Source organism: Physella acuta, unplaced genomic scaffold, assembly GCF_028476545.2.
Source record: "Physella acuta isolate Inbredline_101_S28 unplaced genomic scaffold, ASM2847654v3 ptg000811l, whole genome shotgun sequence".
Taxonomy (NCBI): domain Eukaryota; kingdom Metazoa; phylum Mollusca; class Gastropoda; family Physidae; genus Physella; species Physella acuta.
The window spans coordinates 170,288-314,466 of record NW_026732329.1 but is presented as its reverse complement, the minus strand read 5'-3'; the positions used below and the strand labels follow the sequence as shown (position 1 = coordinate 314,466).

At 40.2% G+C, this 144,179-nt stretch overlaps 4 protein-coding genes across 4 annotated transcripts; 2 read left to right on the top strand and 2 right to left on the bottom strand.

The window, feature by feature from the left end:
* Window positions 1-72,512: 72,512 nt before the first annotated feature.
* LOC131951410 (cell division control protein 42 homolog) lies at window positions 72,513-80,011 on the bottom strand. The gene is made up of 3 exons (XM_059313815.1): window positions 79,807-80,011; window positions 79,038-79,096; window positions 72,513-78,911 (listed from the first exon to the last, which is right to left on the bottom strand). Exons 1-3 carry the CDS (start codon window positions 79,937-79,939, stop codon window positions 78,504-78,506), a joined length of 600 nt encoding a protein of 199 aa, XP_059169798.1. The 5' UTR covers window positions 79,940-80,011; the 3' UTR covers window positions 72,513-78,503.
* Window positions 80,012-82,961: 2,950 nt separating this feature from the next.
* LOC131951409 (uncharacterized) lies at window positions 82,962-100,130 on the top strand. Its single transcript, XM_059313814.1, has 9 exons — window positions 82,962-83,081; window positions 83,942-85,342; window positions 86,133-86,246; window positions 87,266-95,450; window positions 96,164-96,300; window positions 96,540-96,777; window positions 97,861-97,991; window positions 98,315-98,576; window positions 99,345-100,130. The coding sequence occupies exons 1-9, from the start codon at window positions 83,061-83,063 to the stop codon at window positions 99,554-99,556; spliced, it is 10,701 nt and encodes a 3,566-aa protein (XP_059169797.1). The 5' UTR covers window positions 82,962-83,060; the 3' UTR covers window positions 99,557-100,130.
* A 1,510-nt stretch (window positions 100,131-101,640) lies between these two features.
* Window positions 101,641-108,253, bottom strand: LOC131951413 (ADP-dependent glucokinase). The gene is made up of 7 exons (XM_059313818.1): window positions 107,850-108,253; window positions 106,124-106,314; window positions 105,701-105,797; window positions 105,401-105,540; window positions 104,434-104,597; window positions 102,377-102,508; window positions 101,641-102,197 (listed from the first exon to the last, which is right to left on the bottom strand). The coding sequence occupies exons 1-7, from the start codon at window positions 108,185-108,187 to the stop codon at window positions 101,823-101,825; spliced, it is 1,437 nt and encodes a 478-aa protein (XP_059169801.1). The 5' UTR covers window positions 108,188-108,253; the 3' UTR covers window positions 101,641-101,822.
* A 253-nt stretch (window positions 108,254-108,506) lies between these two features.
* On the top strand, window positions 108,507-130,610 carry LOC131951400 (coiled-coil alpha-helical rod protein 1). Its single transcript, XM_059313802.1, has 19 exons — window positions 108,507-108,592; window positions 109,376-109,493; window positions 109,681-109,714; window positions 109,853-110,086; window positions 110,249-110,436; window positions 110,832-111,075; window positions 111,217-111,269; window positions 112,200-112,287; window positions 112,577-112,687; window positions 113,003-113,109; window positions 124,749-124,861; window positions 125,095-125,173; window positions 125,888-126,006; window positions 126,415-126,485; window positions 126,874-126,991; window positions 127,100-127,201; window positions 127,577-127,728; window positions 129,994-130,216; window positions 130,310-130,610. Exons 1-19 carry the CDS (start codon window positions 108,532-108,534, stop codon window positions 130,405-130,407), a joined length of 2,313 nt encoding a protein of 770 aa, XP_059169785.1. The 5' UTR covers window positions 108,507-108,531; the 3' UTR covers window positions 130,408-130,610.
* The last annotated feature ends 13,569 nt before the right edge of the window (window positions 130,611-144,179 follow it).

Sequence of the window (144,179 nt, the reverse complement as noted above, 5' to 3'; positions counted from 1 at the left end):
GCAAGTAAGTGTAAATCAATATATGATCGTGTCGTGAGTCTACATACACAGTGGATTCACAAGCCGGAGGAGAAAATCTGTTTCATCGAAATTAATTTAAATTTAACAGCACAATCAAGTCCTTGGGTGGGATACACTGAATTAACGCACTGGGTGTCACTCGGCCTAGAGACGCCGCTGGGTTCACTAAATTTAATGGATGGAGCTTAATTAAAGTCCCACAAGCCTGTCTTATAGAAAGAAATATGTCTTAAGAAGACAAGCGTGTCTTATAGAAAGAAATGTGTCTTAAGAAGACAAGCGTGTCTTATAGAAAGAAATGTGTCTTACAGAAGACAAGCTTGTCTTATAGAAAGAAATGTGTCTTATAGAAGACAAGCTTTTAGAAAGAAATGTGTCTTAGAGAAGACAAGCCTGTGTTAAAGAAAGAAATGTGTCTTATAGAAGACAAGCTTATAGAAAGGAATGTGTCTTAGAGAAGACAAGCTTATAGAAAGGAATGTGTCTTAGAGAAGACAAGCTTATAGAAAGGAATGTGTCTTAGAGAAGACAAGCCTGTGTTATAGTAAGAAATGTGTCTTATAGAAGACAAGCTTATAGAAAGGAATGTGCCTTAGAGAAGACAAGCTTATAGAAAGGAATGTGTCTTAGAGAAGACAAGCCTGTGTAATAGAAAGGAATGTGTCTTATAGAAGACAAGCTTATAGAAAGGAATGTGTCTTAGAGAAGACAAGCCTGTGTAATAGAAAGGAATGTGTCTTATAGAAGACAAGCTTATAGAAAGAAATGTGTCTTAGAGAAGACAAGCCTGTGTAATAGAAAGAAATGTGTCTTATAGAAGACAAGCTTATAGAAAGAAATGTGTCTTAGAGAAGACAAGCCTGTGTAATAGAAAGAAATGTGTCTTATAGAAGACAAGCTTATAGAAAGAAATGTGTCTTCTAGAAGACAAGCTTATAGAAAGAAATGTGTCTTACAGAAAACAAGCTTATAGAAAGAAATGTGTCTTATAGAAGACAAGCCTGTGTTATAGAAAGGAATGTGTCTTCTAGAAGACAAGCTTATAGAAAGGAATGTGTCTTATAGAAGACAAGCTTATAGAAAGAAATATGTCTAACAGAAGACAAGCTTGTCTTATAAAAATAAATATGGTTGTTGAAGAAATGGTGGACGCTTGTTAAAGAAATGGAAATCGAACCAACGTTGATAATGAACATAATTATGGCTTGTGGATAAACTATGTACGGTAGTTAATGTAAGGTGGATGGACAAATTATGAAGGATCGATACAGTATGGATAATGTACAAAGTGGATAAAGAATGGATGCAGTTTGGGGAATGCATAAAGTATGGATAAGTATGGATCAAGTGTGTCTGATGTTGGATGTATGTGATGTCGAATCGCCATGTCTTAGGTTTGATGGATAAAGTAAATATAACTGCTCAAGTATGACTGGCAGACAGTAGGCAGACATTTGTATTTCGGTTTTCAGGAACTACTATAGTAAAACAGCTGTTACGTTCTGGGTTCATTTCAAATCAATAACAACGCTTCGTGTTTAACTTCACTACTTTTATTCGTCTCAATGCATTCAAGCGTACCAGAACAGCCCTCGTCCTAACCGCTACTAACCAGCTGACTGCCCCCCCACAATCGTTCACTCCCCCTTTTATACCCGCATTCGACCTTGGGATTACAAGACATAAACACACAAGTGTAACTACACAGTTAGGTGAACTCCACTCACACAGGCACTCTCCCCTAGTTCTAGACTATTCTAACCTATTCTAAACTAACCTACAACTGGCCCGTAACACTACCCCCCACCTAAGTATTTGTAGTAATAACTACAAATACTGACTAACAAATCCTAGCTAAATAAAAAACACAAAGCCTTTCATACACATACACTAGTTAAAAAATATACATACACAAAAAACATACATAAAAACATACACAAGTTAAAAATATACATTCCGAAGAATGTATATGACAGATTGTATATACAATGAAATACATAATGACAATATACAGAACTGCTACAATTTCGAGCTAGCACAAATCATTCGTGTAACTAACAAAAAAAAAAAAATACGCACCCAGTTGCAGCGTACCAAATCTAAGAACTGTCCACACCAAAATTGTTGAGTCTACCCTGCGCGCTCTATGGCTACACTGGTTTACGACTCCTACTCATATCTCAACCATTCCATATCACAAAAAATTTGAGTCAACCTGCGCTCTATGGCTACACTGGTTTACGACTCCTACTCATATCTCAACCATTCTACATCAAAATTTGAGTCAACCTGCGCTCTATGGCTACACTGGTTTACGACTCCTACTCATATCTCAACCATTCTACATCAAAATTTGAGTCAACCTGCGCTCTATGGCTACACTGGTTTATGACTCCTGCTCATATCTCAACCATTCTACATCACTAAAAATTTGAGTCTACCCTGTGCGCTCTATGGCTACACTAGTGTACGACTCCTACCTATATCTCAACCATTCCATATCACAAAAAATTTGAGTCAACCTGCGCTCTATGGCTACACTGGTTTACGACTCCTACTCATATCTCAACCATTCTACATCACTAAAAATTTAAGTCTCCCCTGTGCGCTCTATGGCTACACTGGTTTACGACTCCTACCTATATCTCAACCATTCTACATCACAAAAAATTTGAGTCAACCTGCGCTCTATGGCTACACTGGTTTACGACTCCTACCTATATCTCAACCATTCTACATCACTAAAAATGTGAGTCTACCCTGTGCGCTCTATGGCTACACTGGTTTACGACTCCTACCTATATCTCAACCATTCTACATCACAAAAAATTTGAGTCAACCTGCGCTCTATGGCTACACTGGTTTACGACTCCTACCTATATCTCAACCATTCTACATCACAAAGATTTGAGTCAACCTGCGCTCTATGGCTACACTGGTTTATGACTCCTATTCATATCTCAACCACTCTACATCAAAATTTTGCAACTCACAGTCGATGTTGTTACATACTCTGTCAAACAGCTATAGCGTCGGGCTAACGGCATCCCCACAGCATCTAACAAACGTCCGGACAGCAACCGGCAAACATCAGGACAGCAACCGGCAAACATCAGGACAGCAACCGGCAAACATCAGGACAGCAACCGGCAAACATCAGGACAGCAACCGGCAAACATCAGGACAGCAACCGGCAAACATCAGGACAGCAACCGGCAAACATCAGGACAGCAACCGGCAAACATCAGGACAGCAACCGGCAAACATCAGGACAGCAACCGGCAAACATCAGGACAGCAACCGGCAAACATCAGGACAGCAACCGGCAAACATCAGGACAGCAACCGGCAAACATCAGGACAGCAACCGGCAAACATCAGGACAGCAACCGGCAAAAATCAGGACAGCAACCGGCAAACATCAGGACAGCAACCGGCAAACATCAGGACAGCAACCGGCAAACATCAGGACAGCAACCGGCAAACATCAGGACAGCAAGCGGCAGACATCAGGACAGCAAGCGGCAAACATCAGGACAGCAACCGGCAAACATCAGGACAGCAACCGGCAAACATCAGGACAGCAACCGGCAAACATCAGGACAGCAACCGGAAAACATCAGGACAGCAACCGGCAAACATCAGGACAGCAACCGGCAAACATCAGGACAGCAACCGGCAAACATCAGGACAGCAAGCGGCAGACATCAGGACAGCAAGCGGCAGACATCAGGACAGCAAGCGGAAAACATCAGGACAGCAACCGGCAAACATCAGGACAGCAACCGGCAAACATCAGGACAGCAACCGGCAAACATCAGGACAGCAACCGGCAAACATCAGGACAGCAACCAGCAAACATCAGGACAGCAACCAGCAAAGATCAGGACAGCAACCGGCAAACATCAGGACAGCAACCCGCAAACATCAGGACAGCAACCAGCAAACATCAGGACAGCAACCGGCAAACATCAGGACAGCAACCGGCAAACATCAGGACAGCATCAGGCAAACGACAGGACAGCATCAGACAAATGACAGGACAGCATCAGGCAAACGACAGGACAGCATCAGGCAGCGGCAGGACAGCATCAGGCAAACATCAGGACAGCATCAGGCAAACGACAGGATAGCATCAAGTTTATGCTTCTACTTGATTCATACTGGCCACCAGTTGTTACGTTCTGGGTTCATTTCAAATCAATAACAACGCTTCGTGTTTAACTTCACTACTTTTATTCGTCTCAATGCATTCAAGCGTACCAGAACAGCCCTCGTCCTAACCGCTACTAACCAGCTGACTGCCCCCCACAATCGTTCACTCCCCCTTTTATACCCGCATTCGACCTTGGGATTACAAGACATAAACACACAAGTGTAACTACACAGTTAGGTGAACTCCACTCACACAGGCACTCTCCCCTAGTTCTAGACTATTCTAACCTATTCTAAACTAACCTACAACTGGCCCGTAACAACAGCTAAAATAAATAGTTATCCGGTTTTCAATAACTGCTATAATAAAACAGCTAAAATAAATAGTACTTTAGATTTCAAGAACTACTACAGTAAAACATCTAAAATAAATAGTTATTCGGTTTTCAATAACTGCTACAGTAAAACATCTAAAATAAATAGTACTTTGGTTTTCAATAACTGCTACGGTAAAACATCTAAAATAAATAGTACTTCAGTTTTCAATAATTGCTACAGTAAAACATCTAAAATAAATAGGACTTCGGTTTTCAAGAACGGCTATTCAAAAAACTCGAGGCTTTTATACACAGGGCAGTTTCAAAACGTGGCACTTGAGTATCGAATATTTTAACACAGCGATTACAGCAAATACATGCAGAGAGCACTTGGTTTGTTCAAGTGATTGGTACTTATCGATCCCGCCCTGTCAGGCAGGCCGTACCATCGAGTCGCCGGCTGATGTTGCAATGGTCCGGTTGTTCAAGCATTAAGAGTTATCTTTCTTATCTCGACTGTGGCATTATGGGATGACATGGAGTGGTGATGTGGATGGACGTGGTCTTTATAAACCCCATAAATGTATATGTAAATATGTTGTATTCAGCTGGGCAATGTTTGTATATGTATCCATACATGTTTAATTGGTTTCCTTGAGTGGCTTGTATACACTAACGTTTACATGTGTGTGACTGAGTTGATTATCGCACAGGTTTGATGAAAGATAAACCTAATCATGTAGGACACTAGCTAAGACCACTATGATGGAATATGACAGAAAGCGGAAAACTTCAGCAGCGAATCTCCACACTGTTCTCATCTATACAGAGTTGTAGCCCTTAGTTCTTACCTTATTATAGGAGCACTAATTACGTCAGTTTTTCTTTGGCTTTTAAAGAGTAGTTTTTTAAAGAGTAATTTGATGTTTTCAAAGATTAATTTGATGTTTTCAAGAGTAATTTGATATTTTTGAAAACATCAAATTACTCGTTGAAAATATCAAAGAAAAACGTGATGTTTAGAGAGTAGGATTCACAGAATGTGGTTTTTGATAAAAGAAATTGATAGAGTTTTTGTAATATTAAATTGGTAAGATTTAATTGATTACGTGACCTTCATTAGTCTGGTTATAGAGTCGTCACCTGACCATACTGACAGGATACTGACATGACGTCATCTGACTGTATTGACACACGACGCTGACATACAGTCATCCGACCGTATTTTACTGACACGCCAGTGACAAGTGGGTGACAGCCCATTGACAGCCCATTGACAGCCCCCCGCTAGACAACTGCGGCAGTGACGGGCGCGTTCCACTCCACCGCACACCCCGCCGCCCCGCACACAAAAATCAATGACGTCGATGGCCGGTCCTTGAGCCGACGGCGAGTGGTCGCTCATGCGGAACTCGTCGGTTACTGCTAATTTTCCAGAGTGTCCTCACCGTACTCACGAGAGCAGAACTCGGCAGCTCACGTCACACAAAGGACGAACTGTCAACTGTCTATTCTTAAACAAATTGCTTCGGGCTGGTCAATGGCTCGCGTTTCAATGGAGCGACAAATCTTTACAAATTACACGCATCAATCTGAGGCCGCTCTCCAAGCAAGGCTGAGCGTGATCGCTCTTTTTCTTGCGTCGTTTAATTAACGTCGTGTGATTGTTCTGTTTCTTCCATCGTTTAATTATTGTCTGTTATTTTTCTGTTTCTTCCATCGTTTAATTAACGTCTTTTGATTGTTCTCTTTCTTCCATCGTTTAATTAACGTCGTGTGATTGTTCTGTTTACTGCATCGTTTAATTAACGTCGTATGATCGTACTGTTGAATAGCGTCGTGACGTTGTTGTGTGATACGCATCATTTAACGTTGTATTGTTCGCCTTCAATATTTGCATTGAAGGAATACCACTGAAACAATCATGTCAGACGGAATACCACTGAAACAATCATGTCATATAATGACAGCCCATCTGACATGTTACATGGTTCCTCACTGACAGAAAAACTTGAGACTCTAGTCTCGTTGTCATTTGAACAATACACAATGAGTGCCACCATTTAGGTCAGACACTTTGAGAACTACCATTTAGGGCATACACTATGAGTGCCACCATTTAGGTCATACACTATGAGAGCTACCATTTAGGTCATACACTATGAGAGCTACCATTTAGGTCATACACTATGAGTGCCACCATTTAGGTCATACACTATGAGTGCCACCATTTAGGTCATACACTATGAGAGCCACCATTTAGGTCATACACTATGAGTGCCACCATTTAGGTCATACACTATGAGTGCCACCATTTAGGTCATACACTATGAGTGCCACCATTTAGGTCATACACTATGAGTGCCACCATTTAGGTCATACACTATGAGTGCCAACATTTAGGTCATACACTATGAGAGCCACCATTTAGGTCATACACTATGAGTGCCACCATTTAGGTCATACACTATGAGTGCCACCATTTAGGGCATACACTATGAGTGCCACCATTTAGGGCATATACTATGAGAGCTACCATTTAGGTCATACACTATGAGAGCTACCATTTAGACCACAAAGAAGTAATGCTACCATTGAGACAAGACAATAATAGTTTCTGTATGATCTGACACAAGTACTGCTACACTAGTAATGCTACCATTTAGACACTACCATTTATATCAGAAAGAACCAGAATGTCAAATACATTCTCTGTCATTTACTATTGACATTAATCCTCATCTACCTTTACATTCACCATCCTTGATTCTTCACCTTGAATAGCGACGAACCTCAGAAAATGTATTGTACAAATATTTGGTGTGACCCCCGCCAGTTGCGGAGGCTGATGACGTATTTAAGCCGTACCTTACCAACTGACCAATAGAAATAAACATTCAATATGGGAGACGGCAATAAATTCATTGTTACTTTTCTAAATGCAAAATTGGAATTTTTTTTTAAATTTAGACTAATGAATAAATCATCTGAGATTTTTTTAAAATCATTATTTAAATTAAGAGCACAGATAAAATGTAAAAGGATTTTTTTAAATCAGATAAAGAAATTCGGGAGACAGACTGAATTATTCAAGAAAAGATGCGGAAAGTTTTTTGATTAAAATAAAGGCCTGTTCCGCTAAATGTGTGAGTTTATGGGATTGGGATAGACTATATAGAGAGAGTTTTAAGGATTAGGATAGTCTATATAGTGAGAGTTTTGGGGATTAGGATAGTCTATATAGTGAGAGTTTTGAGGATTGGGCAAATACATTCTGGCCTTAGAAAGAAGTGGTTTAGTATAAAACTCTTGACTTTAAAAAAGAGGTGGGTGTTTTCTGCTAGATAGATGGCTCAGTTTATACTTTCAGGGAAGATCTTATTAAGGATGTGTTCAAAGTTTGGTTTGGTTCGTATCTTGACCTTTACAGGAGTTCAACTTTTATGTTCTTGAGCGAAAAGCGGAACATATCTATTTAAAAAGTCGATAAAACGTCAGGAGCCCATTCGTCAAGTTCTCCTTGCGTAGTATGGGGAGGTGTGTAATGGTAAAGTACTTTGTTCTATATGGGGAGGTCTTAATGATGAAGTACTTTGTTCTATATGGGGAGGTCTTAATGATGAAGTACTTTGTTCTATATGGGGAGGTCTTAATGATGAAGTACTTTGTTCTATATGGGGAGGTCTTAATGATGAAGTACTTTTTTTCTATATGGGGAGGTCTTAATGATGAAGTACTTTGTTCTATATGGGGAGGTCTTAATGATGAAGTACTTCGTTCTATATGGGGAGGTCTTAATGATGAAGTACTTCGTTCTATAAGGGGAGGTCTTAATGATGAAGTACTTCGTTCTATAAGGGGAGGTCTTAATGATGAAGTACTTCGTTCTATGAGGGGAGGTCTTAATGATGAAGTACTTCGTTCTATGAGGGGAGGTCTTAATGATGAAGTACTTCGTTATATAAGGGGAGGTCTTTAAAGTACCTCGCTGTATAGGGGGAGGTCTTAATGATGAAGTACTTCGTTATATATGGGGAGGCCTGTAAAGTACCTCGCTGTATATGGGGAGGTCTGTAATGGTAGCTCTATCTGTATGGGGAGGTCTTAATGATGAACTACTTCGTTCTATATGGGAAGGTCTTTAAAGTACCTCGCTGTATAAAGGGAGGTCTGTAAAGTACCTCGCTGTATATGGGGAAGTCTGTAAAGTACCTCGCTGTATAAGGGGAGGTCTGTAATGGTACCTCTATCTGTATGGGGAGGTCTTAATGATGAAGTACTTAATTGTGTATGGGGAGGTCTGTAAAATACCTCTCTGTATATGGGGAGGTCTGTGAAGTACCTCGTTGTATATGGGGAGGTCTGTAATGGTAAATTACATCTCTGTATATGGGGAGGTCTGTATGTAATTAGCTGTATATGGAGGTGTGTGATGATAAAGTACCTCGCTGTATATTATGTATATAATGAAAAAGCCCCCTCTACCTCAGTCAGTGACGTATGTTGAGACACGAATGGAAGCTGTTGTGCGAGCGATGCGCCCAACTGCTCATCGATATTCGTGTTTATCATATATATCGGGTTCTCTAGCCCCATCAGGGCCATCAGCGCCCAGGTCAAGTAGATTTCATCTGATTGGGTCTATTCGACCCTCCCCCACCCCCACACACAACCACACACACATAGAGCCACACACAGAGACCTTGCACATAAATTATAGATTGGACGAAAGTTTGCAGATGTCATAGCCGTCTAGCGCGTGACATGCACATCCCCCACCCACTCTCCACACAACACCCACACATACGACCCCGCACACACAATTGTCTTCTATTTCAGCTCTCGCTAACAAAATCCTATCAAAGACATTCAGAATGTCCCTTATTTCGTGGCAAGTTACCCAGTTTATTTACAGTAGTTGTTCAAGCGTCTAGCTAGACTGTGATAGATACGTGGAGCGGCTGTGGCCAAGTGGCCTGGGAAGTATATAACAGTGGCCGACTTCAATTTTCATTTTATCTTTTTTTTTTAACCAAGCCTAAGGACCGATGCCTACATTGATACGGGTCATTTTACATATTTCAATATACCTAACAACAAAATAATAAGTAGGGTAAATTATTTATTTTTTAGAAAAATAAAATCAAAACACTAATACTTAATAGGCTTATTACATCACTAATCCGGTGCCCAGGTGGCTCAGTCCACAACTCCGTGTGGTAAGTTCAAAATAAAGCGGGAGTGATCTCCCCTAAACTTTCTCGAATATTCTTAGATAACACTAATGGGGATGGCAACTCCATTGCAGTCGGGATATAGAGAGTTTTTAAAAATCAATTTTCAAATACTTAATTTTTTTTTAAATAGGATAAAATCTCTTGAAAAAAAAACGCAACAAATAAACAGCAAATAATATGTGTTTAATAGTGCGGAACATTAGTACTCTATGAAGAAAGACAGAATAGTGAAGTTAAAAATAAATTCATATGTGTTTTTTGAGAAATCGGAAAAAGGGTAAAATACTACTTCCAGTCACCGGAAATTACTCCAAATTTTTCAGAAGACAGAGAATTAGATCTTCTATATTATGTGAAATTTCTTCTAACTAAAAAATTCATATCCTTTAGAAAATCCGAAGGTAGAATATGTTTCACTTCCGGTTACCGGAAATCGCTGAAAAGTTTATACATAACTACAAATTTGAAATACTACTTGTTTATGAAATTTTGTCAATCTGGCTGTAAAAACAAATATCTGTTGAAAATGCATTTTTTTTTAAAATATGACAAACCATTTCTGTTTGATGACGATTTCACACAAGGGGGAGGGGGGGGGGGGTGATTTCAACCAGCATGACCTGATAACGTAACACAGTAAAAAAAAAATTAAAAAGTGACTATAAATAAGAGCCGGGCACCACGGGGTCAAGGACGAATTAATATCACAGCCGTAGTCAAGTCACGTGTTTCTGGCGAGCGATGACGTAACGTCCTGTCGGCCCCGCCCACTGCCCGGGGGGGTCCTGGGAAGCCGCAAGCTGACCAGCACCGGAAGGAAAGCCGCCTTGATGTGGCCGGGATTAAAAGACTTTCTGGAGCCAGGGGCTGGACGGAAGGGAAGAATTAGGGAACAAGTGCTGAGATTATCTGGGGGTTGGTCAAACAGGCTTCGTCATTGTGGGGCACCAGGACAATCAGGGCAGTAGAGTTGACGTAAACATCAAACATGGGCAAATGGTCGAGTTGACTTAAACATCAAACATGGTCTAATGGTCGAGTTGACTTATACATCAAACATGGTCTAATGGTCGAGTTGACTTATACATCAAACATGGTCTAATGGTCGAGATGACTTAAACATCAAACATGGTCAAATGGTCGAGTTGACGTAAACATCAAACATGGTCTAATGATTGAGTTGACTTAAACATCAAACATGGTCACTAGGTTAGGATGAATTACCAGCTGTCGCATCTGGTTAACTAACAGTATCGTATTCGTCTATTGAATGTGTACCTCGTCAATGTGGTTGGCATCGATCTGAACCTTAAGCGAGTAATTTTACAATCCATACTGTTTATACAAATACTGTCTCAACTTAGGTAAATAGATGTCTTATAAGACTTGTTAACATATAAATACTATAAGACATACAAACTGTATAAGGTGGATTACATACAAACTTTATAGGACGGATTACATACACATTTTATAGGACGGATTCCATACAAACCTTATAGGGCAGATTACATACAAACCTTATAGGACGGATTACATACAAACCTTTTAGGGTGGATTACATACAAACTTTATTAGGCGGATTACATACAAACCTTATAGGGTAGATTACATACAGACTTTATTAGGCGGATTACATACAAACCTTATAGGGTGGATAACATACAAACCTTATAGGGTGGATTACATACAAACCTTATAAGACGGATTACATACAAACCTTATAGGGCAGATTACATACAAACTTTATAGGGCAGATTACATACAAACTTTATAGGACGGATTACATACAAACCTTATGAGGTAGACTACATACAAATTTTATATGGCAGATTAAATAAAAACCGTGAGTAATGAACACAGCCAAGCATATTGAGAGACAGATGCTGACTAGACTGTTTCAACGTGGGACAATTTGGGGACTAGACTGTTTCAACGTGGGACAATTTGGGGACTAGACTGTTTCAATGTGGGACCATTTGGGGACTATCAGATTATGAGACCCTCTGGAGACTAGACGCATGAAACTGTCAACAAGGCACCCACCAGTCCACTCAAATCTCACGTGACCATACACATATCACGTGACCATACAAATCTCACGTGAACCTACAAATCTCACGTGACCATACAAATCTCACGTGAACCTACAAATCTCACATGACCATACAAATATCACGTGACCATTCAAATATCAAGTGACCATAAAAAATATCAAGTGACCATACAAACCACACGTGGCCATACAAATCTAACGTGACCAAAAAAACCTCACGTGACCATACAAACTCACGTGACCATACACATCTCACGTGACCATACAAATCTCACGTGACCATACAAATCTCACGTGACCATACAAACTCACTTGACCATACACATCTCACGTGACCATACACATCTCACGTGACCATACAAACTCACTTGACCATACAAATCTCACGTGACCAAACACATCTCACGTGACCATACAAATCTCACGTGACCATACAAATCTCACGTGACCATACAAACTCACTTGACCATACAAATCTCACGTGACCATACACATCTCACGTGACCATACAAATCTCATGTGACCATACAAATCTCACGTGACCAAACAAATCTCACGTGACCACCTTGATTTAGCCTGACGTCACGCCCCAGACCACAGCGTGCTTGCTCTTGTCCGGCCTGTATCTCCAGAGAGCTCAATAGATAATCTCCATCGAGCTTAGGAGCTAATCTACATGGAGCTTAGGAGCTAATCTACACGGAGCTTAGGAGCTAATCTACACTGATCCACGGAGCTCTTCTGTCAATGAATCTTGGCCTGTGCTGGATGCAGCGATTTTATTTCAAGTGGTTTTACCCAGCCCAGGATACCGCGCAGGCCATTCAGTGGGGCAGACTGGACTCTGTTTATCTCCAGGGGTAATTCGTTCCTCTGCTGGGGGGGGGGGGGAGTTGGGGTAGGGCGGCCCTGGGATCCTCGGCGTCATTACATGTCTTAATTTAATACAGGCATAGACATGCAATCAATCGGTGCAAGCAGTAGCCTCGGTTTAATTGAAGTAACTAAAAGGACAGGATGGAATGGCAGGATACAAAAACTAAGCCTCGCTTTCAGCGCTATAAGCCTCGTTTTAGTTACAATAACAAAATGACAGAAAAGCCTCGCTTTAATCACTATAAAAAAATGACAGAAAACTAAACCTCGTTTTGAATACAATAACAAAATGACCGAAAACTAAGCCTCGTTTTAATTACAATAACAAAATCACAGAAAACTAAGCCTCGTTTTAATTACAATATCAAATTGACAGGCAACGAAACTCACAGAACGGATCTCAATGATAATTTAATTAGGGCGTCATTCAAGATTTTTTTTTTTTTTAAATACTAATTTTTTTTTTTTTAAAACCTCACGTTCTTACGTCATTAAATTATCATTGAATAACATCATTGAATAACATCATTGAATAACGTCACTGAATAACGTTATTCAATGACGTCATGCTTCCCAGGGTGAAACTTTTGACCCAGGTGGGCGTTCACTTAAAACTAGATCATGCCTTATCGCAAACGGGTCACTGCCTGCTGTCATGTCGCCATCTTTGACAACCGTCAGCCTGTTATAGCATCTGGTAAGAAGCCGGGCTAGTGTCAGCGCTACAGAGAACATGGAAACATTTGACAGGAAGAATTGATACAGAATATTGTGCACCGGTTGTCTCAATTGGTTTTAGTTTGTCTTGACCTCTTGCCTACATCGTCTTCATTTCAAACTTGCTAGGGTTAGGGGTTGACATTCATGTTTGTGGGGGGTTGACATTCATGGTTGTGTGGGGATTGACATTCATGATTGTATGGCGGTTGACATTCATGGTTGTGTGGGAATGATATTAATGGTTGTGTGGGGGTTGGCATTCATGGCTGTGGGGCTAATATTCATGGTTGTGGGTGTTGGCATTCATGATTGTGTGGGGTTGACATTCATGGTTATGTGGGGGTTGACATTCATGGTTGTGTAAGGTTGACATTCATTTTTATGTGGGGTTGACAGCCAGACGGACATTTCGTCTGGACTCTATCCTGTCAGCTCTGACACTGCTGGTGTCCTAATTGCTTTGGATTAACATCGAAATGTCCTAATTGCTTTGGTTTAACAACCAAATGTCCGTCCGACGAGAAATAAATATCTGGCTACCTGTGGACGTCACTACTTCTGGGTGTTTAATTACACCCACGTCATCAAGCCGGCAGACGTCCAAACGGCAACTGACGTCATAACGACGCCTCTGTCCTGGCCAGGAGTTGTACTAAATCTATTACCCTAGCAACGCCTTGCCAATTTGGCTTTAAGTATCCTGGAATGACTTCCTCCCTGAAGAGCTACATCCCTGCAACAGTGGTACTGGGCTAGACCAGGCCTCTCTTGTATAGACTGGAGGATTCTCGTTTAGTTAACGTGTAATGTGTAGGGGCGGGTTGTGTGAAGGGTTGTGTGAAGGGTTGTGTGGTGTGGTGGGTGGGTGGTGGGTTGTGTTGTGTGGTGGGATGTGTGGTGGGTTGTGTGGTGGATTGTGTGGTGGGCTATGTGGTGGGTTGTGTGGTGGGTTATGTGGTGGGTTGTGTGGTGGGTTGTGTGGTGGGTTGTGTGGTGGGTTGTGTGGTGGGTTGTGTGGTGGGTTATGTGGTGAGTTATGTGTTGAGTTATGTGGTGTGACGGGTTGTGTGGTGGGTTGTGTGGTGGGTTGTGTGGTAAATTGTGTGGACCTAATCAACGGGTTTTTTAGTAAAGAACTAGACTTAATAATTTAACAAGCAACTTGGCTTTGAGCTAAAAACTGGACACAAGTAGATGGGTTTGTGGGACCTAATGACCTACCAAACAGGTGGTTTAGTGGGACCTAATGACCTAACAAGCAGGTGGTTTAGTGGGACCTAATGACCTAACAAGCAGGTGGTTTAGTGGGACCTAATGACCTAACAAGCAGGTGGTTTAGTGGGACCTAATGACCTAACAAGCAGCTGATTGTGTGGGTAAAGCTGACCTCAGCAGGAGTCCCCAGGTGTGTAACAACCCTCTCGTGAGCTTAAGCTGTAATTGCCAATCACGTGACGCCCGTGCCCACAAGAACTATTGTGTGCTCGCTTTAAAAAACGTTAGGAAAACACGTGCGCTCTAATGAGCCAATCAAAACATGCTCCTTTACACTGGGCCTGCTTTTTTTTTTACATCAAACGACAACATTCATCACGTGATCAGTAAATGGACATTAAGGGATTCTCGTTTAAAAGCTGAAAGTGGCCGCAGTTGTAGAAAATTCAATGGCGTTGGGTCACCTTTCACAAATGTATACCACATTACTGAGACCAAAACTCAATAGACCACAAGAGACCAAAACTCAATAGACCACAAGAGACCACAACTGTAGAGACCACAATAGACCACAACTGTAGAGAGCACAATAGACCACAATTGTAGAGACCACAATAGGCCACAACTGTAGAGACCACAATAGACCACAACTGTAGAGACCACAATAGACCACAACTGTAGAGACCACAATAGACCACAACTGTTGAGACCACAACTGTAGAGACCACAATAGACCACAATAGACCACAACTGTAGAGACCACAATAGACCACAATAGACCACAACTGTAGAGACCACGCCTACAGCCACCACTGGTGTAGTTGAGACCACTTCTGGCCGAGGTCCCAACCAACTGACATAAGATACACCAGCAGATTGTACATGCGTGTTGAACCATTGTATTCGATCCAAAGTGTGGGCCTATAAACTACGTATTGATTGGCTCACTTTGTTTATGTACAAATTGACACAGCTGGTGAGGGATTGGGTTTGATTCGTGTTGATCTCCCCTTACCTTGGGCCTCGGTTGCTTTTGGTATGAGAAGATATCAGCGCAAAAATAGATCGTTTCGTCTATTTATAGACTTCTGTACCATCACATAGGTATTTCGTATATAGGGCATATCTATATAATTTTTATACTATATTATATATACATATATATATATATATATATATATATATATATATATATATATATATATATATATATATATATATAATGGGGGCGGGCGATGAGTCAACCTAATGGCTATTTTGGCCTTTCTCCTTGCCATTGGGGTGGGGAGGGTCACTGAATAGCCCCAGGCAAACGTCACATGCGGTCATTAGCCTGGACGGTGTATGTGACCATTGTTCGACCATCAGGGAATAGATCTAGAACCAAGGGTCGGTCTTGACCGGAACTTTTGTCCGGTCACGTGATAACCACCAGTTGGCGGTCCATGGCCGACGGTGTAGGCGTGCTCCAGGAGGGTCGGGGCTAATTCTGTTACATCATAATAGAATGATGATGTGCAGTTATGTGGTGGGTGGGGGGGGTTCGTCTGTTACTTGATGCTAGAGGGGAATGATGATGGTGATGTGCAGCTACGTGGTAGCTGTGTGGGAGGGGGGGGGGGAGAATCTGTCATATATATATATATATATATATATATATATATATATATATATATATATATATATATATATATATATATATATATATATATATCAAGTTACACTTTTAAGAAAATAAACATAACAATTGAGTTTAATACGACTAAATGAAACATTAGTTTTAAGTAAGCAATTCAAATACATGTAGTTTTGTTTTTTTAAGTTTAAATATTTATTTTATGTTTCTGTAACGATAAGCTTAAATCGACAAGATTCTACGAATAGATGTGAGATTATTCATTGCCAGGGATATTTAGAGTTGATTCAGCGAATGATGGCCTGTACTAATTAAATCTCGAGAATTCTCGTCTGATAGCTCACGCGAGGTTTGAACAGAAAAAAAAGGGAAAAAATCAATTTTTGAAGACAATGTGGCTTAGATGAATGCAACTAATTAGAGGACAGGTGACAGACGAAGATCTTTGGGCGAAAATTTCTGTCAGGTGTTTGGTGCCTAATTGCCATGTCCTGGGGACCAGCTAGCTCACGTCATGCTCTTCACATACAACAGACATATACAACATACAACGAACTGCACATTAAGACATCATAACATTATAGATGTGATGTTTTGCTTAGTAATTTCAATGAAGACATGGTGATAGCTAAAACGGATGATTAGTGGGTTGGTACGTATAAGCTATTTCTATGTATAATGCTATTTGAGTCATGTGATTTGATTCATATGTAAGTTAAAAAATATAACTTGGGTAAAGTTGGAGATTAGCATAACAGATGGTGTTAAAATGCGAACGAAGTGGTTTCAAATATCTTTAAAAATGCGATCTTTTCTTTATGATGTAAATTGTGTAGCTGTAGCATCAAATTTTGTCCGTGTATTTCGGACAAGAATCGGCTCTTTCTGCACGAACCCATTTTTATTTTAATGCCGTTTTCTGTTCGCCTTTGATTGCCCTCTTCTCTAGCGTGGGTAGCGGGCAGTTTGGCGCGAATTTTAATTGCGGGGTTGTATTTTTAGCTCTGTTAAGACCATTCAAATTTTGTATCGGAGCGCTAGGAGAGAAGGTCCGAAACAATCTTGTTTTCTTTGAGAATTATGAAATAATTCGATTATTGGCTTAGAATTTCAACAAGTGCTGAAATATATTTTAAATACGTGGATTTATTTCAATTTTAAAAAAAAAAAACATATGTTGAAAAATCTTTTCACTGTTGCTTATTTATTTAACCATTAGCTGAAAAAAAGATGTGTATCGTCATCATCAGCCATTATGCCAGTAAGTTCGCATGTGATTTTTATCAAAGTTCTTTTAAAGTTCATTTGTATACTCTAGATTTAAAAGCTCGGATGTCTATTAGAAATTAAAACAAAAACCGATTAGTTTAGTTTTGCAGGTGAAATTAAACTTTTGTGTTCAAAATTTTTGGGGTTTCAAGTAATGTATGCTCTGGATCTGCTCCAGAAAGTAAAATTAATTAGCTAATTATTTCAAGAAACTCCAGCGAGTGCACGTAACTCTGTTAGGCCGGAGAACAATTGCAGGTCTATGTAACAGAATCACGTGACTGACAGACGCGAGACCACACCTGCGGTTACCTGGATCGTACAGGTAGGCTTCAACCTGTCTGACCTCTCTCTACCTGCGCGTCATCCACTCGACGTCTGCTACGTCATAAACTGTCTACTACGTCATCAAGTCACAACCTACTTGGTGGTAACACATTAACTCTACATTCACTACGTCATTGAGTACGTCATACAGGCCTACTAACCACCTTCTACGTCCTCTTCTAATATGAACCAGCGGGGTAAAATAAAAATATCTACAATTTTGTATTAAAATCTTCATGACAAATAGACAAAAGTAGAAACCAAGGCGGTATATCAGCAAGTCGTGTAGGAACATGGCGCGGGGTTAACTTTTAAACAAACATAAATGTAAACTATAAGTATTGGTCTTTGATGGTTAATTAGGTTCTGGTAGATATGTACACAATGTCTACGCAATGAAAGAGTACGCTAAGATGTACTACACCCCAACACAGCCAGAACTCTAATAGACTTCCTCCGACCCCCACCCCTGCACCCCAGAACTCTCTAATAGGATTCCTCCCACCCCCACCCCAACACAGCCAGAACTATAATAGGATTCCTCCCACCAGTGTTTCTTCCAGGTTTTTTTCTCCGGGGGGGGGGAGGGCACTTGATATTGTCGGGGGGGGGTGGTCAACATTTTCCGGGGGGGGGGGGGGGGCGGACACTAGTAACAGTATATGTTTACTATATAAATTCCATCTCGTTCGGGGGGGAGGGGGCGGTAGACTCTTTTCGAAGAGATGCCTGGAAGAAACTCTGCCTCCAAACCCCACCCCTACACCCCAGAACTCTCTAATAAGATTCCCCCCCCCCCCTCCCCACCCCCTACACCCGGCCCGCTGGCCCCAGATGGCGCTTCACATCCCGATCACATCAACCCCAGCATCCACCGGGCAAAAGGACAATCACCAGAAGGAAGGTGAGCCTGAATTACCTCCCCTGACCGGCGGGCTATCTTGGCTCTAACCAAGCGAACAATGTTCGTCAAACATACCCAGCCAGCGAACAGCGAACATTGTTCGTCAAACATACCCAGCCAGCGAACAATGTTGACAAACATACCCAGCCAGCGAACAGCGGGCCACCGAAAGCAATCATTAGCCGCCGTTATTTAAATGCAGGTTGATTACACCGACAGACAGGAGCAAAGGGGAGTTTATCAATGAGTGGAGTTCTCTTTGACAAAGGGAGACAATGAGAGGGGAGGTAAGACGGTTAATTGTGGATTAGAACTTGAGATACGGCATCAAACAGCAGAGATAGAAGGAGAGAGGGGGGGGGGAGAGAGAAGGGGGGAGTTGATTTAACGATAATCAAAAATCTAATAAACCAAATGACGAAACTATTTTTTATTAAGATGTATCAGCTTATTTGTGTTTTGACAATTTGTTTATTAAATTTCTATTTTGATTATTCAGTTGTCTGGTTGTCAAAGTTTTCTAAACGGGAATAATTCAGGTTGGATTTACGACGCAAAGAGGAAACATATTTTGTCTTGATTAAAGAACTCAATTATCAAAACTATATCGCACAGATGTGTGTTTTAGTTGGACAACATATTTTTAAGATGACAAAAATAGATCAATAGATCGAACTGATTGAATAGATCGAACTGATAAGTCCACGTTCAGGGGAGACAACTGCCCGATAGTAAACAAATTTCCATGTGTTATCGTCGGGTCCATTGAAGTTTGGTGATATAACTAGTTCCATGTTTTCTAAAACTTTCTTGATGCTATATTTACAACTGATGTTTCAGCTTACAATAGATATATGCCATAGACAAAACAATATTCTCAAATAAAAGTAGAATTGGGCTATATACAAAACAATTTCCCCAGCTTATGTAATAACTGTGCTATTGATACAGCAATATTCTCAACTTAAGATAGAGTTGAGGTATATACAAAACAATTTTCTCATCTTACGATAGATGGGAGCTATAAACAAAACTATTTTCCCAACTAACAATAGAAGGATGCTTTAGTCACAACGATTTCCCAAACTTACAATAGATGGATGCTATATAAACAACGATTTTCCCAACTTACAATAGATAGATGCTATATAAACAACGAGTATCTCAACAAGATAGAATTGAACCATCTACCGACCAAACCTCCTAACTCACACGGCTATGTGAGCCAGTGGTTATGTAACTCGTGTTTGTTGGGTGAGGTAATATTGGCTTGACGGAACCCACAGGGCCAAAGATTGTTGCCGTTGGCAGTTGTAAGATGGCGCTGCGTGCATTCCTAACAGGACACCATTAGAGTGATTGCCCTTTCCCCAAATACAACACCAAATATTGTTACAACTAACAAGAGACTTGCGTCGTATCACCGACCTACGGGAAGATTTTTATTTCTTCCTGCTCGGAAAAAAATCTTTCGTCACGTAAGAAACGTGGGTAGACTTGGTGGGTAAATGACGTCATGTTTTTGTCAGACTTGTGACGTCATGAGTAGGTGTTGTGACGTATATACTATGGCTGTATGATAGCATCAGGCAGAATTCTTGGTTGTGTTTTTTTTTACGTTAATTGTTTACCCAGCGACCCCATAATACTACAGCCTTTTATTATCAACTATTTTAGTAATCACAGATGTCCCATATAGGAAACTGCACTAAAAAAAATTATTTCCCAAAACAGTAAGTGTAAAAACTTTGCCATTGAACTAAGTTGTTGACACTAGTAAATCGGCCACATCTGACGGTGCAAATAGTTCATGTGCTTGTGGAGCCACAAGTTGACGAGTGAAATTAGCCTAAGGGAGATATGGTGTTAGTATCAATCATGTTTGTTGATGACATATCCTGTCATGTATCAATTATGATTGTTAATGAGATATTTGGTTATGTATCAGTTATGATTGCTAAATATATATGCTATTTTGTTGCCATGATGATTGTTAATGAGATATTTTGTTATATATCAATCATGATTGTAGAGCTGCTATAGAAGATTGTCACTCCAGATGACGACTGCTAGATTTGTGCAAGTGACATTACACATGTCAGTGCTGGTGACATCTTGAATGTCAGTGCCAATGTCACTAGCGGTGTCACCAAGAATGTCATTACCTATGTCACAATGAATGTCAGTGTTAATTATAATTATAATGGGGACGTCTTTATACATCTAAACACTTGATATGTGTTGTGGGGTGGGGGAGAGCCACCTTATGGATTTTTAAAAAAAATGTTTCACTAAACAGCTGATGTGTAATGGTGTCGGTGCTTACAGAAGTGTATAATATAATTACCTGTTGATCTATAATAATCGTTACTTTGGCATCGCCGGACAGCTATTAAACACAACTAATGGGAGGGGGAGGGGGGAGTTGAAGCGTGCACACCTTTTTCTAAAAAAAAATTAATAGCTTACTTGAGTAATTTAAAAATGTGTACTGTATTGTCCATTTTCTGATATAACTTAATTTTTGTGTTCTTGATATCGATCTTTGTAACACGTGTTGATAGTGACGTACATAACTAAAGTCACGTGAAGCTTATCAGATACAACGTCACCAAAACGTCACACAATCGTCAAAATAACATCAACAAAATATCACAATAATTTTCCCCAAAACGTCACATTAACAAAAAAAAAACATCAATTGTAAATTTGTTTGATTATTGGTAATCAAACTGTATTTTATGTAAATAAAACTCTTTACTTTTCATAACTAAATACTAGTTGTAAAGCACACAGAGTCGATTACAAATTTGATTGATTATTACTTTGTTGAAAATAATAACAATAACTGTAAACATGTGTTATTTATACCAGATGTCGCCATGAAAGGTTTTCTTTAAAAACTAACATAGAGATCTGAATACCTAACAAAACATAAATATCTAACAAAACGTAAATATGTAATAAAACAAAAGGTTTTTTACCTGTCTTCCGACGGGCTGCTTTATAGGTAGTACTTTATATTAATGTAGGTTAAGTAGCGTTACGAACCATTTATTTCGGTATAAAAATACGTCTGAGTTTTAAAGTTTATAGATATAACTTTCGATTTTGTGTACGTATAAATCGTGTGAACTAATAGCGCATATTAAACAACATACAACAAAGAGTCCGCTAAGCTATAATCTGACTTTGTTTTCTTTTAAAGACGAACTTTTAAAGTATCAGATACTCACGCTATAATTGCTGTGTATGGTACAAGCTGTTCTGTAGTTAGGTGTATAAATCCTGGCAGTGAATAAAACAAACACGAAATGTTTGGGCCAATCAACCCAGCCTGTACATTCAAACTTATCTGGCTACCAGCCGGCCTAAAGGAATGTCTAAAGTACGAGCAGAGACAGCTCGACACAAAGCATGAATAGATCGCCAGTGTGAGCAGAGACTGGTCGGGCTAACTACAGAGGACACGGGGGTGAGCACTCGTCCCTGCCCTGCGCGTGGCGGGGATAGCGCAGACGTCACAACGGCAACATTCAATAACCTCTTCACTCTGACGTCAGCGCTCACTGTGCCGCCTGTTTCACGTGCTGAGTGGCGTCATTTTGTTTGGCGAGCAACCACGTGGTTTGGTGAGCTGTTTCTGTTGCTGTACCTTAACCGTGTTGTAACGTGGACGTAGCTTTGTAACTTTGGTCTAGTGTAACGTGTATGTAACTTTTGGCTAGTGTAACCTTTGGCTATTGTAACGTGTATGTAACCTTTGGCTAGTGTAACGTGCATGTATTTTTTAGCTATTGTAACGTGTATGTAACTTTTGGCTATTGAAACGTGTATGTAACTTTTGGCTAATGTAACGTGTATGTAACTTTTGGCTATTGTAACTTTTGGCTAGTGTAACCTTTGGCTATTGTAACGTGTGTGTAGCTTTTGTCTAGTGTAACGTGTATGTAACTATTGGCTATCGTAACGTGTATGTAATTTTTGTCTATTGTAACCTATATGTAACTTTTGACTATTGTAACGTGTATGTAACTTTTGTCTAGTGTAACCTATATGTAACTTTTGGCTATTGTAGAGTGTATGTAGCTCTTGTCTAGTGTAACGTGTATGTAACTTTTGGCTATTGTAACGTGTATGTAACTTTTGGCTATTGTATCGTGTATGTAACTTTTGTCTAGTTGTCCTTTCTGACAGAGCAAGGGGTCAGTGCAGGACATCAAGAAAATGTAAAAATAATTGGACGTCCTTCATTAATTCAGTACAAGCGAAAGCTCTTAGCTCTGAGGAAATGGTGATATACGGGTTGGGTGAGGCATGGGGGTGAGGTTTAGGAAAGATTGAGGAAAGACTGGGGTAAGATTGACGCAAGATTGAGGAAAGACTGGGGTAAGATTGACGAAGGATTGAGTCAAGGGAAAGGTGGGGAAGGAAGGATTGAGGATGACAAAAAAAAAGAAAATGAAACGAGTAAAATGAGAAACAGATGCGGCATTCTAAAGAAGGCGAACACTACAAGTGGACTGCAGATTATCCTTTAAGCTTATGAGCTTTAATATACTGGGTCTAGGTGGGCTGGTGTAGGGGTCTAAGACCCCCAAAATTCGTGCATACAATTGGAGAGGGAAATGTAGCTCTCTTAAAAGTGACAACTTTTTTATAATTTTTTTTTTTAATTTTTAGAAAATGTTATCTTTTTCTGTTGATAATATTTTAAAACTACAATGTGTGTATATGGCTGTGGTGGGTCTAGTCTAGCGAGATACATAGAGACCCCGATCCAAAGCTCAGCCGTGGAGACCAAGACACATATTTCCACATACACAAGGTCCAAGACACTAATAAAACTTATTGTCACATACACAAGTCCAAGACACATATTGACACATACACAAGTCCAAGACACATATTGCCACATACACAAGTCCAAGACACATATTGCCACATACACAAAACACCAAGACACATATTGCCACATACACAAGACACCAAGACACATATTGCCACACACACAAGGTTCATGTCATACACCAACCCCAGACACCCAGAACATAAACCCTTCCGTTACCGTGGTAACCAGAAGACGTAATGGCGGCCTGCGCTGAGCTTTGTTTACGTCTGCGTCCCATTAACTCGACGTGACGTCATTTCAAGACCAGCTCGTGAAATCTCAGGCCGAGTTGGACATGGGGCTGGCACCTTCGAGAACCTTCTCGTGATGTATGAAGGATATTAACGTGTATTTATTTATTTGATCGGCATTACGATGTACTCAAATATGCGCTGCGATTGTTTGGGGTTTTTGTCTGTGCACAAATATTAGATCTTTGATGGGTTTCTGGTAGAGTCGCTTAGATAGTATAACCCTGGTCTTGGGTCAACTAGATAGTTTAACCGCAGGGTCATGCTGATTTGACTCACGTCACTAGGGGTCATTTTTTTCTCATTATATGTACGTGCGGTGCTTTTCTGTTATAACCTAGGGTCATGGGTCACGTTGGTGTTACAACTTGGGTCACTAGGGTCCATGATACTCTAAGAAATCGTGCCCCGTGTCAAAGCTAGAAAAGTTTATGGACCCGTTGATTTATGTGACTTCGGAGTTGACCCCCCCCCCCCCCCCCACCCCTTCTCGTCATTACTTTAGCTATTGTAAAACTAGCAATAAAACTATCAAGCCATTAAGGTATCCAATAGCAACCCATGTAGACATTCTACGCGAACACTAAACGGGATCTACTCCAGATATACATCTCGTTTAAAAATAGTAACACCACACGAGGCTACAAAATACGTCATCTCTTGTCGTATACTATCACCCTCGCTAAAACTTAGTACAGAGGTCTGTGTGTGAGGAAGTGTGACCACGCCGCCCTGAAGACCAGTCGCCCCTTCCAGGCTACTTTAAATTGTATCGTCATTACTTTGCCAATAATTAATGTATTAATAAAAGTTAAAGGATTGTGAAACTGAGTTAATTACTCAATCATAGTTTTAACCCTTTTCACTGAGCCAAATATCGGCAATCAGTCAATAATAATAACACAACATTAATAAACGCAATATTAACTATTCCAACGAGACAAACCCTAGACTAAACAGGTCATTCTGTAGCTGCGGCTATAATCCACACCTCAAAACGACCTCACCATCGTAAGATTCTATTTTCAATTTACTTTTTTTTAAACTCTTTTGTCGTGTGTCTACCCTCACATAGGGGCCCCTAATGTAATGTATTTATGTAAGTATTTAATTAAAGTGGATCAAGACAATCATATTGTTAAGTTAAACCCTCTAATTAGGTGGGATCAAGAATGATCACGTTATCAAAAAAGGAATACATGAGTTACGTAACCTCTAGTTTGTACTACACCACCTGGTCCTACACCTCTCAAGTACTCACTCGACTGACATAGCTCGTTATAATTCAAACAACTAACTCTGGTACATTTTATTGCGATGATGTCAAGGTTGACTACAGTCTGTGAGCAGGTAACTCAAAGAAAAAGTCAAGTAAATCAGATCAACCGTTACCTTTACCTGACTTTATCAACCGACCGTTACATGTACCTGACTTTATCAGCTGACGGGATGTCCTGTCAACCGTGCGAACATTATGGGTAACCGGATCCGGTAAACAGTCATCAAGCTAATGACCCAGGTTCGGATCCCGCCGCCTCTCACGTGGAGATCTAATCGCCAGACAACACGACCACGCGCCAATCGCGACAGGTGTAAACGTCACACTCATTAACCCGCGCTAATTGCTGGCCAATCATTGTGTGGATAAAAATCTTATAAACACCAGACTTGTCGGATGTTTGACAAACTCTAAGACACAAGAGTTGTCACATTTTGTAGCCATCCTTGAACATAGTTGTACTGAATCAATATGAATGTTGACATATATTATGTAATACTTTTGACAGAATATGTGAATTATAACTTTTGTAGTTCATCAGTTTAGTGTTTCTAAATGTTGGGTCGTCAATTGGGTTGACGGTAAACTAGATCTGTATCTGATTTGGAGATAAGGGTATATTCCAATTAATATATAACAATATATAACAATTAAAAGTAAGATAAATTATGTCTTCTTTCACATGAGAGTAACTTATGCTCTTGTCGGAATTGTTTTACTGTAGGCTGGTGTTAATGTTTTCTATCTGAAGCCTCAGGTTCATGGTCAATGGAGGGTCAGCTACTGCCTACTGCAAATATATCGAGCTGCTTGCCATTACTTGACTCTGTTCTCTTTGCTCCTTATGGAACATAGAACCTCCACCATTTCTTCCCATTTTATCCTATCCCCGGCTATTAATTTTGAAATCTCCCAAAACATCCCAAGATATTAGATAATAGTCAAAACAGCGGATATCGATACTAGACTAAACATCGGATATCGATACTAGACAAAACAACGACGCCTGCACAAGTAAGTTGATTAAAGCTAGACTTAACCCTACCGACTTCGATACCCCCAACTCTGCCCTCTCTTATGTCGTCCTCTGCATCGTCGGCCATAGGGTTCTACCCTAAGGACTGTCTGACATCTTGTTTGGTCTTTATTAAGGTATACCATAGACGTAGCCATGATTTGCCATTTCCAAACTTTTCATCCACTAAATCAGTGGATACAGCTACCTAAATTCATGTATCTTCTTGAAGAATTGAAAAACAACAGGGATGTCTTTGGAGATGGCAAAATGAACAGCCGGGAACCGAACACAATGGGAGGGTATGGTTGAGGCCCTATGCTATACAAGAAGATTTTGTCAAATCGATGGATACAGCTAGCCAAATGTTATCCACTAAAACTATGGATACAGCTAGCCAAATGTTATCCACTAAAACTATGGATACAGCGAGCCAAATGTTATCCACTAAAACTATGGATACAGCTAGCCAAATGTTATCCACTAAAACTATGGATGCAGCTAGCCAAACGTTATCCACTAAAACTATGGATACAGCTACCCAAATGTTATCCACTGACACCATGGTTACAGTTCATACAAATATCCTGTTTAAGTTTTTCAAATCCCTGACGTCATTGGTCAGATTTTATTGCCCGGATGTGACAGAAGTGCGATTATTTTGAACGGTATCTGGATGTTTGTGATTTGTTTTTGGCGGTTGCTCGAGATAGATCGGTCGACCAGCTGGCGTCTGTAACAGCTGTAGCTTTTGACGGGGGGGGGGGGCTGATGGGATGTATTGATTGTCAAATTTTTCTGCTCGATTGAACAGATAGTGTACAATGAGCTGGGGCGGGGTAGGGGGAGAGGGATACGCCGTTGTAAGGTGGAGATATACGGCTTTGGACGTGTCAAATATCAAGAGAAAAACTTAATGGATTTTCGCAAAACATTTCAGCTATTTAATATTGTGTTATCGCGCTTATAGTGGGTACTGCTGTTTTCGCCCGGTATTGCTGTATAGAGTTAGGTCATTATTATGAGAAATTAAACACACACACACATACACTCTCTCTCTCTCTCTCACACACACACTTTGCCACCCTCTCCCCTCCCCTCCCACCCCCAGTCCAATAACAACTTACTTGATCTGCCGATGAGAGTGAAATACGTTATATGAGACATTGTTCGATTGGTTTTTAATACCTGCCTAGATTTTGATTTTTTTTTCTCCAATAGAGAATATGAAGACTATAAAATTGAGCGTTTATTGATAAAGAGAATATTTTTAGGTGGGTTGATTGCTGCATTAGAAAAAATAAAAAAAATCAGACATGCGCACTCAAGTCAAGAAAGACCACAGCATTGACCAAGCATCGACAGAATGTTGTGCTAAAGTTTCCCAAGCTGGTCGCATTCTCGTGTTGGATGTAGCCGGCTGGTGTTTGGGTGTTTACGTTAGTGCAGCTGGTGTTATGGTGGTATGGTGTTATGGGGTGTGGCGGCTGTTTAAAACATGACGTCTCGCTTAGTGAATAAAACGAAACAATTAATTTTTTGTTCTGACCGTAATCCCAGAATCGATACCATAATCTCTGCCTTCAGGAAAAACAAATTACTTACAACAGCATGTAGCAACTAGAGCTTACATACGACCGTGTGTAAGCATATGGCGTTAGCAGCTAGAGCTTACATCCAACCGTGTGTAGGCATATGGCGTTAGCAACTAGAGCTTACATACGACCGTGTGTAAGCATATGGCGTTAGCAACTAGAGCTTAAATCCAACCGTGTGTAAGCATATGGCGTTAGCAGCTAGAGATTACATACGACAGCATGTAAGCATATGGCGTTAGCAGCTAGAGCTTACATACGACCGTGTGTAGGCATATGGCGTTAGCAACTAGAGCTTACATACGACAGCATGTAAGCATATGGCGTGAAAAAGTAGAGCTTACATAGGATCGCATGTAAGCATACAAAATACATGTTTCCGTAAGCAGATAAATACAAACTTACATACAACACTATGTCTACAAAATCAACATACAACATCATGTAAGCCATTGACGACATCGTGTCAGCATTTGACAACAACATAAGCATGCGACATACGACATAAGCATACGATAAACAACAACAACATAAGCATACGACATACGGCAACAACATAAGCATACGACATAAGCATACGATATACAACAACAACATAAGCATACGACATACGACAACATAAGCATGCGACTTACGACATAAGCATACGATATACAACAACAACATAAGCATACGACATACGACAACAACATAAGCATAAGACAACATAAAAATGCAACGGACAACAGCAACACCATTAATTATTTCTTGAGTTAATTAACGGACACACGGAGATATATGCTCGTATAAATTGATATGTCGACCTGGTTCATCCCCTGATAGCCACATTAGCATAATGAGCTTGTATATTCTATCAGCGTGTATTGATCCGTATGGTGTTGCTGTTAAGCAAGAGAAGGTCAATGGCATCTATTGTGACTAGACGCTCTTGTTTTTTGTCTGGCGGGTCACGTGATGACCGTAAACATAACTGGGCAAGAGGAGACAACTGCCCGTTAGTGGGCCGTTTTACGCCTCAGTATTGTCGAGTCACGTAGTGTATTGTAGTATCGATAACTAGTTGTCCCCGATACTTGACACATTATGAAGTTCGATACTGGACATTTCATTACATACTAAGTTACTCAATGTTTGAAGAGATACGTAAAACGATACATGCCACAATATTTGTTAACACGATACCAATTTACACGATAGTCACTACGATACTCGCGATTTCGTTCGATACTGACTGTGTAGCTGACTTCAATAACCTTATACAATCGGACTCAATGCCCCACATCGGAATACCCACCCCACCGTACACACCCCACCATACTCACCCACCATACCCACCCACCATACCCACCCACCATACCCACCCACCATACCCACCCACCATACCCACCCACCATACCCACCCACCATACCCACCCACCATACCCACCCACCATACCCACCCACCATACCCACCCACCATACCCACCCACCATACCCACCCACCATACCCACCCACCATACCCACCCACCATACCCACCCACCATACCCACCCACCATACCCACCCACCATACCCACCCCCGCCATACCCACCCACCATACCCAGCCCCCGCCATACCCACCCACCATACCCACCCACCATACCCAGCCCCCACCATACCCACCCACCATACCCACCCACCATACCCAGCCCCCACCATACCCACCCACCATACCCACCCACCACACCCACCCACCATACCCACCCCACCGAACACACCCCACCATACCCACCCACCATACCCACCCACCATACCCACCCACCACACCCACCCACCATACCCACCCCACCGAACACACCCCACCATACCCACCCACCATACCCACCCACCATACCCACCCACCACACCCACCCACCATACCCACCCCACCGAACACACCCCACCATACCCACCCACCATACCCACCCACCATACCCAGCCCCCACCATACCCACCCACCATACCCACCCACCACACCCACCCACCATACCCACCCCACCGAACACACCCCACCATACCCACCCACCATACCCACCCCACCGTACACACCCCACCATACCCACCCCCACCATAAACACCTATGTGATGTCGTAGTGTAATGTATATTTAGTATTGAGCGACAAACCCCAAAAAAAATGTAAATCATTAAGAAAAAATTGTCTTTGAAGACCTTCCATTCTAATCTTTGACCAGTTTTCGCTCTATAAATGTGAGGACTATAAAGACGTAAATGTTAAACACAGTCTACCGCCCACCATACAATCTTTATTTCATACCGTCACATTTGCAACTAGTGTTTCACCCCGTTGAGCGCGCTAATGGCGCAGTTTATGTCAACACAGTATCACTTCCGGTCGTGGTGATACAGACACGTGACACAAAAGTAAAGATGGCGGCAAAGCTTAAGGAACTGGGCTAGTAGGTGACCACAAGGCTGACCAGTTGTTTGATATTCGTGACCTCATTATTTAAGGGTCCCAGCTGGTTGCCATGGAGATCCGGTGCTTCAGTTTGGTGGGGGGGGGGGGGCAGTGTTCCATCACATGAGAGGTCAGCCTGACCGTGATGTTAGCCTCGCTTGAGTTTGGACCGATTCCTTTCAAACTATTTAATACCTTTGCTACAAGTGTTAAAAGCAACCCACGCTTTTCCTTCTAGTTATTTAAATAGTAGTGCATTATTATATGTTTAAAGAAAATCATTTATTTTCTACTTTTTATTTCAATTTATATTCCCTCTGGCAAAGAATTTGATTGAATAGAATCATTTCTCACCGCTTTTAGGCGGTAAAACATTTTTGTAAATGTTAAACAACAAAGACCCGCCCATTCCTTTGTGTCAGTTAACCCGGATGTACTTGATTCTCTACATTTTCGCAAGTTTATTTCTAATAATTGCCCAATTACCGAGCAGGAATGGCGTAGGTTTTAAGGTTAATATTAACACACATTTTAAGATGCTGACTGGATGAAAGTTGTTGACGTCATAATTAAGTTTGTTTAGAATCTTGCCTATAGCCCCAGAAGTCCGCGAGATTTTTGTGTACTTACATGAGATCACGCTAAGATGTTATTGCCGTCCAGTTAAATGCTGACATTTGATTTATTTTTATTTAGTGAACTGATGTAAATGTCTGGAGATTGGTGTGTTTTTTGAATGGTGAACTGGATTTGGTCATCTTTCTTGTTTGGGTGGGGGGGGGGCTCTTTTTTCTGGACAGGGACTAAATATTTCTGGGATGGGGGTGGGCGGACACTAGCTAAGTATATATGTACTAGGCATGCTGCCCAGCTTCGCTTAGGCTTTCGAAAACATTGAGAATTTGAATGCTTAATTAATTCGCCCGAGGGTCGGTCTACGACCTCAGGAGTTATGAAGAGGTTCCTACGTAGACAGTCGAGGTCAGTTTTGACTCCCTCATCGTAGACTTTTCGGCCAACCGGACCCCGTGTTCTGTCGCCCCAAGGCAAGATCCTGCCAAATTTAAAGCGCCTGCGGCGCCGGGAAATGCCCTATCGGGAACCCGACAACTTTGCTTTATATATTATAGAGATTAGCAAATTGCATAGATAAACAAAGATTTCAATAAAGTAATTTAAGGCCTGAAATACTTTAGTATAGAAATGTATTATTTGAATAGATTCTAGATCTAAGTAGGGTCTACATCTGTATAAGTCTAGTTTTTCCGAAGATCTAGATCATCTAGATCAAGATCTAGAATCTCTAGATCTAGAATCCTAATAGAATTTTTTTTTAAGTTTAGCCCGAGCAAAATTGTATTGTATAAATTTTATAGCGTACGTAGATCTAAATCAAATTTGAATGAAATAGTTCATTTCTTTTTATTCTAAACACGGCAGATGACGTCATTAGTTAATGTATAAACATTAGTGACGTCAATGTTTTATGCATTCTTTTTCACAACTATAAACGCTTCTCCTGTTGCATAATTAAAACTGTTTCTTTACATTTGAATACGCCTTATTTTTATTTATTTTTTATTTTAATAAAATTGTGGTTATACATTTAAAACATCGAACATATTATTTTCAACAAAAGTCCGTATAAAGGTATCCATATATCGCTGCCGATATCCGGCGAAAATATTTTGCGGACAGAGAGAGAGAGAGAAGTGCTGCACATGGGTTATTATATATTAGGATATATTTTGTGTATGAATTCTAAATTTTTTCCTGAGAAACAGGGGACAGAGATGTATGAAAGAAACTGTTGCACTAGACTTGGTCAAATTTTGAACTTGACTTAGTCGATTGTTGAACTGTATATGGATAAATGTTGCACTAGACTTAGTCAAATGTTGCACTAGACTTAGTCAAATGGACTGGGTCTTGGCCATATAGTAACCCAATTCATTTCCGAATTTTTCAGCCGCTGTCCATTATTCCCTTAATTGGCTTTATTTCTACTCCAGCAATTAGCTAATTGTCTCCTGGGGTTTTCTTGCACTAATCTGTTTAGCGTCCACATTGTACACCTGATACCATTTCAATCTTTTGGTACCGATCTTTTATTGGCTGGGTGGCCTAATATTTTTAGAGCCATACACAACTTGATCGTTTTAGATTTACTAAATGCTGATTAAAAAAATCTACTCGTTATCTCGAACACCAGAACACCAGAACACCAGAACACCAGAACACCACAACACCAGAACACAACAGCACCAGAACACCACAACACCACAACACCACAACACCAGCACACCACAACACCAGAACACCACAATACTACGACACCAGAACACCACAACACCAGAACACCAGAACACCACAACACCAGAACACCACAATACTACAACACAAGAACACCACAACACCAGAACACCACAACACCAGAACACCATAACACTAGAACACCAGAACAACAGAACACCAGAAAACCAGAACACCAGAAAACCAGAACACCACAACACCACAACACCACAACACCACAACACCACAACACCACAACACCACAACAGCACAACACCACAACACCAGAACAGCACAACACCACAACACCAGAACACCACAACACCAGAACACCACAACACAAGAACACCAGCACACCACAACACCACAACACCACAATACTACAACACCAGAACAACACAACACCACAACACCAGAACACCAGAACACCACAACATCAAAACACCACAACTACAGAACACCACAACACCAGAACACCACAACACCACAACACCAGAACACCAGAACACCAGAAAACCAGAACACCAGAACACCACAACACCACAACACCACAACACCAGAACAGCACAACACCACAACACCAGAACACCACAGCACCAGAACACCACAACACCAGCACACCACAACACCAGAACAACAGAACCACAGAACAACAGAACACCAGAAAACCAGAACACCAGAACACCAGAACACCAGCACACCACAACACCACAACACCACAATACTACAACACCAGAACACCAGAACACCACAACACCACAACACCAGAACACCACAACACCAGAACACCACAACACCAGAACACCACAACACCACAATTCCACAACACCAGAACACCAGAACACCATAGCACCAGAACACCAGAACACCAGAACACCAGCACACCACAACACCACAACACCACAATACTACAACACCAGAACACTACAACACCAGAACCACACAACACCACAACACCACAACACCACAACACCAGAACACCGCAACACCAGAACACCACAACACCAGAACACCACAACACCAGAACACCACAACACCACAACACCAGAACACCAGAACACCAGAACACCACAACACCAGAACACCAAAACACCAGAACACCACAACACCAGAACACCAGAACACCACAACACCAGAACACTACAACTTCAGAACACCACAACACCAGAACACCAGAACACCACAACACCACAACACCAGAACACCAGAACACCACAACACCAGAACACCACAATACTACAACACAAGAACACCACAACACCAGAACACCACAACACCAGAACACCATAACACTAGAACACCAGAACAACAGAACACCAGAAAACCAGAACACCAGAAAACCAGAACACCACAACACCACAACACCACAACACCACAACACCAGAACAGCACAACACCACAACACCAGAACACCACAACACCAGAACACCAGAAAACCAGAACACCACAACACCACAACACCACAACACCACAACACCACAACACCAGAACAGCACAACACCAGAACAGCACAACACCACAACACCAGAACACCACAACACCAGAACACCACAACACAAGAACACCAGCACACCACAACACCACAACACCACAATACTACAACACCAGAACAACACAACACCACAACACCAGAACACCAGAACACCACAACATCAAAACACCACAACTACAGAACACCACAACACCAGAACACCACAACACCACAACACCAGAACACCAGAACACCAGAAAACCAGAACACCAGAACACCACAACACCACAACACCACAACACCAGAACAGCACAACACCACAACACCAGAACACCACAGCACCAGAACACCACAACACCAGCACACCACAACACCAGAACAACAGAACCACAGAACAACAGAACACCAGAAAACCAGAACACCAGAACACCAGCACACCACAACACCACAACACCACAATACTACAACACCAGAACACCAGAACACCACAACACCACAACACCAGAACACCACAACACCAGAACACCACAACACCAGAACACCACAACACCACAATTCCACAACACCAGAACACCAGAACACCATAGCACCAGAACACCAGAACACCAGAACACCAGCACACCACAACACCACAACACCACAATACTACAACACCAGAACACTACAACACCAGAACCACACAACACCAGAACACCACAACACCACAACACCAGAACACCACAACACCAGAACACCACAACACCAGAACACCACAACACCAGAACACCACAACACCAGAACACCAGAACACCAGAAAACCAGAACACCACAACACCACAACACCACAACACCACAACACCACAACACCACAACACCAGAACAGCACAACACCACAACACCAGAACAGCACAACACCACAACACCAGAACACCACAACACCACAACACCAGAACTCCACAACACCAGAACACCACAACACCACGACACCACAACACCACAACACCATAACACCACAACACCACAACACCAGAACGTCGGTGCGTGTGTGCACGTGTGCGTATGTGTGTGTGTGTGTTAGTATTCGTGCATTCGTACGTGTTGTGCAGTGCATAACAGTTTGAGAGTGTGCATGAGTGAGTTGTATTTTGTGCCTGTGTGTGTGCACGTGCGTATGTGCGTGAGTGTGTTTGCTCTAATTACTGCCTGTTTTTACTGATGATATTTCATGTTTAAAAAATGTACCGTAACAAAGAAAAACCCATGGAGCAGCCAGACCATAATTTAGTTAGAGCTCAGCCATGTGCATGTGATGCCACGTTATTAGATTGGTCTCAGGTCTCTGAGGAGTCATAAAAGTACCCTACAGTGGAGTCATGCACTAACCGTCACAGTGGAGTCAAGCAAGTAATCTCACAGTGGAGTCATGTACTTACCGTCACAGTGGAGTCAAGCAAGTAATCCCACAAGTAATCTCACAGTGGAGTCATGCACTTACCCTGAAAGTGGAGTCATGCACTTACCGTCACAGTGGAGTCAAACAAGTAATCTCACCGTGGAGTCATGCACTTACCATCAGAGTGGAGTCATACACGTACGTAGTGGCAAAGTTGGTGGCAGTAGTTGACACATAAAGTGGCAGTACTTTCTCAAAATCGATATTTTCACAAATCTCAACGTTTTACACCTCCCTGAGTATGAAAAACATAATTTTGCAATCTTGTCCGTGTCTCTCCGTGCGTCTATGCGTGTGTGTGTGTGTGTGTATGTGTGTGTGAGTGTACGTCTGTGAACACAATAACTTGAGTACTGTTACAGCAAGCTTGATGAAATTTCATATATAAGTATTATATCAAATTTTTAGTTCTGTAACAAATTTTCAGCGATTTCCGGCACCCAGAAGTGGAACTTATTATATTTTTTGGTTTTTAATAGCCTATAACTTGAGTACTGTTTCAGATAGATAAACGAAATTTCTCATATAAGTAAAAATAAGTAAAATCTAATTCTCTGCCTTCTGTCAAATTTTGAGTATAATTTCCGTTGAACGAAGCAGTACTTTACGCTACAAAAACACAACAAAAATTGAGCTAACTTGAAAACAAGGAAAGAAAACGTGTGGTTGAACTGGTTGGCTTTCTTAAAAAACTTGTTTGAAATTGGCAGTTGTCATGTGCGTCCTTAAGTCACGCGACCAACCTACTGGACGGAGCTAAGACAGCTCTGATTAGCGGCTCACACTCACATGATGGGCGGAGTTAAAACAGCTCTGATTAGCGGCTCACACTCACATGATGGGCGGAGTTAAAACAGCTCTGATTAGCGGCTCACACTCACATGATGTGCGGAGTTAAGACGGCTCTGATTAGCGGCTCACACTCACATGATGTGCGGAGTTAAGACGGCTCTGATTAGCGGCTCACACTCACATGATGTGCGGACCTAAGTCAGCTCTGATTAGCGGCTCACACTCTGAATAGATATTCCATCGTCTTTACCAATATTCGCTATTACATCATTTGTATTAACTTTCACAATTCCCTTATTTGTACCAACACCCACCATTTTGTTATGTACACTAAGTTTGTCGTAATACCGCCCCCTCGGGAAGATGTTTATAAGATTATTCATAACCTGAGGCCACTCAATGCATTGTTTTAAAAACAAACAAAGTAACCGATACAAGACAAGAACAAAGTGACCGATACAAGACAAGAACAAAGTAACCGATATACGACAAGAACAAAGTAACCGATACAAGACAAGAACAAAGTAACCGATACACGACAAGAACAAAGTAACCGATACAAGACAAGAACAAAGTAACCGATACACGACAAGAACAAAGTAACCGATACAAGACAAGAACAAAGTAACCGATACAAGACAAGAACAAAGTAACCGATACAAGACAAGAACAAAGTAACCGATACAAGACAAGAACAAAGTAACCGATACAAGACAAGAACAAAGTAACCGATACACGACAAGAACAAAGTAACCGATACAAGACAAGAACAAAGTAACCGATACAAGACAAGAACAAAGTAACCGATACAAGACAAGAACAAAGTAACCGATACAAGACAAGAACAAAGTAACCGATACAAGACAAGAACAAAGTAACCGATACAAGACAAGAACAAAGTGACAGATACAAGACAAGAACAAAGTGACCGATACAAGACAAAAACAAAGTAACCGATACAAGACAAGAACAAAGTAACCGATACAAGACAAGAACAAAGTAACCGATACAAGACAAGAACAAAGTAACCGATACAAGACAAGAACAAAGTAACCGATACAAGACTAGAACAAAGTGACCGATACAAGACAAGAACAAAGTAACCGATACAAGACAAGAACAAAATAACCGATACAAGACAAGAACAAAGTGACCGATACAAGACAAGAACAAAGTGACCGATACAAGACAAGAACAAAGTAACCGATACAAGACAAGAACAAAGTGACCGATACAAGACAAGAACAAAGTGACCGATACAAGACTAGAACAAAGTAACCGATACAAGACAAGAACAAAGTGACCGATACAAGACAAGAACAAAGTAACCGATACAAGACAAGAACAAAGTAACCGATACAAGACAAGAACAAAGTAACCGATACAAGACAAGAACAAAGTAACAGATACAAGACAAGAACAAAGTAACCGAGACACGACAAGAACAAAGTAACCGATACAAGACAAGAACAAAGTAACCGATACACAAGAACAAAGTAACCGATACAAAACAAGAACAAAGTAACCGATACAAGACAAGAACAAAGTAACCGATACAAGACAAGAACAAAGTAACCAATACAAGACAAGAACAAAGTAACCGATACACGACAAGAACAAAGTGACCGATACAAGACAAGAACAAAGTAACCGATACAAGACAAGAACAAAGTGACCGATACAAGACTAGAACAAAGTGACCGATACAAGACAAGAACATAGTAACTGATACAAGACAAGAACAAAGTGACCGATACAAGACAAGAACAAAGTAACCGATACAAGACAAGAATAAAGTAACCGATACAAGACAAGAACAAAGTAACCGATACAAGACAAGAACAAAGTAACCGATACAAGACAAGAACAAAGTAACCGATACAAGACAAGAACAAAGTAACCGATACAAGACAAGAACAAAGTAACAGATACAAGACAAGAACAAAGTAACCGAGACACGACAAGAACAAAGTAACCGATACAAGACAAGAACAAAGTAACCGATACACAAGAACAAAGTAACCGATACAAAACAAGAACAAAGTAACCGATACAAGACAAGAACAAAGTAACCGATACAAGACAAGAACAAAGTAACCAATACAAGACAAGAACAAAGTAACCGATACACGACAAGAACAAAGTGACCGATACAAGACAAGAACAAAGTAACCGATACAAGACAAGAACAAAGTGACCGATACAAGACTAGAACAAAGTGACCGATACAAGACAAGAACATAGTAACTGATACAAGACAAGAACAAAGTGACCGATACAAGACAAGAACAAAGTAACCGATACAAGACAAGAATAAAGTAACCGATACAAGACAAGAACAAAGTAACCGATACAAGACAAGAACAAAGTAACCGATACAAGACAAGAACAAAGTAACCGATACAAGACAAGAACAAAGTAACCGATACAAGACAAGAACAAAGTAACAGATACAAGACAAGAACAAAGTAACCGAGACACGACAAGAACAAAGTAACCGATACAAGACAAGAACAAAGTAACCGATACACAAGAACAAAGTAACCGATACAAAACAAGAACAAAGTAACCGATACAAGACAAGAACAAAGTAACCGATACAAGACAAGAACAAAGTAACCAATACAAGACAAGAACAAAGTAACCGATACACGACAAGAACAAAGTGACCGATACAAGACAAGAACAAAGTAACCGATACAAGACAAGAACAAAGTGACCGATACAAGACTAGAACAAAGTGACCGATACAAGACAAGAACATAGTAACTGATACAAGACAAGAACAAAGTGACCGATACAAGACAAGAACAAAGTAACCGATACAAGACAAGAATAAAGTAACCGATACAAGACAAGAACAAAGTAACCGATACAAGACAAGAACAAAGTAACCGATACAAGACAAGAACAAAGTAACCGATACAAGACAAGAACAAAGTAACCGATACAAGACAAGAACAAGGGGACGCAGGAAGCCGCCCGGTAATGGAAAGTAATTGTGTTGTCGTTTTGGGAAACGTTGGCTTTATTTCATTTCGAGGGTACCTCAATGTCATGCATTATCAAGTAGAAACTCGATTAGAACAGTACTTGTGGGTCTTCTTTCATCTCGACAAAAGCCATCTGTTAAATGCGGGTATGGAATATTCTCATCCGTATGTGTTTGATTACAGTAAGAACTTAGTTTATCAGTTGATAACATTTATCGTTTACATACAAAATCCGTACTGTAAAGATCTCATGATAAGTTTCATTAACGACTCAACTAATCAGAGACAATGTAACATGCAAGGGATGTTGGAACATTTACAATTTAACAAAGGCATTCAAGCAATGTAGACTTTGGTGCCATTAGAGCTGTGTTAGAACTATATCCGGGTCACACTAATCAAACGGGTGACACCGAAACGCAAACACTCCAGCTTGACAATGAAAATCTTATTTCAAAAGGTATACATTTATTTCAGGTCGCCGAGTCAGATGTTTCAGAAAGGCTAAAGAAGCTACAAAAAAAAAATACCATCACACGTTTCCTAAGGGCTGACCACTTACCATAAGACGATATCCAGGGAGTATCGATACCCTAAAATATCGAGCTATAATTAAACTGATTAGTATATCCGCTTCTCTGAGGTTATTTAGTATTTTGTTTCCAAAAGTGACCTATATTCTTGGGCTGGTTATCATTTCCTGAGTTAAAAACATTTTAATTGGTTGCTATTTTGATCATGTGACAGCTAGGACTAGTTCGTTGATTATATTTGAGCTTTAGAGAAGCTGCTCTCTACAAGATTATCTGATGATTGTTTATACCACTGTCTGACAATCGGCCAATCGTCTGCGTTGTACCGTCAAGTCTAAAAATAAAACCACAACAGTTTGTATACAATTTGTGTAGACTGGGCAATACAACAGTTTATATAGACTGGCCAACCGTTTATATAGACTGACTAATCGTTTGTATAGACTGGCCAACCGTTTGTATAGACTGGCCACCTGTTTGTATAAACTGGCCAACTGTTTGTATAGACTGGCCACCTGTTTGTATAGACTGGCCAACTGTTTGTATAGACTGGCCAACCGTTTGTATAGACTGGCCAACTGTTTGTATAGACTGGCCAACTGTTTGTATAGACTGGCCAACGTTTTGTATAGACTGGCCAACAGTTTGTATAGACTGGCCAACCGTTTGTATAGACTGGCCAACCGTTTGTATAGACTGGCCAACTGTTTGTATAGACTGGCCAACAGTTTGTATAGACTGGCCAACGTTTTGTATAGACTGGCCAACAGTTTGTATAGACTGGCCAACTGTTTGTATAGACTGGCCACCTGTTTGTATAGACTGGCCAACCGTTTGTATAGACTGGCCAACGTTTTGTATAGACTGGCCAACTGTTTGTATAGACTGGCCAACTGTTTGTATAGACTGGCCAACGTTTTGTATAGACTGGCCACCTGTTTGTATAGACTGGCCACCTGTTTGTATAGACTGGCCAACTGTTTGTATAGACTGGCCAACGTTTTGTATAGACTGGCCACCTGTTTGTATAGACTGGCCAACGTTTTGTATAGACTGGCCACCTGTTTGTATAGACTGGCCAACGTTTTATATAGACTGGCCAACAGTTTGTATAGACTGGCCAACAGTTTGTATAGACTGGCCAACAGTTTGTATAGACTGGCCAACAGTTTGTATAGACTGGCCAACCGTTTGTATAGACTGGCCAACGTTTTGTATAGACTGGCCAACAGTTTGTATAGACTGGCCAACCTTTTGTATAGACTGGCCAACCGTTTGTATAGACTGGCCAACTGTTTGTATAGACTGGCCAACTGTTTGTATAGACTGGCCAACGTTTTGTATAGACTGGCCAACAGTTTGTATAGACTGGCCAACTGTTTGTATAGACTGGCCACCTGTTTGTATAGACCGGCCAACCGTTTGTATAGACTGGCCAACGTTTTGTATAGACTGGCCAACTGTTTGTATAGACTGGCCAACTGTTTGTATAGACTGGCCAACGTTTTGTATAGACTGGCCACCTGTTTGTATAGACTGGCCAACTGTTTGTATAGACTGGCCACCTGTTTGTATAGACTGGCCAACTGTTTGTATAGACTGGCCAACGTTTTGTATAGACTGGCCACCTGTTTGTATAGACTGGCCAACGTTTTGTATAGACTGGCCACCTGTTTGTATAGACTGGCCAACGTTTTATATAGACTGGCCAACAGTTTGTATAGACTGGCCAACAGTTTGTATAGACTGGCCAACAGTTTGTATAGACTGGCCAACAGTTTGTATAGACTGGCCAACCGTTTGTATAGACTGGCCACCTGTTTGTATAGACTGGCCAACACACATCCCTCTACCTCCCCAATCGTTAACCCTTCACAGACTACATTTCCCCAAAAAACTTTTTAATGACCTGTCTTGTTTTTTAAATATATTTTTGAACAGCCGAATAGTTTTTTTTTTTTTTTTAAATGAGGAAACTATAAAATATCAATTTCCTAAAAGCAAATTTGTCCACTTATTTTCTAGGTAAATGACAAACGATGTTCACGGTCTACATGAAGCCCGATTTATAATTAAATTCGATGAAATGTTCTTCTAGTTTGAATGTTCTTCTAGCTTGATACACAGCTAAAGATTGCGGTCTCATGAATTAATTGCTGGGTCTAATGGCATGCGCAGGGTTTCATGGGGAGTGATGATGTCATATCCAAACTATTTGATATCAAATCATGTAATATGTCTTGTTAATGTACATTTATTAAGCGGTTAAATTTAATAGGTCAATACTTTTAAAAATAATGTATGTGCCGGTGTAGACACATGTCTCATCATTTTTTTAACTGTTCCCTTGTAGATTTTAGTTTGATTCAATTCCCAAAACTAACTCTTAAGTAAAAGTAAGAACTATTTAGTTTTCATCTCTAAAGTAGCTATAAATCACATGCAGTATTCGCTTGTATGCTGCAACGGTTGTGTTAGCTATAGGACAGGAATCCAACACTTGCAGCATTTGCTTGTATGCTGCAACGGTTGTGTTAGCTAGAGGACAGGAATCATACACTTGCAGCATCAGTGTTTCTTCCAGACTTTTTTCTCCTGGGGGGAGGGGGGTTGTGGTCAACATTTTCTATATAAATTCATTTCGTTCGGGGGGGGGGGGGCGGTAGACTTTCTTCGGGGGGGGGGGGCTCCGCCCCCTGAAGAGATGCCTGGAAGAAACAAATTCTGTGCAGTATTCGCTTGTATGCTGCAACGGTTGTGTTAGCTAGAGGACAGGAGTCCAACACTTGCAGCATTTGCTTGTATGCTGCAACACTTGAAAGCCACGAGAATGGCGAGGTGATCCCAATGAGAGATGTGGAGAAAAATAAAAATATCGATAACTTGCACACTTTGATGAAAAATTTTTATGACGAATTGATTTTTGGAGAATGATAGAGACTGAGGGTGGGGGTGAGTGGGAAGGGGATGTGGGGGAGGGGGTGATCTTGAATTAGGATTGGCATCTGAGGGTAGAGAGTTTGGATGTGGTGTGAGAGGATATATGAAAGGGTGGGGGGGGGGCTGAGGCGTGAGGGTTAGTGTGGGGGAGGGGAAGAGTTGGTGAGTGGGAGTGGGGGTTGGTGTGGGGGAGGGGAGTGAGTGGGGCTGAAGTGTGAGGGTTGGAATGGGGTTGGTGAGGGGGAGGAGTGAGGGTTGGTGTGGGAGAGGGGGAGAGTTGGTGCGGGGAGGTGGGGGTGGGAAGGGGATTTTGAGACTATGCGAGCGGATTGGTAAGTAAGCGAAGATGTAGAGTGGGTTATGTGGGTGGATTGTGGGTTGATTGGGTTTTGTAGTGTATGTATAGTGGGTGGCGGGGTGTGAAGGTACAGTGGAAGTATAGGGTTCAATACGAGCAGGGTGCGACATCAGGATAGAGTGTGGGGTGGGGCATGTGCTTTATACGTGGGGGTGGGGTACGGGAGTACGAGGGTGAAAAGTGAGGTTCAGTAGGGGGCGGGGGGGGGGATATTCTTTGCCTGTTTGTATTTAAATCACGTGACGTGTGCGGACGTGTGGGAAATGGAGGATTCTACGTTCACGCTAAAAAGCCGAGAGAGGCGGAATAACTCGATTTTTAACAGGCAACCCATTTTTATTGGATTATTTTTAAAGTGGAGCAGAGTGCAATTTTCTTGTTAACACATACGATTGTAAAATAATGTTTCCTTAAAAAAAATCAACTGTAAATTACATTTTTTTTACTAAATAATACTCGTTGTTTGGTAAAAAAATTTCCACTACATAAAATAAAACCTAAAGGGAAATAAACGCGAAATCTTTAGGTGCAAACAAGTGTGAAGGGAGGTAACTATTATCATCTAGAGAGAAAATGATAAATGCGTTCAGTGGGTGCGGAGGTAAACCCTAGCCGTGTCAACAAATTTTCATGTTTGGCCAAAATTACTCCAGCAATCTCGTCCTGGGGACATTCAGATGGAATTGTCCCAAATTTGTTCCCAATATTTTTTTTTTCTCTCTCCAGTCCCTAACTCTATCAGCGGTTCTTAAACTGGAAGAAATTTTCAAACGCATTTTGGATTAATACCAATAATTCATTGAGTTACCACAATGTTACTTGATTTGGCCGCTTGTCGTAGCACCTTACTTGATTGTATAATTCTATTTATTTATTTTATTAATATTAAACGGTACAGTATTGGGTGCCACAACAACACAATCACAAGCTAGTTGATTGTAGCTGTTAGGTCGTCATGTAGGTTTTTTTCTGCTTTTATTCGGGATCACACATTTCATATATATCTGCAGTACAAATATACTAGCCACTAGCTAACGACCGTGGGTTGAGTGCTAACAACCGTGGGTTGAGTGATAACAACCGTGGGTTGAGTGCTTACAACCGTGGGTTGAGTGATAACAACCGTGGGTTGAGTGCTTACAACCGTAGGTTGAGTGCAAACGACCGTGGATTGAGTGCTAACAACCGTGGGTTGAGTGCTTACAACCGTGGGTTGAGTGCTAACAACCGTGGGTTGAGTGCTAACAACCGTGGGTTGAGTACTAACAAAGTGGATTGAGTGCTAACAACCGTGGGTTTAGTGCTAACAACCGTGGGTTGAGTGCTAACAACCGTGGGTTGAGTGCTAACAACCGTAGGTTGAGTGCTAACGACCGTGGGTTGAGTGCTAACGGCCGTGGGTTGAGGGCTAACGGCCGTGGGTTGAGTGCTAACAACCGTGGGTTGAGTGCTAACAACCGTGGGTTGAGTGCTAACAACCGTGGGTTGAGTGCTAACAACCGTGGGTTGAGTGCTAACAACCGTGGGTTGAGTGCTAACAACCGTGGGTTGAGTACTAACAAAGTGGGTTGAGTGCTAACAAAGTGGATTGAATGCTAACAACCGTGGGTTGAGTGCTAACAACCGTGGGTTGAGTGCTAACAACCGTGGGTTGAGTGCTAACAACCGTGGGCTGAGTGCTTACAACCGTGGGTTGAGTGCTAACGGCCGCGGGTTGAGTGCTAACAACCGTGGGTTGAGTGCTAACAACCGTGGGTTGAGTGCTAACAACCGTGGGTTGAGTGCTAACAACCGTGGGTTGAGTGCTAATAACCGTGGGTTGAGTGCTAACAACAGTGGGTTGAGTACTAACAAAGTGGGTTGAGTGCTAACAAAGTGGATTGAATGCTAACAACCGTGGGTTGAGTGCTAACAACCGTGGGTTGAGTGCTAACAACCGTGGGTTGAGTGCTAACAACCGTGGGCTGAGTGCTTACAACCGTGGGTTGAGTGCTAACGGCCGCGGGTTGAGTGCTAACAACCGTGGGTTGAGTGCTAACAACCGTGGGTTGAGTGCTAACAACCGTGGGTTGAGTGCTAACAACCGTGGGTTGAGTGCTAACAACCGTGGGTTGAGTACTAACAAAGTGGGTTGAGTGCTAACAAAGTGGATTGAATGCTAACAACCGTGGGTTGAGTGCTAACAACCGTGGGTTGAGTGCTAACAACCGTGGGTTGAGTGCTAACAACCGTGGGCTGAGTGCTAACAACCTTGTTTTGAGTGCTAACGGCCGCGGGTTGAGTGCTAACAACCGTGGGTTAAGTGCTAACAAGCGTGGGTTTGGGAGAGTAAGAAGAGATAAGGAGAACGGCGAGGGGAGGGGGTGTCGTCAATGATGACCGAGAGGAGGGGTGGTGGACTTGGCATGTGACGTTGCATATATTGTGTATTTACATGTTACGCTGCATATATTGTGTATAAGTATGTGACGTTGCATATTTTGAGTATTTCTCCAATTTCATCGAAGTGAAAGTAAAATGGATTAAAAAGTGTTTATTTTCGTTACTGTTATAGTTACGTGCGTGTTGGGCCAATATTTTGGTTAGGGTGACATAGGCCGACCAATGCTTGTGGTTATAACTAGAACTTCATTCCCTAAAGGGCAGAACAGAAATTAAAAGCTATGACGATCTAGTTAAACCAGCTAAAATATCGGCTTCCACTTTATACATTACAAATGCTTAAATGTGTATCTTTCAACAATGGTTTCTGAAAGTATACAATTTTAAGAAATATTAAACACTAAGCCCCACGCGTACAGTTATAGAACTACTGCCTAGATGAAGCTATTTTTTCCATCCTAACTATATTCCGATTTGAATATTATTCTAAAATCTTCAATCAAACTATTTGTTTTCCCTGGCGGCCGAAAAAAAGAGTTGCATGTCAACGCGGCTATGTTGTGTTGATTTTCTCGAGATTGGCTGTTATTCTGAGAAGAAGCTTTGAGTAGGCGACGAATATTTTTTTACCACGGATCAACAGACCACGTTATTACTGTTTGATAAGCTCAACTTTTCCCCCGCTCTTCAATCATACCACAAGCAGAAAATCGTTTCGATAAATTGAGGCTCAAATGTATTTGATTTCAGTTTTGCCAGTGCGTTCGGCTGGGTTATGGTTCTTAGATTTCTAGCTCGTCATGAGGGTGGGGGGTTACGTATCTTGGAGGTTGAAACACAATATTTAAATTTTAATGGGTTGAAGTCATGTAATGGTTAGGGTTCAGCTGTTGACTAGAGATTTGGTGATTGGGAAAAATCAAGGCCAGTAATACACCTCAAGAGGAATGTTTTGCCGTTAATGAGATTTCCTATCTCGTTCTCTACATTAGCTCTTGTCGTAAGTAGGCAGCACATTTTAAATCGACGTTTGTTTTCGAGGACTCGAATATTCTACTGCCCTGTGACATCAACTTTTTTATTATATTGAAGAGTTAACAAACGGTGACGGGTAATCACACCCCTGTGGCCATCCCCTCCCACCATCAGTCCCTTGTGACCACACCCCCCCCCCTCCTTTCCTCCTCTGCTGAGGCACATCCGCTCATATCTTGTCCAGTCTGATGTTCTGTGATCTCAGTTCACGTCTGCCATCCTCTAGCCGTCTTCTGCCCAAGTAAAACAGAAACCAGCTAGTCAATTGTTTAATGGCGGCTTGTATTGAACTAATTTTAGCTCTAACATCTTGATGATTTTACTTGACCGTCCAAGAATTGTCTTTGATCCCGAAAGATCGGCCTAGTTTTAAAGCAAATTATTTAAATCATTTGCACGTGCAATTATTTCTTAATTATATTTCTAGAACTTCTTTTTTTCTGATCAAGAATTATTTTCCAGCGAACTCTAAAAACAAAATACGAACCAAAATACTCAATCAGCTGTCTCCAGCAACCACTATGCAAGCAACGTTCTCTCCCATTTTAAAACACTTAAACTTCTCTCTTATCGAGCAGAGCACACATTCATCCTACAATTTCCATAACAAATTTCCGCTTCAACTTTTTTATTGCCTTTTTTTTTCAGTAGCCGATTTGAAGGTGCGGAGGGAAGTCTGACTGAAATAGATGTACTTTACAACGCCATCCCTCAAGTTAAACAACAACTGCACCGAACATGTCACATTTTCATTTCTTTGTCGTTGATATCGAAATAGCGAATCATTAGCTTAATCTTGTTTTTCATTTTCATTTCATGAATTAAAATTATTTTAATATGAAAGAACATGTAATGGTTTTTATAGCGCGGGTTTTCATTTAAGTTATCTAAGAGCTTTTTCTTTGTTATCATAGTAAATAATTGTTTGTAACTAGCATAGCTTTGTTAGTGTTGGCTGCTGAAGTGTATGCTACTGAAGTAGACTTCATGCTACTAAAATTTATATTGCTAAAATATATGCTATTTAGTAGGCCCATTTGATACTAAAGTAAATGTTATTGAAGTATATGTTCGAAAACATATGCTAGTAAAGGGGGCTGTATATTACTAAAGTACAAGCTATTGAATAAAAATCTTTAGTGAAACGTGTAGTTTGTGTCCGTCAACATTTGAAACCAAAGCAAAAACGTGACAAAAAAATGTGTTTGTTTTTTTAAATGTAGTTCTACAATAAAATTTAGTTTACCATCAGTTTGTTACAAAAGGGTGATCAAATATTAGATGAAGTGAATATATGTCACAGAGTGATGACGTGTCACATCGTGGTGACATGTCATATAGTGGTGACATGTCAGATCGTGGTGACATGTCACACAGTGGTGACCATATTTCACCTGTTGGTGACCAGACGTGACACAGTAGTGAGCATGTGTTTCAAGGTGATAACTATACAAGTCATCAGGATGATCCTATGTCACATAGACATAAACATATGTAACATAGTGTCACTTTGTAACAAAGTGATCAGCTGTAGCAAGCTACCCCAATACAATACAGGGAGACAAATCTGTTCTGTCCCCGAGTGATCAAACTGCCCGTCTGTCCAGTATGACGTAAATAACTCAAGTTGGGCCGGGACAAGGATGATTTATCCACAGAAAAAACTCCGAAGGATATAAATAGATATTCGATAGGAAACTAGGGGAGACGACTACAATTTTGTTTAGGGAAACCTCCCCCGCCACGAGCATTGGTCGGCCTATGTTACCCTGATCAATTGCTGCGGCCCTTATTTGTTGCCCAGTTAATGGCTCCTGTGTTTTATTCGTTAGGCTGAAATATACCGGACAAGGGCGAACAGCTACTGCCTAATTCATATGTTTTTAGCCTTCGTGAGATTTTGTGTTTGTGTGTGTATCTCTACGTGTGTGTTTGTGTGTGTAATATTATAAATATATGATGTAGTGATGAAGTGGTAATAAAAAACTTATTTCATGACTTGGCGATTACTGCGCGCCAATGTAAATATGGGTGTTTATTTAGTTGCGATCGTGTCTTAAAAATTAGCGGTCTAATGCAGTTTAAAATAGCGCTGGTTGTGACGTCATCGTGTTCGAAAAAATAAACAACTGTGTTGTTCTTAAAATCTAATTTAAGGAACACTAATAGAACAATATTCAAAGCTAAACTCTTTAACAGGACAATGTTTACTTGAACCTATACAGTATATATGTAACTAGGGGAAGTTACCAGAGATATAAGAACGCAGTACAGCGCTGTCAACTTTGACACGACTGATGCAATAACACAGGTGTTGGCTGATAACGATCAGAAAGCCAAGGCGTAGTATCTTGGGAAGCGATACGATAAGAACGCAATACGGTCTGTCAACTTTGATGTGACAGGATGCAGATGGCTTATTAAATCGGACTGTACGACAGAAGCGGCGTAATTAACATTCTGATGCAACGATTAGAATCGATTACGATTACGATTATGATAGAACCGAATACGATTACGAATACGAAGGGGATATATAGGAAGGCGACGGCTGAGCTCGGTGTGTCTCTCTCTCGATCAGTCAGTCAGTGTGGCAGTATCAAGTTGGTTATTGAACGGGTTAGCCGTATTGTGTTAAGAAGGACGATAGACATGTGCATTCAGTTATGTGAAGACTAGTGAGGACTGTTGGGGGTCAGTTGATTCAGACTATTATTGTGAAGCATTCCTTTTGATTCATTATATTATTGTGAAGCATTTCTTTGATTCATGTAATAAAAGGATCAATAGCGAACCTGCATCTTCGAGTATCTATACTGTGGTCGATGTTGTGTAGAATGAGTGGTTAGACTCGGTAACATTTGGCGTTGTCGAGCAGAACTCGTTAACATTTGGCACTACAGGCAAATAGTCTCGTTACATTTGGCGCTGCGAGCAGGGTGAATTCAACGAGACTTGCCGCTTGAGGCACCCATAGTCAACCTTGTTCATAACTGTGTTTCGTGTGTGTGTGAATTCGGACATTCAGGAACAGTGAAAATTGAGGAACGAGGAAAATTTTTCATACACACACGGTAAGAAAGAACTCTTTTTTTTTACTCAAGGAATAAAATGTCTACTCTGGACGAGAAGCAGACCCATATTGTGGTCCTGCCCAGAGAGTCCCACATTAACAAATTTTACGGGGACGGTGATCCAGCTTTAACCAACAGGTTCAGTGAAGAGGTCAAAGCGGCCTGGGCCTCGAGACACATGTCACCAGAGGAAAGATTAAGACTGCTGATGGGCAGTATAGGAGAGACGGTTAGGGCAGAGGTCAAATGCCACGATAAAACCATCCAATCAGATCCAGATAAGGTGCTGGATCTAATTATGGAGACCTTTGGGGAGAGACGGTCGGGATCGCAACTGCTGTCGGTGTTCGTAGGCTTAAAGCAGAGAATGGCGGAGAGTGTGATGGAGTATTCACACCGAATGAACAGGGCCTTTGATTCGGTAAAGGGCAAAACACCTGACATTGATGTACGCCTACTGAGGGACCATTTCATCGAGGGGCTAGCAACCCCGATCTTAAGGAGAGAGTTGAAAGAGGAGGTCCACAAAGACCCGCAGTTGACCTTCCTTCAGGTCAGGAACTCAGCGATCCGCAGGTCCGAGGATGAGGACCAATCGAACTGTTCGGTGGACAAAGTCTCTGTGCCGGAACATAAACAATCCCCACCCACAGGGACCGGCACGGTGGAAACCATGATGGCTCAACTGTTGGCCCACCTGGATAAGGTTGACCGACGATTGGAGAGGTTAGAAAGCAGGTCAACAGCTGAGAATCAGGAAAAGAATGGGACAAAACAGAGACAGGTTGGACGGCCGCGACCCGCCGGTCCATCGCTCCGGTGGACGGCTGACGGTCGACCAATTTGCTTGTCCTGTTCACAACCCGGACATATGGCACGGTACTGTCAGGGAAACGGTCGTCCTCTGTAAGGCAGGGCCAGGCTACAGAGGGGCGAGGTTATGGCCCAAGAAACAAAATGATGGGAGTCTGTCCCGAAATGGTGATTACGATTGGGGACATCGCGGTGAAGGCAATTGTGGATACAGGCTCCCAGGTGACGACAATTACGGAAAATTTTTACACCAAATGGATGAAAGGAAAAGACCATAGGTTGAGGTCTGACACATGCATGCGCCTGACGGCAGCTAATGGACTAACCATTCCATACTGTGGTTATTTTCTGGCGGATGTCGTGGTGGCGGGACATAGGTTGAAGCAGGTTGGGGTGTTCGTTACGAAACACAACCTAGAGACAAATGTGTCAAATATACCTTGCCTGTTGGGCATGAATATTCTTGGCCAGTTGCCAGAATTTCTTACAAATATTGTCGGATCGACCACACCAGGTCGGGGATCCAAGTTGGCCAGGTTTGCCAAGACCAGAGGAAGGATATCAGTCCCGGCAAACACGGTCAAGGCAATCACATTACAAATTGGTGATAGAAGCGTGAATGGTGATGTGATGATAGAACCATGTGGCGCCGCACTGAGGGCAGGCGTCGTGTTACTGCGGACATACACATCAGCGGAAAATGGACTAGTTCAAGGATTAGTGGCAAATGTTTTGGATGAGGAAATTTTTATACCGCCTAATACTCTGGTAGGAGTACCACAGAACGTCGAGGTACTAAGGTCGGCACAGTGCATCGAACTGAGCAATACCAGCAGTAATGAAGTAACAATTAGGTCGGTCAATGTGACGGCCGAGGTGAAGAAAGAGGATGGCCGATCATATACATTCCCGGAAACTGAGGACCCAAAACTAAATGAATTGCTGAATAAGTACAGGGATATATTTGCCTCGTACGAGGGTGATTTGGGTTACACGGAAGTAATAAAACACCAGATACCCTTACTACAAGACAAGCCGGTGGCGCAACCTTATCGAAGATTACCACCAAGTCACTACTCGGCGGTGAAAGCACACCTGAACGATCTACTAAAAAAGGGAATTATTACAACCAGCACTAGCCCGTATGCGGCACCGATAGTAGTGGTAAAAAAGAAGTCAGGGGAGATAAGACTGTGTTGTGATTACCGGAAATTGAACAATATCACAAGAAGGGATGCATTCCCCTTGCCTCGTATTGATGAATGTCTTGATGCGTTGGGGGGAGCAAGATTTTTTTCTACCTTGGATTTGGCTAGCGGCTACCACCAAGTGGCCATGCACCCCAACGATCAACATAAGACTGCATTTATTTCTCCACTGGGACTGTACGAGTGGACCCGTATGCCGTTTGGTCTAACTAATGCGCCTGCTACATTCCAGCGAGTAATGCAGAGTGCTATGAGTGACTTTCTATTTCAAATAATGTTGGTGTACTTGGATGATATACTGGTTTACTCAAAAACTTGGGAGGACCATCTAAAAAGATTAGAACAAGTGTTTCTCCGTCTTAGGGAGATAGGAGTAAAGCTGAACCCAGACAAATGCGGCTTCGGTCTGAAATCGGTACGTTTTTGGGGTTATGTGATTTCGTCGGATGGCATCGCCACTGACCCAGATAAAATTGCAGCTGTTAAGGAATGGAAACAGCCAACAACCACGGTAGAGGTCAGATCATTCTTGGGCTTTGCTTCCTATTATAGAAAATTTGTACCTGGTTTTGCAAAAATTGCCGCACCGTTGCATGACTTGGTAAACAAAATGACAAAGAAACACAGTAAGGAGAAAAAGAAAGGCAAAACACAACTGATAGGTGAATTATGGACTGATGAATGCCTGAACTCGTTTAAGCTCTTGAAAAAGGCTTTGACAGAGACGCCGATATTAGGATACGCGGACTTTGACAAACCATTTCGGCTAGAAATTGACGCCAGCTCTAAAGGTCTGGGAGCTGTGCTATCACAACAACAAAAGCAAGGTTTCAGGGTTATTGCGTATGCCAGTCGAGCTCTGAAGGAATCAGAGAAGAACATGACAAATTACAGCGCCATGAAACTAGAACTTTTGACATTAAAATGGGCTGTGACTGAAAAATTCAGGGACTATCTATTAGGTGCTAAATGTGTGGTATACACTGACAATAACCCCTTGAGTCACCTAAAGACAGCAAAGTTGGGATCCATCGAACAGCGATGGGCAGCAGAATTGGCACTCTTTGACCTGGAGATAAAATATCGCCCGGGGCGGTCCAATGGCAATGCGGACGCTTTATCAAGGAATCCGTACGAGAGACCGGGCGATGAGGAAGAAACGCTGACAGGAATATGTGGGGTCAGAGCGTCAACAGATATCCCTCACGGGGTGCAAGTGAGGCAAAACGGACAGACCGGGGTGGAGCACATATCCACAGAGCCCGGACATATGGACATTAGTGATTTTAATTGCCTTAATAATAAAGAGATAAGAGATGCCCAGAGAACGGATAGTGGCTTACAGCCGCTGTTGAAACACGTCCAGGAACAAAAATTCCCAGGAAGAAGGGAAAGAGAACAATTTGGTCGAGAAACAAAGAAAATACTGAGTCAGTGGGACCGTCTCAGTATAAAGGATGGTGTTCTCATGCGGAGAATTCATGACCAAATTGATGGGACAATACACCAGGTGGTGGTGCCTGGACAATTACGAGAAGAAGTGCTAAGGTTGGCACATGACAGGGCAGGACACCAGGGTCAGGACAGGACGCACAAAATATTACGACGGAGGTGTTACTGGCCCAATATGGAAATGGAGGTCAAACGCCATTGTGAGGCTTGTGTGAGGTGTCAGCATGCGAAAATGCCAGTTGTCAAAATGAGACAGCCATCAGGACACCTACTAGCGACAAAACCACTAGAGATTGTGGCTATGGACTTTACGTCGTTGGAACAATCATCGGATGGGACGGAACATGTGTTGGTAATGACTGATGTATTCACCAAATGGACTGTGGCGGTGCCCACACGAGATCAGACTGCCAAAACAGTGGCAAAGGTCTTAATAGAACATTGGTTCATCAAATATGGCATACCAAGACAATTACACTCTGACCAAGGAAGGGCCTTTGAGTCAGAAGTAATTAACCAACTGTGCAGCCACTACGGGATCAACAAATCTAGAACAACCACATTTAATCCGAAAGGAAACGGACAGTGCGAGCGGTTCAACCGCAGCATGCATGATTTGCTGCGTACTCTAGAACCTGAACAGAAAAAAACGTTGGCCTGATTTTCTCCCAGAGTTGGTATATCTATACAACTGCACCCCCCATGCCACAACCGGCTTTTCGCCACACATGTTGCTGTTCGGACGGGAGGCTCGACTCCCTCTTGACTTGTTCCTAGGAAAAAAGGAGAGTATGACTGGCTCATACACTGCACTGGAATATGTGAATGAACATATGAGACGAATTAGAGAAATGTACAGGGTAGTACAGGAAAGACTAGAACATGAAGCACGGCGAAGGGAACCGCCGGTACAGACAAAGGACCCGCCACTCAAACTGAACGACAGGGTATTACTGCGTAGCCACCCGTTAGGCAGAAACAAAATCCACGACCTCTGGGGACAGGAGATATGGCAAGTCGTGGAGATGCCTAAAGTAGCAGGTGGCCCCTTTAAGATAAGACCCATCGATCACACCAAACCGGATCGGTGGGCGAATATTGCTCAATTAAAGAAATATTGTCATAGTCAAGAAGAGCAGTTACACACAAGGAAACCCAAGACAATTAGGGAACCGGAAACTATAACGGAAATTCACATACCCATCCCGGAACCATGTCACCATCAACAGAACAACAGCGATACACAAGTGGAGGATAACGGCAACGAAGAGGATCCCGTTCCTCCCAGAAGCAGAGAGACAGTAGACCATCAGATAAGTGGTCCGCGGAGAAGTTTGAGAAACAGAAAGAATACGAAATTTTTTGTCAGCAACCATCAATTCTTTCATGGTCGCGCTGGTATGAGAACAGACTGTTCAAAAAGTCATACAAGGGAACTGGTGAAGGCACCAAACGAAAAAAGGTGGATGTGAATTCTAGAACTGTTTTGTGTCTGAGGAAGATGATGTAGACACATTTGATATGTGAAATAGGGATAACGGTCAATCTTATACGAATGTGACGACATTGACAGTGAGTGGAACAATAAATTTTTTTTACGGTGGTGCGATTGACTTTCAAGGACTGCACCTGCCAAGCGTTGTTTGTGGTTGATAACACACAAAAAAAGGCAGGGGTGGATGTAACTAGGGGAAGTTACCAGAGATATAAGAACGCAGTACAGCGCTGTCAACTTTGACACGACTGATGCAATAACACAGGTGTTGGCTGATAACGATCAGAAAGCCAAGGCGTAGTATCTTGGGAAGCGATACGATAAGAACGCAATACGGTCTGTCAACTTTGATGTGACAGGATGCAGATGGCTTATTAAATCGGACTGTACGACAGAAGCGGCGTAATTAACATTCTGATGCAACGATTAGAATCGATTACGATTACGATTATGATAGAACCGAATACGATTACGAATACGAAGGGGATATATAGGAAGGCGACGGCTGAGCTCGGTGTGTCTCTCTCTCGATCAGTCAGTCAGTGTGGCAGTATCAAGTTGGTTATTGAACGGGTTAGCCGTATTGTGTTAAGAAGGACGATAGACATGTGCATTCAGTTATGTGAAGACTAGTGAGGACTGTTGGGGGTCAGTTGATTCAGACTATTATTGTGAAGCATTCCTTTTGATTCATTATATTATTGTGAAGCATTTCTTTGATTCATGTAATAAAAGGATCAATAGCGAACCTGCATCTTCGAGTATCTATACTGTGGTCGATGTTGTGTAGAATGAGTGGTTAGACTCGGTAACATTTGGCGTTGTCGAGCAGAACTCGTTAACATTTGGCACTACAGGCAAATAGTCTCGTTACATATATATATATATATATATATATATATATATATATATATATATATATATATATATATATGTATATATATATATATATATATATGTATATTTATTTATTTATTTATTTATTTATTTATTTATTTATTTATTTATTTATTTATTTATTTATTTACTTATTATATATATATATATATATATATATATATATATATATATATATATATATATATATCAGTAGCGTACGCAGGGGTGGAGCAGGGGGAGCGGCCGCTCCCCCTCTGGCCATTTTTAGCAAAGTGGCGCCTTTTTTGGAAACTTTTTAAACTCAAAGTTTTAAACATTGATAATTGTTAAAAACTTATCTTTGGTCGGCACATCTATGCAAATCACAAGATTTATTTCATGCAGCAATTAATTATAACAGTAATAGACTAGTAGAGTCAACGTTTACAACACGTATTAGCAGCTGTATCAGTTTGTCATTCTAAAAATAACCATTACGATGCATTGCAATGTTTAAAAAACCTCTACAGGCAGTACCACTTGGCAAGAGGGGTGTTAAGTTTAAGGCAACTGTATAATGTATTTGCTTACGAATAATTGAATTAGAAAATGTTACATGTAAAACTTCAAACATAATTACTTTATATATACAGTTTAAATCGTGTAATTTATTTTTTAAAATTACAATACAGACACAAATACAACTAATGTGGCACCTCTATTTAAATTTACTTATGGTCGAACTGCGTAGCGGTGGGGAAATTTTGACAAGGTCATCGAATTCATCACGATGAAGTGGTAGTATTATGACAGTTTGATTACGATTACAAATTAAATGAAACAGTATCAACTTTCTATTAATAATTATTTTAGTTTACTAGATCTAGATCTATATTATATTTGAACAATGCTATATTTTATATATATATATATATATATATATAAAAACAACAACTCAATTTAAACTTACACTGATCGCACAGTTAATTATCCGCTACTTATTTAAATCTACTTTTGAATCAGTATACATGCGTAATTGCATATGTATGGGGTCGTCAATAAATGACGTCACACTCGTAGGGGGGTCCGAAATTTTATGACCGTGTGTGATGAGGGGGAGGGGGGGGGGGGGTTTCAGATGGTGCGACGTCACACTTTTGCATTATAAAAAAGCAATGTTAGAAAACGAAGTTTAGACGTTATTTTGCGTTTTAGAAAACTGTTTTAATAAATTGTAATAACAGTTGATTAAAATACTATATTTTGACTGAGTTCAGACAAGATTTTGGGAAAATATAGCTGTTTAAAAAAATTTAACTGCAATTTTGAAGGGGGTTGTAGGCTGAGGTGTGATGTCATTTTAGGGGGGGGGGGGGAGAGGTCTGGCTTTTTGGGACGACGTGTGACGGATGGGAGGGGGAGGTAAAAATCGTCAAAAAAGCGTGACGTCATTTATGGATGACCCCTATGTTTAGAACAGTCATCTAAAAACTGACGCTATGTTCACTCAGAGTTGGTTATCCACCCCCACCTCACCACCACAATTGTGTAGAGCGACATTAATGTCACACCTTGGTATACGCTGGATTGGATAATTGACCTAAAGTGACCGGACAGTGGTGAATGAAGTTGAACCCCTCCTCCCAACCCGCAACGAACTGATCTGTTAAGTACATTTGGAACGCGTAATGATGTACCAAAGTACCATGCCGCCAGAATCATAGCTATTGAAACGTAAATCTCTGTGAATATTGTTTTTGCAATACCTTCTCATAATGTTAAAAAATTATCTTTAAAGAACACATAAAGTCAGTAGCTAATTATAAAGTGAATGATATGTAGTGAAACACCAATATTTTAGTTGTATGTAGACTACTATTCTAACTGTCTTTCTGTTACTTTGTAAAGCTAGTTTTTATACCAACTCTGATTTAAAAAACTTTCATTATGCTGTAATATTTTAGCATTTATGTTGACAATATATTTAGATCTGATTGTAGACAAAACACTTTTCTAAAAACAAATAATGTTAAGCTACTTTATTAGATTCATAAGTAATTATTGATTTGTTTTGATATTTATAATAAAATGTGTAGAATATACATATTTATATTAAGATATTGATTATTTCCCCTTTTCGCTTGTCCCAGGAATTATAATGTAGTTTTTTTTACAAGGGTTACGAAACAGATTATGCTGCGTTCATTGTTTTTGGTTGTAGTGATATATATATATATATATATATATATATATATATATATATATATATATATATATATATATATATATATATATATATATATATACTTATATAGAAGATATTACAAATTCGGCGCCTTTTTTTGCTATTTTCGCTCCCCCTACACCGAAAACCTGGGTACGCCTCTGGCAGTAGCGTACGCAGGGGGGGAGCAGGGGGAGCGGCCGCTCCCCCTCTGGCCATTTTCAGCAAAGTGGCGCCTTTTTGGAAACTTTTTAAACTCAGTTTTAAACAATGATATTTGTTAAAAAATATTTTTGGTCGGCACATCTATGTAAATCACAAGATTTCTTTTCATGCAGCAATTAAGCATTATTGTACTAGTCTAGTAGTGTCTACGTTTACAACACGTATTAACAGCTGCATCAGTTTGCCATTAAAAAAATAACCATTACGATGCATTGCAATGTTTAAAAAACCTCTACGGTAGTACCACTTGGCAAGAGGGGTGTTAAGTTTAAGGCAACTGTATAATGTATTTGCTTACGAATCATTCAATTAGAAAATGTTATACATAAAACTTCACACAGAATTACTTTATATATATAGTTTGACTCGTGTGATTAATTTTAAAAAAAATTGCAATACAGAAACAAATACAACTGATGTGGTACCTCTATTTAAATTTACTTATGAGCAACGTAGTGGTGGGGAAATTTTGACAAGGTCAACAACGTCATCACGATGAAGTAGTAGTATTCTTACAGTTTGGGCGATAGTGATTACGATTACAAATTATATGAAACAGTTACAACCCCCCCTCCCCCATGGACCCCTCTGTAAAAAAAATATTGTGATAATACCACTGCTACTTATTTAAATCTATTTCTGTAATATATATTTGTGTAATATATATGTATGTTTAAAACAGTCATCTAAAAACTGACGCTATGTTCACTCTGAGTTGGTTATCTCTCCCCCCCCCCCCCCACACACACACACCTCACCACCACAATTGTGTAGAGCGACATTAATGTCACACCGAGGTATACACTGGGTTGGATAATTGACCTAAAGTGAAGGGACAGTGGTGAATGAAGTTGAACCCCCCCCCCCCCCCAACCCACTCCGAACTGATCTTTTAATTACATGTAGAAAAAAGCGTAATGATGTACCAAAGTACCATGCCGCCAGAAAATTAGCTTTTTAAACATAAAACTCTGTGAATATTGTTTTTGCAATTACCAGTAAAAAGGTGTGTGATCAATACAGTGATCTAACCCATACCTATCACTATGTTAAAAAATGATCTTTAAAGAACACAAAGAAGCAATAGTTAATTAAAAAATATATGATCTGAACTAAAAAAACGATATATAGTTAAATGTAGGCTATTATTCCGAATGTTTTTCTATTATATAGAAACGCGTGGTTTTATACCAACTCTGATTTTAAAAACTTTCATTATGCTGTAATACTTTAGCATTTATGATGACGATATATTAAATTCTGATTATAGACAAAAACATTTTGTAAACACGAATAGTGTTAAACAATTTCATTATATTCTAAAGTAATTATTTATTTGTTTTAACATTTATAATTAAATGTGTAGATATATACATATTTATATTAAGAGGGTGATTTTTTCCTCTACTTCACTTGTCTTAAATAATTTCCTAGGAATTATTATGTAAGAATTTTATTTTTACAAGAATTACAAAACAGATTGTGCTACGTTCATTGTTTTTAGTTGTAGTGTGTGTATATAATTTTTTTTTTTTAGATTGATACAATTTTTATTTTGTCGGCCTACATTGTGTTTTTTTTTTTCTTATTTCTTCAGAGTGCTACTTTCAATTTATTTTACATCATAGCGAAGTAATGACATACAGCTAGTAATTATATATATATATATATTATATACATATTATATATATATATATATATATATATATATATATATATATATATATATATATATATATATAATACACGTATATAGAACTTGTTAAAAATTCGGCGCCTTTTTTTGCTCTTTTCGCTCCCCCTACAACGAAAACCTGGATACGCCTCTGATATATATATATATATATATATATATATATATATATATATATATATATATATATATATATATATATGTAAATATAATGTTGTGGTTGAAGTATTTTTGTACAAATAAATGCTCTTACTATGTTATTGCACGAGATTTTCCTTTCTGCTAGGCATTTCATGTCTGCTCGCAATTAGAGCTTACAGGGGGGGGGGGGGGGGGAGAGGGGTGTGCTGACATAATTGCTGACTTCCGCCAACACCCGCCCCAAGTTTGCTGCTCCAATGTTCTTTCCTTACAATGACGTCATGTTGCCAACTTTGTCTAGTGTACCATACAGGTAGTCTCTCAATAAAGAAAGTCTCGGTTATGTTTGATGTTTTTTTCGCTGCCCCTCTGTCGTCACACATTGTTGTCAAACACAGATATACGTCATGAAACCTAGATTCTAGCACATCCTCGGAAAAAACTGAATATGCTGCACCGCCCCCCCCCCCCTCCCAGGAGTACCCTAGTACTAATGTCTGCGAGATGTTTTCAACCTGTTTCAGTCTGGAGTTATGTGATGTTATACATTCATAAGGTTCCGTTTGAAGCATTAAATAATACTTGAACTGTCCCGGCACACTGAAAATAACAGCTGATATTTTATCTCAAGATGTTGTGTTTTGTTTATTTGTAAAACGAAATTAAAGATGAATAAATAATTCAATAACTACGGATATTTATCAGAATTAAGGAAAGGTTTGGAAAATTTGACTTAAAATTTATCTACAGACTAGAATATGAAAACAGAAATATTTCATGTGAAACTGATTCCGCTTATCTGACGACATTGGAAGATTCCGTGACTTGGATTAAAAAAACGTCTAAGAAATTTCGACGGTCGTCTGTCCCCTTAACACCGCCATTTTAACTCAGCACCAATATGAAGCACCGCCCTCTAACCCAGCACCAATCTGAAGCACCGCCCTCTAACCCATCACCAATCTGAAGCACCGCCCTCTAACCCAGCACCAATCTGAAGCACTGCCCTCTAACCCAGCACCATTATGAAGCACCGCCCTCTAACCCAGCACCAACATGAAGCACCGCCCACTAACCCAGCACCAACATGAAGCACCGCCCTCTAACCCAGCACCATTATGAAGCCCCGCCCTCTAACCCAGCGCCAATATGAAGCACCGCCCTCTAACCCAGCATGAAGCACCGCCCTCTAACCCAGCACCAATACAAAGCACCGCCCACTAACCCAGTTCCAATATGAAGCACCGCCCACTAAGCAACATGAAGCACCGCCCTCTAACCCAGCACCATTATGAAGCCCCGCCCTCTAACCCAGCGCCTATATGAAGCACCGCCCTCTAACCCAGCATGAAGCACCGCCCTCTAACCCAGCACCATTATGAAGCCCCGCCCTCTAACCCAGCGCCAATATGAAGCACCGCCCACTAACCAACATGAAGCACCGCCCTCTAACCCAGCACCATGATGAAGCCCCGCCCTCTAACCCAGCACCAACATGAAGCACCGCCCTCTAACCGAGCACCAACATGAAGCACCGCCCTCTAACCCAGCACCAATACAAAGCACCGCCCACTAACCCAGCACCAATATGAAGCACCGCCCTCTAACCCAGCACCAACATGAAGCATCGCCCACTAACCCAGCACCAATATGAAGCACCGCCCACTAACCAACATGAAGCACCGCCCACTAACCCAGCACCAATATGAAGCACCGCCCACTAACCAACATGAAGCACCGCCCACTAACCCAGCACCAATATGAAGCACCGCCCACTAACCAACATGAAGCACCGCCCACTAACCCAGCACCAATATGAAGCACCGCCCACTAACCAACATGAAGCACCGCCCACTAACCCAGCACCAATATGAAGCACCGCCCACTAACCAACATGAAGCACCGCCCACTAACCCAGCACCAATATGAAGCACCGCCCACTAACCAATACAAAGCACTGCCGGCACCACTTGTACTGCGTGGACCAGAATCAGTTACAGTGACCGGAAATGCAACTCTGAAAGGCCAGCAGACGTTAGATTAGCGCCCTTGTTTGCCCCGGAGGTCACGATTAGGTGTGAGATGTATAACAAGATTTGCGGAGGTCACAGTTTAGTGTGAGATGTATAACAAGATTTCCGGATGTCACGACTAGATGTGAGATGTATAACAAGATTTGCGGAGGTCACAGTTTAGTGTGAGATGTATATCAAGATTTCCGGAAGTCACGACTAGGTGTGAGATGTATAACAAGATTTCCGGAGGTCACGACTAGGTGTAGGATTTTGTACGACATCATGTTGTATGACAGCATGTCGTATGACAGCATGTTGTATGACAGCATGTCGTATGACAGTACAGCGAAATTATCTGCCATCTAAGGCCCTTGAGACCAAGATATTGTCAGCTGAATGATATCATGCCACAAAAATAACAGAGCACCCGTCATGTTTTTACATCAGGCTACTGAACACGAAATCTCATGTTTTAACATCAAGCAGATTAATTCAAAATCTCATGTTTAAAAACATGGTTTCTGAACACGAAATCTCATGGATTGTTTATGTGAACACAACACGTCAGCACGACACATACACAACATAGCTGTTCAGATTCAAATGTACCTAGTTTGTACCTAGTGTGTATCTAGTACGTACCTAGTGTGTACCTACTGTGTACCAAGTGTGTACCTAGTGTGTACCTAGTGTGTACCAAGTGTGTACCTAGTGTGTGCCTAGTGTATACTTTGTATGTACCCAGTGCGTACCTAGTGTGTACCTAATGTGTACCTAGTGTGTACCTAGTGTGTACCAAGTGAGTACCTGGTGTGTACCTAGTGTGTGCCTAACGTGTACCTACTGTCTACATAGCCAAGGGATAAATATAGGCTTCTGTAGCTCTAAGTCTCTCTTCAATTAATTAAGTTGAGATTTTAAGAAACCTCCCGCTGTAGCTTAGGGCGGTCAGGTTGTTATATTACACTAATTATATGTGTGGGTGGGTGCCAATGTTATATTCCACTAATTATATGTTAGGGTGGTGCCAATGTTATATTACACTAATTATATGTGTGGGTGGTGCCAATGTTATATTACACTAATTATATGTTTGGGTGGTGCCAATGTTATATTCCACTAATTATATGTGTGGGTGGTGCCAATGTTATATTACACTAATTATATGTTTGGGTGGTGCCAATGTTATATTCCACTAATTATATGTGTGGGTGGTGCCAATGTTATATTCCACTAATTATATGTTTGGGTGGTGCCAATGTTATATTCCACTAATTATATGTGTGGGTGGTGCCAATGTTATATTCCACTAATTATATGTTTGGGTGGTGCCAATGTTATATTCCACTAATTATATGTGTGGGTGGTGCCAATGTTATATTCCACTAATTATATGTTTGGGTGGTGTCAATGTTATATTCCACTAATTATATGTGTGGGTGGTGCCAATGTTATATTCCACTAATTATATGTTTGGGTGGTGCCAATGTTATATTCCACTAATTATATGTGTGGGTGGTGCCAATGTTATATTCCACTAATTATATGTGGGTGGTGTCAATGTTATATTCCACTAATTATATGTGTGGGTGGTGCCAATGTTATATTCCACTAATTATATGTGTGGGTGGTGTCAATGTTGTATTCCACTAATTATATGTGTGGGTGGGTGTCAATGTTATATTCCACTAATTATATGTGTGGGTGGTGCCAATGTTATATTCCACTAATTATATGTGTGGGTGGTGCCAATGTTATATTCCACTAATTATATGTGTGGGTGGTGCCAATGTTATATTCCACTAATTATATGTGTGGGTGGTGCCAATGTTATATTCCACTAATTATATGTGTGGGTGGTGCCAATGTTATATTCCACTAATTATATGTGTGGGTGTTGCCAATGTTATATTCCACTAATTATATGTGTGGGTGGTGCCAATGTTATATTACACTAATTATATGTGTGGGTGGTGCCAATGTTATATTACACTAATTATATGTGTGGGTGGTGCCAATGTTATATTACACTAATTATATGTGTGGGTGGTGCCAATGTTATATTCCACTAATTATATGTGTGGGTGGTGCCAATGTTATATTACACTAATTATATGTGTGGGTGGTGCCAATGTTATATTCCACTAATTATATGTGTGGGTGGTGCCAATGTTATATTACACTAATTATATGTGTGGGTGGTGTCAATGTTATATTCCACTAATTATATGGGTGGGTGGTGCCAATGTTATATTCCACTATGTGTGGGTGGTGCCAATGTTATATTACACTAATTATATGTGTGGGTGGTGCCAATGTTATATTCCACTAATTATATGTGTGGGTGGTACCAATGTTATATTCCACTAATTATATGTGTGGGTTGTGCCAATGTTATATTACACTAATTATATGTGTGGGTGGTACCAATGTTATATTCCACTAATTATATGTGTGGGTGGTGCCAATGTTATATTCCACTAATTATATGTTAGGGTGGTGCCAATGTTATATTCCACTAATTATATGTTAGGGTGGTGCCAATGTTATATTCCACTAATTATATGTTAGGGTGGTGCCAATGTTATATTCCACTAATTATATGTTAGGGTGGTGCCAATGTTATGTTACACTAATTATATGTGTGGGTGGGTGCCAATGTTATATTCCACTAATTATATGTGTGGGTGGTGCCAATGTTATATTCCACTAATTATATGTTAGGGTGGTGCCAATGTTATATTCCACTAATTATATGTTAGGGTGGTGCCAATGTTATATTCCACTAATTATATGTTAGGGTGGTGCCAATGTTATATTCCACTAATTATATGTGTGGGTGGTGCCAATGTTATATTCCACTAATTATATGTTAGGGTGGTGCCAATGTTATATTCCACTAATTATATGTGTGGGTGGGTGCCAATGTTATATTCCACTAATTATATGTTAGGGTGGTGCCAATGTTATGTTACACTAATTATATGTGTGGGTGGGTGCCAATGTTATATTACACTAATTATATGTTTGGGTGGTGCCAATGTTATATTCCACTAATTATATGTGTGGGTGGTGCCAATGTTATATTCCACTAATTATATGTGTGGGTGGGTGCCAATGTTATATTCCACTAATTATATGTTAGGGTGGTGCCAATGTTATATTCCACTAATTATATGTGTGGTAGTGCCAATGTTATATTACACTAATTGTATGTGTGGGTGGTGCCAATGTTATATTACACTAATTATATGTGTGGGTGGTACCAATGTTATATTCCACTAATTATATGTGTGGGTTGTGCCAATGTTATATTACACTAATTATATGTGTGGGTGGTACCAATGTTATATTCCACTAATTATATGTGTGGGTGGTGCCAATGTTATATTCCACTAATTATATGTTAGGGTGGTGCCAATGTTATATTCCACTAATTATATGTTAGGGTGGTGCCAATGTTATATTCCACTAATTATATGTGTGGGTGGCGATTATGTAATTGTGTGTGGGTGGTTTTCTGTAGGCACTGTCAAGGTCACTTGTACAACTTTGCTGTTGGCACTGTCAAGGTCACTTGTACAACTTTACTGTAGGCACTTTCACGGTCACTTGTACAACTTTACTGTAGGCACTTTCACGGTCACTTGTACAACTTTACTGTAGGCACTTTCACGGTCACTTGTACAACTTTACTGTAGGCACTTTCACGGTCACTTGTACAACTCGACTGTAGGCACTTTCACGGTCACTTGTACAACTCCACTGTAGGCACTGTCAAGGTCACTTGTACAACTTTACTGTAGGCACTGTCAATGTCACTTGTACAACTCCACTGTAGGCACTTTCACGGTCACTTGTACAACTCCACTGTAGGCACTGTCAAGGTCACTTGTACAACTTTACTGTAGGCACTGTCAAGGTCACTTGTACAACTTTACTGTAGGCACTGTCAATGTCACTTGTACAACTCCACTGTAGGCACTTTCACGGTCACTTGTACAACTCCACTGTAGGCACTGTCAAGGTCACTTGTACAACTTTACTGTAGAATCTTATCGACTGTGCGAGCGACCCTCTTGACGACCCCTTTTAAAAGAATTGATTTTATTTGTCCCTGCCGTGTTCCCCACACTCGCCACAACCACTCAGCCAGAATAAGCTCCCTTCGGCCCCACTCACGTTCGGAGTTATCTTTTCCTCGCTGGCTGGGTAGAGAAGTCTCTGTCACCCGGTCCCATCGTTCCGTCTCCACACCCCCCCCCCTTCCCCACCCCCCTACACCCATCCGATACCTCCCCACTGGCGTTCTGTCCGGGTCGTTTGGTTAATGGGTGGTTCATTGCGAGCTGGACAAACATGGAGCAATGAAACAAAGCTTAAAACATTCGTGGCTACACCATTCAAAGTGCTATATGGGAGACAACTAACAAATCTTAACATTTGTTGCTACAACATTCACAACAAACAATCTTAACATTTGTGTCTAGAACATTCAAAACTAAAAAATATTAACATTCGTGACTACAAAAATTCACAACTGACAAATCTTAACATTCGTGTCTACAACATTCACAACTAACAAATCTTAATAAGTATTGTAACAACATTCAAAGTGCTAAAAGGGCGACAACTAACAATGCTACACATTGGTAGGGGCGACAACTAACATTGCTAAAGATTGGTAGGGGCGACAACTAACAATGCTACACATTGGTAGGGGCGACAACTAACAATGCTACACATTGGTAGGGGCGACAACTAACAATGCTACACATTGGTAGGGGCGACAACTAACAATGCTACACATTGGTAGGGGCGACAACTAACAATGCTACACATTGGTAGGGGCGACAACTAACAATGCTACACATTGGTAGGGGCGACAACTAACAATGCTACACATTGGTAGGGGCGACAACTAACAATGCTACACATTGGTAGGGGCGACAACTAACAATGCTACACATTGGTAGGGGCGACAACTAACAATGCTACACATTGGTAGGGGCGACAACTAACATTGCTAAAGATTGGTAGGAGCGACAACTAACGCCGAGACATCCATTTAAGCTGTGTGGTACGTTCAGTTAACTACAGCAATGTGAAGATGCTTTTGTTTGGCTGGCGTTTTCAAAAACTGATTTCATATTATATCTGCCACCATTTTTCACCTCTCTCTCTCTCTCTCTCTCTCTCTCTCTCTCTCTCTTTATATATATATATATATATATATATATATATATATATATATATATATATATATATATATATATATATATATATATATATATCTTGATCCCGAACACTCCCGCAAAAGCTACAGGTTATACGGCTATATGTATGTGTGTATGAATCTATTTATATGTGTATGAATACTATGTATGGGTATGATATTGGTCTCATCTAGAATAGACCTGTCCCTTTGGGTGATCAAGAATCTGTGGCTCCCCGCCCACATAGAGCCGCTGCCCGCCCACATAGAGCCGGTGCCCGCCCATGCCATCAGCCAATGGATTATCAAAACAAATACCTCCCCCACACAGCCACCAAATAATTAAAGAGAGCTCGGAATATTTAGAGAATAAATACTAGGGCCATTATTTCCTTTTTATTGCTTTCTCTTGAGACTAAAAGAACCTTCTCTACCCCCCCCCCCCCCCACGTTCTAAGCTAGAAGCTAGGTCGCACATTCCTTAACTTCGATAATTATATATATATACATATATATATATATATATATATATATATATATATATATATATATATATATATATATATATATATATATAGTCAATAGCAAGTGCATAAAATGAATTGAAAAAGTCTGGCTAATACGTCATTAGAGAGTAGTCACTAAGTCTCGGTCACGTGATACCCGCTAGCGCTTGTTGACTTACTGTTATTGCCAGAAGTGTCTGATGGTGACCGGCTATCACGTCACGACCTCCCCCGGGCATCAGCTGACCTGGGTTGAACTGGAGCAGAAGAGTTCCAGTATTTGTCGAGACATATCGCGACATTCGGCGGGATTTGGGGCTCGCTCGGAGCCTGCTAAAAATGGGGCTCTGGGATAATGTCTGTCAAGATACCAGAGCCCGCTAGAGATGGGGCTCTGGGATAATGTCTGTCAAGATACCAGAGCCTGTTAGAGATGGGGCCCTGGGATAATGCATGTCAAGATATCAGAGCCCTCTAGAGATAGGGCTCTGGGATAATGTCTGTCAAGATATCAGAGCCCGCTAGAGATGGGGCTCTGGGATAATGTCTGTCAAGATATCAGAGCCCGCTAGAGATGGGGCTCTGGGATAATGTCTGTCAAGATACCAGAGCCTGTTAGAGATGGGGCCCTGGGATAATGTCTGTCAAGATACCAGAGCCTGTTAGAGATAGGGCTCTGGGATAATGTCTGTCAAGATACCAGAGCCCGCTAGAGATGGGGCTCTGGGATAATGTCTGTCAAGATATCAGAGCCCGCTAGAGATAGGGCTCTGGGATAATGTCTGTCAAGATACCAGAGCCCGCTAGAGATGGGGCCCTGGGATAATGTCTGTCAAGATATCAGAGCCCGCTAGAGATGGGGCTCTGGGATAATGTCTGTCAAGATACCAGAGCCTGTTAGAGATGGGGCCCTGGGATAATGTCTGTCAAGATACCAGAGCCTGTTAGAGATAGGGCTCTGGGATAATGTCTGTCAAGATACCAGAGCCCGCTAGAGATGGGGCTCTGGGATAATGTCTGTCAAGATACCAGAGCCCGCTAGAGATGGGGCCCTGGGATAATGTCTGTCAAGATACCAGAGCCTGTTAGAGATGGGGCTTTGTGACATTGTATATTGACCCGAGCCTTATCAATTTGTAAAAATCTAAGTTGAAATAAGACATTTATTAACCATCTTTGTTTTAAATTTTACCATTTCCCAGATATCTTCCCATAACGGTTTTTTTTTCTGTGATTCCTATATCCAATTATAGGTGGCTGTACAAAAAAAAAAAAAAAACACCACATTGCGTGTATCTCCTTATTACATCACGCTGTGTTGAGGAATGTACTTTGTTCGGTAATTGACTTCAATGCCTGCTGTACTGGACCCATACAACTGAAAAGGCTGTCTGAGCAAATAAACAAAAGAGGGTGCATCTCATTGACAGCACTACGGTATCTTAACAATGATAATTTATTGTACCCAAGAAAGGCACTAAAGTATAACAATGATAAGGCACTAAAGTATAAAAGTGATAATCTAATGTAAGGAAGGCACTTAAGTATAACAATGATTTATAGTACCCAGAAAGGCACTAAAGCAGGGGTCTCCAAACTACGGCCCGCGGGCCAGATGCGGCCCGCGAGGTCCTCTCATCCGGCCCTCGTAGATATTTTTGTCCACGGAAAAAAAGCGTTTATTGGCTTGTTGGTGATGGCTGAGGAACTTTGACCAGAAAAATTAAAGACATGCCAGGAAGAAACTGGCCCCCGAACTGAAATTTGATAGTTAATGCGGCCCTCGGACTGAAAAGTTTGGAGACCCCTGCACTAAAGTATAACAATGATTTATAGTACCCAGAAAGGCACTAAAGTATAACAATGATTTATAGTACCCAGAAAGGCACTAAAGTATAACAACAAGAACCAACTGTACCCCATCACAACACACCAGCAGTTTATGTGACCCATCTAGTCAGAACTCAAAACGTTGAGATGAAAATGTCCATATCCAACTACCCCCTCCAACCCCCCACCCCCATTACTTTCCTTACAACACACACACATAGCTTTCTCCCAGCATAATGCCATCGTGTTTTCCCTGTTTACATCACTCTACCATCTTTCTATTTCCCCACCCTTCACCCAAAAGTGTGTACTACGTCATTTCATCTTGTGGCAATCAAGATTTTTATTAACATTTTTTTATACGAGAGTAGCGCTGGGCCCAGCAGATTTTATGATTTAAAAACTCTGAAGCAGCTCGCGAGCTTCATATTGAACACCGAATTGATTATTTGAGCTGGGTGCCGACGTTGGTACTTATAATTTCAATCACCCAGAGTCGGACCCCACCCATACAGACCAACCCCGGTACTGGAACCCCACCTAACCAGCCTCAGAATTCCGCCGCTGGGTGGGAATATAAAAACCAGCAAGCTACTACGTCGCTCGGAGTTATTCAAATGGGAAAGGAAACATTCATCAGCAGGCAAATGACTCCTATTTGGCGGCGAGAAAATTGCCCACTATTTCCACCATTTGGGCAAAGCGAAAATTGCCCGAGCTGATCATAAAAGGAAGAAAAAAAAACGATATTCCCCCATTGGAGTTTGACGTCAGACAAGATCATAACAGTCCGTACCAACTTGGATCGAACCTTTTCATCTTTAATATTATTATAATGGGAAAATATTCATTTTTCTGATACGACATATAGTTTTAATGGTCCAAAATGTTTTGAGTGCTGTTTACTTGTTTCACGGAAATACCATCAAACAGTTAGTTTATTATTTTACGGCCATTTTAAATTTAGTTTTTCTACACTTAGGTATAGATCTACATCCCTTCCCTATCAAGAATCAAGGATATAATCAAAGACAGTCTTGACACCATTTTAACCCATAACAGGAAGTGGAGATAATGACAGCCAGATTCTTAGCAAGTCAGTTTTCATTTTTGCCAAGTAACGGACACTTTGCCCGTCTGAGGTATCTCTTTCTATGATATTAATGGGAGCCAAACTACTCGAGATTTTGTTATAACTGGCGGGTTTGTTTTTTTTTAAATGGTAGAGAGATGTTTTTTTACATGGTAGAGAGATGTTTTTTTTACATGGTAGAGAGATTTATTTTTTTACATGGTAGAGAGATTTTTTTTTTATAACTGGCGGTTTTTTATAAACATTGTAGAGATATGTTTTATTTTTACTTGGTAGAGAGATGTTTTTTTTACATGGTAGAGAGATGTTTTTTTTTCATGGTAGAGAGGTTTTTTTTACATGGTAGAGAGATGTTTTTTTTACATGGTAGAGAGATGTTTTTTTACATGATAGAGAGATGTTGTTTTTTTTTTCATGGTAGAGAGATGTTTTTTTTTTACATGGTAGAGAGATGTTTTTTTTTACATGGTAGAGAGATGTTTTTTACATGGTAGAGAGATGTTTTTTTTACATGGTAGAGAGATGTTTTTTTTTACATGGTAGAGAGATGTTTTTTTTACATGGTAGAGAGATGTTTTTTTTACATGGTAGAGAGATGTTTTTTTTTACATGGTAGAGAGATGTTTTTTTTACATGGTAGAGAGATGTTTTTTACATGGTAGAGAGATGTTTTTTTTTATAACTGGCGGTTTTTTATAAACATGGTAGAGAGATGTTTTATTTTTACATCGTAGAGAGATGTTTTTTTTACATGGTAGAGAGATTTTTTTTTTTAATAACTGGCGGTTTTTTATAAACATGGTAGAGAGATGTTTTATTTTTACATCGTAGAGAGATGTTTTTTTTTTACATGGTAGAGAGATGGGTTTTTTTTACGTGGTAGAGAGATGTTTTTTATAACTGGCGGGTTTTTTTTTAAACATGGTAGAGAGATGTTTTTAGGATATTTGTAGGGGGGTGGCTGTTGGTATGTGGCTGGTGGTGTGTGGATGGTGGGGATGGGAGGTGGTTCGAGGCTGATGGTGGGTTGTGGGTAACTAGTGGGGGGTTGCTGGTGGTGTGGGGTGGGGTGGTGCTCAAGTTAACATTGGGTTGAGTGTAACGTATAAGAAATGTTCGATCTGTCAACAAGTTTTTCTATCAGATAAGATGTTCCTTCTGTTTCTCAGCAAAAACCAAGTTATTACGGTTTACGATAATTCCTAATCGTTTGCATCCTGTATGTAATGTTACAAAAACATTTGAGCTGTTTTTATTTTCAGCTTTATAGATGTTGGTGTAGTTCTACTATAGCGGAGGAAATAAAATGTTCAGATAAATAACAGCTAAAGCTTGAATCATACGTATGCTAATGAGATGTGAAGATTGTGCATAAATTAGTCAGACTGTTGGTAAAGTGCTAGTATGCTAGTTATAATATCCAACTGTTAATCGTGTGTAAGTATAGAGAACTCTCCTATTGAGAGTCATCGTAGCATTAGCTGTGGTGGTCACTGGTGGGTGTGGGTGGGTAAAATCCTGTTGTTTGTAAGGGGTGAATATTAATCGTGGGGGGGGGGGGTGTACAAATGTGATATTTTGATGATGATATAATGCGGCTTTAGTTTTATTTTTGTCAATATGTCGTAATATGCTCGTCAGTTTAAAAAAAATATGATGGCCTATATTTGGACAATCAAGAGGTCATGTACAAACTATTGCGCCATAATATATTTTTGTCCTAATTAAAACCAATCAAACGTCATCAACAGGTCGACCCCGTCGTTAGAGGGTTAATTCAACAAACAGATCACTGGGGGGGGGGGGGTCGGAGTTATCCGCCCATTCGTCTTCATTAGCATCCATCATGACCAGTCTGTTCTACGTCAAAAAAATATTTTGTCCGTTCATTGGATAATGACAAGCTAATTATATTTTTTTATATTAAAGTATTTCCGTTTTATAAGTGTTACATGACGTCATCCCTCACAACTCCACAGGGGCGGAACGGTGGATAGTGGAGGTGGAGCACAGTGGAGGGGTGTATGGTGGAGCACAGTGTATTTTTTTAGCCTCTACTCAAATCACTTCCCTCATACCTATTCTTGTCATAAATGTTGTATACATACACGTCTGTGTGTATCTTTAAGCCTACCCATTGTTTTATCAAGAGCCTCGTTTTCCCCAATCAAACAACTTTTCCTTCTCTCAATGCCAGATTCCCACCAACATTCACAATTGTTCAACAAAAGTATACACAGCAGTTAAACAAAACAACAGAGTCAACAACAAAAAAAGTTTTAATAAAAAAATGTGTGTAGAAAAAAAATGTAATCAAAGCTGTATAGAAACTGGAAGAAAAAAAGTTTATAAAGAAACATAAACTAAACCAAGTCTGCCTTACATTAACATGGTGTTGTTTTACCCATCATTTTTCTTCAATTAGTATATCCAAAAAGTAAACTCTATGAATAATATACAGTGTGAATGTTGTGTAGAAAAAAAAATTATTTTTAACCATAATATATACTGAGAGAGGGACTAGTGCTGTGATAAGACAAAGCATTATCTAGACTGTATTGACTCAGTTCACTTTCCTTTAGTGAAGACAAGAAAAAATTTTAAACATAAATAAAAATTGCATAATAATAGAATTAGTTCTACAACATAATGAATATAAGCTGTCAATCAATACATTTAGACCGGATGCTCATTGACTGATACAAACATCAACAAAATCTAAATACTACAAGAGGCGGAGGGTGGGGGGAAGGGGTCATAGTTGTTTTAGACAACAGTTTGGTATAGACCACTGGAGGGACTGCATTAGTTAATTAGTAGAACAACAATAGGGAAATATAAAGGGGAGGGCCAAGGGCAAAGGGAAATAACTAGAAAATATATTCATGCAAGATAAAATAGGCAGGAATCATCACACATGTACAAATGTGTGTTAGGGCATTAATGCCCTATGTTAGGGCATAATTGTCATGTTAGGGCATTAATGCCATATGTTAGGGCATTTATGTCATATGTTAGGGCATTAACGTCAAATGTTAGGGCATTTATGTCATATGTTAGGGCATTAATGTCATATGTTAGGGCATATGTGTCACCTCAAGATTTGTAGGGGTGAAATCAACTAGTCAGTTCAACATTACAAATTTGATGGTATTTGAGTCACCTCAAGAGTTCTCTGAGTAAAACAGGTCAAGTTGACTGAATGACTGGAGTGTAAGGATCAAAAATAGATCAAGTTGACTGAATGACTGAAGTGTAAGGATCAGGTTTGACCAAGTTCCCCACACTTAATATCAGGACAGAGTTAGTAAAGATTGTGTGAAGAAAAAAAGTTGTATATAAAAACTTTGGATACAATTCTTCCTATTGCATGTGCTGAAACATGTCTAAATACATGTTGTAGGCATGAACACAGTTTTCATTATGCTCAAATACAAGGTGTACACTACTCACAAGATCATCACTCAATTTCACACACACACACACACAATATCAATACTCAAGTCCTCACACACACACACAAACACACACAATATCACAAACATGAGTTTAAATCTCACAAGATCAACACTCAAGTTCACACACACACAAACACACACACACAATATCAACACTCAAGTTCACACACACAAACACACACACACACACAATATCACAAACATGAGTTTAAATCTCACAAGATCAACACTCAAGTTCACACACACACAAACACACACACACAATATCAACACTCAAGTTCACACACACAAACACACACACAATATCACAAACATGTGTTTAAAACTCACAAGATCAACACTTGAGTTCCCACACACATTCCCACACAGTATCAAAAACACATGATCAACTCACACACATTCCCACACACACAATATCACAAAAACTTGACCAACACACACATATTCCACCAACACACACATTCCAATTGCTCCTCAGCATCTAAGGCAGTGGTTGTTTACATAGTTAAAAATAGCATCCCTTTAGTTGTCATAGCAACGCTGGTTATTACCATACTGGTTGGACCACTATTATCAAACCAAGTCATATAATAAAAACAAAATGTGTATATGACAATAACAAATTCACCATTAATATGCTAACATATTGTTACACATCTCCATACAACAGATTGTGTCATAACTTCACCAGAAAAACAAGTCCACATATTTTAATGTGTAAGTGATTGTGCTGGACCACACAAAAGTTTCAGTCAAAAAAAAATACATAGATATGTATATGGGTGGTATTCAACAACTGATATTTTTTCCTACTATTTTATGTTGTAGAAAAATAAAATGCTCAATTCAAAAAATGTGAAAACATTTGAACAGGCTCAACAGTTTTGGGGTTTTGTAACTTGCATGTAAATAAGAAACGGAAGAAGAATAGACGTCTTCCACAGACCACTGATTTAGCATACAGAGAGTTCTGTACATGACTCTAAAAGAAAACACTGACTCGTACAGCTAGCAGAGTACAACAAAACTTTGAGCTCAAATAACAGTGCAGTAAGTTACTGGTAACAGCACAGTAAGTTACTGGTCAAAAAAGTACAACAGTACTCACACCCCCAGTCCTACCAACATACAAACGTTCTGTACAAATAACATACAAACATTCAGTACAAGTAACATCTCCACTGAACTGTGTGTTTGTTCTAGAACATTTTCAAGACAACAATCCATGAGTTCAAGCCAAACCAAAGGATAGATCAACACGTAATATGTGACCTGGCTACTACCACATATAGTAGTACGTTAAGTAGAAGGCCGAAATAGTTGTATCACATAATAACAAGTAACACTGCTCTCGTCTTCAGCACATATCAAATATTTTTACAGAACTCAAGCACACAATCATCACTTCTCATTTCTGAGTAACCTAGCAACCAACTTTTTAATTGCTTCCATCATAACTTCATCATAAAAACAGAACAGTGACAAACCTAGAGTGATATTAGGACAAACCTACACTAGGAAAAACCAACACTAGGACAAATCTACACTGTCACTGTTACCAACAAAGCAAAAGCAAGGTTAGAAAATGGAAAAAAAAAACTAATGAAAAAGTGCCACAAACTGTCATGAAAATTTGACAATAATTGCCATGTAAGCAGGTAGCTCATCCAATAAAAACTTCATCTATTCATAAAGGTTCAATCATCTTCATCTGTTACTGATGATTGTTAAAGGTATAACAAAATATAAGCAGTGAACTAGCCTGGCAGGTCCATATCTAGGAGACAGCTAGAGATTGTACAAGAAATAAAATCATCAATTTACCCTGATTATCAATGATATGTCTACATATTCTTTCAAATGTTTATGAAATAAAGTTTACTTATTTGTTCTGATTTATACTATTAAATTAATATCGTTTTTAATGATGTTTATATTTTTAGAATGCTGTGTAATGATCCAGGTTTTTTTTAAAATAAGCCTATTTCTTTAACACAATTTGTATTTCATCTATTTTTGATTACTTCTCTGCAGTAGATATTATCTTATTATACATAAGTGCCACAATCTATAGGCTGGGTTGTTTTCTAAAAGCTTTGCTGAACAAAAAACATTTGGTGAAGACTAGTAAAAGTATAAGGTAAAAAATATACATCAAAGCAATGCTGGTAATACATAACATGACATAGTCAAAAGGTATTAGGGACTTACTGCTTCCATAGTCAAAAGGTATTAGGGACTTACTGCTTCCATTTGATTTACATTGGTTACAAGTAAACAGCAGTTTGAAACAGATATAAATGCTACATAAAAAGAAGCAAAGAACTTCAAAAACTTAACAAGTACAATCTAGTTTGAAAATACTTTCAACATTATAAAATACTTAGTCAGAAGTCAAGTCTGGCGTCACTGTGTGTAAAGTGAGAAGAAGTGGTTTCGCTGCTGTGTGTAAAGTGAGAAGAAGTGGTGTCGCTGCTGTGTGTAAAGTGAGAAGAAGTGGTGTCACTGCTGTGTGTAAAGTGAGAAGAAGTAGTGTCACTGCTGTGTGTAAAGTGAGAAGAAGTGGTGTCACTGCTGTGTGTAAAGTGAGAAGAAGTAGTGTCGCTGCTGTGTGTAAAGTGAGAAGAAGTAGTGTCACTGCTGTGTGTAAAGTGAGAAGAAGTAGTGTCACTGCTGTGTGTAAAGTGAGAAGAAGTAGTGTCACTGCTGTGTGTAAAGTTAGATCTGGAGTCACTGTATATAAACTGATGAGACAAACCTGGAGTCAGTGTGTAAAACATTGAGCACAAAGATGGGACTTGGTAGAAACATAAACCAATTGTACTGAGCAAACATGGGAGAGAGCTAAAGAAATGGTAGGTGTTAATGTTTAGTTTGTGCATGGAATATTTTTACCAAACTTACTGAGCAAACATGGGAGAGAGCTAAAGAAATGTTAGGTGTTGGTGTTTAGTTTGTGCATAGAATATTTTTACCAAACTTACTGAGCTGGGAGAGAGCTAAAGAAATGTTAGGTGTTAGTGTTTAGTTTGTGCATAGAATATTTTTACCAAACTCACTGAGCAAAATGTTATCTAACAATACACTGAGCAATTTTAGTTGAACTAACAAAGTAACAATTTCCTTGACGGACAGTTCAATTTAGAGCAGCTACATTAGTATTTGTTTCATTAACTTAACAAAGTAACATTTTCACTGACAGCAAAACAATTAATGGTGACTAATTAAATGACATGTCAGTTCTACTTATAAGCAAATTGGATAGAGGACTAATCTATTATTTCAGCATTTTGACTGACATTACGATCAATATGCATCTGGGTATACCCTAGTCTTTAGCATTAAAACATTAAATTTTAATTAATCATTTTGAAAAGCAAGTAATTTCTTAGATAATTGTCCAAAATTCCCAATAAAAAAAAGTTCAATGACTAGTCAAGAGACTCAATACATATATAACTAGTTCAAGTATGAACAAGTCTAGTTATAAATAAAAAAATCATATAATTTACTTCTGGAATGATGATTCTAAACTTATAGTGTGCATTACTATGAGTGATATATTATATACAAAAATTTAATTTCATAAGAAATGTTTATAAAATTTCACTGATTATATTCCATATCCTTTAAAAACACAAAACAATTTGAGAAGGATGTTTACTAATGACTAGCACGCCAACTAATTAAAGCAGATATTGTAAGAATGAATGCACAATGCACATTCAATTACTTAATAAAAGCATCAAAAAAACTTTTAAATAAAAATTTGGTTAACTCATTTAAATTTCACAAATTAATTAGTTTAGTTTAAGAACAGATGTAATAATTTAAATAATACTTTGTTCGTTAGCTCTAAAGACAGCACACGCATCTTTAGATTTAGAGACACAGTTAATGTCTTAAGATTTTAAATTCCAAACTTATAAAAAATAACGAATTACCTTATGAAGGCAATTTTTAGTCATGTTTTTTATGAGATTGGCTCACATAAACTACAACATTCATTCCTGTATAGCTTTATGTTCACAGTGGTAAACACAGAAATTTTAAAATTTGTACACAAAAAAAAAATACTGTTGTTTTTTAACTGGATGGGCCAGGAGAAGCAGAGTTTATCTGTTTCTGTGACTGTGGCATGTTTTATACTTTAAAATGTTTTATACTTTCAAATGTTTTATACTTTCAAATGTTTTATACTTTCAAATGACTTCAATGGAAATAATTTCTCCCAAGGTTTATAACTCTAAAAGTTTGGTACATCCTAATTTAGTTTTTAGCATAGAAAAAGATATTTTCTGCAATAAGTGATAAGTTTTTTTTAATTTAATCTGGAAAGTTTAGAAAGTCAACTTCAGGTTTGAAACAAGTCATTTAACAGTAGTTTTTTAAATTAATCAAAAATGTCAACAAAAAAATTAATATTTGAACTATATAAATCAAATAAAAAGTTAAAAAACATTTTTGCAAACTGTAATCTATTTCCTGGCTTGGTATGCAGTGGCTCATATAATACAACTGTTTTACAGTTAATAAATAGACCATAATGTTAGTTATAAACAAAAGATCATTGTACATACAGATAACAAATTATAAACAACAGGTTAATAGTAAGAAGCCTTGTCTATTACCACACACTATCTTTTGAAGCATTCACTTACACAAAGTTACATCGCTTTCAAACATGCAAATGTCAAAGTTCATATGTAAGGCAGGGGTTAGTTAAAAATCTGGACGTTATGACTAATTCAGCAGAAGATATCACTAAGTCGGCCAGTATCAAAACTAGGTTGTTTATAATATGGTACATCCATGTTTGTGTTTCCTCCTCTCTGGCTTGGTGTTTTTTGGCTCTAGAACAGCCAGCAGCGCCTCGTCAAACACGTCCTTTAATCCTTGTCTAGTTAAAGAACTACACTCCACATAGCAGTCTGCACCAAGTCTCTTAGCAAGTCTTTGGCCTTCCTCTGTAGTTACTGGACGCAATTTTCTTTTCTGCAATTTTATTTTGGTGGCTTCGTCATCCCGTAGATCAATCTGTGTACCCACCATTACAAATGGGGCCTTGGGTACCGTGTGATGGAACTCAGGAACCCACTTTATCTCCGCATGCCGCATTGACTCTGGCATGACCACTGAGTAACACACTAGAAACACACTTGTTTCTGGATATGAAAGCATTCGCAGGCTTGTATACTCCTCCTATATATACAGAAATAATAAAAATTTGATACAGATCAGAACGCATATTTTTAAAGAATAAAAGTCGACAGCTTAGGTATTAATTAAATTAGGAAATAAATGGGGTAGCTTATTTTCTTGACTGACCTGGCCGGCTGTGTCAAATAGACCAAGCTGGTAGGGATTACCCTTGATATTGACTGTGACTGGAGAGGTGTGAAAAAAAATTAATTTAAACCAATAATCAATAAACCTAGTAGTTTTATTTGTGGCTCAATTTTTGTGAACTTAAATTATTAGGCCTAGGCCTATTTATTTTTATTTATCAAAATTATATAGGCCTACACCTAATTAGTTTAGATTTTAGATCTAACCGCTAACTAGTTTTGTCTTGGAGATAATAACTAGGCCTAATATTAAATAATAAATAGGCCTAAAAATATGATTAGGCCTAGAGGGGATATTAGTATATTATTAGTATTAGTAATTATTAGGCCTAGGCCTAATAACTTTTGAACAGTGTTATTTACTTATACTTATACTACTTATTGACTCATTGTGTAACTTAGTAATTATTAGTATTAATAGGCCTAACTACTCTACTACTAGATCTAGTAGTAGTAGTAACTTAGGACTTTGCCTAATAAATTTAAATTAATTGGGCCTATTAGTCAATTATTAATAATTTAATAGGCATGGCATATTGCCTAAAAGTACTAGATCTCACTACTGGCTAAGGCCTAAAGCTAGGCAAGGGCTAATACTAATTGATAATCCAAAAGTTATTTAAAGTTAAATTCAATAAAATTCAACAAGTAGGCTAGACCCGGACTCTGGCCCTCTTCCTTATGTCCTTATTACAAGTTATTAGCCTTATTCCTTCTATTCTCAATCTAATCCTTTAATAATTCCTTACCTGCATAGTTGTCGAATACAGTTGGTACATATTCTGTAGGAAATTTATTTGTTGCATAGCTCATCAGCATACACGTTTTCCCTACAGCGCCGTCGCCTACTACAACACATTTAATGAATTTGTTGTCAGTCATTTTGTTTGTAACAGATTCCTTTCTCTTCCTGTTAAAGGGGAACAACACTGAACTTACGCCATCTTCCTCATTTCCCTTAAAAAGAGTTTCCGGAAGTAAAAATGGACCTGTTGACTAAAAAAGTGTTGGGTATTTTCTACTGCTAACAAAAGAAAAAGGAGTGGGATGTTGAATGAATGAAAAGCTGTGAATGGAAAATTGCTAGCGCAAACTGACTGTGACCTTAGTCATAGCCTACTTTTGCGTTTAAAAATAGTAACCTAGATGTAAACAACATTTTACTAGATCTGTTATCTAGCCTACATCTGTTTAAAAAATGTGTTTCTTTTAGCGTTGGTTTGAATAAGCTCCCCACGCCAGCCCCACAAACATTAAAAAAGAAACGTGTCATTTTTTTTAAATTAATAAATAATAAGTTTTATTGTTTGTTTCAACGTATTTCTAATTAGTTATATCAGTCTTGTGTTTTGTCTCCTACTGCCCATAAATCGCAGTGCGCTTTTTTTTTACTATTGTTAAATAACACCCCCCCCCCCCACACACACACACACACAAGCACTTGTCCACATACCTGAATTGACATCACTTTTCACAACAACACTACCTCACCTCCCCATTTCCTATTGCAAATTTTGTTTTTGAAACTAGCTTGTGACAATATCTATTGACATGGGCTGAGTAAATAGTTGTAAGAAAATTAACACCCGACAGTAGTTTCAATAACCTTAACTAAAGGATGTCTAATTAAAGCTATGTTGTAATTTTTTTTATCAGCTGTTTTGTTTAAGATGCGATTGGGAGGGGCGAGGTATGTGAAACAGTTACGTCATTTTAGTTGAGGGTGAAACATCAGTTATGACAACTAATTCCTGTTTAGGGATCTTAGAGTTTCTTCCAGGCATTCGCCATTCCCCCCCCCCCCCCCCCCCCCCCCCCCACCCCCCGGAAATGAGTCTGGAAGAAACCCTAGTCATGTATGTCAGTCAAAAAAAACGTGTTTACTAAATGAAACGACGGAAGTGTGCCCTACAAATATAACCCTCGGCCATAAACTCAGCTACCGGTGATTCAACATGACGTCACCACCAGGATGTGCCTGTATCTGCCTGAATGCCTTCCATTCTTCCCTGACGATCTGATGGAGGATGACACAGTGGCATTGATACAGTAGCCCACATGTACACAATAGCGGGCGCTCATGGGGTCATTTCAACAAACCACATACAACAATACTCTCTTGTATGATGACTTAAAGAAAGATTTTTACCGTGTTTTCATTCTGCTCGACCAGAAACTGATCTTTACCACACACTGTAGTGGTCTGATGGAGAACAGAGTTTCTTCAAGGCATCTCTTCGGGGGGGGGGGGGGGGGGAATGGGGCCCAGCCCCCTCTCCCTCCCTCCCTCCCCCCCCCCCGAACGAATTGGAATTTATATAGAAAATATACTTTTACTAGTGTCCGCCCACCGGAAAATGTTGACCGCCCCCCCCCCCCCCGAAAATATCAACTGCCCCCCCCCCCCGGAGAAAAAAGTCTGGAAGAAACACTGATGGAGAACTGGACAGGCAGGACTTTAGAGGACAGTGGCTAGTTAGGACTATAGAGGACAGTGACTAGGCAGGATTTTAGAGGAATATGGCTTGGCAGGACATTAGAGAACATTGGCTAGTTAGGACTTTAGAGGACAATGGCTAGGTAGGATTTTAGAGGACAGTGGCTAGTCGTGCTTTTCTTTTCCGGTTTTCTAATTTAGCCGATACTCCAAACTCTAAACCCAGTCTAAATCATAATACTTGCTAAAGTAGACCAAATTTATAAATCTCATAATAGAAACCATAATTCCTCGGTAAAATAAAATAACCTAACCTAGCATCAGTGTATTAGCTGTTTCAATGTTCACTGGTAGACCTGTACCGATGTTAACTAAACCTGCTATTGCTAACCAAACCGAGCATCTAACCCAGGCCCTAACCAATTAACAGAATGAGCCTTCTTTTGAACGTGGTCATAGCATAAAGCATCAAATTCCGGGTGCCCAACATGATAGGCTGCTGTTCACCGCCTAAGCGTAAACACTTTGAACATGACTTTACGCTTGGCACATTTTATAAATAATCAACAGAACTTTAGTCCAGCTTAACATCTTTGGCCATAACCTCAGAGTTTCTTCCAGGCATCTCTTCGGGGGGGGGGGGCGAAGCCCCCCCCCCCCCCCCGAAATTTTTTTACCGCCCCCCCCCCCCCCCGAACGAAATGAAATTTATATAATTTATATAGAAAATATATACTTTTAACAGTGTCCGCCCCCCCGAAGAAAGTTTACCGCCCCCCCCCCCCGAAGATTTCAAGTGCACCCCCGGAGAAAAAAGTCTGGAAGAAACACTGCATAACCTTTGGTGTGATTCAGGCAGGACATCAAAGGGTCAGGGTGGACTGGGGTGACATAAGCAGCAAAATTAAAACAAATACCAAACAACAAATGAATTCGTAATTTTGTATTTGTTTTAACCCCGCTGGAAGTATATCTAAAACTCTCCAGAAAAAAAAATACCATGCCAGTAACTACATTTTGAAGAGGTACATCCAGGGTTGAGAGCCCGTGCGGATACTGAGAAAAATCCTGATGGACCACCATCAGAGGTACGGTAATACGCCTGTTTGTGCTATGATTTTTTTTAAACAATTTTTGTTTTGTTAAACATACAACACCATGTGCGTACTTCACCATTTGTGTGTTATTATGAGTTGTAATTAGTAAAGTGACTTATGACTGTGATGCGGAAACAATGTACAATAAATATTTCACTCAGGGCTGGGGTCGCATTTTTTTTCCGGGGCCTCTTGGGCACAGCCAGTCCGCCCCTGGGTACGTCACAGAAAGAAAATCTCCAGCCGACGTCCGTACTGACTTTTAGACTAGTACACGCCATTGTATTCAGACAATTGTTTCGTATATTTTCGTGCAATTAGGAATGTTTTGCATAAATTAAAAGTGCGCAAACTTGCACTACGTCACGTTTTCGTATGACGCAAAATGTCGACTGGGCTGCAGGCTAGAAAGTAAAAACAAATGACAATGTTATTGTTAGACTAAGGATGGTGATCGGGCCTTGTACTCATGGAGAACGATGGGACTGAGGTAAGCTCTGACGAGTTTCGGCTGAAACTTCAGCTCTAAGAGCTTATCTCCCACAGTAGTTGTTAGTTTCCATGTAAATAGGATTGTTTATCACAGGATGTTGGGGGTAAGGGATTGTGGTATTGATAGGGAACAGCAAGGGTTGATATTTACATTCTGACATACGGGTATCTCGAAGTTAGATATGCTTTAATTTGAAATTTGAATTTCTAAGTATGGGTAGATCTATCTCTAAGATCGGATAACCTTAATCTTGACAATCGAACATCTAAAAAATCAAATATCGATTCTTGTTGATGACATAATTAGCAATCGTTTAATTGAACTATTAATAGGTAACACTGCTGTCAAACACTTAGATCTATAAACAAATAAATCTATTGTCGATTAGCCAAACGACATACTCACAAAGCAGCGAATAACGATAGCTTCTAATCCAACCCATGCCCACAAAACCCACTCGACAGTGAAGTATCACAATTGTGACAATTTTGACTTGGCTAGTCGATTACCACCGTTGGCAACTGACAGAAAAATGTACTTTACAAAGTGATTAAGTACTCGTGTGAGTTGAGGATACAATATTTTTTTCTCGTTTGTACTAAATATAGCTCCCATGTTAATGTGCACTCGAACATTTGTATACAGACTTAGAGCTACAGTTTAAAGATTCTATCAACGGTTTAAATGATTAAACATTTCTACTCAACTTGTCAGTAATTATAACTCGTTTGTTAATATACAAAAGAAAATTAAATTAGCGTTAAATATAAAGTCATTAAAAGATTATAAAGATAACAGTTGATTAAATAATCCGACATCGTCCAAGTCGATTCAATCCATGATGTTGTTTTTTCTAGAAACATCCACTGGACAAAACTATCCCACCTAGCGTAAAACCGGAACTTCGGAGTCTTAGGAAAGATGACCGCGGCCCTGCGATCGAAGCATCACACATTACAGGCAAACCCTTCCTGCAACCAGAAGCTTCGCATATTGCAGGCAAACCCTTCCTGCAACCCGAGACTCCACACTTTGCAGGCAAACCCTTCCTGCAACCCGAGGCGCTAGACATAGTCGATGGGATCCGGCCGTCTAGCAGCAAAACTAGGTCACTGACTCTTCTGCCGGCCATACAAGAGTCACTGTATGAAGACAAAGAGGACGTCAGTTTGTATGAGTCACGCTCCTCCTCCTCCGTCCTCTCGCGCAGACACCACGTGACCTCTCGCGTCAGCAGCAAACCTGCGCTGACGAGCATATCCGAAGAGCTGCTGACGCGCACCCCTGACTCTGTTTTCCAAAGGCTCCTGAGTCGGGTGGAGGAGGACGATGAAGAAGAACACGGGGCGGCTAGACAAACCCGGTCTCAGGGGGCGGAGACTAGGAAAGTTCTGGCCCAAAGTTTCGGGGACACGGCCACGTCAGCACGTGTTGAGCTTAGTTTAGCCCAACTGGACAGTCCGAACGATGCCTCCTCTCAGTTCCAGACTTCTCTGGGTGGGAGATCCCACTTTACCACACTGGCAGGCGGCGAAGGCGAAGTGGAACGGGAAATTGTGCAGAAAAATGAAACGGAAATGGAGACGGATGAATATTGCACCGCGCCGGGTCACCAGGTGTCAATCATCAACGACAGGTGCAACAGCCACCCCATCAACCTGCTCCTCCCTGACGGCAGCGAGGAGGCGGAGATCTTTGAGTCGTCTGTCAGCCGGGGCGCCATCCCCGGGGCCGGAGAGCAAGCTAACCTGATGACCCCCGGGCCTGATGATCTTGTATGCCCCCGCCAAGACATTCGATACTCCACCTCATCAGAGCACCGAGTCGACATAGACCTCCAGCCCAGCTTCCTACCATCACAGAGCTGTTCGTACTCTGAAGCAAGTATCACAACACTCGAACACGGCAGGGACAGTGAAGAGAGCTGCCTGGAGCTCCGGGAGCTGCAGCTCAATGAGGAGACCGTGGGGCGCCCTCTTGATTGGGGCTGTCAGAACGACGGGGAGATGACCAGTGGCCAAGATGTGTGGACAGAGGCCTTCAATGGGGAGACCGTGGGGCGCCCCCTCGACTGGGGCTGTCAGAACGACGGGGAGCTGACCAGTGGCCAAGATGTGTGGACAGAGGCCTACCTCAATGGCGGGGACACGGGCACCGAGAATCTGTTCTTCACGATAGGAGAGGAGCAGGTCATACCCATGGGGGATGTCCTCACCTCTACTCGACCTACACTTACCACTGAGGCGGGCGTCTTCAAGGTAAGCCTGGTATAAGTATTTTAAACATTGACTGAAGTAATGTATACAGTTGATATATTTACTAGGCTGATATAAGCTTTTTATAAGAATAAGTAGTAATGAGACTGGTAAAGATATTTTTACGACTTATAAAACTATTTATGACTATTATAAGTATTTTTAAGACTCACATAAGTATTTTTTTATTATTTACAACACATGATATAAATATTTATACGACTAATTTGTAAGACTAATATAAGCATTTATAACGCTTATATAATTATTACACGGATATAAATATTTATATCTCTGCTTTAAGAACTTACGATTTTGTCTAATGACCAGAGTGGGTGTTGTATAGATGTAAAAACAAGTTGACTGTGTGTGGGGTAAAATGGAGTGGTATAACATTTGACTTTCACTGTGTGTGGGGTAAAATGGAGTGGTATAACATTTGACTTTCACTGTGTGTGAGGTAAAATGGAGTGGTATAACATTTGACTTTCACTGTGTGTGGGGTAAAATGGAGTGGTATAACATTTGACTTTCACTGTGTGTGGGGTAAAATGGAGTGGTATAACATTTGACTTTCACTGTGTGTGAGGTAAAATGGAGTGGTATAACATTTGACTTTCACTGAGTGTGGGGTAAAATGGAGTGGTATAACATTTGACTTTCACTGTGTGTGAGGTAAAATGGAGTGGTATAACATTTGACTTTCACTGTGTGTGGGGTAAAATGGAGTGGTATAACATTTGACTTCACTGTGTGTGGGGTAAAATGGAGTGGTATAACATTTGACTTTCAGCCAGTCGCATGCATAGCCAGCCTCAACATCTACATCAACCAGATTGTCCTCGGCTCACTGTGTGAGGTCATAGTTCAACTTGCACTCAATAAAGCGATGCAGGACATTGAGAAGGTACCGCGTCAGTATTTTACACCAACCGTCATTTTGAAAGAAAAAAAATGTGTGGAAGGAGAGCGTTTAAACTATACGTGTCGCCTTAACTCCCCAAAACCAACCACTATTTGCAAGGGTGTTGCATGGGTTCTAAAATGTCTTAATTTGTACACTTAAATAATTAATTTTTAATTATGCACGAAAAATTGGACAGCCTAGAAATACTTTTTTTAAAGTGTTTGTTGCCCAATGTCTACCACTGTTTGTTTTTCATTGTGCCATACTTGCGTCTCGTTATCGTTTTTACATCGTTTTTACATCGTTTTTACATCATCGTCAACAACTCGAATCGTCCATTAGATTTTTTTTTTCAAACTTGATGTTTATTGATGGAAGATTTTTACTTTCTATTAAAGTTGCAATAGGTTGATACAAAGATATCAAGTATTTAACGTGTTATTATTACCATATTTCCGACATATTCAGTAAATCATAAATGTTGGCCTACAACATTAACACCCATTGTTGTAAAAGGTAGGCCTATGGTTGCAGAGTTGGCAAAATAAAGCTAATTAAAGGATCATCGTCACGTGGTAGAGTTCACATGTCTTAATGACCTCGGCATGCATGGGGTGAGCCTTAGGTTTTCCTATAGACACGACCCCCGGGGATCCGAACTCGAAACTTTCTGCCCAGTAGTTATGGGCTCTATCATCCGACCACGCCGTACAGAAAATATATTACAAGCATAAATTGTTACAATGACAGCGACAGTTATAAACAAACGAAACAAGGTGTATGTGGAAAGTAGGTAGAATGTTATCCTAATCGATTGATTAGAGTCTTTAGCAGTAAGTAGAGATAACCCCCACACCATACAGTAATTTTTTAATAAACTAAGGTGCGGGAAATATATCAATTGCCATGTGTATTTTTTAAAAGAGTTAATGATAATATTTTATTTATAACTAACGAAAAAAGAAATAATTGTATGGTAGGTTTTTAATGCAAGCGTTGGTCGACTGAATTTTCTTCAGGACGCTCCACAAAGTGCCAGACCAGCTGAGACGACCGTATGTGAGGACAGCACGGCCAAACCCGCCCCCGTCTCCTCCCGACCCAAGGGCTCCGGCTCAGATTCTATCGTGGGTGAGGCCGCTGGCAGTGGGGCCGACTCGTCTGTCCCGCGGGAGTCCCACTCGGAACACACGACAGGCTCGGCCAGCTCCGAGAGACAGGACAAGGAGTTTAAAGATAAGGACGCCAAGAAACAAAGAGAGAAGGACACCAGCTCCAAACAAAGAGGGAGAGAACGAGAGAGAAACAAGCGTAAGAGAGACCGGGAAGACAGGGGCAGCTCGGCGGGCAAGCAGCAGAAGTTGCTGAGAAACGCCGTGGGCGACGTTCAGAGGCTGGACAATGTTCACGTGGCTAGAGATAGAACCAGCACGGTGTCGGATGTGCTGAAGAACACCCCCACTGTGTCTGTGGGCCATCAGGCAACGGTGACAGAGGTTACGGCAACTTTTCAGAATCAGCCAACCGTGAGGGAAAGTTCCAGGCAGTCGAGCGAACAAACCAGCCGATCGGATGACGCGGGTGACGTCAGAGATCACAACGTCAAGTCCTCGTGTGGCCTGGAATCACAGACCGTGACCTCCAGCACTGAGGACAGTTCTATAGGAGACTCCCAGGCCAACAGAACTCAAAGAACCGAGTCCGACGAAACTTTAAACGAGGAGGACAAGTCTGTCGAAGAATACACCTGGAATCTAGAGAACAGCAAAACGACCACGAGTCGTTTTGGTAAACGAACCTCCTTGCATCGAGCCAAAGTGAACGGAGTAGCCAACAGCCACACCAACGTCTCCTGCAGCACCCCCACCATCAGTGAAAAGACAAACAGTCGTCTTTCCTCCCCTGACCGAGACTCGGTCGAGTTCAACGACGGCCTCCAACAGCGAGAAGAGACGACCACAGCCTCGCTGAATGAGTCTGTGGATCTGGAGGAGTCCGTGTATGAACTGGGGAACAGCGTCGATCTCCAGAACAGCCCTCCACACAACTCGTCTCACGGGGATGGGGCACACGTCAAACGCCCGGGGCAACTGAACCCAGCCTCGCTGCCTGTCTGTCAAATCTTTGACGAGTCTTTTAACCACCCGCCAAAGTACTCGACGGAAAACGTGTCCGGTGATTGGGACGAAGGCGGCGAGTCACTGAATGTTTCAGGCCAAGAGCCCCACCCGCCTACTGACGAACAGGCTCGTAATGTGCACGAAGTCTCTCAGATGGCTGAAGGGCAGCTCAACATGCAATGCTGCGTGGGGGAAGAGGACTCACTGTCTGAGTCCATTGATGACAGGAGTGAGCGACTGAAAGACTTGCTCGCGCTGGCCCAAGGTCAAGGCAACATGGTCATTAGCCCTGTTCTGGCACCACAAGCCACCATCAGTGAACATGGACCTTCTTCCTGCGAGTATGTTCGTTGTTCAGAAGGAAAGCAACTCGAGGCGTCAAACTTGGGTCAGCAGCACATTTTGTATAACTCTCCTCAGGAGAGAGCTGAAGACGGTTCTCAACATTTGCTAGAAAAGCCGATTGATAACCGTTTGACAGCTATAGATGCTGCTTGTAAACATCATCCAAATGATGAGTTGTTTGAGCCTAAAGTTGATCAACAACCTGATGATGAGTTGGAGATTGAAGATGTTCGACAGCCAAATAATGAGTTGTTAGAGCCTAAAGAGAGTCAACAACTAGATGATGAGTTGTCGGAGAATGAAGAGAGTCAACAACCAAATGATGAGTTTTTTGATAATGAAGAGAGTCGGCAACCAAATGATGAGTTTTTTGATAATGAAGAGAGTCGGCAACCAAATGATGAGTTGTTAGAGAATGAAGAGATTCAACAACCAAATGATGAGTTTTTTGAGAATGAAGAGAGTCGGCAACCAAATGATGAGTTGTTAGAGAATGAAGAGAGTCAACAACCAAATGATGAGTTTTTTGAGAATGAAGATAGTCAGCAACCAAATGATGAGTTTTTTGAGAATGAAGAGAGTCAGCAACCAAATGATGAGTTTTTTGAGAATGAAGAGAGTCAACAACCAAATGATGAGTTTTTTGAGAATGAAGAGAGTCAAGAACCAAATGATGAGTTTTTTGAGAATGAAGAGAGTCAACAACCAAATGATGAGTTTTTTGAGAATGAAGAGATTCAGCAACCAAATGATGAGTTTTTTGAGAATGAAGAGAGTCAACAACCAAATGATGAGTTTTTTGAGAATGAAGAAAATCAGCAATCAAATGATGAGTTTTTTGAGAATGAAGAGAGTCAACAACCAAATGATGAGTTTTTTGAGAATGAAGAGAGTCAACAACCAAATGATGAGTTTTTTGAGAATGAAGAGAGGCAACAACCAAATGATGAGTTTTTTGAGAATGAAGAAAATCAGCAATCAAATGATGAGTTTTTTGAGAATGAAGAGAGTCAACAACCAAATGATGAGTTTTTTGAGAATGAAGAGATTCAACAACCAAATGATGAGTTTTTTGAGAATGAAGAGAGTCAACAACCAAATGATGAGTTTTTTGAGAATGAAGAGAGTCAAGAACCAAATGATGAGTTTTTTGAGAATGAAGAGAGTCAAGAACCAAATGATGAGTTTTTTGAGAATGAAGAGAGTCACCAACCAAATGATGAGTTTTTTGAGAATGAAGAGAGTCAAGAACCAAATGATGAGTTGTTGGAGACTGAAGAGGTTTACCACCATTTGGAGGCTGAAGATGACCCTAGCCGAACCTTCGAGGCAGAAAACACATCGACCATGTCAACTTACACCCAGGAAACAACGCTAGTTACGGTGTGCAGCTTGAGAAAAGAAGACACTCAAGACAACTGCGATGACCAGTTATTTAACTCGGCATTCACCTGCGAAACAGAACGAGGACAAGACGATCAGAGTAAAGGTGATCTTGAGCATGTCACACAAAACATTAGTTTATCTGATAAAGACAATGAAATGTCCGACAATATAGAAAACACACAAGCGGATGAGATGGCAGAACATTTAGATATCCAGGCAGAAAAGATGTCGGAGCATGTACATGTAGAAGAGACGGAGAAAGATGTTGATGTACAGTGGGAAAACAAAGTGGAAGATGTTGGTTTTCGACGTACTGATGTAGAAAACGTGAATTTACAGCAGAAAGGGTTAGTGGAAAGTATGGATGTCAAAGTAAATGAGACTGTGGAAAATGCAGATTTACAACCAGAAGAGGATGTGGAAAATGTGGATTTACAACCAGAAGAGACTGTGGAAAATGTTGATTTACAACCCGAAAAGGATGTGGAAAATGTGGATTTACAACTAAAAGATGCTGTGGAAAATGTGGATTTACAAGAGGCTGTGGAAAATGTGGATTTACAACCAGAAGAGGATGTGGAAAATGTGGATTTACAACCAGAAGAGGATGTGGAAAATGTGGATTTACAAGAGGCTGTGGAAAATGTGGATTTACAAGAGGCTGTGGAAAATGTGGATTTACAAGAGGCTGTGGAAAATGTGGATTTACAACCAGAAGAGGATGTGGAAAATGTGGATTTACAAGAGGCTGTGGAAAATGTGGATTTACAACTACAAGAAGCTGTGGAAAATGTGGATTTACAAGAGGCTGTGGAAAATGTGGATTTACAAGAGGCTGCGGAAAATGTGGATTTACAACCAGAAGAGGCTGTGGAAAATGTGGATTTACAACTAAAAGAAGCTGTGGAAAATGTGGATTTACAAGAGGCTGTGGAAAATGTGGATTTTCAACAAGGAAAGGAAGTGGAATATATAGAAGAGAATGTTGATGAACTTGAAGGAAGAATTTTTGATCCGTGTTTAGAAATACCTTCAGTAGAAGTTGGTGCAGCTCAAGGAAACATTGAACTAGAAGGGCTCTTAGATAAACAGGAAATAGAGCTAAGAAGGTATCTCGATGAACAACATGAAGATCAAGTAGGGCATATTCATAAAGAGGACGTAAAGTTTACAGGGCATCTAGACCAACAAAAAGTGCAGCTAGCTGGGCATCGACTTAAACAGGAAGAAGAGCTAGCTGGGCATCTTGATGAACAGGAAGTGGATCTAGCTGCACAGCTTGATGAACAGGAAGTGGATCTAGCTGCACAGCTTGATGAACAGGAAGTGGATCTAGCTGCACAGCTTGATGAACAGGAAGTGGATCTAGCTGCACAGCTTGATGAACAAGAAGTGGATCTAGCTGCACAGCTTGATGAAAAGGAAGTAGAGCAAGCTGGGCTTCTAAATGAACAGAGAGAAATGCTAGGTGTGCGTTCAAATGAACAGGACGAAGAGCCGGCTGAGCATCTTGATGAACAGGAAGATCTAGCTGTACAGTTTGATGAGCAGGAGGTAAAAGTAGCGCTAGCTGTGCATCTTGAAGAACAGGACGAAGAGCTAGCAGGGTATCAAGATGAACAGGAAGAAAAGTTAGTTGGGCATTATTATGAACAGGACGCAACGCTAGCTGGGCATTTTCATGAATATGATGAAGACCTAGCAGGGCATCTTGATGAACAGGACGAAGAGCTAGCTGGGCATCTTCATGAACAGAAAGTAGAACTAGATGGACATCTTGATGAACAGGAAATAGAGCTAGCTGGGCATCTAAAAGTACTGAACAAAGAGCTAGCTGGGCATCTTAGTGAACAGGACGAAGAGCTAGCTGGGTATCTCGATAAACAGTACGAAGATCTTGCTGACCATGGTGATGAACAAGAAGCAGAGCTAGATGGGCACTTTGACGAAAAATGTTATTTACATGTGCAAAACGATCAGCTGGAAGAAACCGCTGAAAATGTCCTCCAAATACCCAGCCAACATTTTGACATGAAGGAAGAAAAGGTACAGCATGAAAAGTTAGAATTCACCGTGAGCTACGAAGATCATGAAATTACAGAATGTGTAATCGAAATAAGAAGCCATTTAGATCCTACAACAATTTCTGGTGTCGTGGAAGTTGATGGAGGTGATACAGCATTGCACACTCACACGGAGTCTATGGCAGGCTGTCTCCAAAAGAAGGACACAATAGATAATGGTCCAGAAACAATTTCAAGCGAAATAGCCTTACAAGATGTCATAGAAAAGAATGAAAGTGACGAAATGTCAATTGAACAGTTACAAACAGAAGAAGCTCGACCGTGTGAACATGTTATAGACGAGGAATCAGAGCAGTGTGAAGATGGTTTTTACCAGGACAGGGGCAGTACCGTGAATGAGACTGCAACAAAACAAGGCGATAACACTGACCAGATACCTGACACGGATAGACCGAGTCAAATCCCTGGGGCTGCACACTTGGACGCTGGGAATCTTCTGTCTTCATCCACTCGAAACATAGGTGAGATGGATGTCTTGCCTGTCTCGTCAGCAGATATGGATGTCTTGCCTGTCTCAACAACAGAGATGGATGTCTTGCCTACCACAACAGCAGAGGTCGATGTCTTGCCTGTCACGACAGCAGAGATGGATGTCTTGCCTGTCTCAACAACAGAGATGGATGTCTTGCCTACCACAACAGCAGAGGTCGATGTCTTGCCTGTCACGACAGCAGAGATGGATGTCTTGCCTACCACAGCAGCACAGATGGATGTCTTGCCTACCACAACAGCAGAGGTCTATGTCTCACCTGCTGCGACAGCCGAGGATGACCTACTCAGCCAGCTTCACACCAGTCCCGAGCTGATTGATCTCTCGTGTACCTATAACAAGGATCATCAGAGCGATGGTTTCTCTAAACCACAGGACAACGAAAGTCCTGGAAATGTGCACACGATTCGAGATATCCTAACGGAAATGACGGCACAGATCGATTTGTTTGTTGGCTCAGATCAAGCCAAGAGTGAGACGAGACGAAATGACCTCTTAGAACTGAATACATTAAGAGAGGAGGAGGAGACTCGTGAGGTGGACGAGACAGGAAGAGACCAAAAGAAAGACAGCGGTGAGGAGCTCAAGTCTTCACGTCAATACATCTTAGGAAACATACAGACAATGAATCAAGTAGGAGCATCTTTAGACAACACTAAAGATGCCTTAGCTAAAGACATGAGTCCAACTTTTGAAGAGATGAAAGATGTTTTAGCTGAAGAAATAAATCCAACTGTTAAAAATATGAAAGACATGAGTCCAACTGTTGAAGAGATGGAACATATCTTAGCGGAAGAAATAAATCCAAATGTTGAAGATATGAAAGAAGTTTTAGCTGAAGAAATAAATCCAAATGTTGAAGAGATGAACGATGTCATAACTGAAGACATGAATTCAGCTTTGGCCAACACGGAAAATTTGTTTGCTAAAAAGACGAGTCCAGCTTCAGCTTTAGACAACATTGAAAATGTATTAGTTGAAGAGATGGAAGATCCCTTGGTTGAAGAGATAAATGTACCTGTTGAAGAGATGGAAGATGTCTTTGCTGAAGTCATGAACCCAATTGATTTAGACGACGAGCATGAGCCACTTCTAAAACAAGACCTCGATGAGGATACGTCTTCAACCGTTACTCTCAGAGATTTCGTGGGCAGCTATCATGGCCTGGTAACTTTAACTGATGCCTCGCCCAGCATCGTAGGCCTGGACCATGTAGCAGAACTTGAAACTGTCGACTACACGGAGAGCGTAAAGACCCGAGGTAAAGTTTCAGAAGAGATAGATAACGTCGAGGGTACGACTGGGCTGGAAGATGAGGTAAGAACCGAAGAAGTGACTGCGTTCAATTTAGTTGCGGAAGTAAACGTTAGACATGAAGTGTTAGAGAATAGTGAAGATATGAACATTGTTATATCACATACAACATTTCAAGAGAACCCAGATTTGTTGGTTAATGTTGAAGAAAAGGGAAATGGTTTAGATTTAACCAATGAAGTAAGTCTAGGCAACGAGGAATCTGTTTCAAACAAGCTAGCTGAAGTGAAAAGTGACTTAGCTCATGAAACTAACAAAGACAGCGAGTTTTCTTTTCCAACTCCGTGTAGGGATGCTCTTAGTGATAATTATAACCAGGGCGAAGTGTTTTTAAACAGTGTAGAACGTAATTTAGGACAGAAGTATTACGCAGGTCCAAATGACGGGAGGAAGCAAATGTTGGCCAAGGATGCGCTGGTTGGTGAAGCAGACAAGGGGTCAGGAGGTCAGGACGAGAGCGGTCAGCAAGTCAGCCACGACGGGACGGCGCAGCAGTGTCTGGACATTGTTGATAGCGAGATGACCTCTGACAATGCTGAGAGTTTCGAGCAGTGGTCAACACAGGAGCCTGCGGCCTTTGAACATGCAGGCTGGCAGGAAGAAAACACTGGTGTTGATGTGGATCAAATGAAAGAAACAAAACTTCAAGAAGAAAAGATTCAAGAAGAAAAGATTCAGGCTCCTGCGGCGAGTAGTACAGATGGGATCATGTTCTTGTCGGCGGAGAATGTCGAGAGAAGTGCGTTCAGTCGAGTGCAGACTGCGTCACGAGAGAAGGACGCAGACGTCACTGTCGTGATGCCTCTTCCAGACGAGACTCAAAGCGTGAATGAAGCAGACGAGAACTCGTTGCTTGTGGATGAAAAGGAAGCGGCGCCTGGAGATTCCTCGTTTGTTGTTAAAGACAAGCAGGAGCTGGAGACAAACATGGAAGCTGTGGTGTGTGTGGCCAGCTTGCCACAGTATAGGGACACGTCGCCTTTTGTTGGAGACGGGAAAGATGTTGAGCTGGAGGAGTTTGGCGTGTGCCAGGAGGGTGTACACGTGGATGATCTGGACGCCAGTGAGAAGCTTGCACTAGCGGCGGCTGAGAGAGACACGACGCTGGAGGTTTCCCCGGCCAAACATCTCCAAGACGTTGAGGAGGAGACCAAGCCGCTGGTGAAAGAGACGAAAGACGGGAGGAGGCGGGTCAAGAAGGGGGCGGGGCCCAAAGCTTCACAGAATCTCACGGAGACTGACGGTGCCGCTAAGGCCGTTAAAAAAACGCCCCAAAAAGCGAAAAGTGCAGATGAAGGTGCTCCGTTGAAAAGTTCTGAGAGCCGTGACGTCACTGAGGCGGTGGCTTCTGCCTATGGTCTGAGGGTCACCCAGAGTAGCCCCGCCCCAGCCTGTGGTGTCAAGAGACTCAAAATTGTTGACGTCAAAGATTTCCCGAAAGATCAGCCGTGCATTTATCGACCAGGTACTTTTCTAAAGCTGTTTTACTATCTGTGACATCTAATGTTGTTTTACTATCTGTAACATCTAAAGTTGTTTTACTATCTGTAACATCTAATGTTGTTTTACTATCTGTAACATCTAAAGTTGTTTTACTATCTGTGACATCTAATGTTGTTTTACTATCTGTAACATCTAAAGTTGTTTTACTATCTGTAACATCTAATGTTGTTTTACTATCTGTAACATCTAAAGTTGTTTTACTATCTGTGACATCTAATGTTGTTTTACTATCTGTAACATCTAAAGTTGTTTTACTATCTGTAACATCTAATGTTGTTTTACTATCTGTAACATCTAATGTTGTTTTACTATCTGTAACATCTAATGTTGTTTTACTATCTGTAACATCTAATGTTGTTTTACTATCTGTAACATCTAAAGTTGTTTTACTATCTGTAACATCTAAAGTTGTTTTACTATCTGTAACATCTAACGTTGTTTTACTATCTGTAACATCTAACGTTGTTTTACTATCTGTAACATCTAATGTTATTTTATTATGCTTTTGTTTACACTCACACTATGAAAAACTTCTCTGACGTGGTACAACAAGCTTACGCTAACGTTCCTTTAAATGTCGTGTCACTTTACTTGTTGGCACTCTTTAACAACAATGTGTTGATATTACATGTTGACACCCACACTAACACCAATGTGTTGGTTTGGTTGTTCTAGAGGAAGCTGCAAGTATCACGGCTGCGGCTGCTGCTGCCAATAAATTGAAGATGTCAAGAACCAAGCCAGCCAGTGGGAAGAAGCCAGTGGAACCCCGCTATGAGAAGAAAGGAACTCTGTGGAAAAGGCTCAAGTCGGTCAGTTGTTTGTTTACTCTCTTATGTCTAGTCGACACGTTTTCAAATTATCTCAAGTGTGACATGTATTTTATTCACAGGTCATGATTAGCGATATTCCTCTTTATACATTTGGCTGCCAATTTACATCTGTCAATTATTAATACACCGTAAAACACAAACAACACACACCAAGGTGAAATTATTTCCCACTGTGTTTCAAAAATGCTAAAACTTATTCTAAAATACCTTTATTTCAGATTTTAAAAGGCCCAAAACCTGCACGTCGAGACGGGAGATTCCGCTTTGTGAAAAAATACAAGCAAGATTTGAATTCCCAGACGTCAGTTGTGGTGGATGGTCCGTCGTTTCGGCCAGCTACGGCCTCCGACTCCATGCTGCAGAAAGGACATAGCAAGCACGTGCAGACAACAAGCAGCCATCTTGTGGTCAACCAGTTCAGCGCCGGGCTGGGGGCGGGGTCTAATATATGTACAGGTACGCTGGGCTGGGGGCGGGGTCTAATATATGTACAGGTACGCTGGGCTTGGGGCGGGGTCTAATATATGTACAGGTGGGCGGGGTCTAATATATGTACAGCTACGCTAGGCGGGGGGGGGGTAGTCTACGTACAGATACGCTGGGCTGGGGGCGGGGTCTAATATATGTACAGGTACGCTGGGCTGGGATCGGGGTCTAATATATGTACAGGTACGCTGGGCTGGGGGCGGGGTAATATATGTACAGGTACGCTGGGCTGGGGGCGGGGTCTAATATATGTACAGGTACGCTGGGCTGGGGGCGGGGTCTAATATATGTACAGGTACGCTGGGCTGGGGGCGGGGTCTAATATATGTACAGGTACGCTGGGCTGGGGGCGGGGTCTAATATATGTACAGGTACGCTGGGCTGGGGGCGGGGTCTAATATATGTACAGGTAAGCTGGGCGGTGTCTAATATATGTACAGGTATGCTGGGCTGGGGGCGGGGTCTAATATATGTACAGGTACACCGTTTGCTATATTTGATTTCCATGCTTTAGTCTTTTAGCCAATCGAGAACACTAGGGTTTACACTCTAAACGTATAACAAAACACCCCCGATATATTGAAACAACAGATTGTAGAGCAAAGTCAATCAAAATCTGGCACAAATCAAAATGGCCTCTCTCCACAGATCACAACAACACATGGCACAAATCAAAATGACCTCTCTCCACAGATCACAACAACACATGGCACAAATCAAAATGACCTCTCTCCACAGATGACAACAACACATGGCACAAATCAAAATGACCTCTCTCCACAGATGACAACAACACATGGCACAAATCAAAATGACCTCTCTCCACAGATCACAACAACACATGGCACAAATCAAAATGACCTCTCTCCACAGATCACAACAACACATGGCACAAATCAAAATGACCTCTCTCCACAGATGACAACAACACATGGCACAAATCAAAATGACCTCTCTCCACAGATGACAACAACACATGGCACAAATCAAAATGACCTCTCTCCACAGATCACAACAAAATCTTTAACAAATCAAAATGACCTTTCTCCACAGATCACAACAACACATGGCACAAATCAACATCGCCGCCCAAACCACTGAAGCATAAAACGGCGCCAGTCAAGCGGAACCAGTGGCGAAGATTTAGACGACTCCGGGTGTTGCGTCACAGCGCTGAAATGATGGTAATGTTGTCACGGTTGTATTTAACCAATCAACGAAGGGGTGGTGGTCTGTGTGGGGATATGGTGAAAATACTTCCTTTGAAAGATTTCAAATGTTATAACGTGTGTGTGTTAATTTTTGCAAGGAAACTAAACTTTGAACTTAACCTAATTTTAGAAAAAAAAATGTTTCACTTAAACTAATTACACGTCTGAAATGCCTATGGCTGTATATGAATGAATTTGACTTCAGTTGTTGGAAAATTGTAGTAAGACTTAACATTCAACAAATCCATGGTTTGAGTGTAATCCATGGTTTGAGTGTAAGTATCTTGTTGTCCCAGGGCTCGCCACTACCTCCCATCATGAACCAGTCGGTCAGCAGCAAGAACTACATCCGCATGAAGGATCCCCTCGACCAGCCCTGGGAGGAGGAGGCCAAGAGCAGGAAAACATCGAAAGACAGAAGAACGAAAAGAAACTCTTTAAAACGGACTCAGTCTCCGCTACTGGAGCACCCCAAGGATGCCGCCGCCTCCAGGCGATGTGAGCTGGTCAACGCTGCCACCCCAGAGGTCTTTGAGGTCTTCTGCCATGAGGATGAAGGTATAGTTTACCCCCGCTTGCACAAGGGGTGGGGGCGTCTTTGTTTAAGTCGAAAAAATATGAGGTATGCTTCATCACGGTGGTATAGCGGTGCTCACTTAGATTTAAGCTTGGTGCTAGACTAGAGACTGTTCTCTCACCCGATTCTTCACCCCCCCCCCCCCCCATGTCCACATAATGTGCGACAAGGATGGAATCAAAAGCCTTGCTGAAACACGAGTAGATTATGATACTGAGGGTGGGGGGGGGGGGATCTACTCAAGACTACGTCCTGTTGAGATGGTTGTCGGGTCATGAAAGGCTTTCATTATAGACCCAATCTACAGTCGTACAGCAGAAAGCAAAGATTGAGTGTAAATACATTACAACCCTTTCTGATTTCTTATTTTTAGCTTTATTTATTGAACTTTTTTTCTACACAATCATGCTGTTTGAGTCGGGCATATAAGAAAAATACAAAAATCATCCAAAACAAAAAATAGATTTTTTTCCCAATTAATTTGTTCACCCCAAAAACGTTACAATTGGTTTCAGATGTTGCAGTCACTAAAGAGATTCCGACGGTGCGAATGTTGATCAAACCCTAAACATGATGTTACAATTGGTTTCAGATGTTGCAGTAACTAAAGAGATCCCGACGGTGCGAATGTTGATCAAACCCTAAACATGATGTTACAATTGGTTTCAGATGTTGCAGTAACTAAAGAGATCCCGACGGTGCGAATGTTGATCAAACCCTAAACATGCTAACGTTACAATTGGTTTCAGATGTTGCAGTCACTAAAGAGATCCCGACGGTGCGAATGTTGATCAAGCCCCGTGTCCTGCCAACCAGTGACGTCAGCCCAGAGACGGTAGAAGAACCTGTAGAGGAACTTGCCGCCGTTGAACAGGTCAAGCTAGCTGAAGTGACCAACGCCTCAAAAAATCAGCAGAAAAAACAATCGTCCTCGAAACGATGGCGCTGTACGGTCATGTAAACCATTGAAGCCATACATAATATTGTATAATAATGTATAGAATGAATGACAAATGAAATTTTTTAAAAATTTATAATGTATCGCTGGTTTCTAAAAAAATAGATTCATCGCTCAACACAGAAGAACTCAATTGTTTGTGTTTTTAAAGGCTTCATCTTTTACATTTTGAAATTTGATGTTTCAAATCGTTTAGTTTTTAATATATCATTAGCCAATGTGTTAAATTTCCCATCTCTAATTAATGTTGTACATGTTTGACTTGATGTGCCCCCGTCTCAAGAAGATTCATATTTTATCTAAATGATGTTGTACATGTTTGACTTGTGCCTTCCTAGAAGATTCAAGCCCTATCTAAATGTTGTGCATGTTTGATTTGATGCGCCCCCGTCTCAAGAAGGCATGTTCTGGGCCACATGTTCACAGACTCACAAGCTGAAACTAGTCTTTATTTATCAAAGTCACAAAGCTCTCTACTCCATGTTTTGTGCAAATATTTCTTATCTAATGTTTTCCTTCATGAATAAAGCATTTATTTTTTTAACTTATATTTATAAAAGCTTATTAAATGTTTATACGTCCTTTTTAAAAAGAGTTCTTTTTTTTCACTGTCTCTTTTCTATTCTCTGTCAGTGTCTCATGACATTGACATCAATGGCATTAAGTTAATAAAGTGAAAACTTCTGCCATCATTTTAAGGTTTCTTAATCGTCATTATGACTTAAAATCCAAAGATGGGATTCAAGTGCATTAAATGGTCAGATGAGCACTAGTTTGGGATCCAGTAAATGCCTCAGGAGGGAGTTTAAAAAAACACAAATACCTCAGATAGGGAGGAGGGAGTGAAAACAAATATCTCAGGAAGGAGGGAGTGAAAACACACTTCTGTTGTATTCAGTCAACAAAAACATACAAGAAAAACCAAATACCAAAATACTGTTTTAACTGGTTTTAGAAGTTTTATTCTGATACTCAACACATAAAACTGATGTTCAGTAAGATTAAATTATTCAAGGCCTGCCATAACAACCTGACATCACCACAACTCTCCTAGGATGAGAGTAGGTAGGATATTGGAATACAAACAGCGGGTCACTTGGTGCAATGCCCTTTCCCCCCCTCCCCTCCTCACTGCTGTGATGTTCATGAACACACAAAGCAGAACGCAAATGGCAAACAGAGCAATCCATTATTTGCTTGACTTAATGTGTCATGACACCATGTCTGCAATGTCACCATATGAGTAATATCACCATATGAGTAATGTCACCATATGAGTAATGTCACCATATGAGTAATGTCACCATATGAGTAATGTCACCATATGAGTAATGTCACCATATGAGTAATGTCACCATATGAGTAAGCAAATAAAATAAAACTTTGGGTGTAAGGCAAGAGGGCTAAACAAGTTGAGCTGTAATCAGTGGCAAACATCAATTAGACTGCATGAAATAAAACAAGAAAATTTGATACATCAGGCCATGCTATTTTGTAAACAAAATATGAGCAGATCTGCATGAGCTGATGTGATCTTTGGTATAAATAAAAATATCTGACATTTTGCCAAATAAAAATGGTATGCTGATGAACAACAAAGTAAAATTTGTTCAAATAAATTGAAAAAATTGAATGTAAAAACAATTCTTAAATTGGCATCAATTAGTAAGTCTTTTGTTCATATTTAAAACATTTGTAGAACCAAGCCAGCAAAACAAAGTGTCTTAACTTGGAGGTGAATGAAATGTCACCTCTTAAATCTGCAGGACCAGGCCGGCGCTTGAGATGTTACCCCCCCCCCCCCCCCACCCCACCACAATGTCACCTCTTAAATCTACAGGACCAGACCGGCACTTGAGATGTTATCCCCCCCCCCACCACAATGTCACCTCTTAAATCTGCAGGACCAGACCGGCACTTGAGATGTTATTCCCCCCCCCACCACAATGTCACCTCTTAAATCTGCAGGACCAGACCGGCACTTGAGATGTTATCCCCCCCCACCACAATGTCACCTCTTAAATCTGCAGGACCAGACCGGCACTTGAGATGTTATCCCCCCCCCCCCCCACCACAATGTCACCTCTTAAATCTGCAGGACCAGACCGGCACTTGAGATGTTATCCCCCCCACCACAATGTCACCTCTTAAATCTGCAGGACCAGACCGGCACTTGAGATGTTATCCCCCCCACCACAATGTCACCTCTTAAATCTGCAGGACCAGGCCGGCGCTTGAGATGTTATCCCCCCCACCACAATGTCACCTCTTAAATCTGCAGGACCAGGCCGGCACTTGAGATGTTATCCCCCCCACCACAGGTCTGTAAAATGTGTGTACAAACAAGGACGGGCGCCACACAGAACTCACAACCGTCCTCCTCCCAGCAGGACACAGGACTGGTGCTGTTGACCACGATTCTCTGGGAGTCTGTGGACTTGCTCAGGGAGAAGGAGTCGTCCATGATGAGCCTGGCCTTGCCCGTGTCAATATCCTGCGAGCCACACGTGTAGCGGTGTGCGGTTAAGGCCGCCTTAGCTGCCGCTGACATGCTGTTCTTCCACTTAGAATCTTTCCTTGTCAGGATGGCTTGGAATGCTAAAGTGTGGATGTGGATACGGGAAAGTCTTCTTTTACCACCTTCCTGCAATATAATAAAACTTTTTACCACCTTCCTGTAATGTTAAAAAATATTTTTAAAAGAATATTTTACCACCATACTACCAAGACAAAAACATGTTTAACATGTGAACTGTAATTCTATCCACCAATGACAAAAACATGTATAACATGTGAAGTGTGATGTAATGCCAAAAGTTGTACCTGGACGGTGGTGTCCATCAGCAGGTGATAAAGTGTTCTCATCTGGTCCAGCACTGTGGCCACCCTGGGGTAGCTGTCAGAGACCAGACTGACCGGCTCACCTTTGAACAAACTGATCAGATTGGGCAGCTCCTGAAACAGTGCACACACTGTAGCACAGGCGACATACACGTACACACTACAGACATAATACAAGTCTATCAAATTGGGCAGCTCCTGAAACAGTGCATAGACTGTAGCACAGGCGACATACACGTACACACTACAGACATAATACAAGTCTATCAAATTGGGCAGCTCCTGAAACAGTGCACACACTGTAGCACAGGCGACATACACGTACACACTACAGACATAATACAAGTCTATCAAATTGGGCAGCTCCTGAAACAGTGCATAGACAGTAGCACAGGCGACATACACGTACACACTACAGACATAATACAAGTCTATCAAATTGGGCAGCTCCTGAAACAGTGCATAGACTGTAGCACAGGCGACATACACGTACACACTACAGACATAATACAAGTCTATCAAATTGGGCAGCTCCTGAAACAGTGCATAGACTGTAGCACAGGCGACATACACGTACACACTACAGACATAATACAAGTCTATCAAATTGGGCAGCTCCTGAAACAGTGCATAGACTGTAGCACAGGCGACATACACGTACACACTACAGATGTAATACAAGTCTATCAAATTGGGCAGCTCCTGAAACAGTGCACAGACTGTAGCACAGGTGACATACACGTACACATTACACTACAGACACAATACAAGTCTATCAATATCAATCATATATACATATACCAAACCATGACACAAACATATAAGTAGCATAAGGATCCACATACCAAAACATACAGCATGTCAGTAAGTTGAGTAAGAAACATACAGACCCTAACACCAAATCAGAACTCAAGTTTTTAATTAGCCAAGAGATGTCTTCGTTTAAAAAAAAAATGTTCCATGGGGGGAAAAGGTATAAAGATTTGTTCAGACAATAAATCAAAAATATTTCAAATTTTTCAAGATAAAATGTACTAATTTCAATAAAAATATCACCGCAAATAAAAATGTAAATGTACTTATTTATATCACCGTCAAACTTTTAATGAATTATTTCCTCTAATGAAAAAAAAATTCCCTAAAAAAAAAAATCAGTAAAGTTACATCTCTGGGCAAATATACCAACACAGGACACACAGCAAATATGTCTCAAAACTATTTCAAGCTTTCAGAGAATTGACCAAAATTGTAACCTCTTCCTAAAATTTATATTGTAAAATTGAGGTTATAAATATGTTTGTACTGTAAGTAATAAATTTTAAAACAGAAGAGCACAATTCAACTGAGACAAGTGTTTCATGTCAAGATTTTTAATAATGAATGATGTGCAGAATGAAAAAAAAACCACTAGAAAATTTGAGTTATTATTTAAACTTATAAAATGTCCTATAAGAGAACATAAGCATTTAAATAGTAATTATAGCTAAGAGTCTTTTAATGCCATTAAATTTTAAATCCCTAAATATTTTATCTTGAAGAGTGGACATTTTTCATATATTATCCTTGTCTTCCATATAATTAAATCGATTTTTTAAAAAAAGGAAAAATAAATTGGTTGTAGTCTAATTAAAATCAGCCAACTGCAGTTAAAAAACATTTTTCATTGGAGAAAAACATTAAGCATTTATACTAACTTAACTAAAAGCATTAGTAGACTACAAATATTATTAATTCACATTAAGAAAGTTGTGTTATTCTACTTGCTAAGGATTATACTACATTATAATCCCAGATTAAAAGAGTTCACTAGCAACTACAGTCAAACGTATCATACAGTGCATTAACCAGATTAAACATTTTTACCTCTCAATGCCAGTTTCAAAACATCTGGGAAAAATAATTGCAAACATTATTTCAATACATATTGTTACCTGCTGTTACCTGAGACTTCAGATTAAAATCTCAGATCAGGCCAGCAAACAAATTAAACCTCCCTTTTTTACAACAATACAAGCTTTAATTGTAATTAGAGGACTAACCTGCTCATTGGCGCCAATAGAATCTGAGTACCACAAGATATTTTCTTTGATTTCATTGAGCAGAGCGTGGTCAGTAAAGGATGCCATTTCAAAGTGTATGAGTGTAGATTTGGGGACTTCACTTAGGAAACTTTTCAACTTCGCCAAACGAATTTGTCGTATTTCTAAACATATTAAACATGTTTTTTAAAATATTGAAAACGATGATGTCTATTGAACTAGTTAAGTCTCTAATTGCACGTATTTTTAAAATATTGATTGTGATGATGTATATTGAACTAGTTAAGTCTCTAACTGCACGTATTTATAAAATTATTGAAATGATTGTGATCATGTCTATTGAACTAGTTAAGTATCTAACTGCACATATTTTTAAAATATTGATTGTGATGATGTCTATTGAACTAGTTAAGTCTCTAACTGCACATATTTTTAAAATATTGATTGTGATGATGTCTATTGAACTAGTTAAGTCTCTAACTGCACGTATTTTTTAAATATTGATTGTGATGATGTCTATTGAACTAGTTAAGTCTCTAACTGCACATATTTTTTAAAATATTGATTGTGATGATGTCTATTGAACTCCTTAAGTCTCTAACTGCACGTATTTTTAAAATATTGATTGTGATGATGTCTTTTGAACTAGTTAAGTCTCTAACTGCACGTAATTTTAAAATATTGATTGTGACTATGTCTATTGAACTAGTTAAGTCTCAAACTGCACGTATTTTTAAAATATTGATTGTGATTATGTCTATTGAACTCGTTAAGTCTCAAACTGCACGTATTTTTAAAATATTGATTGTGATGTCTATTGAACTCGTTAAGTCTCTAACTGCACGTATTTTTAAAATATTGATTGTGATGATGTCTATTGAACTAGTTAAGTCTCTAACTGCACGTAATTTTAAAATATTGATTGTGATTATGTCTATTGAACTAGTTAAGTCTCTAACTGCACTACCTGGGTTATCATAAGGGAAATTATCCATCATCTGAAGCCCTCCAATTACAACAAGTGCTGGATCAAAGGCAGCAACTTCTTCAATAAATTCCTCCATGCCATCAATGAATGGATTGATATTATCACTGTGCACTATCAACCTGTAGATTTTACAGATGAAAATATGCTTTTATATTTCTTGTGATTTATGTGCCAATAAATGACAGCATGTTTTAGTAGCATAGCTAATATAAACTAATAGTAGTGACGTTTTTTTTATTAAATTGAAGACTTATGGTACATATTAATGTCTCAACTCACCTATTAGCTCTTGGTGAAGTGTAGTTTCCCCATTTGTCATTTGTGTTGTATTCCATAATCAGATGAATGTCAGATTTTTTAACAATGCTCCCTATAACTAAACATGATTTTAAAATAGAATTTGTCATTTGTGTTGTATTCCATTATCAGATGAATGTCAGATTTTTTAACAATGCTCCCTATAACTAGACATGATTTTAAAATAGAATTTGTCATTTGTGTTGTATTCCATTATCAGATGAATGTCAGATTTTTTAACAATGCTCCCTATAACTAAACATGATTTTAAAATGGAATTTGTCAATGCCAGTGAGTGTTACAGAAACAAAGGAGACATCTGTATGAATATATATAATTAAAATTATAAAAATTCAAATATTTAGGCCTACTATTTCAATACAACCACTGATGAATGTTACTTACCTTTAACAGATTTTGGAAGAGCCTCTATAACAGAAGCAGAAACTTTAGCCCCAAGGACAACACTCAAACCTTCCATTGCAAATCTGCGAGCCATTGCTGGTGCATTACCCCCAAGTGACCATCTGTGTCTAGGGAGCTTGGATGCACCATCAACAAGGACATCAAACAAACTGTCATTTGCAACATATCGTCTGAAACATTTACATAAATATTAAACAGGGAGTTTACAATAAATCTAAAACATAAATTTGATAAAACTAATTAAAATTTGAATTTAAATATAACAAAATTATCATATTAACACTCTAATTAATTAATTTTGCTAATGAAAAAGGCACAAAACAAATACTTTAAAAATATTCTGGTTGTAGTATAGAATCATTCATGTGTGACCACAAACTATTTATGTGTGACTTATTTAACTTATTAAAATTAGCCAGAGATTGTTTTATTTTGTAGTTACATTTAACTCAATGTAAAAATGTACCAGCACATTGAGATTTTGATTTTCTAGGGTTTCTGGAATGTGAGTCTAAACATCAGCTATTTTAAGTAGTTGCAAAATTTTATTTCATAACAAAAAGTAATAGAATTAGGCCTTTTTGCAGGCTTTTTGTTCACACAAGCTTCTTGCAGCCTCAGGACTTTTCAAGTGCACTTGAGGAAAGTCACCATTTTAGCTACGGCTAAAGTAAATAGACAAACAGATCTAAATAGCTTAATTAAAGGCCTGTTCTTAAACTGTTGTATTAAGCTCTAGGCCTATTTAATAGTATTTCTCGCTAACCCGGAGGCGTGGCCGGTTGCTAACAACAATATGGCGCCCGGACCGGACGCTTGACTTCCGACGATTTTTCGGCCAAATTCCAGAGACCTTCTACTAATTAGTTTTTAAAATGTTTACCACGCGCAAAATGGCGGGACTTTCACGTTATAACAACAAGCTATAGGTGGCAGGGCTATATATGCCAGAAAAGCATTTTAAAATTTGCGTTGGAGAATGAAGGCTAAATTTAAAAGTTGGTTTCATCAAAAATACTAGAACTTTTTAAATATCGATTTCCATATTACAAAATTGATTTCCATACTAAAGCATTATTAGTTTTATCATTCTATGAAAAAATAAATCAAATATCTTCAACACTTTTTTTTTATATGATGTGTCCAAAAAATGACAACCACATTTTTTTATTTTTTTTGACCACGTGACCGCTATTTGAATGGATACGTTTACCTGGCATGGTTTTTTATTTTGCTCTTTTGTACAATAAAAAATGTTATAAAATTAAAGAAATAAAAGAATTCAAACATCACTTCTGTCTTGTCTTTTTTTAAATTCTTTTCTGATGACATTCTCTTAAATTTTTTTCCTCTATAAATATATCCCGACGATAGACGGGCTAATTCTACTTTTAGGAACTCTCTTGTGAAAAAAAATTAGATCTATTTCACGGTCACTTAAAAAGTTAAACCTTTCAACTTTTAACCAGGTTGTCATGGATGATCCGTCATATCATAGCTGTGAGTGACAAAACATTTTAAAATTCAATAATTTAGCCTAAACTCGCTACAACCCCCAAATTAGTGCCTAGAGGATAAAGTATGGACGTTTTTTATTCAGTTGTCATGTTTAAATTGAGAATTGAGTAGATTTCACATATAGTAAGAAAAACTACTATTTAAAATCATTATTGAAGTTCCTTTAGTCTTCACATCTTCAACTTACTCTGCAGCTGCTCCATGCTGGAAAAAGTAAGCAAACAGTTGCATTAATTCAAACTCATTGTGAACAGAATCTTGGTGAATAGCTACTTCAGGGGCTGAAAAGTTCAAAAGTTTCAATAATTCTAAACCATCTGTAATAATATCTTCGCAGCCACCAAATCCAACAGCAACTTTCTTGGGTTCAACGACTGCTTTTTTTTCCGCTTGTAGAAGACCGACTAAAACATTTCTTAACCTCTCTTGCAAAACAGCCTCTTCTGAATGACGTTTATAAAGATAAGCTACTATCACGCATATTATAGGAAATGAAGCACCAAGTTTTAAAGTTCCAGATAACATGTTTCAAATGCTCTAAATCAAGATTCAAGATCTCTTCTTTTTGCTTGTCTACGTCCAAAAAGTACATCAACAAATGTTTACCGGAAACAATTCTATATTTATTTATTTTTTTACAACAGTTGTCGCGATCAAAATTAGACTTTACTTTTATTTAATCACTTTTACCGTTTACGTTTAATCGTTTTTACCGAAACATAATGAACCTAATGTTCTTGAATCTATTAGTAGATCTAGATCTACTAATAGATTCAAGAACACAATATGTCATATTTTTTTTTATTCGACCCCCCCCCGCCACTTTTTGATCGCTTTACGACATACGAGTTGTTTAGCTTGGACACAAAATGGCAGCAAATATGAATAAACCTGACGATTTTATGATCACTCGCCTAAATTTGAATAATTGTACGTACCAGTAAATTTTAAATTCAATTGCTTTTTGCTGAAATTATTCACAATAGCAGAGTGCCACGAAAACTTTGTAATGACGCTCCGTCGTGTGTCAATGTTTTAAACAAATTATAAATTAATTTAAATTGCGTTGACTGTGCAGTGTGCCACTGGCCCGCCAAAGTGGCAGAAAAGTCCTGTCTGCTGAAACTCATGAAGAAGACATATGTGTGTCTGTCTGTTTCTCGGGTAATATTCTGTCGTTGAATTTGGCGCTTTGAGACTAAAGTAGGACAGAGCATTGAGCATCACAATACCATACTGAGAATGAATTGAGTGAAGACTTGATGCTAGTGCTAGAGGGCAGGGACTATAAATAGTAATGATAGTTCCTCTTTTAGTTAGGACCTGTAGCGGATAAGTTGTGTTGTTGGAAACGTGACATATTTGTGCTGAGTTACTTAAATTCTGTTTGGAAAATAAAACGTATTGATCCGTCAAGCTAGTGAAATCTTCCTAGATGTAGAACAAACCACCAATACTGCATAGAAGAATTGCAACACAAGCAGAGCTTATGACAACCAAAACATCAGTGCCTAAATTTCATGTCAACTAAACAGCACCACAATCTACCATTCTCCAATGTTATATAGGCCTATATAGTTTTTAGTTAATTAACTTTGAAATTTTTTAATTACTATACATGTATTTTAATTTATTTTTTCTTTTATTAGTTATGACTATTTTTCTTCTCAAGCACTACACGAATGTCATTAATCATTTTTTTAATCTTATCAGTACAAGGGAATGTTCTTCTTCCACCATCAGAGTTTGAAAAACCTTTGGTATCCCATACAGAGCTGGAGGTAATGAAGAAACAAATCAAACAACTTGAGCAAGAAAACAAAAAGATAAAGTAAGTGCAGCTCAGGTGCAAGAGGTTAGGGTTGAAAAGACTAGGATCTAAAGATGTCTTGCTCGTAACATTGCTGAGATCATCAAGATTCATATATTAAAAAACAAAAGAAAGCTTAAAATATTTTAAATCTATAGTTTTATTTTGATTTGGAATCAGCTTCTGAGTACTATTTTCTTTTCTGTAGATTATTACAAGATGCTGTGCCTCATTCGAACCAAGTAAGTTTTCTCACAATTTAAAAAAAAACTTTATGGTAATTTGTTTTTAAATTCTTATTAGTCCCGGTTAAATTAAATCTATCAATTATTTATTTATTAAATGTTCAGTGATAACTTATTTTCCAATTTTTTGTTAAGATTCAGGCTCTGCCCATAGCCCTACCTCACAATGAATATGCTGATGAACTGATCAAGAGGCAAGCAGGGGAGATAACAGACTTGAGGGCAGAGCTAATGAAGCTGGGCCATGCTTACAACCAAGAAGTTAGTGACCTGGAACAAAAGATGGACATGATGGCTAATGACCATCAGAAGGAGGTGAAGATGTTAGAGAAACAACTGGAGAAGAAGGAAGATGAACTGGACCAGACAGTATGTTGGTTTGTTTACATTTTTAGTTCGTCTCTCAGATGGCACAACACTTCAGCCTAAATAAATGTAGTTTATAGTTTCTGTGGTTTATCTTTAAGTTTAATTCCGTGATTTAAATATCTCTGGTAATTTTATGCTGTTGTCTGTTGTTTTTTCCCCAAGCTTTCCAGATTAAGTAGTGAGCTGCAAAGAACTCAAGAAGACACAAGCAGGGAGCTTTTACAAGTGAACAAAACTTTAGAGAGCACTAGAGCCTCACTGAGTGCTAGAATAATGGAACTTGAGGAGACGCTGACCAGCGTGCAGAAGGAGAGGGATAAAACTGTGGCTCAGCTGGAGTTTGACCTCAGGTAGGATAATCTGGAGCTTAGCATTGGGTAAGAAATATGGAGCTTAATCTAAGGTAGAAATTGTAGAATGGGTATTGTTGGGACAACACCAATTTTTATCTCGAGTAAAAACTAATTTATAATGCCACACTCAAATTTTGATGTAGTTTTAAAGCTTTATTATATTAGTGTGCTGCTCGCGTAACTTGACCACACATAGCTACTCTTATACCACAACTGGCACTTAATCTCAAGAAAAACCAACACTGTACATTTAAGCCTCTGTGAAAATTTGTTTTATTTTTACACCTGTTGTTTAATAATCCTTGCAGCAACAAGAATGAGCTATTTGCAACATCCAGCCATTTCTAACATGCAGCCATTTCTAACATGCATGTATTTGTACTTTCCTCTAGAAATAAAAGTCGAACAATCAAGGATCAAGCTCACCAGATAGGTAAACTAAAAACTTACATCGGTGAGACGGAACAAACCCACAAGCCAGCCCAGCTGTGGAGGGTGGAGAAGGAAACTGTAGACAACAAGTTGAAACTGGCTCTGGCAGAGAAAGAAAAACTTCAGTCTGAGCTGCAGTTATTGGATGTCAGGTTTAAAGCATTGAGTCACATTCTGGCTATACAGGAAACAGAATTAAGCAAAGTATGATGGGAAAGTGTTCTGTTTTAGTTTTACAACTCAACATTTTAATACTAGTGTTAAAATAAACCAAGTAGAAACAATGTACATTTTTTCTTGAGGTAAATTTCCACTTCATTCTTACAAATGATTCTGTGTGTTTAGGCAAAAGATGAAGGTCATGGTCAGAAAAAGCAACACAGCCTTCTGGTCACTAGGTGAGTTGCCACTAGCACATCATTTGTTATAGTACTGAGGGCCTCAACACTTCTGTGTTGCTAGCACATCATTTGTTATAGTACTGAGATTCTCAATGTTTCTGTGTTAGGTGACTCTAACACATCATTTGTTATAGTACTGAGGGCCTCAATGTTTCTGTGTTAGGTGACTCTAACACATCATTTGTTATAGTACTGAGATTCTCAATGTTTCTGTGTTAGGTGACTCTAACACATCATTTGTTATAGTACTGAGGGCCTCAATGTTTCTGTGTTAGGTGACTCTAACACATCATTTGTTATAGTACTGAGGGCCTCAATGCTTCTGTGTTAGGTGACTCTAACACATCATTTGTTATAGTACTGAGGGCCTCAATGTTTCTGTGTTAGGTGACTCTAACACATCATTTGTTATAGTACTGAGGGCCTCAATGCTTCTGTGTTAGGTGACTCTAACACATCATTTGTTATAGTACTGAGGGCCTCAATGTTTCTGTGTTAGGTGACTCTAACACATCATTTGTTATAGTACTGAGGGCCTCAATGTTTCTGTGTTAGGTGACTCTAACACATCATTTGTTATAGTACTGAGGGCCTCAATGTTTCTGTGTTAGGTGACTCTAACACATCATTTGTTATAGTACTGAGGTTCTCAATGCTTCTGTGTTAGGTGACTCTAACACATCATTTGTTATAGTACTGAGGGCCTCAATGTTTCTGTGTTAGGTGACTCTAACACATCATTTGTTATAGTACTGAGGTTCTCAATGCTTCCTTGCTTGGTGCCTAGAGCACATCATGTGTAATCTGAGGAATTGTGATGTGTAGCCTATCACATTTATAGCTAGTCTGATAATTACTTGTGTAGTAGGTATTTGATGGAACTTATCTCTCCTCTATCAGTATACTACCAGTTATTTGTTTATCTAGATGGCGTGAGAAAGTATTTGCACTTCTGGTCCAGCAGAAATCATCAGAGTTGGTTCACAGAAATGATTGCAACAACACCAATCTCAAGGTAGGTTTTTTGTATTTTAATGTATTTTAGTTCTCATTTGGATGTTTAAAAAAAGGCTTTGTTTGTATTTTAGATAATATTAATGGAACATTTTTTAAGGGTAAGAATGAAGAAATGAGTATTTGTTTTAGCTAGATATATTTCCTATTTAGCTGATGGATCTAACATTGTAACATTTCCCTAGTAGTTCATGAATCTTGCTTGAAACATTTCTATTAGTTGATGAATCTAACATTGTAACACCTCCCATTTAGTTGATGAATTTAACATTGTAACACCTCCCATTTAGTTGATGAGTTTAGCCCAGCAGCTTGATGCCAGCCAATCTCAAGTGGAAATGTTAAAGCTTTCTCTAACAGAAAAATCTGCCCAACTACAAATGGAGTTGAACAATAAAGAGGTCTGTTGAAATGTTGCCACATGGGTTGGTTTGTGTATGGTTTGAAAGTTTAGCACATGAAGTTATTAAGATAAATTGTACTTGTTTTGTGTGTGCCACTAATTAGCATATTTTAATTAACCTGAGTATATTTTAAATAAACCTGAGTATATTTTGATTAACCTGAGTATATTTTATTTAACCTGAGTATATTTTAATTAACCTGAGTATATTTTAACTAACCAGGTGCCACTAATTAGTATATTTTAATTACCCTGAGCATATTTTAATTAACCAGGTGCCACTAATTAGTATATTTTAATTACCCTCTAACAGAGACTTGAGCAGGAACTGGACCAGGTCAACAAGGTGGCCGTTTGTTTGGATGACCAGAGTCAGGACAGCCAGCGTTGTGTCATGGCTCTTGTGGAGTTTGTACAGAGGTCAGTTTTTGTGTCTTGTGGAGTTTGTACAGAGGTCAGTTTTTGTCTCTTGTGGAGTTTGTACAGAGGTCAGTTTTTGTCTCTTGTGGAGTTTGTACAGAGGTCAGTTTTTGTGTCTTGTGGAGTTTGTACAGAGGTCAGTTTTTGTCTCTTGTGGAGTTTGTACAGAGGTCAGTTTTTGTCTCTGGTGGAGTTTGTACAGAGGTCAGTTTTTGTCTCTTGTGGAGTTTGTACAGAGGTCAGTTTTTGTCTCTGGTGGAGTTTGTACAGAGGTCAGTTTTTGTCTCTTGTGGAGTTTGTACAGAGGTCAGTTTTTGTCTCTGGTGGAGTTTGTACAGAGGTCAGTTTTTGTCTCTTGTGGAGTTTGTACAGAGGTCAGTTTTTGTCTCTTGTGGAGTTTGTACAGAGGTCAGTTTTTGTCTCTTGTGGAGTTTGTACAGAGGTCAGTTTTTGTCTCTTGTGGAGTTTGTACAGAGGTCAGTTTTTGTCTCTTGTGGAGTTTGTACAGAGGTCAGTTTTTGTCTCTTGTGGAGTTTGTCCAGAGGTCAGTTTTTGTCTTGTGGAGTTTGTACAGAGGTCAGTTTTTGTCTCTTGTTGAGTTTGTACAGAGGTCAGTTTTTGTCTTGTGGAGTTTGTACAGAGGTCAGTTTTTGTCTCTTGTGGAGTTTGTACAGAGGTCAGTTTTTGTCTTGTGGAGTTTGTACAGAGGTCAGTTTTTGTCTCTGGTGGAGTTTGTACAGAGGTCAGTTTTTGTCTCTTGTGGAGTTTGTACAGAGGTCAGTTTTTGTCTCTTGTGGAGTTTGTACAGAGGTCAGTTTTTGTCTCTTGTGGAGTTTGTACAGAGGTCAGTTTTTGTCTCTTGTGGAGTTTGTACAGAGGTCAGTTTTTGTCTCTTGTGGAGTTTGTACAGAGGTCAGTTTTTGTCTCTTGTGGAGTTTGTACAGAGGTCAGTTTTTGTCTCTTGTGGAGTTTGTACAGAGGTCAGTTTTTGTCTCTTGTGGAGTTTGTACAGAGGTCAGTTTTTGTCTCTGGTGGAGTTTGTACAGAGGTCAGTTTTTGTCTCTTGTGGAGTTTGTACAGAGGTCAGTTTTTGTCTCTTGTGGAGTTTGTACAGAGGTCAGTTTTTGTCTCTTGTGGAGTTTGTACAGAGGTCAGTTTTTGTCTCTTGTGGAGTTTGTACAGAGGTCAGTTTTTGTCTCTTGTGGAGTTTGTACAGAGGTCAGTTTTTGTCTCTTGTGGAGTTTGTACAGAGGTCAGTTTTTGTCTCTTGTGGAGTTTGTACAGAGGTCAGTTTTTGTCTCTTGTGGAGTTTGTACAGAGGTCAGTTTTTGTCTCTTGTGGAGTTTGTACAGAGGTCAGTTTTTGTCTCTTGTGGAGTTTGTACAGAGGTCAGTTTTTGTCTCTTGTGGAGTTTGTCCAGAGGTCAGTTTTTGTCTTGTGGAGTTTGTACAGAGGTCAGTTTTTGTCTCTTGTTGAGTTTGTACAGAGGTCAGTTTTTGTCTTGTGGAGTTTGTACAGAGGTCAGTTTTTGTCTCTTGTGGAGTTTGTACAGAGGTCAGTTTTTGTCTTGTGGAGTTTGTACAGAGGTCAGTTTTTGTCTCTGGTGGAGTTTGTACAGAGGTCAGTTTTTGTCTCTTGTGGAGTTTGTACAGAGGTCAGTTTTTGTCTCTTGTGGAGTTTGTACAGAGGTCAGTTTTTGTCTCTTGTGGAGTTTGTACAGAGGTCAGTTTTTGTCTCTTGTGGAGTTTGTACAGAGGTCAGTTTTTGTCTCTTGTGGAGTTTGTACAGAGGTCAGTTTTTGTCTCTTGTGGAGTTTGTACAGAGGTCAGTTTTTGTCTCTTGTGGAGTTTGTACAGAGGTCAGTTTTTGTCTCTTGTGGAGTTTGTACAGAGGTCAGTTTTTGTCTCTTGTGGAGTTTGTACAGAGGTCAGTTTTTGTCTCTTGTGGAGTTTGTACAGAGGTCAGTTTTTGTCTCTTGTGGAGTTTGTCCAGAGGTCAGTTTTTGTCTTGTGGAGTTTGTACAGAGGTCAGTTTTTGTCTCTTGTTGAGTTTGTACAGAGGTCAGTTTTTGTCTTGTGGAGTTTGTACAGAGGTCAGTTTTTGTCTCTTGTGGAGTTTGTACAGAGGTCAGTTTTTGTCTTGTGGAGTTTGTACAGAGGTCAGTTTTTGTCTCTGGTGGAGTTTGTACAGAGGTCAGTTTTTGTCTTGTGGAGTTTGTACAGAGGTCAGTTTTTGTCTCTTGTGGAGTTTGTACAGAGGTCAGTTTTTGTCTCTTGTGGAGTTTGTACAGAGGTCAGTTTTTGTCTTGTGGAGTTTGTACAGAGGTCAGTTTTTGTCTTGTGAAGTTTGTACAGAGGTCAGTTTTTGTCTCTTGTGGAGTTTGTACAGAGGTCAGTTTTTGTCTTGTGGAGTTTGTACAGAGGTCAGTTTTTGTCTCTTGTGGAGTTTGTACAGAGGTCAGTTTTTGTCTCTTGTGGAGTTTGTACAGAGGTCAGTTTTTGTCTCTTGTGGAGTTTGTACAGAGGTCAGTTTTTGTCTCTTGTGGAGTTTGTACAGAGGTCAGTTTTTGTCTCTTGTGGAGTTTGTACAGAGGTCAGTTTTTGTCTCTTGTGGAGTTTGTACAGAGGTCAGTTTTTGTCTCTTGTGGAGTTTGTCCAGAGGTCAGTTTTTGTCTTGTGGAGTTTGTACAGAGGTCAGTTTTTGTCTCTTGTTGAGTTTGTACAGAGGTCAGTTTTTGTCTTGTGGAGTTTGTACAGAGGTCAGTTTTTGTCTCTTGTGGAGTTTGTACAGAGGTCAGTTTTTGTCTTGTGGAGTTTGTACAGAGGTCAGTTTTTGTCTCTGGTGGAGTTTGTACAGAGGTCAGTTTTTGTCTTGTGGAGTTTGTACAGAGGTCAGTTTTTGTCTCTTGTGGAGTTTGTACAGAGGTCAGTTTTTGTCTCTTGTGGAGTTTGTACAGAGGTCAGTTTTTGTCTTGTGGAGTTTGTACAGAGGTCAGTTTTTGTCTTGTGAAGTTTGTACAGAGGTCAGTTTTTGTCTCTTGTGGAGTTTGTACAGAGGTCAGTTTTTGTCTTGTGGAGTTTGTACAGAGGTCAGTTTTTGTCTCTTGTGGAGTTTGTACAGAGGTCAGTTTTTGTCTCTTGTGGAGTTTGTACAGAGGTCAGTTTTTGTCTCTTGTGGAGTTTGTACAGAGGTCAGTTTTTGTCTCTTGTGGAGTTTGTACAGAGGTCAGTTTTTGTCTCTTGTGGAGTTTGTACAGAGGTCAGTTTTTGTCTCTTGTGGAGTTTGTACAGAGGTCAGTTTTTGTCTCTTGTGGAGTTTGTACAGAGGTCAGTTTTTGTCTCTTGTGGAGTTTGTACAGAGGTCAGTTTTTGTCTCTTGTGGAGTTTGTACAGAGGTCAGTTTTTGTCTCTGGTGGAGTTTGTACAGAGGTCAGTTTTTGTCTCTTGTGGAGTTTGTACAGAGGTCAGTTTTTGTCTCTTGTGGAGTTTGTACAGAGGTCAGTTTTTGTCTCTTGTGGAGTTTGTACAGAGGTCAGTTTTTGTCTCTTGTGGAGTTTGTACAGAGGTCAGTTTTTGTCTCTTGTGGAGTTTGTACAGAGGTCAGTTTTTGTCTCTTGTGGAGTTTGTACAGAGGTCAGTTTTTGTCTCTTGTGGAGTTTGTACAGAGGTCAGTTTTTGTCTCTTGTGGAGTTTGTACAGAGGTCAGTTTTTGTCTCTTGTGGAGTTTGTACAGAGGTCAGTTTTTGTCTCTTGTGGAGTTTGTACAGAGGTCAGTTTTTGTCTCTTGTGGAGTTTGTACAGAGGTCAGTTTTTGTCTCTTGTGGAGTTTGTACAGAGGTCAGTTTTTGTCTCTTGTGGAGTTTGTACAGAGGTCAGTTTTTGTCTCTTGTGGAGTTTGTACAGAGGTCAGTTTTTGTCTCTGGTGGAGTTTGTACAGAGGTCAGTTTTTGTCTCTGGTGGAGTTTGTACAGAGGTCAGTTTTTGTCTCTTGTGGAGTTTGTACAGAGGTCAGTTTTTGTCTTGTGGATTTTGTACAGAGGTCAGTTTTTGTCTCTTGTGGAGTTTGTACAGAGGTCAGTTTTTGTCTCTTGTGGAGTTTGTACAGAGGTCAGTTTTTGTCTCTTGTGGAGTTTGTACAGAGGTCAGTTTTTGTCTCTTGTGGAGTTTGTACAGAGGTCAGTTTTTGTCTCTTGTGGAGTTTGTACAGAGGTCAGTTTTTGTCTCTTGTGGAGTTTGTACAGAGGTCAGTTTTTGTCTCTTGTGGAGTTTGTACAGAGGTCAGTTTTTGTCTCTTGTGGAGTTTGTACAGAGGTCAGTTTTTGTCTCTTGTGGAGTTTGTACAGAGGTCAGTTTTTGTCTTGTGGAGTTTGTACAGAGGTCAGTTTTTGTCTCTTGTGGAGTTTGTACAGAGGTCAGTTTTTGTCTTGTGGAGTTTGTACAGAGGTCAGTTTTTGTCTCTTGTGGAGTTTGTACAGAGGTCAGTTTTTGTCTCTTGTGGAGTTTGTACAGAGGTCAGTTTTTGTCTCTTGTGGAGTTTGTACAGAGGTCAGTTTTTGTCTCTTGTGGAGTTTGTACAGAGGTCAGTTTTTGTCTCTTGTGGAGTTTGTACAGAGGTCAGTTTTTGTCTCTTGTGGAGTTTGTACAGAGGTCAGTTTTTGTCTCTTGTGGAGTTTGTACAGAGGTCAGTTTTTGTCTCTTGTGGAGTTTGTACAGAGGTCAGTTTTTGTCTCTTGTGGAGTTTGTACAGAGGTCAGTTTTTGTCTCTTGTGGAGTTTGTACAGAGGTCAGTTTTTGTCTCTTGTTGAGTTTGTACAGAGGTCAGTTTTTGTCTCTTGTGGAGTTTGTACAGAGGTCAGTTTTTGTCTCTTGTGGAGTTTGTACAGAGGTCAGTTTTTGTGTGATGGCTCTTGTGGAGTTTGTACAGAGGTCAGTTTTTGTCTCTTGTGGAGTTTGTACAGAGGTCAGTTTTTGTCTCTTGTGGAGTTTGTACAGAGGTCAGTTTTTGTCTTGTGGAGTTTGTACAGAGGTCAGTTTTTGTCTCTTGTGGAGTTTGTACAGAGGTCAGTTTTTGTCTCTTGTGGAGTTTGTCCAGAGGTCAGTTTTTGTCTCTTGTGGAGTTTGTACAGAGGTCAGTTTTTGTCTCTTGTGGAGTTTGTACAGAGGTCAGTTTTTGTCTCTTGTGGAGTTTGTACAGAGGTCAGTTTTTGTCTCTTGTGGAGTTTGTACAGAGGTCAGTTTTTGTCTCTTGTGGAGTTTGTACAGAGGTCAGTTTTTGTCTCTTGTGGAGTTTGTACAGAGGTCAGTTTTTGTCTCTTGGGAGTTTGTACAGAGGTCAGTTTTTGTCTCTTGTGGAGTTTGTACAGAGGTCAGTTTTTGTCTCTTGTGGAGTTTGTACAGAGGTCAGTTTTTGTCTCTTGTGGAGTTTGTACAGAGGTCAGTTTTTGTCTCTTGTGGAGTTTGTACAGAGGTCAGTTTTTGTCTCTTGTGGAGTTTGTACAGAGGTCAGTTTTTGTCTCTTGTGGAGTTTGTACAGAGGTCAGTTTTTGTCTCTTGTGGAGTTTGTACAGAGGTCAGTTTTTGTCTCTTGTGGAGTTTGTACAGAGGTCAGTTTTTGTCTCTTGTGGAGTTTGTACAGAGGTCAGTTTTTGTCTTGTGGAGTTTGTACAGAGGTCAGTTTTTGTCTCTTGTGGAGTTTGTACAGAGGTCAGTTTTTGTCTTGTGGAGTTTGTACAGAGGTCAGTTTTTGTCTCTTGTGGAGTTTGTACAGAGGTCAGTTTTTGTCTTGTGGAGTTTGTACAGAGGTCAGTTTTTGTCTCTTGTGGAGTTTGTACAGAGGTCAGTTTTTGTCTCTTGTGGAGTTTGTACAGAGGTCAGTTTTTGTCTTGTGGATTTTGTACAGAGGTCAGTTTTTGTCTCTTGTGGAGTTTGTACAGAGGTCAGTTTTTGTCTCTTGTGGAGTTTGTACAGAGGTCAGTTTTTGTCTCTTGTGGAGTTTGTACAGAGGTCAGTTTTTGTCTCTTGTGGAGTTTGTACAGAGGTCAGTTTTTGTCTTGTGGATTTTGTACAGAGGTCAGTTTTTGTCTCTTGTGGAGTTTGTACAGAGGTCAGTTTTTGTCTCTTGTGGAGTTTGTACAGAGGTCAGTTTTTGTCTCTTGTGGAGTTTGTACAGAGGTCAGTTTTTGTCTTGTGGATTTTGTACAGAGGTCAGTTTTTGTCTCTTGTGGAGTTTGTACAGAGGTCAGTTTTTGTCTTGTGGATTTTGTACAGAGGTCAGTTTTTGTCTCTTGTGGAGTTTGTACAGAGGTCAGTTTTTGTCTCTTGTGGAGTTTGTACAGAGGTCAGTTTTTGTCTCTGGTGGAGTTTGTACAGAGGTCAGTTTTTGTCTCTTGTGGAGTTTGTCCAGAGGTCAGTTTTTGTCTCTAGTGGAGTTTGTACAGAGGTCAGTTTTTGTCTCTTGTGGAGTTTGTACAGAGGTCAGTTTTTGTCTTGTGGAGTTTGTACAGAGGTCAGTTTTTGTGTCTTGTGGAGTTTGTACAGAGGTCAGTTTTTGTCTCTTGTGGAGTTTGTACAGAGGTCAGTTTTTGTCTCTGGTGGAGTTTGTACAGAGGTCAGTTTTTGTGTCTTGTGGAGTTTGTACAGAGGTCAGTTTTTGTCTCTTGTGGAGTTTGTACAGAGGTCAGTTTTTGTCTCTGGTGGAGTTTGTACAGAGGTCAGTTTTTGTCTCTTGTGGAGTTTGTACAGAGGTCAGTTTTTGTCTCTTGTGGAGTTTGTACAGAGGTCAGTTTTTGTGTCTTGTGGAGTTTGTACAGAGGTCAGTTTTTGTCTCTTGTGGAGTTTGTACAGAGGTCAGTTTTTGTCTCTGGTGGAGTTTGTACAGAGGTCAGTTTTTGTCTCTTGTGGAGTTTGTACAGAGGTCAGTTTTTGTCTCTTGTGGAGTTTGTACAGAGGTCAGTTTTTGTCTCTTGTGAAGTTTGTACAGAGGTCAGTTTTTGTCTCTTGTTGAGTTTGTACAGAGGTCAGTTTTTGTCTCTTGTGGAGTTTGTACAGAGGTCAGTTTTTGTCTCTTGTGGAGTTTGTACAGAGGTCAGTTTTTGTCTCTAGTGGAGTTTGTACAGAGGTCAGTTTTTGTCTCTTGTGGAGTTTGTACAGAGGTCAGTTTTTGTCTCTTGTGGAGTTTGTACAGAGGTCAGTTTTTGTCTCTTGTGGAGTTTGTACAGAGGTCAGTTTTTGTCTCTGGTGGAGTTTGTACAGAGGTCAGTTTTTGTCTCTTGTGGAGTTTGTACAGAGGTCAGTTTTTGTCTCTTGTGGAGTTTGTACAGAGGTCAGTTTTTGTCTCTTGTGGAGTTTGTCCAGAGGTCAGTTTTTGTCTCTTGTGGAGTTTGTACAGAGGTCAGTTTTTGTCTCTTGTGGAGTTTGTACAGAGGTCAGTTTTTGTCTCTTGTGGAGTTTGTACAGAGGTCAGTTTTCGTCTCTTGTGGAGTTTGTACAGAGGTCAGTTTTTGTCTTGTGGAGTTTGTACAGAGGTCAGTTTTTGTCTTGTGGAGTTTGTACAGAGGTCAGTTTTTGTCTCTTGTGGAGTTTGTACAGAGGTCAGTTTTTGTCTCTTGTGGAGTTTGTCCAGAGGTCAGTTTTTGTCTCTTGTGGAGTTTGTACAGAGGTCAGTTTTTGTCTCTTGTGGAGTTTGTACAGAGGTCAGTATTTGTCTCTTGTGGATTTTGTACAGAGGTCAGTTTTTGTCTTGTGGAGTTTGTCCAGAGGTCAGTTTTTGTCTCTTGTGGAGTTTGTACAGAGGTCAGTTTTTGTCTCTTGTGGATTTTGTACAGAGGTCAGTTTTTGTCTCTTGTGGATTTTGTACAGAGGTCAGTTTTTGTCTTGTGGAGTTTGTCCAGAGGTCAGTTTTTGTCTCTTGTGGAGTTTGTACAGAGGTCAGTTTTTGTCTCTTGTGGAGTTTGTCCAGAGGTCAGTTTTTGTCTCTTGTGGAGTTTGTACAGAGGTCAGTTTTTGTCTCTTGTGGAGTTTGTCCAGAGGTCAGTTTTTGTCTCTTGTGGAGTTTGTACAGAGGTCAGTTTTTGTCTCTTGTGGAGTTTGTACAGAGGTCAGTTTTTGTCTTGTGGAGTTTGTACAGAGGTCAGTTTTTGTCTCTTGTGGAGTTTGTACAGAGGTCAGTTTTTGTCTCTTGTGGAGTTTGTACAGAGGTCAGTTTTTGTCTCTTGTGGAGTTTGTCCAGAGGTCAGTTTTTGTCTCTTGTGGAGTTTGTACAGAGGTCAGTTTTTGTCTCTTGTGGAGTTTGTACAGAGGTCAGTTTTTGTCTTGTGGAGTTTGTACAGAGGTCAGTTTTTGTCTCTTGTGGAGTTTGTACAGAGGTCAGTTTTTGTCTCTTGTGGAGTTTGTACAGAGGTCAGTTTTTGTCTTGTGGAGTTTGTACAGAGGTCAGTTTTTGTCTCTTGTGGAGTTTGTCCAGAGGTCAGTTTTTGTCTCTTGTGGAGTTTGTACAGAGGTCAGTTTTTGTCTCTTGTGGAGTTTGTACAGAGGTCAGTTTTTGTCTCTTGTGGAGTTTGTACAGAGGTCAGTTTTTGTCTCTTGTGGAGTTTGTACAGAGGTCAGTTTTTGTCTTGTGGAGTTTGTACAGAGGTCAGTTTTTGTCTTGTGGAGTTTGTACAGAGGTCAGTTTTTGTCTCTTGTGGAGTTTGTACAGAGGTCAGTTTTTGTCTCTTGTGGAGTTTGTCCAGAGGTCAGTTTTTGTCTCTTGTGGAGTTTGTACAGAGGTCAGTTTTTGTCTCTGGTGGAGTTTGTACAGAGGTCAGTTTTTGTCTCTTGTGGAGTTTGTACAGAGGTCAGTTTTTGTCTCTTGTGGAGTTTGTACAGAGGTCAGTTTTTGTCTCTTGTGGAGTTTGTACAGAGGTCAGTTTTTGTCTCTTGTGGAGTTTGTACAGAGGTCAGTTTTTGTCTCTTGTGGATTTTGTACAGAGGTCAGTTTTTGTCTTGTGGAGTTTGTCCAGAGGTCAGTTTTTGTCTCTTGTGGAGTTTGTACAGAGGTCAGTTTTTGTCTCTTGTGGATTTTGTACAGAGGTCAGTTTTTGTCTCTTGTGGATTTTGTACAGAGGTCAGTTTTTGTCTTGTGGAGCTTGTCCAGAGGTCAGTTTTTGTCTCTTGTGGAGTTTGTACAGAGGTCAGTTTTTGTCTCTTGTGGAGTTTGTCCAGAGGTCAGTTTTTGTCTCTTGTGGAGTTTGTACAGAGGTCAGTTTTTGTCTCTTGTGGAGTTTGTCCAGAGGTCAGTTTTTGTCTCTTGTGGAGTTTGTACAGAGGTCAGTTTTTGTCTCTTGTGGAGTTTGTACAGAGGTCAGTTTTTGTCTTGTGGAGTTTGTACAGAGGTCAGTTTTTGTCTCTTGTGGAGTTTGTACAGAGGTCAGTTTTTGTCTCTTGTGGAGTTTGTACAGAGGTCAGTTTTTGTCTCTTGTGGAGTTTGTCCAGAGGTCAGTTTTTGTCTCTTGTGGAGTTTGTACAGAGGTCAGTTTTTGTCTCTTGTGGAGTTTGTACAGAGGTCAGTTTTTGTCTTGTGGAGTTTGTACAGAGGTCAGTTTTTGTCTCTTGTGGAGTTTGTACAGAGGTCAGTTTTTGTCTCTTGTGGAGTTTGTACAGAGGTCAGTTTTTGTCTCTTGTGGAGTTTGTACAGAGGTCAGTTTTTGTCTCTTGTGGAGTTTGTACAGAGGTCAGTTTTTGTCTCTTGTGGAGTTTGTACAGAGGTCAGTTTTTGTCTCTAGTGGAGTTTGTACAGAGGTCAGTTTTTGTCTCTTGTTGAGTTTGTACAGAGGTCAGTTTTTGTCTCTTGTGGAGTTTGTACAGAGGTCAGTTTTTGTCTCTTGTGGAGTTTGTACAGAGGTCAGTTTTTGTCTCTTGTGGAGTTTGTACAGAGGTCAGTTTTTGTGTGATGGCTCTTGTGGAGTTTGTACAGAGGTCAGTTTTTGTGTGATGGCTCTTGTGGAGTTTGTACAGAGGTCAGTTTTTGTGTGATGGCTCTTGTGGAGTTTGTACAGAGGTCAGTTTTTGTCTCTTGTGGAGTTTGTACAGAGGTCAGTTTTTGTCTCTTGTGGAGTTTGTACAGAGGTCAGTTTTTGTCTCTTGTGGAGTTTGTACAGAGGTCAGTTTTTGTCTCTTGTGGAGTTTGTACAGAGGTCAGTTTTTGTCTCTTGTGGAGTTTGTACAGAGGTCAGTTTTTGTCTCTTGTGGAGTTTGTACAGAGGTCAGTTTTTGTCTCTTGTGGAGTTTGTACAGAGGTCAGTTTTTGTCTCTTGTGGAGTTTGTACAGAGGTCAGTTTTTGTCTCTTGTGGAGTTTGTACAGAGGTCAGTTTTTGTCTCTTGTGGAGTTTGTACAGAGGTCAGTTTTTGTCTCTTGTGGAGTTTGTACAGAGGTCAGTTTTTGTCTCTTGTGGAGTTTGTACAGAGGTCAGTTTTTGTCTCTTGTGGATTTTGTACAGAGGTCAGTTTTTGTCTCTTGTGGAGTTTGTACAGAGGTCAGTTTTTGTCTCTTGTGGATTTTGTACAGAGGTCAGTTTTTGTCTCTTGTGGATTTTGTACAGAGGTCAGTTTTTGTCTCTTGTGGAGTTTGTACAGAGGTCAGTTTTTGTCTCTTGTGGAGTTTGTACAGAGGTCAGTTTTTGTCTCTTGTGGAGTTTGTACAGAGGTCAGTTTTTGTCTCTTGTGGAGTTTGTACAGAGGTCAGTTTTTGTCTCTTGTGGAGTTTGTACAGAGGTCAGTTTTTGTCTCTTGTGGAGTTTGTACAGAGGTCAGTTTTTGTCTCTGGTGGAGTTTGTACAGAGGTCAGTTTTTGTCTCTTGTGGAGTTTGTACAGAGGTCAGTTTTTGTCTCTGGTGGAGTTTGTACAGAGGTCAGTTTTTGTCTCTTGTGGAGTTTGTACAGAGGTCAGTTTTTGTCTCTGGTGGAGTTTGTACAGAGGTCAGTTTTTGTCTCTTGTGGAGTTTGTACAGAGGTCAGTTTTTGTCTCTTGTGGAGTTTGTACAGAGGTCAGTTTTTGTCTCTTGTGGAGTTTGTACAGAGGTCAGTTTTTGTCTCTGGTGGAGTTTGTACAGAGGTCAGTTTTTGTCTCTTGTGGAGTTTGTACAGAGGTCAGTTTTTGTCTTGTGGAGTTTGTACAGAGGTCAGTTTTTGTCTCTTGTGGAGTTTGTACAGAGGTCAGTTTTTGTCTCTTGTGGAGTTTGTACAGAGGTCAGTTTTTGTCTCTTGTGGAGTTTGTACAGAGGTCAGTTTTTGTCTCTTGTGGAGTTTGTACAGAGGTCAGTTTTTGTCTCTTGTGGAGTTTGTACAGAGGTCAGTTTTTGTCTCTTGTGGAGTTTGTACAGAGGTCAGTTTTTGTCTCTTGTGGAGTTTGTACAGAGGTCAGTTTTTATTTGATGCAGATTTTGTGTTGAGGTCAGTTTTTTTTTTATTCAGATTTTGTGTTGAGGTCAGTTTTTATTTGGTTCAGATGTTTGGTGGTGTTTTTGTTTGAAATTTTAACAAATGTTTATTGGCATTGTTTGATTCTCAGAGATTTGTCCTATCATTTTTTGCCTTAAAAATCATTGACTGCTGTATAACTGTATAACAATTAATGGTTACAAATGTATCTTAATCCCGTACAGCAACCAACTACAAATGGAAGAGAAGATGAAAATTCTTGAGGAGAAATCTAAAGTTTTAAAGACAATGTGTCAACGCATTAGTTTTGCAACCAGTCGCATGGAACTGTTAAAAGGTATAGAATTTGTTTAGTGTGCACTACAGGGGAAACTTTCCTCAGTGGTTCTTGTCAGTTTTTTAACTGCTGAACTAAAAGCACAAGTAAGGAATGTATAAAGACATAATTTTCTAAATTTTATAATCTCAGTTCACTGCCTCGCCATATTGTAATACAAATTGTGGATTTTTTCTTGACATAAATAAGATTTATTGTAGAAATCTTGATGTGATTCCACATATCCTCTCTAGCTCAACTCATGAGGAAATCAGCTTTCAGCATTAGCCTGGATGAACCCATCCAGCCCCAGTCATCACCTGCAGATAAAAGGTAAACACTTTTTTTCTGCCTGGTGTACTCACTCACTGCACATCAAAATAAACAAAGCTGGGTGGTCAAGGGCTAGAACATACAAGAACAAACCCAAAGACATCCAGGTTAAATCTACTTGTTAGTGGATCCTCATCTCCAGACTGGAGAATGTACAAGAGCCACAACTGATTGATTTCGGCATTGTTCCAGGTGAACTCTACTTCACCTGTCCTAATGGAGGGGTGCTTGACAAGTTAACAAACTACATATTTAGTTTTATTGTCCTAAGGGTAATTTGGTATCTCCTTGCTAGTAAGAACTACCCGTCTCTGTGCTACTAATTACCCGTCTCTGTGCTACTAATTACCTGTCTCTGTGCTACTAATTACCTGTCTCTGTACTACTAATTACCCATCTCTGTACTACTACTTACCTGTCTCTGTACTACTAATTACCTGTCTCTGTACTACTAATTACCTGTCTCTGTACTACTAATTACCTGTCTCTGTACTATTACTTACCTGTCTCTGTACTACTAATTACCTGTCTCTGTACTACTAATTACCCATCTCTGTACTACTACTTACCTGTCTCTGTACTACTAATTACCTGTCTCTGTACTACTACTTACCTGTCTCTGTACTACTAATTACCCGTCTCTGTACTACTAATTACCTGTCTCTGTACTAATTACCTGTCTCTGTACTACTAATTACCTGTCTCTGTCGTCAGTGAGAACTACCTGTGTCAAGAGCTGGAGAAAGTGATGAAAGAACGTGACCTTCTGGCGCTGCAGGTTGAGGAAGATTCCACCAGGTGGACACAGAGACTGACAGAGTTCAAGAACTCTTGTGAGATGATTTCAGATTTTATAATTATTTTTTCTTTATATTGTATTGGCTGCACACGTACACAGTATGCCAGATTGTCTGCTTTAGTCCTAAAACGTATGGCCAACAGCATAAATGTTTCCCCAAGAAAACTTACTGTATTTGTTTCCTGTGTACAACAAATTGCCTGTTTCCTGTGTACAACAAAATGCCTGTTTCCTGTGTACAACAAATTGCCTGTTTCCTGTGTACAACAAATTACCTGTTTCCTGTGTACAACAAATTGCCTGTTTCCTGTGTACAACAAATTGCCAGTTTCCTGTGTACAACAAATTGCCTGTTTCCTGTGTACAACAAATTGCCTGTTTCCTGTGTACAACAAATTGCCTGTTTCCTGTGTACAACAAATTGCCTGTTTCCCTTTGACAGATGCTGTAGAGAGCTCAAGCCTGAAGAAAACAGTGGAGGAGCTAGAACTGGATGTACAGCAGAAGTCTAAGGTAACAAACTGGCAACTTTACAAAACTTGGTCCTATTGTATATCATATTTAAGGTAGCAAACTGGCAACTTTACAATACTTGGTCCTATTGTATATCATATTTATTATCATCATTTGCTGTTCTACCCAAGACACATGACGCAGATGATGTAGAGTTCATCTATTTCAATTACCTGGCATTCGCTGTGGTCATCACTATGCCCAGCTGCCTTTGCTGCACTGTTTATATTATTTATTAAAACCAACTTCACTAACTTTAAATTCAGTTGATAATGACTTAAATTCTTTAAACATAGATAATACGCAACAAACTTTTTCAAATGTTTGTCTCTGTGTATGAGCCAGTAACTGTGGTCAAACAAATCTGTTTGTTATCATCTTGTTACAGATGTGCTCTCACTTGACTGAAGAGCTCCACATTCTAAGGGAAGAAAACCAGGAAAAGACAGAAATTATTGTAAAACTGAAGAAAGATTTAGACCGACATGCTAAAGGGCTTGAAACTGGTAATTCAACAACTTATTTTTTTTCTTACTCTGCTTGTAATTTTTATTTGATGGTTTAAAATCAATTATGGTATAATCTGTTACAACATTAGAAACTTTCTCTTTAAGTTCTGGGAGACCAAAGACTAAAAGATGAAGCCGTTTGGCAAGAAAAATTGTCAGAGTTGGAAAGAAAATTAAATGATTCAAAACGAGAACATGCTAAAGCAGGTAAGATTAGAGTTTTTATTTGTGTATTTTTTGCTTATGTGCTGTTATTGTGGTTTCATGAACAAATTTTATGAGATGATGAGTTTTAGGTTTTATCAGTTCATGCAAAGAATGTGGTATAGTTATTTCTTAAGAATCAGTTAAAAGTCACATTTTTTGTAACCAGACAGGTGAGCTAACTCTTGTAAGAGTTAATATTTTCATATAAACAGCAGATTCATGTTGTATATAACAGTCATATATTGTGTCTAGCAGTCATATGTTGAATATAGCAGTCATATGTTGTATATAACAGTCACATGTTGTGTATAACAGTCATATGTTGTATGTAACAGTCATTTGTTATATATAACACTCATATGTTGTATGTACCAGTCATATCCCTGCGCCAAATGGAGCGCAACCATAGACGAGAGGTTGAGAGAGCCAAAGAGCTGCTTGAGACAACAGAAAAACATTTGAACAGCCAGTTACAGCAGCTGCAGGTCAAACTTTTAAGTACGGAGAAGGAGAGGAACATCATGATGGTGGGTTTATGGTGTCTTGTGGTTAGGTGTGGGGTCAATGGTGTCATGTGGTGGGTTTATGGTGTCATGTGGTTAGGTGTAGGGTTAATGGTGTCATGTGGTTAGGTGTAGGGTTAATAGTGTCTTGTGGTGGGTTTATGGTGTAAAGTGGTTAGGTGTAGGGTTAATGTGGTTAGGTGTAGGGAACAGTTAGGGTTAATGGTGTCATGTAGTTAGGTGTAGGGTTAATGGTGTCTTGTGGTGGGTTTATGGTGTCTTGTGGTTAGGTGTAGGGTTAATGGTGTCAGTTGGTTAGGTGTAGGGTTAATGGTGTCATGTGGTTAGGTGTATGGTTAATGGTGTCATGTGGTTAGGTGTATGGTTAATGGTGACATGTGGTTAGGTGTAGGCTTAATGGTGTCATGTTGTTAGGTGTAGGGTTAATGGTGTCATGTGGTTAGGTGGTGGGTTAATGGTGTCATGTGGTTAGGTGGTGGGTTAATGGTGTCATGTGGTTAGGTGTAGGGTTAATGGTGTCATGTGGTTAGGTGTAGGGTTAGTGGTGTCATGTGGTTAGGTGTAGGATTAATGGTGTCATGTGGTTGGTTAATGGTGTCATGTGGTGGAATTATGGTGTCATGTGGTGGGTTAATGGTGTCACATGGTTAGGTGGTGGGTTAATGGTGTCATGTGGTTAGGTGGTGGGTTAATGGTGTCATGTGGTTAGGTGTTGGGTTAATGGTGTCATGTGGTTAGGTGTAGGGTTAGTGGTGTCATGTGGTTAGGTGTAGGATTAATGGTGTCATGTAGTTGGTTAATGGTGTCATGTGGTGGAATTATGGTGTCATGTGGTGGGTTAATGGTGTCAGGTGGAGGAATTATGGTGTCATGTGGTGGGTTAATGGTGTCACGTGGTTAGGTGGTGGGTTAATGGTGTCATGTGGTTAGGTGTAGGATTAATGGTGTCATGTAGTTGGTTAATGGTGTCATGTGGTGGAATTATGGTGTCATGTGGTGGGTTAATGGTGTCATGTGGTTAGGTGGTGGGTTAATGGTGTCATGTGGTTAGGTGTAGGGTTAGTGATGTCATGTGGTTAGGTGGTGGGTTAATGGTGTCATGTGGTTAGGTGGTGGGTTAATGGTGTCATGTGGTTAGGTGTAGGGTTAGTGGTGTCATGTGGTTAGGTGTAGGGTTAGTGGTGTCATGTGGTTAGGTGTAGGATTAATGGTGTCATGTAGTTGGTTAATGGTGTCATATGGTGGAATTATGGTGTCATGTGGTGGGTTAATGGTGTCATGTGGTTAGGTGGTGGGTTAATGGTGTCACGTGGTTAGGTGGTGGGTTAATGGTGTCATGTGGTTAGGTGTAGGGTTAGTGGTGTCATGTGGTTAGGTGTAGGGTTAGTGGTGTCATGTGGTTAGGTGTAGGATTAATGGTGTCATGTAGTTGGTTAATGGTGTCATATGGTGGAATTATGGTGTCATGTGGTGGGTTAATGGTGTCATGTGGTTAGGTGGTGGGTTAATGGTGTCATGTGGTTAGATGTAGGGTTAATGGTGTCATGTGGTTAGGTGGTGGTTTAATGGTGTCATGTGGTTAGGTGGTGGGTTAATGGTGTCATGTGGTTAGGTGTAGGGTTAATGGTGTCATGTGGTTAGGTGTAGGGTTAATGGTGTCATGTGGTTAGGTGGTGGGTTAATGGTGTCATGTGGTTAGGTGTAGGGTTAGTGGTGTCATGTGGTTAGGTGGTGGGTTAATGGTGTCATGTGGTTAGATGTAGGGTTAATGGTGTCATGTGGTTAGGTGTGGGGTTAATGGTGTCAAGTGGCTAGGTGTGGTGTCATGTGGTTAGATGTAGGGTTAATTGTGGCTAGGTGTAGGGTTAATGGTGTCATGTGGTTAGGTGTTGGGTTAATGGTGTAATGTGGTTAGGTGTGGGGAACAGTTAGGGTTAATGGTGTCATGTGGTTAGATGTAGGGTTAATGGTGTCATGTGGTTAGGTGTGGGGTTAATGGTGGTGGGCTGATGTTTGTGTTGGCTGTTGGGTCATCATTAAGTAAATGGGTGGAATATTTTTTCAGTTTAGATACAGTCGTTTTTAGACATCTTGGTCATTGTACATTTTGACAGTTTAAACTTTATTAGTTAGGATTAAACATGTTAAAAGTTATCTAGTTTTTTGACATTGAAATCTGACAGCTTACAACTGACCATAATCCATCATCACAGGCCACTTTAAGGTTACATTTGACAGCTTAAAACTGACCATAATCCATCATGACAGGCCACTTTAAGGCAGGAAGGTTTGATTGGCCAATTGAAAACAGAAAGGGGTGAACCGTACCGGTTACAAGACTCCAGCCGGTTACAGGAACCAAATGACACAGATCTGTATCAGCCAGAAGATCACAAAGAGCATCAAGACTTCCATGAGACAGATCTTGAGACCTCAGAAAATGTCTTGTTCCCCGACAAAGATAATCTGCATACCAGTGTCCAGAAAAAAGGTCAGTTTTCTCCCTCAAAACATTAATATAACTTTCTTAATTTTAAGAAATGTCTTCCATTATTTAATGATCCAATATGAAATGTTTTGCCAGATGGTATAGGGAATGTTCTGGAAGACTTAAAGTCCCTGACTGCTGTCATCTTTAGTGACGGAGAGGAAGATGACACATCAGATGAACACAACTTTTAATGTCACATAATGTCATCTAGTGAAATGTCAACAAAAATTGTCTATTTTTATAAATTATAAAGCCATAGTTACAGAATGTAAATTTTAACTGCCATGTTTATTTAGGGATTTATTTATAAATTATATGTACTTAATTTATTTTTTATACAAATGTGTCATTTTTTTATTACTGTTTATAATTCAATAATAAATTATGCAACCACTGAACTTTGTCCTTTCTTACAAGACAGCCTAATTAAAATCTAAACATAGTACTAACCTAATGCATTACCCAACACTACACCATAGCTTGATGTTAAAACTTAATCTTTTCACAAGTCAAATATTTAAATATTATATTGCTGGTCTGGTTCAGTGACTGTTATTCTTTAATCAACATCGAAAAGGACTTTCTGGTCAATAAAGGTAGTAAAAATCTTAGTAGTATATTTTGCTTTAGCTCTTTTTAAAGTTAAAAGATAGGGGACGCAATTCAAATAATTTGTTTGGGCATCTAATTTTAAGAGTTGCGCCCCTGTCTGGATCACTCCAACGTAAACTCAGCAGGACCAGCTCACTTTCACGTCTATGTAACGTTTTGTCAACACCTCATAAAGAGGCTCAGCTGTAGTATTCTCAACCTAGTGTTACCCTGTTCTACAAATACTTTACCACGTTTTACACATGCACATTTTTAGTTTCTTAAAAAAAGTTTTTAAGTCTGTTAGTAGTTAAAGTTATTATAACTCTTCTGACCAGGTCTCGTTCACTTATTGTGTTAAGTTCGACAGCAAATAGTAATCAGATTGTGCGCTATGGTCCAGTTATTCTATTGTCTCGCCATAAATACCATACTCTATACTAGTGAACTGTCATGTCACCCCCACATTGTCTAATGACCACTAAGTCATGTCACCCCCACATTGTCTCATGACCACTAAGTCATGTCACCCCCACATTGTCTCATGACAACTGTTATGTCACCCCCACATTGTCTCATGACAACTGTTATGTCACCCCCACATTGTCTCATGACCACTAAGTCATGTCACCCCCACATTGTCTCATGACAACTGTTATGTCACCCCCACATTGTCTCATGACAACTAAGTCATGTCACCCCCACAAAGTTTTATGTCAACTGTCATGTCACCCCACATTGTCTCATGAGATTCTAATTATATACCATTACTGCCTAATGACAGACCAACATCACGTATGACAGACGACAACACTAGCCAGACCAGCAGTAAAAAAAAAAAAACTGGCGTGGGCGAGGCTGATTAAACTTCTGCACATCCCAAAATAGAAAGAATCTCTGTAACACAGTACGATGCATGTCATTTGATACTCTTGTCTATTGCTGGAAAATTGTTCCGAGTGTGAACGTACTTATAAAATTGTGTGAACTTGCTGGCATACATGTAGACAAGCATTGGAAGACATTCAAACTGTCATGCAAACCTCTCACACTAAACAACCTACATAAATTAGTCAGGAATTAAAAGATTACAAAAGAGCTGAAAGCAAACAAAGAAAAAATTAATTCAAAATGACACCAGGTGTCGTTTTCTTTTCTTTTGATTTCTGTTTTCTCGAGTTCCACAATAGGGCAGTGTCGCAATACCGTTAGCCACTCCCACACCAAGGCACATAAATACACATGCACCTTCTGAACAGATCTATAAGTACTGCTCCCACACTCTCACACACACATACACTTCTGTATATATCAAATGATTCATTTAATACATTGTGTTAGATCCACGTTTTCGTCGCTAAGTTGTAAAGCCTTCGTTACGTCATGATTAAGTTACGTCCGTGCTAAGTTATCGTGACGACTACGTCACGTCACTTCGTCACGCCAGTTCCAAGTTACTCAGCAAGCCTACGCCATATCATCACTAAAATATCAGGTTTATTACGTCCATCTAGAGCCACCTTATCGTGACGATTCCGTCAGTCCAAAGTTAACGTCATACGTCACGCCAGACCACCGTTTCCGTTATGCCTACGTTACGTCAGTATCGAAGGAATCGCGCGCATCTAGTCGTCTGGCTCGCCGTCTGCCCATCTCCAATAAAACCATCATGGCGGCAGCGAGTCCCGCGGTTATCTGATCTCCACTCGCTGAAGAGCTTGTAGGTTGTAGCGTTGTGTTGCCTACTCGTGCAGAACACAACATTTAACTGCACTTTAAATGTCACTCTAACTGTGGGCTTCTATGTGGGCTAGAAAAATAATATCACTAATGTAAATTTCCACATCAGAATCCACATGAATGTAAAAAAAAAAGTATTAAGAAAAAAATATGTTCGTTAAATTAGAATTAATATTTCAAGAGTTGAATTACAATGTAAGAAACGGATAATTTCTATATCGAATGGCAGAGTTGTCAAATGTTTACAGCTTAAAGCAAGTGAGTATTTCTCTCTTTACAATAACTACATCGTGATATTTTCAGTAAGGCCATATTATATATATATGTATGTATGTATATATATATATATATATATATATATATATATATATATATATATATATATATATATAATCAATTTATACATACTATGTATATATATATATATAATCAATTTATACATACTATGTATATATATATATATATATATATATATATATATATATATATATATATATATATATATATATATATATATATTGATTTGATACTTGCAATTAGCGAAGCTTTAATGTGATTAGCCTCATCCCCGTCCCCCACTTATAAGAATGTTGATTCAACTTTAGCGTGGTTGATAAATTGACCGAGACAAACGACTTGTTGTGGGTCAGCCTGCAGAGTTTGTCGTAATGTTGTTAGACGGGAGGTAACTCCTGGACAGTAGCAGTTATCCCGCTTAGGAGCCCTTTGTTTATTGCGACTAGTCCCTCTGTGTTTGGTGCAGTTTCTGTGTGTTTTAATCGTTTCTTTTGATTTTAATCGTTTGTACAAAGGTGTAGGTGCAGTGAGTGCATCGAAAGAGGGCTAACAGTGGCCCTAACTGTTATATGGGCCAAGTGGCCATAGCAGTTTGGGCCAAGTGGCCATAGTTGTGGCCAAGAGGCCATAGCTGTGCATGAGCCAATGTACATATCCACATATGTATGGGTCCAAGCACGGCAATAAATTCGAGACTCCAGCAAATCTTTAGACTGATGCCCCTTTTATACCCATTAATCATTTCTGTGTTGCCCCCTCCCCCACCCTCTCAATCTGTAGAAGCTCGTAATTGATATCGAACGAAAAGGCCCATGGTATCGTTGTCTACGATACTATGGAAGAAATCGAGCGACTATGGAAATCAATCAAAAAGTATTCAAATAATACAATCACTACAGCGCGCACTGAGAGGTGCATTATCAGAGAGGTGCATTATCTGATGGGTGCATCATCTGATAGGTGCATAATGTGAGAGGTGGATCATCAGAGAGGTGCATCATCAGAGAGGTGCATTATGTGAGAGGTGCATCATGTGAGAGGTACATCATGTGAGAGGTGTATCATGTGAGAGGTGTATCATGTGAGAGGTGTATCATGTGAGAGGTGTATCATGTGAGAGGTGCATCATGTGAGAGGTGCATCATGTGAGAGGTACATCATGTGAGAGGTGTATCATGTGAGAGGTACATCATGTGAGAGGTGTATCATGTGAGAGGTGTATCATGTGAGAGGTGCATCATCAGAGAGGTGCATCATCAGAGAGGTGCATCATCAGAGAGGTGCATCATCTAAGAGGATCATAGGGTTACCGTAAGACAAGGATGGATTTTTTATTCCATATCTCACCCCCCCCCCCCCCAGCTTTACCATAGCATGATAAGTAGCCGGTCTTAATCCCAGAGGATGTGTGGGTGGGCAGCCTGTTGAAAGTAAAATTGTGTCTAGGGTGAATCCTTTGACCGACACTCGCAGCTGAAGAAATACTTTGTAGACAAGTACTGTATGTAACTAAAGAGCATCATCGGATTTTTTTTTACTTAACAATCCGTTTTTACAAATGCCATCTCTGTCGAAACTAAATGACAACGGCAAAAACCACATAAAATATATGCTGTAGTATTTTCATTACTGTAAATGTGGTTCATTTAAAAATAGAAAATATAAAGATAAACAATTTAAGGTATGAACTTTTCACAAGCTGAAACGTTTTCTACTATGTTTGTTTACCCCCATATTTGTTTACCCCCATATTTGTTTACCCCCATACTTGTTTACCCCCATATTTGTTTACCCCCATATTTGTTTACCCCCATATTTGTTTACCCCCATATTTGTTTACCCCTATATTTGTTTACCCCCATATTTGTTTACCCCCATATTTGTTTACCCCTATATTTGTTTACCCCCATATTTGTTTACCCCCATATTTGTTTACCCCCATATTTGTTTACCCCCATATTTGTTTACCCCCATATTTGTTTACCCCCATATTTGTTTACCCCCATATTTGTTTACCCCCATATTTGTTTACCCCCATATTTGTTTACCCCCATATTTGTTTACCCCCATATTTGTTTACCCCCATATTTGTTTACATTGTAACAATCGAATGATGAAAGTCGCGTTTCATAAATCTCTACACATAGCGTCTATGATCTAATTTGTCATTTTCTCCCCCCCCCCCCCCTAGCCGGACGATTCTCCCATAAAATGACGTCACAAATTCTACCAGCCCTCAACCTTAATAATCCTAACGAAGATGAGCATGTTGCTTCATAACTTTCTTCTAAAAGATAATGATATACGCTATAAATACTTATTAACTTTTACACTCCATTCTCCACTTAGACAAAGAGAAAAAAATAAAGGGGCTACCCCCCCCTCCCAACCCTTTCTCTAGGTGAGTGATATCATGTATGGACATCTAACGGATGTGTGAGCTTTAACATATCCCCTCTCTGCTAACATAGAGGCCATCCCTATGCGCAAGGATTTGTGTCGCCAGTTGGTTGTGCATTGTCTGAAGTCAGTCCGCGAGCAGGAAATGAGACCATTCCACTGAGCGGCGCTAGCTCTAATCAAGATGAGTCCAATTTCATCCAAGATTAAAGGCTTTTTTTTTTCTGTTGGGGAGTTTAGAGACGGTCAATATCGCAGCGGTCAATAGCTCACTTGGTTAGCGCCATCTTGTTGTCTGACGTCACATCCTGGACATGAGGCGTCATTTCCGATGTCTGGGCAGTTAGTCAATCGAAATGATTCCTCTAGAGGTTTTCTAGAAGGTCATTATGGCTGTAAGGTCACTTTAAACTGTGGCTGTAAAGGTCAAACTGTGTCTGTAAAGGTCACTTTAAACTGTGGCTGTAAAGGTCAAACTGTGTCTGTAAAGGTCACTTTAAACTGTGGCTGTAAAGGTCACTTTAAACTGTGGCTGTAAAGGTCAAACTGTGGCTGTAAAGGTCACTTTAAACTGTGTCTGTAAAGGTCACTTTAAACTGTGGCTGTAAAGGTCAAACTGTGTCTGTAAAGGTCACTTTAAACTGTGGCTGTAAAGGTCACTTTAAACTGTGGCTGTAAAGGTCATTTTAAACTGTGGCTGTAAAGGTCACTTTAAACTGTGGCTGTAAAGGTCATTTTAAACTGTGTCTGTAAAGGTCATTTTAAACTGTGGCTGTAAAGGTCACTTTAAACTGTGGCTGTAAAGGTCAAACTGTGGCTGTAAAGGTCACTTTAAACTGTGTCTGTAAAGGTCACTTTAAACTGTGGCTGTAAAGGTCAAACTGTGGCTGTAAAGGTCAAACTGTGTCTGTAAAGGTCACTTTAAACTGTGGCTGTAAAGGTCACTTTAAACTGTGTCTGTAAAGGTCACTTTAAACTGTGGCTGTAAAGGTCACTTTAAACTGTGACTGTAAAGGTCACTTTAAACTGTAACTGTAAACGTCAAACTGTGGCTGTAAAGGTCACTTTAAACTGTGGCTGTAAAGGTCAAACTGTGGCTGTAAAGGTCACTTTAACCTGTGGCTGTAAAGGTCACTTTAAACTGTGGCTGTAAAGGTCACTTTAAACTGTGGCTGTAAAGGTCAAACTGTGGCTGTAAATGTCACTTTAAACTGTGGCTGTAAAGGTCACTTTAAACTGTGGCTGTCAAGGTCACTTTAAACTGTGGCTGTCAAGGTCACTTTAAACTGTGGCTGTAAAGGTCACTTTAAACTGTGCCTGTAAAGGTCACTTTAAACTGTGTCTGTAAAGGTCACTTTAAACTGTGTCTGTAAAGGTAATTTTAAACTGTGGCTGTAAAGGTCACTTTAAACTGTGCCTGTAAAGGTCAAATTGTGCCTGTAAAGGTCAAACTGTGGCTGTAACGGTCACGTTAAAACTGTGGCTGTAAAGGTCACTTTAAAAGTGTCAACGAAGAAAAAACATTTTCTTTCATGTTCTAACCGGGCTATTCATTCCATTCATCATTGTCACGGGTCGTATTTACGCCACCCTCTATTTTACAATGTAGATTCCCATTTCATACCTCACCAAGAACTAGCCCACCTACCTCAGTTTGATAAACGCTGCTTTAGAATAAGTTTAATTCCTTTTGATGAAGGAAAGTTGTGCTAGGGAACACAATTCTGGGAGATTGAAGAATGGCCCAATGTCTACTGACACATTCTTTTGCTGAGGGTATTTAGGTGGACTATTTTCTAACGTGTTTAATTAGCATTTAAAGTCAATTGAAAAACAGATCTAAACCTGAGTTAAGACAGCTAAAAAAAACTGAGACAGATCTAAACGTATGTTAAAACAGCTAAAAAAAAACTGAGACAGATCTAAACGTATGTTAAAACAGCTAAAAAAAACTGAGACAGATCTAAACGTATGTTAAAACAGCTAAAAAAAACTGAGACAGATCTAAACGTATGTTAAAACAGCTCAAAAAAACTGAAACAGATCTAAACGTATGTTAAAACAGCTAAAAAAAAACTGAGACAGATCTAAACGTATGTTAAAACAGCTCAAAAAAACTGAGACAGATCTAAACGTATGTTAAAACAGCTAAAAAAACTGAGACAGATCTAAACGTATGTTAAAACAGCTTAAAAACTGAGACAGATCTAAACGTATGTTAAAACAGCTTAAAAACCAACAGGTCCAAAGATAAATTAATAAAGCTGTTAAACATTACTAAAAACATTGACAACACTTTGACAGAAATAAATAAAGGGATTTAAAAGACGTTGAATATGACGTTAAATTAATTTAGAGTTCTAAAATATACATGATGTTTAATAATCAAAAAATGTTTTAATGGAAATAATTAAAGCTGAAATAAAAAATTAATCAGTTGAGCCCATACAACCGCTAGTTCACCAACGAAGCGTGTCAAATATGCATTTGTTGATGCGTGCTAAAGCACACAAAAACACGCCTTCTGTTTTTGGAACATTCATCCCTTAAAAAATAGAAAGTAGCCAGAAAAATAGATTTTCACTGCAATTTGTAATTAGATTAATTTTTTTCTTGGTTTGTTTTTTGGTTAAGATATTTTCTTTACAATAATAATGTTAAAAATTGTTTCTAGTGCATAAGCAGAGTTATGCAACATGGGGGTTTATAAAATTGTTATGGAAAAGATGGAAATTTTTAAAAAGATTGAACTATAAATATTTCAACGAACACTTTAAAAATTAAAACAAATTAACAGATTCTTCCTTCAATAATTTTTTGTACGAATGTAGTCTGGGAGTTTAGAGTTACTGCCCATGGCGAGTTGCTGCCCTTTTTGCAAATCCCATAACTCTGTCTAAGCAAAGTGAATAGGTTTTAATTTCATGTGGCTTCAGCAGACGTACACATTTTTGTGCCGTTATAATCAAATGCCCGTTATATTTGCTTGTATATTCGTAACTGCATGCCTACTACATTTTCTATGTCATATCATACAACTGTTCCACAAACCTTATCAAACAGATATTTCTCTTTTTTTTTAACCTGTTTCATAAGTTGGTCAAATAATTCTTCCCAAGTCAGAAACGGGTTGACTCCCATGAATTTACCCACATTTTTTTTTTAAAAGAGACCGACCATTTTGAATTTATTTTCCACCACAGCCAAAGTTGCTGAAGCCTAAAGCCGCAGACGTGAGCTGAATTTAATTTAAGTCAAACTTTCAATTGGGAGAAAAAAATCCGATGTATTCCTCGGGTCGGGTGTGTTACAGTTGCCAGATAAAATAACGTGATTTGTGTAGGGAAAACATTAGACCAGAGTGGCCAGATAGGATATGTAATTTGTGTAGGGAAAACATTAGGCACAGTGGCCAGATAGGATAATAAAATAACGTGATTTGTGTAGGGAAAACATTAGGCACAGTGGCCAGATAGGATAATAAAATAATGTGATTTGTGTAGGGAAAACATTAGGCACAGTGGCCAGATAGGATAATAAAATAACGTGATTTGTGTAGGGAAAACATTAGGCACAGTGGTCAGATAGGATAATAAAATAATGTGATTTGTGTAGGGAAAACATTTCAATTTCTTGTCTAGAGGCGCATACTTAGCTAGGGCTATTGGAGCTTAAGTTAACAGTGCAGCGGGCAATGGAGCTAATGTTAACAATGCATATTGCAATGGTGCGTATGTTACTTGAGCTTAGGCTGGATGTTTGCCTACACTAACAGCTCAATTGCTAATAGAGCTTAAGACAATGGAGCTGTGTAGACATTGGAACTTGTGTTACTTAGTTACGGAACTTTTTAAACCAGAACTTTAGAATTTAACCTACTTTTTAGAAACTAAAATAATTTTACCACCCATTTTTTTAAAAAAAGCATTTATTCGGTTAAAATTCTTTTGTTTCCATATATATTATTGTTCAATACTAAAAACTAACAACTCTTCTTCTGAAAGTAAAGCTCCGTCTGATGTTTTGCAAGGGAATGTTCAACTTTGTTTCCTATCGTGTAATGCTATTACTATCGAGTGCACTCCCCTGCGTACGAGTACTTTCCCCTGAGGGCACGAGTTAAGCCCCCTTGCAAGTCGTTAATTATCGGGGTTGTGTGTGGTTTAAGACGGCTCACAGCCCGGATGGTTCTAGAACAACCAGCCGATAGGTCTGGCGTTCCAGTAACCAAGTCCCTCAGCACTCCACGATTCGCCACAATGTGACATCAGAGTTGAAATAATAATAAAAATAATAGGAACATCAACAGTCTGTACACAACATTACTTCCCTTTATTTTAATTAACAGTAACATAGGGGGTAGAATTTTTTTGACATTAGATTTCTGATTAGTATTTAGGGGAAAGATGGACCATTTGTCTACATAACAAATGCTTGGAGCAAGTAAAACAGTGAAAATTATCCGACTTTGCATTGTTTGGGTTAGAATTCTTTAATAAGCTTGCGTGTAAAAGTCCAAATTTTTGTAACTATCAGCTGAGACTTGTGTGAGCGTGAAAGACCATCAAAGCCGAGCTCAGATTATAGCGTCCTCGGTTGTATATGTTGATGGAAAATGTGGAAACCACACCAAGCATAAAGATGGGGCCCTGTGAGGATTGGCGATAATATCCGTCTTGGAGAAACTCTATTAACCGTGTAATGAGATGCACAGATAGCCCTATGTCGTAACATTAAACACAGATAGCCCTATGTCGTAACATTATACACAGATAGCCCCATGTCGTAACATTAAACACAGATAGCCCTATGTCGTTACAAGGTACACAGATAGCCCCATGTCGTAACATTATACACAGATAGCCCTATGTCGTAACAAGGTACACAGATAGCCCTATGTCGTAACAAGATAACAGTCCTATGTCGTAACGCATACCCGCATAACCACTTGGGATATACCAATACCAGCAACATCGGCTATTTAAACAGCAGCAACACTGACCACACAAGCACGTGATCATGTGTCCACCTGCCTGTATCGTCCAACATGACGTTAGACGTATCTTTACATCCCCCAACCCCATAAACCTGCTTTAACCAGGTTTATCCCCCCCCCCTCCATAAACCTGCTTTCTTTAACCAGGTTTATCCCCTAGGGCTCGCGGCCATGCCACGGGCTCATTAGTTAGCAACTCGTTTGGACACCCCCCACGTCCCAACCCCCACCCCCCAACCCCACCCCACCCCCCGCAGCGCCATCTAGGCGGCAGCTCATCACGAAGGGTGGGAAAGGTGCTTTGAAACCTGCAGGTCCGGCCCGGCACAAAAACCTGGCACATGTCTGAACGGGGAATATTTAAAAAGGTCGCAGATTTGTGCCCGTGGTTTCTAGGGTTTTAAGCGTCGGGAGGGTTTCGCTTGATATTGATCGGGGGGGGGGGGGGTGGGAGGTCGACGCCCATGACTTGGAGCATGGAATCTCTGCACTTGTTTCTAAACAGAACAACACGTGGTTAAGTCACATCTTACTAGAACATGTATGTGAGACATGTCTCCCAAACATGTTTGTGGAACATTTATGTTAATGTGACATCGCAAGGCAAACAAATCCTGCTGGCTAATGTAAAAAAAAAAAATTCAAATCTCCAGGATCGCTTTTAATAGCTAAACCTATCCCGAGTTTAATGCCATTTGTTTTTCTACAGAATCCAGAACAAAGCTGCCCTGCGTGGTATTTAGAACACGAGGCGTCGAAAACATAGTGGATCATTCTAGAATGTGTTCTAGAAATGAATGATATCAAAAATTAATGATTGCATTAATTTTTCATATTTTTGTTTTTTTTTAACTGTGAATATTGAACATTGCAAAACTACATGGGCATGTCATGTCATTTCATTTTTAAATTTGTTTCGTTGATTTTTTTTTTAAACTGGTACATTTGCATTTTCAAAATAAGATTTTTTAAGTGACACTGTCCTTTGATGAGTGGGCTGTGGTTTTTGTTGGTGGGCGTGTGGTTTTTGTTGCTGGGCGTGTGGTTTTTGTTGGTGGGCGTGTGGTTTTTGTTGCTGGGCGTGTGGTTTTTGTTTGTGGGCGTGTGGTTTTGTTGGTGGGCGTGTGGTTTTTGCTGGTTGGCGTGTGGTTTTTGTTTGTGGGCGTGTGGTTTTGTTGCTGGGCGTGTGGTTTTTGTTTGAGGGCGTGTGGTTTTGTTGGTGGGCGTGTGGTTTTGTTGGTGGGCGTGTGGTTTTGTTGGTGTGCGTGTGGTTTTTGTTTGTGGGCGTGTGGCTTTTGTTTGTGGGCGTGTGGTTTTTGTTTGTGGACGTGTGGTTTTTGTTTGTGGGCGTGTGGGTTTTTTTTCTGGGCGTGTGGTTTTGTTGGTGGGTGTGTGGTTTTGACCAATGGCCAAACTGGCACCAACTAGCTCTCCAATGGCCAAACTCTAAGCTAGCACCCACTGACTGAACAATGGCCAAACTCTAAGCTAGCACCCACTGACTGACCAATGGCCAAACTCTAAGCTAGCATCCACTGACTGACCAATGGCCAAACTCTAAGCTAGCACCCACTGACTGACCAATGGCCAAACTCTAAGCTAGCACCCACTGACTGACCAATGGCCAAACTCTAAGCTAGCACCCACCGACTGACCAATGGCCAAACTCTAAGCTAGCACCCACTGACTGACCAATGGCCAAACTCTAAGCTAGCACCCACTGACTGACCAATGGCCAAACTCTAAGCTAGCACCCACTGACTGAACAATGGCCAAACTCTAAGCTAGCACCCACCGACTGACCAATGGCCAAACTCTAAGCTAGCACACACTGACTGACCAATGGCCAAACTCTAAGATAGCACCCACCGACTGACCAATGGCCAAACTCTAAGCTAGCATCCACTGACTGAACAATGGCCAAACTCTAAGCTAGCACCCACTGACTGACCAATGGCCAAACTCTAAGCTAGCACCCACCGACTGACCAATGGCCAAACTCTAAGCTAGCACCCACTGACTGACCAATGGCCAAACTCTAGCACCCACTGACTGACCAATGGCCAAACTCTAAGCTAGCACCCACTGACTGAACAATGGCCAAACTCTAAGCTAGCACCCACCGACTGACCAATGGCCAAACTCTAAGCTAGCACACACTGACTGACCAATGGCCAAACTCTAAGATAGCACCCACCGACTGACCAATGGCCAAACTCTAAGCTAGCATCCACTGACTGACCAATGGCCGAACTCTAAGCTAGCACCCACTGACTGACCAATGGCCAAACTCTAAGCTAGCACCCACCGACTGACCAATGGCCAAACTCTAAGCTAGCATCCACTGACTGACCAATGGCCAAACTCTAAGATAGCACCCACCGACTGACCAATGGCCAAACTCTAAGCTAGCATCCACTGACTGACCAATGGCCAAACTCTAAGCTAGCACCCACCGACTGACCAATGGCCAAACTCTAAGCTAGCACACACTGACTGACCAATGGCCAAACTCTAAGCTAGCATCCACTGACTGACCAATGGCCAAACTCTAAGCTAGCACCCACCGACTGACCAATGGCCAAACTCTAAGCTAGCACACACTGACTGACCAATGGCCAAACTCTAAGATAGCACCCACCGACTGACCAATGGCCAAACTCTAAGCTAGCATCCACTGACTGAACAATGGCCAAACTCTAAGCTAGCACCCACTGACTGACCAATGGCCAAACTCTAAGCTAGCACCCACCGACTGACCAATGGCCAAACTCTAAGCTAGCACACACTGACTGACCAATGGCCAAACTCTAAGATAGCACCCACCGACTGACCAATGGCCAAACTCTAAGCTAGCACCCACCGACTGACCAATGGCCAAACTCTAGCACCCACTGACTGACCAATGGCCAAACTCTAAGCTAGCATCCACTGACTGAACAATGTCCAAACTCTAAGCTAGCACCCACTGACTGACCAATGGCCAAACTCTAAGCTAGCACCCACCGACTGACCAATGGCCAAACTCTAAGCTAGCACACACTGACTGACCAATGGCCAAACTCTAAGCTAGCATCCACTGACTGAACAATGGCCAAACTCTAAGCTAGCACCCACTGACTGACCAATGGCCAAACTCTAAGCTAGCACCCACCGACTGACCAATGGCCAAACTCTAAGCTAGCACCCACTGAGTGACCAATAGCCAAACAAGCACCCACTGACTGACCAATGGCCAAACTCTAAGCTAGCATCCACTGACTGACCAATGGCCAAACTCTAAGCTAGCACCCACTGACTGACCAATGGCCAAACTCTAAGCTAGCACCCACCGACTGACCAATGGCCAAACTCTAAGCTAGCACACACTGACTGACCAATGGCCAAACTCTAAGCTAGCACCCACTGACTGACCAATGGCCAAACTCTAGCACCCACTGACTGACCAATGGCCAAGCTATAAGCTAGCACCCACCGACTGACCTGGTAACTTGATAACGAAACATCACTAAAGACAATGCAAAAATTGGTCACGTGGTTGATTTCATCGATGACGTCACGCGGTAAGTGCAGTACTCGTTCCGGAACCTTCTAGCACCCGGCACGGCATCTCTAACTTCATTTACCGGAGCTTAATGCACCGGCTCATGCCTGAGCCGGCTCCATCTTCTGAAAACTTTAACCCAATCTTTCTCGGCGGGCCCGAGTTACACTTCCTGCCGCGTCTGACTAAACTAGACTCCGTCAGACTATTCTATCAGGATCCGTGAAATCAAAAAGTAACTTTTTTTTTTGGTAGTCTTTCGAATCTCTTTAAAATTTGATCAGGAATATTTTCAACAAAACAAACGATATTTACATTCTAAAAATAGAACGAAGCCCCATAACTCCGTTTGTGCCCGCTGATAGACATTCCTAGCTGCAAAGCGAACGTCGCTA

Excerpts from the sequence above, each read along its gene's own strand:
- LOC131951413 (XM_059313818.1), bottom strand. The coding sequence starts at position 108,187 with ATGTTATCTGGAACTTTAAAACTTGGTGCTTCATTTCCTATAATATGC. Across the intron at positions 102,509-104,433 it reads CTATTGGCGCCAATGAGCAG|GAGCTGCCCAATCTGATCAG; the intron begins GTTAGTCCTCTA and ends GCACTGTTTCAG. Across the intron at positions 102,198-102,376 it reads TGATGGACACCACCGTCCAG|GAAGGTGGTAAAAGAAGACT; the intron begins GTACAACTTTTG and ends ATTATATTGCAG.
- LOC131951409 (XM_059313814.1), top strand. The coding sequence starts at position 83,061 with ATGGAGAACGATGGGACTGAG. Across the intron at positions 96,778-97,860 it reads GGGGTCTAATATATGTACAG|ATCACAACAACACATGGCAC; the intron begins GTACGCTGGGCT and ends CTTTCTCCACAG. Across the intron at positions 98,577-99,344 it reads CTTCTGCCATGAGGATGAAG|ATGTTGCAGTCACTAAAGAG; the intron begins GTATAGTTTACC and ends AATTGGTTTCAG.
- LOC131951400 (XM_059313802.1), top strand. The coding sequence starts at position 108,532 with ATGGCAGCAAATATGAATAAACCTGACGATTTTATGATCACTCGCCTA. Across the intron at positions 111,076-111,216 it reads AGGAAACAGAATTAAGCAAA|GCAAAAGATGAAGGTCATGG; the intron begins GTATGATGGGAA and ends CTGTGTGTTTAG. Across the intron at positions 126,486-126,873 it reads ATGTACAGCAGAAGTCTAAG|ATGTGCTCTCACTTGACTGA; the intron begins GTAACAAACTGG and ends ATCTTGTTACAG.
- LOC131951410 (XM_059313815.1), bottom strand. The coding sequence starts at position 79,939 with ATGACTGACAACAAATTCATTAAATGTGTTGTAGTAGGCGACGGCGCT. Across the intron at positions 79,097-79,806 it reads TGTATTCGACAACTATGCAG|TCACAGTCAATATCAAGGGT; the intron begins GTAAGGAATTAT and ends ACACCTCTCCAG. Across the intron at positions 78,912-79,037 it reads TATTTGACACAGCCGGCCAG|GAGGAGTATACAAGCCTGCG; the intron begins GTCAGTCAAGAA and ends CTGTATATATAG.